This window comes from Meles meles, chromosome 6 (assembly GCF_922984935.1).
Source record: "Meles meles chromosome 6, mMelMel3.1 paternal haplotype, whole genome shotgun sequence".
NCBI lineage: Eukaryota > Metazoa > Chordata > Mammalia > Carnivora > Mustelidae > Meles > Meles meles.
The window spans coordinates 92,216,662-92,341,677 of NC_060071.1; the positions used below are offsets into that span (position 1 = coordinate 92,216,662).

A 125,016-nucleotide genomic window follows, 5' to 3' on the forward strand; every position below is an offset into this window, starting at 1 on the left:
ATAAAAATGCAAATATAGGAATTAGAAAACAAATAATCCTAATTGTTGGTAGTATTTGAAAAGTACTGAATAATTATTTTCACTTAAAATAAAATCAAGCGCAGTAAGCCACAGCATTTAATCTGTAACAGCCAGTGAAGAATGCATTTGCTTTTGTCACTGTATTAAATCCCAAATGCCACACCTAAGACTAATGCTTAGGTAGAACTAGAGACCCCTCTCCAATACTATCCTTTTCAACTGTGTCCTTTGTGCTAATTTTCTAAGTGAGATCTAAGATCTGATTGATGTGTAGTATCCAATGCTACCATGTCAAAGTGTATGGATTTCACTATGAGGACAAAGGGAATAACATAATCAGATCTGTATTTCAGTGAACTGAAGAGAGGGCTGGAGGAGACTGGGGAAAACACACTGATTAGAAGGCTGTTGTACCAACCACGTGCAATCTGATGAAGGGAGAAGAGCAGTAAAATGAAAAACAGCAAATAGAACAGGGAGACATTAGAGAGGCAGAACTGGTAGAGTCTGGTCATTAAAGATGTTGTAAAGAGTAAGAATTGAAAATGATTCAATGGTTTCTGGCCTGGACAGAACAAGAAGCAAATTCATTAAGTGCAGTCCGTGGGTTAGGGAATGCAAGAGGGAAGTTTATCAAGTGGGGCACTGGACAGAGAAAATATCAGCTCACTTTTGGGATCAGCCAATAAAAGAATAAATTTTATCTTGTTATAACAAAATGTAAGTGTACACAGATGACGTCTAAAGTTGCTTTTAGAAATAAGGCCACTAGGGGTAGTAAGTTCAACAGTGAATTCCAAAATAGTTGTGGACATACCAAAGCTTCTCAGTGCTGCTAACAATTTAGCAAATACTCTTTATCCACTCTAAATTTCATTAAAAGGGTTAAACATTTCTTTCTTCAACAATCTATTTAAATAGCGAGCAATTTAGTAATAGCTAAATGATACACAAAGATCTCAGGTGCTTTCTTTCAAAGGGTAAGTTAAAAGGGTATGATGCTCTATTTGTTCCTCCTTATCCCTTAAATACAGAGGTACTTTAGCAGCTTCAGCTGTAATTGATTTGGAAGGAAAGCACAGTGTGGAGGTAAGTACTGACTTATCACTCAAGAACAGCAATGTGTTCTTAAAGAGCATAAATTAAGGGGCCACGCAAATTAAACATGTATCACCATCACAGGGGCTTAACTCAATTCAAAATATGTTAACTCCAAAACACAATTTCCTTATAGCAAAAACAACTACTTTGGGGAAGATGAAAATGCTCTAAAATTGATTGTGGTGATGATTACACAACTCTGAGTATTCTAAAAACCACTGAGCTGTACACTTTAAATGGGTGAACTATGTGGTATGTGAATTATATCTCAATAAAGCTGCCATTTTTTAAAAAAATGAACACTTTGTAATCTACTCATAGCAGATTTTATAACTGCTCTAATTCCACATTAGGTTTCTCAGGCTTTACTAGACTTCAAAATGAGCAGGAAAACACAGAAAAAGTATATTTTATTGGTATTTAGGCCTAGCACAGTTCAAATCAAATAAAATGGAACAGAGCAATTTATTTAATTGAATATAACATATAAACATTTTTTTAAGTTTGTTTTATCATATGATTGTGTTCATGCAAGTACAATCATCAAACTGTCCTTCTAAGCATTTATCATAGCACCACCTTTTATTTGCAGTACTTGATATAAATTTCATTGTCAAACATCTGGCTTTAGCAATGTAAACATTTGCTACAAGTAAACTTTGAAAGATAAAAGTGAACGATACTAATGAATAAATCAAAATAAAACTGAGCATCACATGATATCATTCAATAAAATATTATATAATACTGTTTCAGTAAGAACAATTTAATACATTTCACAAAATAGAAGCAAAAATAAGAAGTAATATGTAAACTCCCAAAATAGTGTTAAAATACTGAAGGATATAATGTAAAATTTACCTCAGAAAAACAAGGGGAAACAACATAACCATGCAGTAAAAATCAATTTTGGTTTAGTAGTGACAACAGTTATTTTACTGCAGACTTCCTAAAATGCATTATGACAAAATGGTTTATTTTCAATCACCCTTCTTAAAAAAATTATCGTGTTTAATCATGTAAGTTGGGTACTTTACGGGAATTCCACATTTTTTGTCAGTTATGGAACTGTTACCCAGAAAGTTTTCATCTCTAAACTATTTTCCCAAATGACCAAAAACATTAAGTTATCTTCATGAAAATTATCTTATATAAAGTCAAATAATTCCTAAACAAATCATCATAAAAATAAATCTGCCTTAACAGAATAAGTACAGAAAAAGTATACACATAAGTGCTTGAAAATCACAGATATATTTCAATAAACAGGCAAAAATGTTCGCATTTATCATTACTGTTGATGTTTTTGTTTACTTTCTGGTTAAAACCAAGAAACAAGTTTTCAAAAAATCAGCAAGGACATTCAGTGCCACTTTGGATTTTTCTGCAATACACAGAAAGTTATATCTCTGTAGTAAAAGGCCAACTCTATTTTTACTCTTTAACATAATTAAGTTATAAAGATCTCAGAATTTCTAAATCCAGTCATAACACTGTGGCAAGCAAAATAAATTTGTTCTTATTGCTCTTATATTCCAGCTTAATCTACAAATGTGAACATTTTTCCACATGTTGTTTCAAACCATAGAGTCTAGAGAGATACCTCTGTTGGTTTCCACAGATAAAATGAAAAAGGAAAAAAAGGAAATTGAAATATTTCATCCTCTTAAGTGTCCTTAATATGTTTAGCACTTCAAGCAGCACTTGACACAGCAAGTTTCTTCAAGTGATCCATAAACACTTGTAAACTAACATCATCTGTAAGAATAGGTGCTCCAGACTCCTACAGGAAAAGAAAGATACTTGCTATGATTAAAACATCCCTTAAAATGTTAAAATGCAACAGACAAGGAATCATTGTAAGCAGACTAATGCTTAATGCTCCTGTTTAAAAATAACCTGACTGGCCTTTTCCCTTGGTTCCTCTGAGAGTTTCTACATCCTTGGAATGTCCTAATAGTGTCTTATTACTCATGAGCCCCTCCAATCACACCTGAGTTCAGGCTTTAAGATGAGATGAATCAGGATGGGGGCCAGTCACCAGAAAGATCAACATGTGATCAAAGGGCTGGGGATTTAAGACAGCCTGACCTCTAGGGAGGGAAAGTGAGGTCAAGGGAAGGAAAAGAAGAGGACGAGAACTGGAGATTCAATCAATCAGGCTTGATAGTAAAGGAACAAACTCTGGATACCAATGCTCAGTGGAGCTTCCTATCTAACAGATTTATCAATATGCTAGGAGGATAACACATTCTCATCCCATGGGGAAAGAACACAGAAGCTCTGTATCTGGAGCCCTCCTAGATCTTACTCTGTGCAATCTCTTTGCTGGTCTTTATTTGCAATCTTTGTAATAAAACTGTGATCATAAATACAGTGCTTCTGTGAGTTGTTCTAGGGAGTTGTCAAACCTGAGGTGGGGGGAGGTGTGGGGAGCACTAATAACCCCCAAACACACACACACACACACACACACACACACATTTGTAGCTAGTTGGTCAGAAGTGCAGGGATCCCACTTGCAGCTGGCATCTGAAGTTGGGGACAGGTTTGCTGTGAACCACGTCCATTAACTTGTGGAGCCTGCACTGCCCCAAGCGGTCACCACCAGATTTGCACTGCAGGATCAGAACAGCCACATATTGGAGCTTTATCACTACTAAGGAATAAATACATGCCTTGGTGAGATTAATGCTGCCTGACTACTAAGCAAAATTGAAAGTGCACATATTTTGGGGTGCCTGTGTGGCTCAGTCGATTGAGCATTTGACTCTTGAATTCTATTGAACTCTGAGTGGTTTCCACTCAGGTCATGGTCTCTGAGTCTTGGCATCGAGCCCCATGTCCGGCTCTGTGCTCAGTGAGGAGTCTGTTTAAGAGATTCTTTCTCCCTCTCCCCCGACATTGTTCCTCCTCCTGTTCATATGCTCTCTCTCAAATAAATAAAATCTTAAAAAAAAAATAAAAACAAAGAAATTGCACATATTTTAACACACATGCCAGCTGGAAGGAAGCATATTTACAGTATTTTTAAAATAAACTATGCTGGGCACCTGGGTGACTCAGTTGGTTAAGTGACTGCCTTCAGCTCAGGACATGATCCTGGAGTCCTTCATCGAGTTCCACTTCAGTCTCCCTAATCAGTAGGAAGTCTGCTTCTCTCTCTGGCCCTCCCCCTTCTCGTGCTTTCTCTCTTTCTCAAATAAATAAATAAAATCTTTAAAAAAATAAAATAAACTATGCTTATCATTTTCATTCAAGTCATTTTAATTGATCTCTGTAGGTTCTAAGTAATTAACAAGAGTTAAGAAAAATTCCTAACTTCTATTTTAATAAAAACTGTGTTGGTACGATGACTTTGGTAATCCAAACCACTAATAGTGAAATCTACTGTAGCAAGAAAAAAGTTTTCTGAAAGATTTTCTATGTGGATTTTTAAACTTTTCACCTGATACTCAAGTTCTCATTTATAAGTAAATATAAAAAATCTAAAACAAATAAGTAATTTTCAGAGATCAGCAACTGAATAACAGATAGGAGACTGGGATTTATATCTCTCGAAAATTCTAGTCTGGTATTGCCACAGACATGCCATAACCTCTCCTGAATAAAGGAAAATCAATTTTATTATGTGTTTTCAAATTCAAAAAACTTGAAAAACTGGACAATGAAGAGAGACAACAGCACTGGGAATAGTTTGGAGTTTGGAGACAGACTGCATCAGCTCAATTCTTTACTGCCACTTATTGCCTGTAGGACTTTGAGGAAGAAAAGTTACATAACCTCCGTGTGTCTGAGTTTCCTCATTTGTAAAATAAGGATAACAAAAGGAGCTATTTCATATGGATGTTATAATGATTAAATGAGTTCAACTGTGAAAAGAAACAGCACAATACCTGACATACACAGCAGGATTAAACATGTGTGAGCTATTATTACCTCTTCTGTGAAATATATTATTTTGTAACACTGAAATATTTTCCCTTATTGTACATTCACAGTTAACACAGAGAAACAAAGGCCTCAAAAATATAACCTAGACTAAATATAACCTGGTAGCTCTTCCTTTTTTTTTTGTAACTATTCCTGATTTTCTTTCAATTTACACATTTTCCACCTCAATTCACCCAATCCCAGATCTATTTCAACCAGTCAAGACAAAATACACATCAATTTTCTAATTTATATACTGTGGAGATCTTATTTGAAATTACAAATACTAATGCTCAACTCAAACTTATCAAAAATTTGCAGCTGATCTTAATTTTTCAACTGTACATTTTTTCTTCTTAAAATATATCCATGATTAGGCAGTAAGATCCAAGCTTTCTATCACTCAGTGTATGAAGCGGGGCAGCAGTGGGAAAGCAGTGTTGCAGTGGTGCCCTCTTCAGGCCATCTATGGATAAAACTTACCACTGGGTACTTGATTTCTGACAAAAAGAAAACTAAAGTGTTAAGATTGTATAATTTTTAGTAAAATGCTTGGCGACCAAGTTAACTCCCTAAATTGCAATCATTGATTTAGCCTAATGATTAAAAATTCATATTCTCCAGTCAGATGGCCTATAGTCAAGTCCAGACCCTGCACAGTTTAGCTATGTGATCTTGGTTAAGTTACTTAAGCTATTTAAGCCTAATTTCCGCTTCTGAAAAATAGAATTAATAGTTACCACCCCATGAGAGTGTTTTAATGATTAAACAGAAGTGCATAAGAAGCTCAGCATGGGAACTAAAACAGTACAGATTCAGCTTATCAATTATTATCTATAAAAATATTAACACTGGGGTGCCTAGGTGGCTCAGTTGTTAAACATCTGCCTTCGGATCAAGTCATGTTCCAGGCTCCTGGGACCAGCTCCACATCAGGCTCCTTGCTCAGTGGAGAGTCTGCTACTCCCTCTCCTATTCCCCCTGCTTGTGTTCCCTCTCTCACTGCCTCTCTCTCTCTCTCTCTCTGTCAAATAAATAAATAAATAAATACATAAATAAATAAATAAATAAATATTAACATAATTTCTCTTACAAAAAGCATAGGCCGATAAAGACCTTAGGGCTCTCCTTTATGTCTCTACTTACAGGTCATAATAATTAAACTTCAAAGTTTAAAATAGGTTTTCTTTCCTATTTTAAAATATCTTTGGGGCACCCAGGTGGCTCAGTCAGTTAGGCAACCAACTCTTGATTTCACTTCAGGTCATGATCTCAGGAGTTATGGGATTGAACCCTATATCAGGCTCCACACTCATCAGGGAGTCTGCTTGAGATTCTCTCTTCTTCTCTCTAAAATAAACAAATAAATATCTTGGGGCACCTGGATGGCTCAGTCGTTAAGCGTCTGCCTTCGGCTCAGGTCAAGATCCCAGGGTCCTGGGATCGAACCCCACATCCAGCTCCCTGCTTGGCGGGAAGTCTGCTTCTCCCTCTCCCACTCTCCCTGCTTGTGTTCCTTCTCTCACTATGTCTCTCTCTCTGTCAAATAAATAAATAAATTGTTAAAAAAATAAATAAAAATAAAGTATCTTAAGACTTATTTTTACCCATTGATAACAAGGAAAACTAATACCTAATATTTACTGAGTCTTACTGCACATATTATTAAACTCTGGAATAGACAAAGAAGAAAAGGCAAAGATAAGTAACTTATAGTTTTCAACTACTAGCCCAGAATGATGCCTCTCCATGTTTACCAGCTCAACAAGTTCTTTATAAACATACCAACTACATCTCCGTGTTATAATTTTTTTTTTAAGTAGGCCCCAAACCCAATATGGGGCTTGAACTCACAACCCGAGATCAAGAGTCACAAGCTTTACTGACAGAGCCAACCAGGCACCCCCATGTTGTAATTTAAACCTAGAGAAGCAAGAACCAAGTTTTATTTCCATGAACTAAACCATGCTCTTTAATAATGTACAAATTCAGCCACAAAAATATATTTTATTTGGTCTGTATTAATGTGGGCTTCACAACACTTTGTTAAAACAAATTATGTAAATGACAACAATCAGCTAGAGGGGAGGAACAGCTTCCCCTTCCAGAAAAGGATTTCTGTATTTTTCCTACAAACCCTAGTCCACCTGAGCCCCCTGGCCCCCAAGTATTGCCTCTTCACACTGAGAGTATGAGATTTTCTAAAAAGTACTTCACCCATTTGTTACTCCCCTGGCCTCTAAGGGCATTTGATAGGGAACCCCTGACAAATACTATTTTAAAGCGTCCTTTAACTTCCCCTTCTCCATTATGACTAATCATCATTTCTATGAACTTTAGTAATTGGTCCTACTTTCCTATCTTCTTGCAATTTTCTTTTCTTTTTTTTTAATATTTTATTTTATTTATTTGACAGAGAGACAGAGATCACAAGTAGGCAGAGAGGCAGGCAGAGAGAGAAGGGGAAGCAGGCTCCCTGCTGAGCAGAGAGCCTGATGCGGGGCTCGATCCCAGGACCCTGAGATCATGACCTGAGCCGAAGGCAGAAGCTTAACCTCCTGAGCCGCTCAGGCGCCCTGCAATTTTCTTAAGTAAGTTTCTCTTAAGTTGTGAGATCCAGAACTAAATCCAATGCTCAGATGACTCAACCATAACGGAAAGGCTGATTCATGGTACATTCTGTATTCCAAACTTCCACGTCATAATAGTATACTTGACTTTTCATTTCATAGCAAGTGGAATGGTGAGGTTGATATTGATAATGCGTATATGCGTTACACAGGCATAATTTTTTTCTCTCACATGTTATACCCCTTCCACACTTCCCAAGAATAAGCTCCTTTCCTTGCTATAAAAGTCTTACCTTTCAGGAGTTTTGATCACGGATTCAATTTATTTATCTATATCATAAAGGTTCCTTAACTCTTAAATACCTCCACAAAGCTCCCATACTCTAATCTCTGTTCTCCTGCCCAAATCTATTATACTCAAACATGCTATGTTAAGGATGTGGAAAGGATGTTAAGGATTGTGGAAAATCAAAAATTAAAATGACACAGTCATCACTCCTAAGGGACATCAGAAATAGATGAAAAAAAGGAATGAAGGGACAGGTATATTAATACCAAATGAGTCATGTAATCATTGAAAAAGTTTCATGGAATGTGCCTGGGTGGCTTAGTCAGTTAAACGTCTGCCTTTGGCTCATGTCATGATCCCAGGGTCCTGGAATTGAGCTCCACATCAGGCTCCCTGGTGAGCAGGGTGTCTGCTTCTCCCTCTACCCCTCTCCACTGCTTGTGCTCTCTTTCTCTCTCTCAAATAAATATCTTTTAAAAAAAGAAAAAAGAAAAAGAGAAAGAGAAAGTTTCATGGAGTCATGAACTTTGAACTCAGCCTTAAAGGATGGCTACCATGTGGTGATAGGGACAAGTCACAAAGATGGTAACATGCTTACTGTATTCAAAGTGGAGTAAGAAATTCTAAAACTGTAGCTAAAAGTGAGAAAACTTCTTTGGATTATGCAATAAAGGACCCTCAAAAGCAGTATAAAGAGTCTGTATGTAACTTCAAAGAGGATTATTAAAGATTAAAGATTCCTTTTTTTTAAATTTTATGTTATTTATTTATTTAAGAGTGAGCAAGCATGTGAGCCGGGGGAGGTCAGAGGGAGAGAGAGAATCTTCAGCAGACTACGCTGAGCACAGAGCCGACCCAGGGCTTGATCTCACGACTCTGAGATCATGACCTAAGCCAAAACCAACAGTCGGACACTTAACCAACTGAGCCACCCAGGTGCCGCAAAGATTAAAGATTTCTACACAGTTCTCTGACTTAGAACTGCTTCCAGACCACTGTCGCCACTGTCAAAATGGAAGAAACACGGCTAAAAGCACTGAGAGTCTATGTGAAAATTAACAAACACTTGACCTCAGTTAGTGACAGAAAAAGGAGATAATGGATAGGAGAAAGAGACCAAATCATTTGTGAATAATTAGGGATAGAAGGGACAAAATAAAATGCAAATGACTAAAGTTCCAAGTCTTGGGAATTGAGAGAATAGTGGCGCCCTCTGTAAAAATAGTAAAGTCACGCAGAATAAGATGGTATAAAAGAGATAAATTCAAGTTGGAACATGTTGCTTATGAAATGTCTACAGGAAGCTCCAGTGATGTGTAACAGACAGTTACAGAAATTCCAGTCTACAGCTCAAAGTGAAGTCAAACCAAAGATGGAGATTTGTAAGTTAGCCTAAGATGAAAGCTAAAGCCATAGGGGTGTATGTAATCACCCAGAAAAACAATGCATGCAAAGAAATCAGGGCAACATTTTGAAGCACCTCTGTATTTAGAGGGAAAGGGCCTTAATCCCAATTACTACATCTTCTACCCAGTCTGGACCTCATAGTCATTAAACATTGCTCTAAATTATTGCACTCCCTTTAATGTGTCCATCTTTCTTATCTCCAGCGCTAAATCCCCCCCACAATCTTCCCCCTTGGTGCAATGCCTCAACTACAAAGCATGATTAAACATAATGGAAGCAAACTCTAGAAATTGTTAGGAAATAAAATGGGCCCTCACTGCTATAAAAGCCTTTTATTCGCCTGCTGTTGCTTTCTATTTCTACTTCTAAACAGCTATTCCGTATAGCTGTTTTTAAATCTTTTCTATTTTCTAGTCCTTTAACCCCAGCATGTCTCACTCTTAGTGAATAATCCACTATTACCTAAAAGAAACAGTCAATTACCCAATATGAGCAGTCTGTCCCCAACATCTTTCTCTGTCATTACCCTTCCTACCATTTGGTTCTGCAGAAGGAAATGTCCTGCCTCCATACCAATGCTTCAGCTCCACACAGTGCTTGTGATCACACTGTCTGCTTTTGAAGATCTTAAACATCTATAAAGCTGTTCTTTGGTCAGCACCTTACACTTGGCCTACAAGTAAGTTCTGTGCCCTTATCCTAATAAGAATCATCTTTCTATCCTACTACCCGAACTCAAACTAAATTGCAACCACCTTACAACCTCCACTTCTTTACCACCCACTAATTCCTTACAAGCTGCCTTGTACTCAACTACTACTTAAAACTGCTTACCAGGACCACAAATGACTGCCTAGTCTTCAAATCCATCCACCTTTTTAAGTCTTCACCCTCCTTTAAGGTCTGCAGCATCTCAGAATTTGTTAACCCCCTTCCTTCTTTCTATAAAGCCCTCCCTCACCGATTATGACAAGGTATGGTATTTTTTGTTTTTCTTTTAAGATTTTATTTATCTATTTGACACAGAGAGACACAGCAAAGAGAGGGAACACAAGCAGGGGGAGTGTTAGAGGGAGAAGCAGGCTTCCCGCTGAGTAGGGAGCCCTACGTGGGGCTCGATCCCAGGACCCTGGGATCATGACCCAAGCTGAAGGCAGACGCTTAACAACTGAGCCACCCGGGTGCCCCATGGTATGGTATTATTTTCATTTTCCTTCAATCTCTCTATTTATAAAATACTCCAACCACTTGTAATTCCTCAAGGTTTGTCTCATCCTTCTTTTACCTCTCTACTCCCTCTTGAACAAGTATCTGCTGTGATGACTTTAAGTATCACTTGTCCATGATCAATTTTCACATCCTTGCCCTGATCTCCAAACCCAAATTTTAACAGCCTCCTCAATTTGGCCATCTAAATGCTATCTCAAATTCAGTGTACCTAAAATCAAACATTTCTCTCTGCTTTCCCACTCCCTGGCACATGTTCTCCTAGTTACCCAGGCTCAAAATCCTGTATTACCCTGTTCTCCCTCAACTATTTATTTTTTAAAAATTCAAACTTGTAGAAAAGTTGAGAAAAAAGTACAGTGAACACCCACATACCCTATACCTAAACTCACTGATTAACATTTTGCCACATTTGCTTTATGTTTCTATATATGTTTTCTTTTCTTTTGTTGAATAATTTAGTAAGTTGAAGACATAATGATATTTTACTCCCTTTAGGACAGATCTCCAAGGTCAGGGACAATAACCTATATAACTACAACAATAGTATCACAATCAAGAAACGTAATAGTAGGGTGCCTGGGTGGCTCAGTGGGTTAAAGCCTCTGCCTTCGGCTCAAGTCATGGTCTCAGGATCCTGGGATTGAGCCCCGCATCGGGCTCTCTGCTCAGCATCGGGCTCTCTGCTTCCCCCCCCCACCTCTGCCTGCCTCTCTGCCTACTTGTGATCTCTATGTCCGATAAATAATATGCCTACTTGTGATCTCTATGTCCGATAAATAAATAAAATTTAAAAAAAAATTCAGATTTTACATTTAGCTGTCTTGCTCTAGAGTAATTTTTACTTTCCTGCAACTTCTAACCAAATCTCACTGGTTCCACTCCTAAAATATCACAAAAATGTATTCCTTTTCACCATCCTGCCTTCATTCCCCCTCATCTGGATTACTTCAAAATATAGTTTCAATCTACAGACTGCTCTCAATTAACCCTAACATTCGCCTATATTATCTAAGACTCAAATTTGACCCTGTCCAAAAACCTTCAGTAACATTTTATTATTTACTAAATAAAGACTCAGTTCCTCAGCACTCAACCTGGCATGTGAGATCCTCCACAATTTAGCCACATGATACATTTCCAGTTTATTGTTCTATTCATTCTGTGTGCTCTGTACCTTACACGGTCTACACTGCCCTCTACCTGGAATTCCTCGCACAATTTCTACTTCTTGAAATGGTAACCATTCTAAAAGGAAATGTTCCCTTTTCTCATCACACACGGTCTCCTGCTGCCACCATGTGCTCTCTTCAAAGCCTTCTTCCTCTGCTAAACCCTGTAACATTTTTCTAAATATCTTTCTAAAAGGAACATATCTCACACTGACTTATATTTTAATTACTTAAAGATATGTATCTTATCTCTAATGCTAGATTACCAGCTCCTTAAAAGCAGAGATGATCAAAGTGATGAATCACTAAATTCTACTTCTGAAAGCAGTATTACACTATCTGTTAACTAACTAGAATTTAAACTAAAAAGTTGAAACATTAAAAAGGAAAAAAAAAAAAGCAAGGTATTGGGAAGTACCAATACAGAGTCCTGTATATTGGATACTTGATAAATGCTGATATATTGTACCAAGAGGTAGGACTTGTAACAAATAAAAATATATTAACAGAGATTTCCAGGCCTCTGCCTCTCTTGTTCAATTACAATCCCTGATCTCTTCCAATTTATTATATGTGGCCTTTTATAGTTCATGTCCTAGCATTAAGCTTAAATCGTCACTCCCTATATTATACACCATATTGCTTTTTATCTCAAGGGCATAGTCCTAAACTAGAAATATGAAGGAATTCTACCTATTTGATATGATCACTTTTTACTTTCTCTGGTGCCACCAAATGCTAATTCTATTTTCTACTCATTTTTTCATTACTCTGCCAAAAGAAATCATTAGCAAATACATAGGGGAAAATATAGCTCTCACTAAAATAACAAACTATAAATACACAAGAAATAATTTCCAATATCCACTATTTACACTTACCTGTCCCCAGGCATACATATTATTATGAGTCTGGGAAGGGTTGACTTTTGAAAGCAGGAAACGGGCCTTAAAAGCAAAGATGAAATAAAGTTATCCATCAAAAATAGATTTAATCAATATGAGCTGAACACACACATTATGTGATCTAAAATCAACTTTATTTAATATGTTTTGGTAAAATTAATTTTACTGCAAGGCAACTTTCAAAAAACTAAACTAAATTTTGGAAATATGTGGGCCACTACATGTTACAAATAAATAAATGCAGTCTCTTCTCTCCAAATCATACATTCATAACAAATAATAAACTGTTGTATCCAAAACTGAGCAGATAAAATTTATGTGTGCAACAAGATTAGTGTGGAATGTACTAATACCTGATCTGAAACATCATCAGAGAGTTGAAAAAGCAAAAAGTACCCTATACAATCTTTTACTTTAAACAATGGTTTTCAAACTTTCTTAGACTGTAGACTATTCCATAAGACAACTTACCCAACATTTTAACCATCTCTCCACTAAGCCTTATAACCATGAAAACCAGAATAAAAGAGGAAAATAGCACCACACATGATGAGATATCAAGGAGAGAACTAGGAATAAATTATTATTTCCCACTGGAAAAACACAAGCAGTCATATCTTCTGAAATTTAGTATCACACAGAATCTTTTTCTACTCTATGAGTAAGTAGTTTAACACCAGAGCACTGCTCTGAAGTGAGAACACCTAGATTCAAATACTAGCTTCTCCATTTACTGTATTTCCTTGGCCACAAGTAACCTAAGTCTTAGTGTTATTATCTATAAAATGGAGATAACAATAGCACTGTTAATAGGATCAAATGAGATAAGGTGTATAAAGTACTAACAGCTTTGCAAATTCTCAATACATGGTATCTCGTATTAGAAATATAATAAAGCTCTAAAAATAACTGCTACCATTTCTGAATAATAGCTACTAATATTTACCACCTATTTTATAATACTGTGATAAGCACTAGGGAAACAATTAACAAAGTAAGGTCCCTGCCTTTAGTAAGTGAAACAAACTTATAATAACCTATAATTAATTATAATTCTAATAAAATTATAAGGAAGAATAAAAATTATTTTAAGAGTATATGTTAAAAAAAAAAAAAAGAGTATATGTTAAGGAATAGCCAAACTATGGAAAGAACCTAGATGTCCATCAACAGATGAATGGATGAAGAAGATGTGGTATATATATATACAATGGAATACTATGCAACCATCAAAAAAACCCGAAATCTTACCATTTATAATGATGTGGATGGAACTAGAGGATATTATGCTAAGCAAAGTAAGTCAATCAGAGAAAGACAATTATCATATGATCTCTCTTATATGAGGAACTGGGGGGGTAGGCAAGGAAAAAAATCAAACAAGATGGGATTGGGAAGGAGACAAACCATAAGAGACTCTATCTAACAAAACAAACTGAGGGTTGCTAGGGGAAGAGGGTTAGGGAGAGAGTGGTTGGGTTATGGACACTGGGGAGGGTATGTGCTATGGTGAGTGCTGTGAAACGTGTAAGCCTGATAATTCACAGACCTGTACCCCTGGGGCAAATAATACATTATATGTTAATTTAAAAATTAAAAATAAATGAATAAATAAATAAATAAATAAAAGCATATATGTTAAGGGGTCTTAAGCCTAGCCTTAGAAAGGTCCTGAAGGGCCGTGTGTATGTACATGTACCTTATCAAATCCTCCTAAGTCTAAAAACCACAAAGCCTTCTGTAATATAATGCTTTCCCATTACATGACATTTTCTAGAGCACTGAAATGACAGAATGAGGAAAACAGAAAATGTTACCGTGAAGTTCATATTCATAGACTTCTTCACTAAATAAACAGATTTAACAGAATTATACTAAAAAAGGTACACTACATTATCTTCCAAGTTGTTCTTCTTGCTCAACTAATGAGGACATGCCACCATAACATCATCCTGGCTCTGTTATTAAACGTGGCCTGGTGGCAGAAGGTGGTAGAAACTGCTAGCTTTAGGCAGCTGGCCAATAATCACTGCTTTGCTCTCAATGCTAAAACAAAAAAAACCTTCTACTCATCTCCTTCCCCTTTCCTTGCCTTATGAAGCAGTCTTTTCAAATTAAAGTCAGAAAGCAAGTAGGAACAACTCATTACAACACTAACAACAAAACATTAACTATACTCACCTGGCTACCTCCATGTTCAGTGTCGATGTATCTCGGCATTGGAAATCTGGAGTGAAGAATCTCCTGTGCATCATCCACTGGGGCTTGTAGAAGATGGCGAAAGTTTTCATATTCTGGCATGTCCTGGTATCCTGATTTGCGCCACTGTGCAATGGTCTAATTTTAAAGCAATTTAAGGAATTATTTATTTTTTGCAGACCCCAAACCTTTAAGAGGTTTTTCCAAAGGAATGGATCCTCAGAAAATAAGAAAATTATAATCATTGTTTCATTTATCAGTCATCAAGTCAAGAACACTAATTTTGGTATCCTTGGGTAAATAGATACAAAATTAGAATATTTCTTCTCCTTTAAAAATAAAAAGAAATAATAAACCAGAAAAAATTTTAAACATTATATTATTAGCTAAAACCTATTTATGTTTAAGTTTATGATGAATAAGGGGGACTTCTGTTAACAGAAGATTTCCCAGAGACTTCAAAATTAACCACCTACTATTATAAAGTCTTTATCAATGGCTTTACATTCTGGCAAGATAGATTAAACAGAAAAAATTTAGTGATGATAGCAATAACATTATAAAGACAACAGACCTGTAGAAGAGCATCTCAATCAATTCTTTTATTAAGGCAAATGGCCCCAAAAACCATGTAATTAAATCATCCAAAAATTTAAATTTGTCTTTGTTTCTAACTTAACTGCATCAGTTAATATATACTCTATATGGCTTTATTTAACAGAGAAACAGTATTTAACAGAGAAACAGTCATGTGCATTTCAGATTTCTCCTTTAAGCACATTAACAAGCTATTTAAAACAAACAAACGAAAAAAGCAGGGGCGCCTGGGTGGCTTAGTGGATTAAAGCCTCTCTGCCTTCAGCTCGGGTCATGGTCCCAGGGTCCTGGGATCAAGCCCCATGTCGGGCGCTCTGCTGGGCGGCGAGCCTGCTTCCCCCTTCTCACTCTGCCTGTCTCTCTGCCTAGTTGTGATCTCTCTCTGTCAAATAAATAAATAAAATCTTTTTTTTAAAAAAAAAAAGGCAGCAAAATACCTCTCTCTGTCATATAATAGGCATTATCCTTAAAAGTTTAAGTACAAGGGCACCTGGGTGGCTCAGTGGGTTAAAGCTTCTGCCTTCAGCTCAGGTCATGATCTCAGGGTCCTGGGATCAAGCCCTGCATCAGGCTCTCTGCTCAGCAGGGAGCCTGCTTCCCCCACACACCACCCCCCCGCCTCTCTGCCTACTTGTGATCTCTCTGTCAAATAAATAAATAATATCTTAAAATATATATATATTAGTACTGGTACCAATTAAAAATAATAATAAATCTTTTAAAAGGTCTAGATCATATTACTTAAAATATATTATTTTATTTGACACCTCTACAATTTTGAGTACACCTCTACAATTATAGTACAAATCTAAAATCATTTATAATTAAAATAATAGGGAAAATAAATCTGCACAAGTTACTAGAATTCTAGACTATAAGTTTGAGTGTGGGTCTGTGAAAAAAGAATCTCTGTATCTTTCAAGGCATCCAGAATACAATGCTTTCTTATACAGAGAAAATATTTTAATTACTGGCTGAACAAATAATGCAGGAATGAACAGAATTCTGCTAAATACTTGGACTAGAGCTTAATGGCTACTCAGATATTCTGCTCTTTTCAATCATGTACCATTCCAATTAAGGTATAAATTTTACTTCTAATTTACTTATGATTTATTTTTTTTAAAGACTTATTATTTGACAGGGATCACAAGCAGGCAGAGAGATAGAGAGAGGAGGAAGCAAGCTCCCCGCTGAGCAGAGAGCCTGATGCGGGGCTCAATCCCAGGACCCTGGGATCATGACCTGAGGCTTTAAACCCACTGAGCCACCCAGGCTCCCCTCACTTATGCTTTAAATGAGTTTTCAGATCATGTGGAATAAATTTTTTAAATACTTGCAGTGCATTAAATGGAATACTTTTTAAATGATTACATCAAATAATGAAAGGGAGACTCTCCCTACTGACAAAGGCTTGTCCCTTCTCAATGTCTCAGGTAAAAACCAGAAGTAGGGCATGCCTATGTACACATCAATGCATTTAATTTCACAGCACTATGCTTTGTGTAAAATCCATTTATCGAATTGTATGTGGACAAATGGACAAAACAAGCACAGGTAGGTCAAATGCAAATGAAGTCTAAAAACCTGTGGCAGGAAGAACCACATTTTATACCTATTATATAAAAATGGAAATAAAAGTTTATCAGAGAAGAAACAGTAGTCATACAGTAGAGAAGAGAAAGTTTCCATGAATAAAAAGACTCTATTACACGTATGTGCATAGCTTTTAATGTCATGGAATCTTACCTCACCATGATAAATCAAAATCTGGAAGAACGTGTCCATGAGAAGAATGCGATCTGCAAGAATGCTGCTGCTATCAAGAAGAACCGGCTAACAGAAGAAAACAATGAGAGAACAGGAAGATGGAAAAATAAAGTTACAAAACAGATCTTTTGAGAATATCTTTAACATTTTAAATTTATATCTTATAACTCAAAAACATCTTGCTATCATGAATTCTTTTTTATATTAAATTTTTAAATTTTTTATTAACATATAATGTATTATTAGCCCTAGGGGTACAGGTCTTGTGAATCGCCAGGTTTACGCACTTCACAGCACTCACCATAGGCTATCATGAATTCTTGCAGTACATTTTAATTTTCTAAGAAGTCACAAAAACAGAGATAACAATTAAAAAACAGTGTAGAGCCAAGAGGAAATTGGGAAATTTCCACTCCTAAGCCTGATGATGGCCCCACTGAGTAAAAGGAAAGAGGCTTGGGAAAGAGCAAATTTAGAGATGGAAAAACAGTTCAGAGTAGGAAATGTAAGGGAGTGGCCAGTACTAATGACATAAATTTTGATATCACATGCATGAAGATGGTAATGAAAGCTATGTGATCATATCGCATCACAGTATATATCTACACCACAGAGAGGGAATACAGAGCAAATGCCAGAGACTGGGCCCTGGAGCATGCCAACACTTCAAAAGATCTGAAAAGGAGAAGTCAGCAAAAGTAAACTGAGAAGGAACAGGCAGTGATTAGGAGGAAAACCAGTAGGTATTGCAGGTGTCAGAGAAGCTTTAAACAAAAGGTTTTCGAGGAGAGTCCTCATTAGGTAAATAAATGTCGAGAGTTCTGGCAAGACGTAGGACATTGGTGACCTGGTAAGAGTTGTTTCAGTGTAATGTTAAGGACAAGAATCTGAATAATGTAGGTTGAGAAAAGAATGTGAGGTGAGATCATCATATAGACAACAGGTAACTTTCTGAGTTTAGCTGCAACTGAGACCAGAGAAATGGGTGGCAATTAGAGAAAATGTGAAGTCAAGAGTGGTTCTGTCTGTTGGGGTTTTTTTTTATTTCTTTTCTTAAAAATTAACATATAATGTGTTATTAGCCCCAAGGGTACAGGTCTGTGAATTGTCAGGCTTACACACTTCACAGCACTCACCATAGCATATACCCTCCCCAGTATCCATAACCCAATCACCCTGTCTGTTGGTTTTTAACGTGAATGTGACTCAGCTTTCTTTGCTAATGAGAATGATCCAGAGGAAGAGCAAGGGATGATGGAAGAAAGAGAATAACTCCAAAAGCAAACCCTTAAGTAAATGAAGCTAATGGGATTCATGGATTAAATGGGAAGGCTAGAATTTAACAGGAGCAGACAGTAGAGACTGCGGGATTCCAAATTTCCTCTAAACACTAATGTACATTTTCCAAATATCTATAATTTACATGTATTACTCTGAAATAAGAAAAAAAAATCTTTAAAACTTTCTTTCCTGATTCAAAGAACTATAAAACCTAATACATAGCTAGACCATCACATTAACAATATGTATTTTCCAGGAAAGAAGACACTATGACAAACTACTAAAAACAATTATAGTAACAAAATGCTTTATACACTATTTTTTATAAAACAATAATAAAGGAATCATGAGAGATCATTAACCAGGAGATATTATAAATATTCTCTTTAAGCTGACCATTCTTAAATATTTTTAAATACAGTCATTGCATACTTACAAGTGCTAAAACAGACAATTTTAACTTCAAAATAGAAAAACTGTTTATTTAACAATTGGTTAAAGTAAGTGGAACAGTTTGCTAAAAAATCTAAATGTGTTAAGATACCTGGGAATAAACCTAACCAAAGAGGTAAAGGACCTGTACTCGAGGAACTACAGAACACTCATGAAAGAAATTGAAGAAGACACAAAAAGATGGAAGACTGTTCCATGCTCTTGGATTGGAAGAATAAACATTGTTAAAATGTCTATACTGCCTAGAGCAATCTATACTTTTAATGCCATTCCGATCAAAATTCCACCAGTATTTTTCAAAGAGCTGGAGCAAATAATCCTAAAATTTGTATGGAATCAGAAGAGACCCTGAATTGCTAAGGAAATGTTGAAAAACAAAAACAAAACTGGCGGCATCACGTTACCCGATTTCAAGCTTTACTACAAAGCTGTGATCACCAAGACAGTGTGGTACTGGCATAAAAACAGACACATAGACCAGTGGAATAGAGTGGAGAGCCCAGATATGGACCCTCAACTCTATGGTGAAATAATCTTCGACAAAACAGGAAAAAATATTCAATGGAAAAAAGACAGTCTCTTCAATAAATGGTACTGGGAAAACTGGACAGCAATATGTAGAAGAATGAAACTTGACCATTCTCTTACACCGTACACAAAGATAAACTCGAAATGGATAAAAGACCTCAACGTGAGACAGGAATCTATCAGAATCCTAGAGGAGAACATAGGCTGTAACCTCTTTGATATCAGCCACAGCAACTTCTTTCAAGATATGTCTCCAAAGGGCAAGGAAACAAAAGCAAAAATGAACTTTTGGGACTTCATCAAGATCAAAAGTTTCTGCACAGCAAAGGAAACAGTCAACAAAACAAAAAGGCAACCCACGGAATGGGAGAAGATATTTGCAAATGACAGTACAGACAAAAGGTTGATATCCAGGATCTATAAAGAACTTCTCAAACTCAACACACACAAAACAGATAATCATATCGAAAAATGGGCAGAAGATATGAACAGACACTTCTCCAATGAAGACATACAAATGGCTATCAGACACATGAAAAAATGTTCATCATCGCTAGCCATCAGGGAGATTCAAATTAAAACAACATTGAGATACCACCTGACACCAGTTAGAATGGCCAAAATTAGCAAGACAGGAAACAACGTGTGTTGGAGAGGATGTGGAGAAAGGGGAACCCTCTTACACTGTTGGTGGGAATGCAAGTTAGTGCAGCCACTTTGGAGAACAGTGTGGAGATTCCTCAAGAAATTAAGAATAGAGCTTCCTTATGACCCTGCAATTGCACTGCTGGGTATTTACCCCAAAGATACAGATATAGTGAAAAGAAGGGCCATCTGTACCCCAATGTTTATTGCAGCAATGGCTACGGTCGCCAAACTGTGGAAAGAACCAAGATGCCCTTCAATGGATGAATGGATAAGGAAGATGTGGTACATATACACAATGGAGTATTATGCCTCCATCAGAAAGGATGAATACCCAACTTTTGTAGCAACATGGACGGGACTGGAAGAGATTATGCTGAGCGAAATAAGTCAAGCAGAGAGAGTCAAGTATCATATGGTCTCACTTATTTGTGGAGCATAACAAATAACATGGAGGACATGGGGAGATGGAGAGGAGAGGGAGTTGAGGGAAACTGGAAGGGGAGATGAATCATGAGAGACTATGGACTCTGAAAAACAACCAGAGGGTTTTGAAGGGGCGGGAGGGTGGGAGGTTGAGGAACCAGGTGGTGGGTAATAGGGAGGGCACGTACTGCATGGAGCACTGGGTGTGATGCCAAAACAATGAACACTGTTATGCTGTAAATAAACAAACGAATAAAAAAAAAATCTAAATGTGTGACTTTATTATGACCATTCTAAATATATATCTTTATAATCAACTGTATCTATGATCAAAAAAAGCTACAGGAAAATGAGATGATACTTAAGCAAGAGATTTTCTTTGGACAGAATGTCCTAATTATCAGACAGCATACTCTGGAATAAGCTACAGGTTCTAGAATCATCATTACCATCATCATCATTAAAGACATAAGAATAATCATAAAACTTAGAGCATTTGATCAACAATATTACACAAATTTATCTTAAAAGTCTCTCCCACCTCACTTTTTATAATTTTAAAATAATTTCCTAGTGCAACCTAGCATATAGTAAGTACTCAAATATTTTTAAGTAAATATATGAATAACCTAACTTCTTGAATTAAATTCCTGTATTTAGTAACTCAACCTAGCCTACAGTAAGCACTCAAATATTTTAAGTGAATATATGAATAACATAACTTCTTGAATTAAATTCCTGTATTTAGTAACTATATTCCAAGAAAAACTTAGTTGTTTTCACTTTTTAATCACACACATCACATTAATGAAACCAATTTTTGTTTTCTGCCTCTCTTACCTCTGGGGGTCCACTAAAAGAATATGCATACAGAATAGGCTGAATCATAATTAGAGACTGGGTCAAATCTTGACGCATAAAATGGTGACGATAATATGAACTCTCATCAGGACTATTGTTAAAAACTTGTAAGAAAGGAGATCTTCTTAAATGAAACATAAACTACAAGAAAAAACATGTGAGATAGCTTTTACTGATTTTATTGCAGTAAGAGTTTACTAATTCAAAAGCATCTGATTAGAACTATTAAGACAAAACAAGTTACAATAAGGACATTCTAATTGTACTCTTAAGAATCTTACTCATGATCTTTATCAGTTACTTGAAAATATAATAAACAAATTAAAGTAAAAGAGATGACTCAAAAGGACATGACTAGGAACAAAAAACTCCTTGCTCAGATCTAAGTTATTCAGAGGCTGATAGTACATGGTGCTTTATCAGCATTGTTTTTATCCCCCATCTCTCTGGCCACATCTCTGAACTTCTTTATTACTATTCCTTACCACCATCAAAAGACTCCAAGAGAATATAAAAATAGATTAACAGATTTTCTACTTTTTGAGAGCTCACAAAAGTTGCACTGGGAAGGGTCTGCAATGATTTGGGGAAGAAAAAAAAAAAGGACTTAAATACACCCACTTGTTTCTTAACATTTAAGTTCTTCCTCATTCCTAAGAAACATTCTTTAGACTTGTCCCATTACTTCTTTCTCCTTTCACTTTCCTTCCACCCACTCCTCATATGAAAGAGATCAAAATGGGGAAGAGTCTGGCCTGAATAAAGGACAGCAAAATTGTGCTTTGATACAATTCAAAGACAATTTGATCAAAGAGTCTCAGATACAATCAATAGAATCAGCTCTCCAAAGAACTCTTACTTGTCTTTCAGTTACTTCTCTCCACTTCCCTCTGCCCTTAGGGCTCAAGTGCCAACATGATGCCCCTGCCTGGGATTCATTCCACAGGTCTTTCCCAGCATATGCCACTCAGTGACACTTTCATTCCTTTTCTGTTCAGTGATCAGAATTCACTGAGAGGCTCTCTCAACCCTTACCACTTCAGCCATTTCTATTTACTCACAGCAATGTGTAATTGGTAAATCTGGGGGTAGATATAAAAACCCTCTCTAAATTTAGTCTATGTTACCTTTTAGAAGAGCATTAGGCTTCAAAAGCCCAAAGAAAAAAATTATTTCTGGGTCCTCTGTGATTTCCAATGAGGGGAAAAAATAAGAGGCCCAGATCTCTCAGGAGATCTATCAACTGTCAAAAGCCTAAAAGGAAGGCTTGGAGTTGGGAGAGAAGAGAAAGAAAGGACACAGTTCAGCATTCAATCAAATACTGAGGCTAATGCCCACATTCTCTTTCCTATTAGCTTCTGCTACTAATATGAGAGGCCTGAGACAGGGTTTTGCCTGCCTTAAGACAAAGAGACTCTGCCCTTTCCTAGTTCTCCAAAACTGCAACCAGAGGTTTAGGGACATCTCCCTGTATAAACATGAAGTTTCTACACTACAGATCAATAAAAAATGAGAGTAGTTCTGAAAACAAAGTTGAAGCTTTGAGCAAGGTTTTCATGGGCTAAAATTTGAATTTCCACATCTCAATATAATCATCCTTCCAGGCTAAGCTAAAATGACACCTCTTCTATAAAGATGTATCACACCATTCACTTGGAAGGATTCCTTTAAGTTTCCTTTAAATTTTGTATATCTCTCATAGCATTTCTTCCTTTCTGTTCTGTGTTATACATATTTCAGATCTCACCCTTCAGACTGAAAGCATCGGGAAAGTAAGATCTGTGGCAGTCATCTTTATTCTCCTAAGGATCTTTTCTTCAAGACCTCACTGAATAAATGTTCTCTGTTACTTATCATATAAACAACCTACACTTTCAAAAAATATCTATCAAAATAAGACAGGTAGAGTCTACAACACAAGTGGAAAAAGTCCTATAAGATAAATCAAATTAGCTTCATTTTTATTTACCTGGTGTATCCCCATAAAATTGTTCTCAGGTAATGGCACCACCTATAAGACTAACTGGTCAAGTTACTACCCTTTGGTACTATTGTAATTAGATAGATCCCTTATATCAGACAGAAAGCTAATCTACCTCACACCTAATTCTACTCCAGAGTAGAGTTCCAGTGTAAATTTCTTTCACCACAAATAAACGACTGTTTTGAAGGCCCTCATAAACATATTATATGCTTTTCAATGACTACACAAGCACAATATTAATTTCTTAGCTATCCCAAAACTTAAAACACTACCAAAAGAATAACCCCATACAACAGGTCCTATATTCTTATACAACAGAGAAAGTGAGACCCAATGCTATACTGTCAACACTAAGAAAAGAACATGGACTTTTTATCTACTCACCTGTGGATAAAGGGAGAAAGTTTCTGAAAATCTGAAGGAACTTGGATCATCTTTGTGATACTCTCCAAATTTCTGACACTAAATAAAATAAAATAAAATGTGTTAGTAATATATTCCCTGGAATACAACTAACTCTCTTACCTATAAATATTCTATTTTTTAAAAGTTATTACTCTTCGGGTACCTCAGTGGCTCAATTAGTTAAGCATCTGCCTTCGGCTAAGGTCATGATCCGAGGGTCCTAGGATTGAGCCCCTACTGGGGGCTTCCTGCTCAGCAAGAAGTCCTTTCTCCCTCTTCCTCTCCCTCTGCCTCTCCCCTCTCCTCTCTCAAATAAACAAATTAAAAAATTTTTTTAAAAGAGCTATTACTCTTTAGAAGGCAGATACTTGATATTGGATAAAATTGGAATTTACTTACCAAGGGAAGGATTACACCAAAAGAAATCATTTGAATTTAAGCAGCAAGCAAAACATTGCTCCAATGCAGTAACAACTCATCTTCAATGTTTGCATTTTTTTTTAACTAAACATCTCTGATAGCAAATAAAGAGTTCTTAGATAATGGCCAAAAGAGCTCAATATGTGCCCCTTAAGACTCTGCCTATGAAGGACAAGAGCGTACTGACAGGAAGATGCAACTATCAAAATACCATAGTGGTTATAACAAAAGCAAGTCGATGATATAAAACTGTACAATAGAAACAATGCTAAAAGAGAAAGAAGAGCTGAGGAAAAAAATCTGAGATGAACAGGTAAACTGGTAAACAAAGAAAAAACACAAAGGCTGAAATTAGAAGGAAATAAAGTAAAGGGAAGCACATACACTGGCAAGCAAGAAAGCCCTCCATGAGAATGTGACAAAAGGCAACTAAATAACTGAGATAATCCATGAGAAAGTGCTTAGCACAATGACTAACACTGAGCACTCAATAAACATTAGCTTCCTCTTCTTGTTCTTGTGCAGTCTCTGATCTGAAAAAATGTTTACGGTACTTATGTAATTGGTCTATATCCTGGCAGTGTTCAGCATGGCACTCACATATGATCAAGGGCACAAATAACAAATAAAAACTAGCAAAGAGTTCGCTGCTATAGTTAGTGCAGTCGCTTTTGCTTCCTGGAATGTTCAACTATATGATTTGTGTAGTTATTTGTGCTGTATAGAGCACACAAAAAGGCATAATTGGTTTGATTACATATTTGGCTTCCGAGGAAATTCATTTCAGAACCACTGTCATGCAAGAAAAGCTGTAGTTGTAGAGCTAATCCTCCGAAAATAGATCTTGGTATCTGGAAATAAGAGTATTGTTTCTTTAATGCCCCTAATAATATTTCACTGACGAACTTACAGATTAAGAGAGTAATCTCCACTGTACAATATGATAGCCACAGCTATATGCAGCAATTTAAATAAACTGAAATTAAATAAAATTCCAGTTCCTCTCAACTGCACTATCCATATATCAAGAGCTCGACAGCTCTATGTGCATAGTGAACACTTCTGTAAGGGACAGTGCAGATTACACATTTTCACCATTGCAGAAAGCTCTCCTGATTTGCTGATCTGAGTATCAGATACTCTTGAAATCTAAAATGTCAAATACACTGAAATACACTGAAAAGATACTGTGAGAAAAATCAGTAGTCACACATTATTCAGAACTACTGATAGCATTACAATATATATATTTTAAATGTGCCTGGAATTCTGTTAAAGTGTTAGGAAAATCTGATGTTATGGTTAATAAGGGTAACAAAAACACTGTTGACTTTTATGCTTGGATAACCAGGGATGTCCAAAAGGCTAATTTTTAGAGTGGGATGCATTTGATACTTAGGTCCATTTTTGCTTGTATTATGAATATTTCTTTTCATATCACTAAATATAATCTATCATTTCATTTTTAATGGCTGACTAGGATTCCACTGTATTAAAATATACACCATAACAATCTTACCCAATTCCTCATTATTAGCATTTATATTTATCCTGTTTTATCTCGAGAATAAATTCTTAGAGGTAGAATTTCTAGGTAAAAGGCAGTTTTGTTTTTTTAAAGATTTATTTATTTATTTGACAGATCACAAGTAGGCAGAGAGGCAGGCAGAGAGAGAGGAAGAGAAGCAGGCTCCCTGCTGAGCAGAAAGCCCAATGCGGGGCTCGATCCCAGGACCCTGGGATCAGGACCTGAACTGAAGGCAGAGGCTTTAACCCACTGAGCCACCCAGGCACTCCTAAAAGGCAGTTTTTAAGCTTCTGTTGTATGTCATCAATTGCCTTCTATATATAAGGTTATACAGATGTTTATAATACAGCTCATACTTCAAACCTATAAGCTGTCCGTTTCCCTGAATACTAACCAACTTTTAAGCATTACTGGGTTTTCTAATTTTTACCAGTTTAACAGATAAAAATTATTATCTTCTATTTTCTAACACTGATTATAAATAAGATTGGTAATTTTTTCATATGTTGACTGGTCACTTGCATTCTTTTCTTGGCTAATTCCTTATTCATGACCTTTACTGATTTTTTGCCCAAATCCTACTGATTTGTAAGCGCATATAAACATACATATACATATATGTATATGAAAATTTCCACATTCTGTTTTACATATAAGAATATGTCAAAGAGGGGCGCCTGGGTGGCTCAGTGGTTTAAGCCGCTGCCTTCGGCTCAGGTCATGATCTCAGGGTCCTGGGATCGAGTCCCGCATGGGGCTCTCCGCTTGGCGGGGAGCCTGCTTCCCTCTCACTCTCTCTGCCTGCCTCTCTGCCTATTGTGATCTCTCTGTGTCAAATAAATAAATAAAATCTTTAAAAAAAAAAAAAAAAAAGAATATGTCAAAGATGTAAGCCATACATACAAGTTGGCATTAAATTTTGATAATGGTATTTTTACCACACAGATTTTTTCTTTTTTTTCGGATTTTATTTATTTGAGAAAAAGAGGGAGAGGGTACAAGCTGGGAAGAAGGACAGAGGCAGAGGGAGAAGCAGACTCCCTTGCTGGGCAGGAGCCTGACACCAGGCTCCATCCAGGACCCTGGGGATCATAACCTGAACCAAAGGCAGATACTTAATCAGCTGAGCCACCTAGGTGCCCCTACCACACAGATTTTTTATTCCATTTTAATGTAATAAAGCCTTTTATTTTTTTTAAAGATTTGTTTATTTTTATGAATCTTGGAACACTACATCAAAAAGTAATGATGTAGGTGACTAACATAATAAAAAGTAATAATAAGAAAAGATTTATTTGTTTATTTGAGAGAGAGAGAACAGGGGCAGAGGAAGAGGGAAAGAATCTGAAGCAGACTCCCTATTGATTTTGGAGCCCGATACAGGGCTCAATCCCAGAACCCTGAGATCCTGATCTGAGCCAAAATCAAGAGTCGGACGTTTAACCAACTGAGACACGCAGGTGCCCCTATAACAAAATCTTTTAATATTTTTATTTAACAGTTCCTGCTTTCTATTTCATGTAAAAAATCCTTCTGCATCAGGGGCACCTGGGTGACTCAGTTAAGCACTGGCTCAAGGTCATGATCTCAGGGTTGTGTGATCCAGTCCTGTATCAGGCCCCACACTGGGTGTGGAGCCTGCTTAAAATTCTTTCTCCTCTGCTCCTCTCACCCTCCCTCTAAAAAAAGAAAAAAAACAAAAAACAAAAACAAAAACAAAAAAACTGCATCCAGAAGTTAAATGTGGGGGCACCTGGGTGGCTCAGAGGTTAAAGCCTCTAGCTTTCAGCTCAGGTCATGATCAGGTCGTGGGATGGAGCCCCGCATCGGGCTCTGTGCTCAGCAGGGAGCCTGCTTCCTCCTCTCTCTCTCTGCCTGCTTCTCTGCCTACTTGTAGTCTGTCAAATAAATAAATAAAGTCTTTAAAAAAAAAAAGAAGTTAAATGTGTATTAACCTATTTTTTGATAAATATAACCAAACTTTACCATAGATAACAATATAAAATTTGCAAAACTTCTTAAAAACATACATTTCTAATCTTTGAGTTACCTTTTTTTTAAGGTTTTATTTATTTATTTCTCAGAAAGAGAGAGAGAGCAGGCACAAGCAGCAGGAGTAGCAGGCAGAGGGAGAAGCAGGCTCCCAGCTTAGCAAGGAGCCTAATGCGGGATTTGATCCCAGGACCCTGGGATCATGACCTGAGCTGAAGGCAGACACTTAAGAGACTTATCAGCCACCCAGGCGTCCCACTTTGAGTTACTTCTTAAAAACTTTTTTGAACACTTATCAAGTGCCCTAGCATTAATTATTGGAATCATGAGGAATAATCCTTATTAACAACCTAACCAAAACACTAACACAAATGGGAAAAAACAAAAACAAAAAACAGATTTAAGAATAAAGGAGGTATATCAAAGATCCATGGCTTGAGTTATTTAGAAGTAATAAGATCGGGCAGAAAAAGCAATAATAATATAATTTTCTTCAGGAAAATAACAACACTTATAAGAAATCTAGTCCTGTCTTTAATTCAGTTAACTATTTACACACAAAGGCAGACATATAAAAGGGCCCTAATGGTCAGTGCCTAACCTCTATAAGAATATGGTATGACAAATGTGGTCATCTTTAAAAACAGCACAACAGGGGCACCTGCATGGCTCAGTCGGTTGAGGGGCTGACTCTTGATTTGGCTCAGGTCATGATTTCAGGGTTATGAGATCAAGCCCTGTGTTGGGCTCTGAGCTGGCTGTAGAACCTGCTTAAGAGTCTCTGTCTGCTCCCCCACCCCCACTCACTCTCTCTAAACACACACACACACACACACACACACACACACAAAAGAGCACAACTAAAGTGCCTGGTCCCACTGGTATAACAAGAAAAAACCTGGCAGGGGTAGGATTTGCTAGGAAAGTCCAAGGGTCTTAAGCAACAGCGATTTCCTGAGCCAAGTCTAATCAGATGAACTGCTTATCCACTGTAGCTAGCAGCACAGCTAAAGGGAAAATACAATTTGTGGTTAGTGGGTAAACCAAAGGTCAAAGATGGGGGGGGAATCAAATATCAAGTTTAAGTCGTAAAAAGGGTGTTATTCAATAGAAAAGGTCAGGAGTCAAAAAAGGCACAGCAACAAAAAAAGGTAAGGAACAGATCCATGGAGGTGGGCACAAGAGGGATCCAAACAAGAGACTCTGGATGGAGGTGACAGATCAAATGTTGATACCAGTATCTTAAGTGATTATGACCAAGGGGAGCAAGGACTTGTATTAAAAGGGTCAAAAGCAAATGTGCTACAGCACCAATCCATAATTTTCCCATTATCTACAAAACAGTTTTTAAAAAGATGTCTGGCTTGGGGCACCTGGGTGGCTCAGTGGGTTAAAGCCTCTGCCTTCAGCTCAGGTCATGATCTCAGGGTCCTGGGATCGAGCCCCGCATTGGGCTCCCTGCTTAGTGGGGAGCCTGCTTCCCCCTCTCTCTCTGCTTGCCTCTCTGCCTGCCTGTGATCTCTGTCTGTCAAATAAATAAAATCTTTAAAAAAAAATGAATAAATAATAAAAAATAAATAAAAAGATGTCTGGCTTTTTAAAAAGATTTATTTATTTTACAGAGAGACAGAGCATGAGCAGGAGTGGCAGAGGGAAAGGGAAAAAGAATCTCAAGCAGATTCCGCACCAAGCATGGAGCACAATGTCAGACTCGATCTCATGATCCTGAGATTACGATCTGAGCCAGCCACCTAGGTGCCCCAAAAAAGATGTTTATTTTTAACAAAAATTAGTCTGAGTCATCAAGAAAAAAGAAAACAATTATATTCACTATGCCAAATTGAGGAAAGAAGTTAGTGTAATTTCACAGATTTTTTCATTAGGAAAAAACTTACAGAAGTATAGTACCTAAAAGGTATTATTAATGCCTTCTCTATTTGTGGTATTGTCACTGTTACAACTAAAATTTTAGCAATGCGGAATCAATACAAAAAATGAATCTTAGAACAGCCTCTGTAACTAAGGTTCACTGGTCATCACTGGGAGCTTTACTTCAACTGTATGCTAACTTGATTCAATCTATTAAAAGAATGTAAAGATCATGTTCTCACTACTTTTACCATAGATGAGAGACCCTCAATCGCTAGGAGTTCCATAAGAAACTTTTTAAAAAATTTTTATTTATTTATTTGACACAGAGAGAGGGAGAGAGAGTGTGTGAGAACAAGCAGTGGGAGCAGTGGGCAGAAGAAGAAGCAGGCTCCTCCTGAAGCAAGGAGCCCGACACGGGGCTCGATCCCAGAATCCCAGGATCATCACCTGAGCCGAAGGCAGACACTTAACCAACTGAGCCACCCAGGTGGCCCGAAACTTTTTTTTTTTAATTTGTTTTCTGAACTTTGCATACCATATGATGCCAGCCACAGTGGTAGACAGTTTCCAAGTTATCCTGTTAGCAATTTCTTTAAGCCACCTTTCAGTCCCACGTGTCAGTATGCGGTAGGACTATGTTCATTTGGAGAACTCCATTCTCAGTTTTTGACATATAAGAGAGGCCACGAGTAACTGGTGAAAGCTATTTTGCACATAAAGCAGGGCACTAGTCTGGTAATGTCAGCCTCTCCTTCAAATTACCTCCACCAACTTCCTCTTACATACATTTGCCAACTAACTGATAGGAACAAAGAAGCTACACTGGTGTGGCAAAAGATAAGAGTAAAATTTTCATCATCCCATGACTCATCTATTCTCTATCCTCAGAAGCCTTGTGCTCCCGTTTTAATGCTATAAAATTACAGAATGCGTAGAAATGAATTATATTGTAGGTTTCGTAATTTCATAGTTTTTGTAAGTATCTCATTTAGTTCTTTACAAAACCATTCTGTTTTATATATGAATAGTGTTTATGTTTTACAAGCATGTCAAACAATACAGCAAGTTTTGAAGTTCAGGTGTGAGGTAGAAGACAAAGACAACATAAGCCCACAGGGAATTACGAAGAATTACAATCTTCTGAGTCATTTCACTACACTTAGGCAATAAGGGACACAGAAAAGGTTGATCTTTACAATGAAAGCTACTAATTAATGGGTTTTGTTTTTTTAAAGATTTTACTTCTTATCTGACAGAGAGAGACAGAACATAAGCAGAGGGAGTGGGAGAGGGAGAAGCAAGTGTCCTGCTGAGCAGGGAGCACAATGCAGGTCTTGATCCCAGAGAGCCAAAGGCAGATGCTTAACGAATTAGACATCCAGGTGCCCCATCAATGGGTTTTATGAGGGCTGATAACCCAAGCTGTACTACTCAGTTTTGTATCACGTGTGATAACCTAAAAATGCAATAATAGTTCTACCAAAACAGCAAAACCGCTTTATTACAAATCACAGTCATCTGGCAAATAAAGGTGATTACTTCAAATACCTTCTTAAAACAATAAAGTATTTATTAAAACAAAGTCACATTCATTGAAAAGGTTCAGGAAGCAAGATTCTTCAGATTAATAAGTTCTTACCCAGAAAAGGAAAAGTTACAGAACTAGTGATAAAACCTAGTAATACCACTATGTAAAATTATAATAAGTAAAATGCTGGGATGAGATGCAATCTGTGGGGTATCTGGGCGGCTCAGCTGGTTAAGCTTCTGACTCTTGGTTTTGGCTCAAGTCATGATTTCATGGCTCATGAGACAAAGCCCCATGTCGGGCTCTGTGCTCAGTGGGGAATCTGCTTTAAGACTCTCTCTCCCAGGGCACCTGAGTGGCTTGGTGGGTTGAGCCTCTGCCTTCAGCTCAGGTCAATATCTCATTGAGCCCCACATCGGACTCTCTGCTTAGCGGGGAGCCTGCTTCCCCCTCTCTCTGCCTGCTTCTCTGCCTACTTGTTAACTCTCTCTCTGTCAAATAAATAAATAAAATATTAAAAAAAAAAAAAAAGACTCTCCCTCTACCCTTCCCTCCACTCACACAAGCACATGCTCTCTAAAATAAATAAATCTTGGGTTGCCTGGGTGGCTCAGATGGTTGAGTGTCTGCCTCTAGTTCTGGTCATGATCCCAGGGTCCTGCTGCTTCTCCCTCTCCCTCTGCCTCTCCCCCTGCTCATGTGCTGTCTCAAAGGAATAAATAAAATAAATAAATAAATAAATAAATAAAAATTTTTAAAAATAAAAAACAAAATAACTAAATCTTTAAAAAAAATGCAGTTGAGAAACTGAAAAGCCTCCATTTTAAAACACTACTATAAGTGAATGCATTGATAACATGTCACATGATACTGAAGAGGTTTATGCAATCAGCTGAAAAATAATAGCTTCTCTATTCAGGTTGAGTCAACAGATTTCACTAATGTCATGTCAAATTGCTAAATGATAGTGTGATTCAAGAAAATGTTTCTGCTGTTCTAAACTAGCAAAAGTCAAAATACATTTAATATTTTATCTTCCTATCTAGAAACAATGGTTCATCTTGGAGGAACTGAGTTGGCATTTGTACCGAGGGTGTTCAATCAGTGATTAACTCCAGGAGAGGTTTTACACCTCTTCTTGTAAAAAAAGACGTGCTGATATTATAACACTGTTTTTATCACAGAGAAGTTAGTATAAAAACCCCCTTGAAGGTAAAGTGAAAAAATAGTCCTGGATAATGCTACAAAAATGACTAATTATACTAAACAAAGACTAGTTCACTCAAGAACGTTTTAAAAAACTACCTGAAAATCTAAACAAAGAGGACAAAACCTCCTGTTACAAACAGAGATCTGATAGCTTAGCAGAGAGAGTTCTCAACAGGGTGTTTACTAAAATAATAGGCCAGAGTTTGCTGAGTAAAAATGGAGCACTGAGTGTGGTACATGAACAATGAATCTTGAAACACTAAAAAAATTAAATTAAATTAAAAAAAAAAAAAGAGCAGAATTTTGAGGGGTGTCTGAGTGGTTCAGTTGGTTAAGTGTCTGCCTTCAACTCAGGTCATGATCTCAGTGTGCTGGGATCGAGCCCCACATCAAGTCCTGCATCGGGCTCTCTGCTCAGTGAGGAGTCTATTTCTCCCTCTCCGCTTTCCCTCTATGTGCTCATGTCCTCTCTCTCTCAAATAAATAAATAAATATTAAAAAAAAAAAAAAAAGACTAGAACTTAATTAAGCATTCTAGGTCAAAATACAAGTATTGGATTCCTGCCATTAAAAACATTAAAAACTCAAGTAAATCAGCATTACCAATAACTGTACTAACACTAACTTGCTAATATAGATTTAAATAAGCAAGACTTACCTATATTTTTGTATGTTAATGTATACAATTTTTATGTCACAATTAACTTCTCTTAAATAAAAATAAACTAAAACCATAGCAATGAAGAAAAAATATCCCAAAAAAATCACTAAGAAAAAAACATTTCAATAATTTAGGATTAAATTTGGAATAACATGATTCTAGCCCCCCCAAAAAAAAAGAAAAAAGAAAAAGAATACATTACTTAAGTGTCACTCTTTCATTTTAAGGAAAAAAATGTATTTTAGTTTACTGGAAGAGATAAATGTACCATGCCTTTCTCGGCAACTTGAATAGGAATCTCCCATACAGTCTTTCAGTTAAATTGTTAAGTATGTTGAAAGAGATACTTAACAAAAGCAACAAATATGACAAACAAAAGCATTCAGATTGAGAAAAGCGCTATGTTTACTTCTTACCAGTCGAATGAGCTGTCTGTCTAGCCATCTGAGCACATCTGGTCCTTCCTCTGTTTCTGCTCTATAGATTGCCAGCCGGGCCATAAGAATGGCAGCTGCCTCCTGGTCAAAAGATGCAGCAATGTTTTGGATTTGAGTTTGAGCATCTGCCCAGCTAAACGCAAGAAGAAAGCATAGAGATACTGTTTAATTACTAAAGTTACAATATCACAGTTGGCTACCACACAGACTTAAATTAAAATGACACAGAAAATTACTTCAATATTTGAAAACTCCAACATTACCTAGAAAACGAGCATGTTAAAATCACTAATAGCAGTTTCAGTATAGCATTATTTTTCAGAAAAATATATCCAAATCTAATAAAGTCCTCAAAAATAATTGTAAAGACAGACCTCCAAACACATTCCTTAAAACATTAAGACTTTTACAAGTAAAAAAATGGCACAGGTATATGTGTTTGTGTACATGTGCACACAGGTATATGTGTTTGTGTACATGTGCACACAGACACACAAGTCTCTATATCAGACTTTGAAATTATTTCTTCAATTTTCTAAAGGCAGCAACATGGAAATGAAACAAAAAAGAAAAGTTTTCCCCCAGCCTAAATAATTCTCATTTACTAACCTGGAAAATGAACAAAATTATTAAAAAAATGTTTTCTCATTTGGTCTTTAATTCAATTATAAATGATAAAAGTGATATAATTGAAGTTTCTATGTATTCTTTTCTCTCCATGCTAATACAATGACCAAAACTAATCAAAAGTTAGTAACTGAAAATTTTACTTTAAGGGACTAATTTGCTATTATGTATAAAAATTGCAGTAATTTATTAAATTCACATGTTTTATAAATCCAATCCAGTCAAATTGAGCTTGGGTAGACACAGCAACAGTTTATACTTGTTTGTTAGATGTTTCATAGAGTTTTGAAATACTTCAGCTGATCCTAATTCTAAAGTACCTCACTTTAACCAAGTCTGGTTAATACTCAAGCACTTTTGAAAAGCTAGACCACTTTTGAATGACTCAAAGATGTAAGAAGTGATCCCATGAAAATTTTGGCAGTAACATATTCAAAATTCTTCTCCCTTCTTCCTCTATTTTTAATTTGTTTCAAACAAACAATTTTTTAATACTTTCCAGAAGACTAACAACTGTTAAGTATCTCAGTCTAGTGAAATAGGCAAGAGGCAAAAAAGAATGAGAATGAGGGGCGCCTGGGTGGCTCGGTGGGTTAAAGCCTCTGCCTTCAGCTCGGGTCATGATCCCGGGGTCCTGGGATCGAGCCCCGCATTGGGCTCTCTGCTCAGCAGGGAGCCTGCTTCCTCCTCTCTGCCTGCCTCTCTGCCCACTTGTGATCTCTCTCTGTCAAATAAATAAATAAAATCTTTAAAAAAAAAAAGAAAAGAAAACTTTAGTGTGTATCTCTTAAGATCAAGAAAATTATCTTACATTCTTATGTAGCCTTAATTATCAAATTCATGAAATTAAACATTGATGCAACATTATCCTATATGAACCACATTCAAATTTGTCTCATTGTGTCTATAGTGTCCTCTTCAGCAAAGTTTTTCCTGACACAGGATTTTATCCAGAATCACATACTGGCTTTAGTCATAACATCTCTTCAGTCTCCTTTAATCTGGACTGGTTACTAATGCTTTTCTCGCCTTCTAAGACATTTTTGACAAGTCTAAGTCAGTAGCTTTATAAAATATCCCTCAGTTGGTATGTCCAGTTGTTTCCTTAAGTAAATGTTTTGAATGTCCAATTTAAGTTGCACATGTGTGTGCATGCATGCATGTGTGTGTGTGAGGGGGCATAAATAAAATGACATGGGGGCGCCTGGGTGGCTCAGTGTTAAAGCCTCTGCCTTCGGCTCAGGTCATGATCCCAGGGTCCTGGAATCGAGCTCCGCATCGGTCTCTCTGCTTGGCGGGGAGCCTGCTTCCTCCTCTCTCTCTGCCTGCCTCTCTGCCTACTTGTGATCTCCATCTGTCAAATAAACAAATAAAATCTTTAAAAAAATAAATAAAGGGGCGCCTGGGTGGCTCAGTGGGTTAAAGCCTCTGCCTTCGGCTCAGGTTATGATACCAGGGTCCTGGAATCGAGCCCCGCATCGGGATCTCTGCTCAGCGGGGAGCCTGCTTCCTCTTCTATCTCTCTGCCTGCCTCTCTGCCTACTTGTGATCTCTGCCTGTCAAGTAAATAAATAAAATCTTATAAATAAATAATTGACATGTTTGCCAAGAATCAAAACTTCCAAGAAATTGGTCCAGGATTTTAAGTCAAACCAAGGTAGGAGAGCAGGACAACAAACCTATGTACAATCTTTTGCTAACCAAAAGACAATCCAACCAACTAACACTCAGTTTAAGCATAAGGCTAATGTCCATCACTCAACAAAACAATCTCATGGTTTTCAGGAATGAAGCCAGAGTTTAAATACAGCTCAATAAAACAAAAGCTTCGATGCCTTCTGTGTCCATTCTCCAGCCCATGCTTAAATCAGGTAAGTTTATCCTAATCAACTCTCTCTTTTGCCTTACTCAGAAAATACATCATACAGAGATGGCAAGAAAAGGGATCTGGTATGTCTTATCACTCCCTTTGGGAATTGTAACTACCTCAAGAAATATAGGACATTACTTTGTTACATAAAATACTACCTTATAATATTAACTACTGAAAGACTTTCACCTTTTGTGGTTTCAAGCAGTGCTATACAAAGTGTGGTATACAAACCTAGTATCAGTTTGCCATGAGATAAGAACAGAAACTGAGAATAAATGCTTAGAAATTTTTTAAGTGATTTAATAAAATAATTTTTGTCTAATAAATCTAATAATAAAAATAGGGACTTATATTTTGAATTTGTAAAGTTACATTTTCCAATAATTCATTTTTATTGTATTTAATAAAAGTATTAGTCTCCAAAAAATTGGAAGAAAAAAAAAAAAAAACAACTGTCCCTTCACTACAGAGAATTCTGAGGACTGGACTATTCCATATCATATAGCAGACCAAGTATGTTCAACGCCTCTGCATTCCACAGCCTGCCCCAGAAGTACCTAATCACAAAGGAGACAATGAATAAAGGCTTGGGAAATAAATTAAATAGCTAATAAAAACTTGAAAAAAAAAATATACAATGAGGGGCACCTGGGTGGCTCAGGGGGTTAAAGCCTCTGCCTTCAGCTCAGGTCATGATCCCAGCGTCCTGGGATCAAGCCCCGAATCGGGCTCTCTGCTCGGCAGGGAGCCTGCTTCCTCCTCTCTCTCTGACTACTTGTGATCTCTGTCAAATAAATAAATAAAATCTTAAAAAAAGAAAAAAATATACAATGATAAAAGTAGTTAAGAACCTTATTATCAATTGAAAAGCAATGCTATTCTTATGCTATATTATTCTATATGTATATACATATTATTATTGTCTATTTTGGATAATGTTTATTAGTTTTTCTCCTCCTCTCAGAGGACTATGGTAAATACAAGAATATTTTGAAGAATGTGTCTTAGGGGCGCTTGGGTGGCTCAGTGGGTTAAGCCGCTGCCTTCGGCTCAGGTCAAGATCTCAGGGTCCTGGGATCGAGTCCCGCATCAGGCTCTCTGCTCAGTGGGGAGCCTGCTTCCCTCTCTCTCTCTCTGCCTGCTTCTGCTTCTTTGTCTACTTGTGATCTCTGTCAAATAACTAAATAAAATCTTTAAAAAAAAAAAAAAGAATGTGTCTTAGGAGTCATTTTTTTTAAATTATGGTTCCTAACAATGAATATTTTAGCCAATAAGCTGAATTAAAAAAATAACATGCTATTAATCATAAATGTCCACTTTCTAGTTAGAGATGTTGCTCAAAACAGAAACCCAGTTTGGAAACATGACCTAGAATAGTTTTGATATGTAAATTAAGTGCCTAACAAATACAACTCACTTCCTAGCGATGGTGGTCACTCGGATGCGTCTCTGCCCACTTGAATGCTGATACTGAGTCACAAACTGGATTGCACCACGCCCTCCTTGAGGAATTGGAGCATTATGCTATGTAAAAATAAGAGTAAAAACTAAGCAAAATCTATTTCAATGTTATACAGTTTCCCTAGCATTAATGAAAGTCATTCTAAAATCGATTCGAAGGATGCTTGTTTCAAGTGCATACCAAACAGTTGTGATTTGTCACATAAGAGAGAAATGGATCTGGGAAAGGGGAAAAATAACAAAGAAAAAGAGAAGTGAGTCCATTTAAGATATCAGTTTCAAGTAATATATAATCAGAAGATGGGAAAGAACAAAATGAAGGAAGAAGTGTAAAGAAATTAACAGATACACAAAGGCATAGCAAGGCAATTTTGTCAAACTGTAGCTGGATAAAGAGAAAATGAACCAAGTCCTTCTCCCCTCAGTATAGGAAATGAAAACAGAACTTGTAGGAAGATAATCACACGACGAACAGATGACCAATGGAAAACTATTAATAAGAGCCCAACAGTAGTTTATAATAATGATCTTTAGAAAGAAATAGCAGGTGGTCAATAAAAGAAACCTTCATGACCTTTAACAATAAGGATTCTTGCTTTATTGATTGACTGATCAGTAAGAGCCACCTCTTTTTCACAAATTCTGATGGTTAAACAAAAAAACTTCTGTATCTTAGGAAGGCTAACCATGAACCTCTGTGGTTCATTTTATGCCTAATATCTATTGGTATGTAATGCAATAATTTGTACATTACATCATTCTTTAATATAACTTCTTCCTATACCAGAAAAAATTTTTCACATATTAGAATCTTTACCTTCCAATCTTTTTCTATGAATTTTGATATATTAAACTTTCTTGTAGGGGCTTCATATATCTTTATATACCTTGTGACAACTAGGAGGACCTCAATTGCTAATTACAAAAATGCATAACTAGAACAGAATCTAAGATTTTATTTATGCTTCAATTTTATATTAAGACAGAAAAAAAGAAAAAGATGGGGCACCTGGGTGGCTCAGCGGGTTAAAGCCTCTGCCTTCAGCTCAGGTCATGATCCCAGGACCCTGGGATCGAGCCCCACATCAGGCTCTCTGCTCAGCGGGGAGCCTGCTTCCTCCTCTCTCTCTCTGCCTGCCTCTCCACCTACTTGTGATCTCTATCTGTCAAATAAATAAATAAATAAATAAATAAATAAATAATCTAAAAAAAAAAAAAAAGACAGGAGTAAGAAAAAAAGAAAAAGAAAACTGAGACTAAAAGTTGGATTGCCCAATGTTGGGCATTTGTGGGTTTCCCTAACATCTCTATTACAGTTTATCCTCTCACCAAGAAGTTTAGCCTTGAGAAACAGAAAATGATAAACAAAAATTCCAAAACAGATTAGGTTTCAAGTCATAATTACTACTGGAAAAAATATGAAACACTTATGGCCTAAATTGAGTACTTATAATATAAAAAGTCATACCTGATTGACAACCTCAAAATAGATAGCTAAGGTTGTAGTGGGACTGAGTCCACATATCTTCCATTGACAAGTGCCACCTGTTCCTATCTCCTGTAAAAATAAAAGTGTATGTGAAAGCTAGAGAACACAATTTTTCTAAAGATTTTACTTTTAAGTAATCTATATAGCCAGGGTAGGGCTTGAACTCACAACCCCAAGATCTATAGTTGCATGCTCCATTGAATGAGCCAGCCATGTACCCCCAATCTAGTACTATAACATATAGTAAGGTAAAAAGGGGAGGAAAAACCTGAAGTAAGAAAAGCTATTTCACATTTCTTTTTTTTTTTTTTTTAAAGATTTTATTTATTTATTTGACAGAGAGAGATCACAAGTAGGCAGAGAGGCAGGCAGAGAGAGTGAGAGGGAAGCAGGCTCCCTGCCGAGCAGAGAGCCCGATGCGGGACTCGATCCCAGGACCCTGAGATCATGACCTGAGCCGAAGGCAGCAGCTTAACCCACTGAGCCACCCAGGCGCCCCTCACATTTCTTTTTTTTTTTTCTTAATATTTTATTTATTTGTCAGAGAGAGAGGGAGTGAGAGTGCACAAGCAGGGAGGAGAGGGAGAAGCAGGCTCCCTGCTGAGCAAGGAGGCTGATGCAGGACTTGATCCCAGGACTGAACTGACTGAGCCACCTAGGCATCCCTACTACTACAATATATAGTAAGGTAAAAAGGGGAAGAAAAAACTGCAGTTAAAAAAAACTGTTTTGGGGTACCTGTGTGGCTCAGTGGGTTAAACCTCTGCCTTCGGCTCAAGTCATGATCTCAGGGTCCTGGGATCAAGCCCCGCATAAGGCTCTCTGCTCGGCAGGGAGCCTGCATCCCACTCTCTCTCTGCCTGTCTCTTGGCCTGCCTGTGATCTCTGTCAAATCAATAAATAAACTCTTTAAAAAAAAAAAAATTAAAAAACTTTCATATTTCTAATTTAATGAATGTTAAGAGCTTAAAATTTTTTGAATTCATATAAATACGTCATTAAATAAAATTAAGCAATTTTTACAAAATAAAGTTATAAAATAATTCAAGTTCTTGCTAAGTATTAATACAAGTTCTTCATATTGTAGACTTAAAAAGTATACATCATTTACTTTTTTCCTAATTCTTGAAGATTTTTATTTATTTGACAGAGAGAGAGAGCACAAGGAGGAGGAGCGGCAGGCAGAGGGAGAGGGAGAAGGAAAAGCAGGCTCCCCACTAAGCAAGGAGCTCCGTGCAGGCCTTGATCCCAGGGCCCTGGGATCATGACCTGAGCTAATGGCAGACGCTTAACCAACGGAGCTACCCAGGCAACCCTAAAAGTATATACCATATAATGATTTTTAAAAAGCATATACCATTTAATGAAATAATTACAACTAACACTATCCTTCTATCCAACTAATTGATCTGTGTAAAGTGATATCGATTTAACTCATAATATATGCACATATGAATACAGGTTCTCTAGATCAGAATTCCATAATGTAAGCAGTCTGATTAAAAAAAAAACACTTTATTAAGAATAGAGCTTCCCTATGACCCTGCAGTTGCACTGCTGGGTATTTACCCCAAAGATACAGATGTAGTGAAAAGAAGGGCCATCTGTACCCCAATGTTTATTGCAGCAATGGCTACGGTCGCCAAACTGTGGAAAGAACCAAGATGCCCTTCAACGGAGGAATGGATAAGGAAGATGTGGTACATATACACAATGGAGTATTATGCCTCCATCAGAAAGGATGAATACCCAACTTTTGTAGCAACATGGACGGGACTGGAAGAGATTATGCTGAGCGAAATAAGTCAAGCAGAGAGAGTCAAGTATCATATGGTCTCACTTATTTGTGGAGCATAACAAATAACATGGAGGACATGGGGAGATGGAGAGGAGAGGGAGTTGAGGGAACTGGAAGGGGAGATGAACCATGAGAGACTATGGACTCTGAAAAACAACCAGAGGGTTTTGAAGGGGCGGGGGGGGTGGGAGGTTGAGGAACCAGGTGGTGGGTAATAGGGAGGGCACGTACTGCATGGAGCAGTGGATGTGATGCCAAAACAATGAACACTGTTATGCTGTAAATAAACAAATTAAAAAAATACAAAAAAAAAACCACTTTAGATATCAATTTTTACCATGAAAACTGCTTAAAAGTAACTTTTAAACTCTATATTTTTAAAGATGATTACTCACTTTGTTATCTGTCCCATCATCCTCTCTATAGCTATATTAATTCTACCATTTTAAAGTGTATTATATGGCCACTAGATGGGATAACAAAAAAGAAAGGAACTGAAACTCAAATCTGGCTAATTTGGTTACTTTCCTGGAAATCCTACTAATAAAAAAAATTTCGGATTTGACTTTCAAAGGTCTCCAAATTTTTAAATCACAGTTGTTCAGTTTTTCTAGACATAATGGGACAAGGAATAACTTGGGCAAAAAAAATAGAAGATTGGTGACAGTACAAATTTAAACAAGGTTTAGATTTAGGGATAGATGGTAAAAGGGGCATGCAAAAGGAATGAGCATAAGTAGATTATACCAATGGAAATGGAAACTGAACCACATTCTACTGAAACTTAGCCTACACAATAATTTTGAAAGGAATGCTATAGGCTGCCACTTTAGGTCTCTTGTTGGTCTGCCATTTGAATTAACTGTATGTTCTTTTTAGAGTAAAGATGACTTACATTTTCAGATACACAAGGTCCTTTAGAATTGAGAGACACACAGGGACCAATAGCTCCTGAAATCTTTATTTCCCTTGAGGTCTGCAAAATAAGAACACAGTGAAAACCTCAGTGTACTCAAAGACAAATTCAAACATCCACTCAACTACAAGTATATAAGAATAGACATTTTTTCCATATTTAAAACTCAAAAGTCAATGAAAACATACTAATATTAGAAAAAATGAATCACCGGGTACTTCTAGATTGATAATGCCCAAATTTAAAATCTAGCCCTGACCTAACTTTAATACTCTATTTCCAACTGCCCATAGGAGGGCTCCATTTGGAAACCTCACCCTCAATTCAAAATAATACCATACCCAAAATTCATATATCCTAATTCAAAACCTTAAAAGCTATCTTCTGGTTTTCCTCCCTTAGAAAATCTGTCACCAAGATTGGTTTCTTTCTAATTTCTACTGATACCAAAATTCAAGCTATTGTTACTTTCTATCAAAAAAATTAGAGGATGCCTGTGTGGCTCGGTCTTTTGAGTATCTGCCTTCAGCTCAGGTCATGATCCCAGGATCCTGGGATTGAGCTCCACATCAAGCTCTGGGTCAGGCTCTCTGATCAGCAGTAAGCCTGCTTCTCCCTTTCCCTCTGCCACTCCCCCTGCTTGTGTCACTCTGTCTGCCAAATAAATAAATAAAATCTTTAAAAAAAAAATTAGGTAGCCTAGTTCACTTTTCTTGAGATTCTTTTTCCCGACAAACTGAGTATCACAGTCAGACAAATTTTACTCGAAAACACTGTTCCTCATTAATTTACAATGGCTTCTTCTGCCTAGACGTGTATCTCCAAACTACAACCAACCACATAATTGAAACTATTTCCCTTTATTGCAATAAAAACCATTCACTCACTGGGAAGCTTCCCCAAATATACCATGCTGATTCTCACTTCTTTACCTCTCCTAAAATGGAGTCCTAACTAAAACGTGTTCTCCTCAACCAGCTTTAATTCTGCCATCTTTCAAAACCACTGTAAATTACTATAAAACCATTTATCAAGTGTAAACTGTGTCTTGCGTACATTCATGTTTCTTCCCTAAACCTTGTATGACTTTTATAATCTGTTATTTCACTCTATCACAAGTGTTAATCTTATCTTTTTTTTTAAGATTTTATTTATTCACTTGACAGACAGAGATCACAAGCAGGCAGAGAGGCAGGCAGAGAGAGAGGAAGAGAAGCAGGCTCCCCACTGAGCAGATAGCCCGATGCGGGGCTCGATCCCAGGACCCTGAGATCATGACCTGAGCTGAAGGCAGAGGCTTTAACCCACTGAACCACCCAGGTGCCCCCCGCACTGAGCCCCCAGGTGCCCCAATCTTATCTTTCTATCAAAACTTTTTTTTAAGTAAGCTTCGCACCCAAGGCGGAACTTGAATTCAAGATCTGAGATCAAGAGCTGCACGCTCTACTGCCCAAGCCAACCAGGTGCCCCAAGATTGAGTTTCTTCTTAATAAAACCTGTGCCCTATGTATCCCTTGAGATCTCTATAATTTGTTATTTCCTTTTTTAATGCTGGACATAGAGCAAGCATTCAAATAAAAAGATTAACAAGAAACATTTAATGGAAATGCAAAATCAATGTGTTTGTAATACACTTGTAACTAACACTAAGCCTTTGGGTTTTTGTTTTGTTTAAAGACTTATTTATTTTAGAGAGAAAGAGGAGAGGGAAGGGACAAAGAGAGAATCTCAAGCAGTCTCCCCTCTTAGCCTTGAGCCCAACGTGGGGCTCAGTCCCACAACCTGAGCTGAAACCAAGAGTCCGATGCCCAACTGACTGTGCCACCCAGGTACCCACAAGCCTTCAGACTCTTCAAATCCAAATTTGAAGTGAATGATAGAAGTGACCAATATCAACAACCTACCAACTATAAAACAATTACTGATTACCTAAATAGAACAGAACAGGTTTCTTTTAAGTTAGTTACTAACTCCTACAATTAAAAAAATCTAGCATTAACAATAGCAAACACAATTCTAAAAAGATAAAGCACACTTAAAATGGAAGTTTACCTATATAGTATCTTCCTTTCTAACAATTATTTGGAAATGCTCAAGTAAAATTTCATGTATATTTAATAATGACACATTTTCTGGTAAAATCTCTAATTCTGGTTTTTGAAATAAAACCACCATTTTTAATACATATATTGAATTTGATTAATGATATTTTAAAATCACACTCAAGCCTACAAATTTGATAACATACCATACATATCAAGTTTCGGCTCTTACCTTTATTTCTAATGTACCACCAAAGCCCATTTTAAACTGTCCATGCATATCTTTGGTAAAGACTCTTTGAAAAGTCTGCTTGAATAAGGAAGTGTTGAAAGAATCACCCATTACCATGTATCCTCTGCATGGAAAGAACAAAAAATAATGTAAGTGACACAAGTATTGGGTCCATGTGTTAAAAACAGAAAAGTAAATTACCTCTCAGCACTACCAACAAATTTTGAAGATACTTTCCAAAATGTGCTATATCATCATCAATTTTAAAAACACTCAAATATATGAGACTATCTTCACCCCACAAATAATCTCAATCCCGAGGGTATCTGAGTGCCCCTAACACTTGCATTGGTCCTCAGTAATTTACCAAAATTCCTTTATAAACAGATAATACAGCCACACATTACAAAATTCAAAAGGTACAAAATGGTGCATGGTAGCAAATACATCTCTCCCATTCCAGCCACCCAGTTCTCCATACTGGTGAAGATACCTGACAGTTTACAGGACACGTTCTCATTCTTAAAAACAAATATATTCCTGTGTATGTATATATTTGCATATACTGTCCCTGTGTATATCACATCAAACTTAACAGGATCACACTCAGTGAGACTAGGAGACTGAAGGACCATTTTTACTTTAAGCTCTTATATACTGCTTAATTTTTTTCAGTAAGCATATACCTATTTTAATTTTTTTTAAGTTTTAAAAAACATTAACTCAAAAATAATTCTGAGATACCATTTGTTCTAACAGATCAGCAAAAATCACAGTTTGACAACATTCTGTTGATGAGACTATGGAAACACAGATGGGAGTACAAAACGATGGAACCTGAATGCAGGAGAATTTGACAATATCTAACAAAATTACCTATGTGTTTTCTCTTTACTCTAGCCAACCCACTATTGGGAATCTATCCCAAAGATATTCTGGAAAACAAAAACAAAAGAAGAATATACGCACAAGAGTATTCACTATTTCTAGTAATAAAAGATTGGAAACACTCCAGATAACAATCTGGATGATCATCTATTAAAGACTAGTTGAATAAAATATGGTACATCCACACAATGAGGTAATAAACTCCTACAGACCACTTTGTAGGGTATAAGTGAAAATGCAAAGTTGGTAAAGATGTACAATTTTCTGCTTCTCATACAAAAAGAGGATACACACACTCATATACTCACATGCATACAAATATTTACATATATTTCCTCACATTTTTAAAATACTTTAAGTAGCTTTAAAACAAAATATAATCAAAATTTAAAATAGGCCAAAGAATAAAACTGCTATGGTATAATTAATTAAAGATAATTTTATTTTTGATACTATGAAACTCTTGATTTATGTTATCTCTGATGCTACTATACATCCTTTTTTTAAAGATTTTGTTTATTTATTTGAGAGTGAGAGAGCATGTGCACATAAGAGAGAGCATGAGCTGGGGGAGAGGGAGATGGGCAAGGAGAGGCAGACTCCCTGCTGAGCAGGGAGGCAGACATGAGGCTTGGATCCCAAGACTCTGGGATCATGACTCGAGCTGAAGGCGGACACTGAGCCACCCAGACGCTCCTATATTATACCTTTGTAAATGCTGTTTTCTCTATGTTTGTCACCAGTATACAAAAATATAGTTGAATTTTGTATGCTGACCTTTATCTAGAAGACTTAACAACTTAACATTTTAATTCCAATAGCAGCATATAAATTCTTTCAGACTTTCTATTTCAACAAACATGTCATCTATGATGTTCCATTATTACTAAACCTGGTAGTGCATAAAACATTAAGGACAACTTACGCCACGCCACTAATTTTTCCCCCCTTACAGCAAAACACTATGAAAGAGCTATCTATATCTTTAACTACTCAGTGTGGCCCCTGGTCCAGCAATATTGGCATCACCAAGGATTTTGTATGAAAAGCAGAATTCCAAGTCTCATCCCACGCACAGTAAATCCAGAATCCGTAAACTAGATACCCAGCAGACCTACATACGTGAAAGTTTGAAAAGTTGTAATCTATACCAGCTGTTACCAATCCTGTCTTCCTATTCTTCTAGTTCACTCTAAGTCAACTTTCACTGCTCTTAGGAAGGTCACCAGTGATCTTTGTGGTGTAAAATTGCAAAATCTTACAATCCTACCATTTTTATTGCTATTAAAAAAAAAAAAGAAACACCAAAATTCTGACAGTTCCCACATTTTTATCTCCAGCCCAGACCTATCTCCTGCACTCTATGTTGTAGTATCTGACTGCCTACCCAATACCTCCTCATGGATGTCAAATAGCATCTGAAACCAAACATATTCAGAACTGAACTCCCAATCTTCTTCCCAAATACTCTTTTTCCACAGTCTTATTCAACAAAGGGCAATCCTTCCAGTACACTCCCTCTGATTTTCCCAAACCCCAGATCCAACCTATCAGCAAATCTTCTACCTTCTAAATATACCCAAAATCCAACCACTTCTCAGCCACCACTTGGTATTCCTGTATCCCTATATGTCTCTACTGTAGACAACTGAAGTCAAATGGTCCCTTTAAAACATTACATCAGATCATATCACACCTCAACTGAAAACTCTCCAATGACTTTGCATCTCACTCAAAGTAAAATCTGAAGCCTTACAACAGTCAAAAGACCCTCACAATCTGTCCTTCTCACTTACCCCACTCCAGCTACAAATCTAACACCCTTAATGAAAAAAATCTCAACTAAGGACAGAAAATTCTTCAACCTGATAAACATATCTACAAAACCCCATGGCTAACATCACACTTAATGGTGAAAGATGAAATAGTTTCCCCCTAAGATCAAGAACAGGCAAATCTAGAAAGAGAGTAGATTAGTGGTCCAGGCTGAGGAGCATGGTGGGGGGGCAGGGAGGGAGAACAAGTACACAGGAAAGGGAAATGACTGCTAATGTGTACAGAGCTACTTTGTGGGGTAACATAAATGTTCTGAAACAAAACTTTTTGTTTTGTTTGTGATGGTTGCTCGACCTGAGAATAACCAAAACCAAACATTAAATTGTAAGCTTTAAATGGGAAATTTTATGGTTTGTGAATTATATCTCAAAAAGCTACTACAGGGGGGCCTGGTTGGCTCAGGAGGTTGGGCCTCTGCCTTCAAATCGGGTCATGATCTCAGGGTCCTGGAATCGAGTCTTGCGTCGGGCTCTCTGCTTGGGGGGGAGCCTGCTTCCCCCCCGCCACCTGCCTCTCTGCCTACTTGTGATCTCTGTCTGTCAAATAAATAAATAAAATCTTTTTAAAAAAAAAGCTGCTACAATAATAAAACAATGCACGATATCAAGACAGCTTTTCAAACAGAACTTGTGCCTTTATAACTGAATTTCGGAAAAAATTTAAAGTGAGCTTTACTGAAAGGAGTATCAAAAACTGTTAATTGTTGTCCTGGAGTGGCAGGATGATGACTGTTTTTCCTAAACTGTCATTATTGGCTTATATTTGTAAACTGTAATTATCAGTCTATAATTGCAAAAACCATAACCAGTATGGTTTTTTATATAATTGCAAATACATACCCAGTAAGGTTGGGGCAGCATTTCATCTCCAGGAGACCTGTCTGATCTAACGCACATGCATAGATATCGATAACATGACCAGTCGTAGCAGCTCGATTAGCCAATGCTTCAAAATGCTACAAAAAAAATGTTTTAATCAAATCAAAGCAATGCATAAACTTAACCATCCTATAAATCATTTTCCATAAAGAGATCAAAATAACATTAAAAATTCTAAAAGAATAATCCATAATTTAAATGTGATGTTCTAATTTAATTTTCTATGATAAAAAATTATTCATAAAGTGATATAATAACTTCTATAAGTGTGACACTTCCACATTTTAAGAATTCTTCCTAAATATACTCCTAAATGAAGCTAACTTTGGAGAAAAGGCATACCAAATAGCTTGCTCTTCATACATGAACATAGTAGAACACAGAACTGGTTTTCCTGGCTAAATCCACATCCAGGCAACGAAAACATCAAGTACAGAAAGACAGTAACAAAAGCTATTAGATAAACAAATAAAAGAAATACTTTTTGAAGCTCTAATAAAAATTCCAAGCTCAAAAGGGAAATTAGGTAGCAGGAAAAAAGCATCCAGTAATAGTGACAAAAATCATGTTATTATACTTTAAAAAATGTTATATATAATGACTACCAAAAAGAAAAGAGATAATACAGCAAAACTAAAATAAAATTGTGAACTCCAGAGAATTTCTTTTTTAAAAAGGGACATTAACAGCAAAACCAATTCAAGGGAGTCCACAGTCAAAAGTGAGAATATATTGCCACAAACCCAAATAAAATTGAAGTAACATGAACAGAAAACAACTCATAAGAAAACTAGGGACTTTTCATGCTATGAACAATATCTGTATCTACAAGACAGCCTCTTGGAAATGAAAAAGGAAAATGCAAGGAATTTTTCCAAAGCAGGCTGGATATTCTTTAAAATGAATATTTTAAAAGGCACACAGAGCTTCTCTCTAGAATATTCTTTAAAGAGATACTTACTGGTGCCACTAAGTCTTTAAATATTTAAAACCAGAAAAATTATCAAGAAAAAAAACACTATTTCTCCAATTCTGAATAGTGGTAACAATATCAGACTTCACAGTATCAGATTACTTATCATCAAGTATTTGTATACTTCCTCTTCCATAAAATGAATTTTTCTACTAAAGCAAAAAGGCTTAAAAACCAAAATTACCTTAGTTCCCTTTTTAACATATTTGGCATTGTCTTTTTCAATGTCATGCCATGATCTTATAGGTGTCTTCAGTTCATCACCAACCACCATTCCGGGCCCCTGAGTGGCAGGACCACCAATGAACATCATGATACGAGCACCAGTGTTGGGAAAAGTACACTATTGGAAAAAAAGTAACTTGTCAAAAGAATTTAAAAGAAAATGCAAGTACATACATTTCTAAAAGTGAATTTTGATATATTCTTTCTATAAAACAGGAAAGCATATTATTTTCCAGGAAATAACCAAATGTTGTAAAGTGAAATTTAAAAACAAGGTATTTATTTGAATACCTTTCTTTCGAAATCCTATCCTAAACAATAGTGTCTTCCTAACTTTAAAATAATCTATAAACCTGATCTCTCTAAACAAGGATGCTTCTCCTACTTACTTAAAGCCTGACTGGGAGGAGTAAAGAAAGAGTGAAAGAAAGCATCTTCTTTTTCTTCTTTTTTAAGATTTTATTTATTCATTTGACAGAGAGAGATCACAAGTAGGCAGAGAAGCAGGCAGAGAGAGAGGGAAAAACAGGAAGAGAGAGGGGGGAAGCAGGCTCCCTGCTGAGAAGAGAGCCCGATGTGGAGCTCGATCCCAGGACCCTAAGATCATAACCTGAGCTGAAGGCAGAGGCTTAACCCATTGAGCCACCCAGGTGCCCCAAGAGCGCATCTTCTATTTTTTTGTTGTTGTTGTTTTACTTTTTATGTTTAAAACATAAGCACAGCTTATGTTTCTAGTTCAAAATGATGGACTAAGTACTCCAATCTACCTCTCCTTCCTACCAAGGTACCAGTGACGTGAGAAAAAATGGTATTATTTTTAAAATAAAGACTGCAGTCAGTAGACCAGAAATTTTGAGGAATGCAAACACAATAGATAACAAAAGTTGTCATTTCTTTCTTTTCTGAAGCTGTAACATAACATGAAAAATGTGCTCTGTATTTTTGTCCAGTAACTGACTAAGAAAATTGCAAATAAAAGCATTTCTAAAATGATTATATAAATTTTTCTAATTATGGGACAAAGTAGAGTAACTATACACAGAGAGAAGGAGATGTAAACTCCATAATGGTATCAATAAATAAATTGAAAGTTTGATGAAGAATGGGATACTTGCATGGTTTCAAAGTTCCTGACCATTTAATGTTTATTAATTACAAAAGGAGGAGAAATTTTAAAAGTAATGCTACAGTGGAGAAACCTGCAGACACAATCTTAGTAAGTGATCGTGGTAATTATATCACCTTGAATGGGGCAAATGAAAATCATGGGTCACTTCATAGGGTGTAATGAGAACACAGCATTATTTCTCTGATATTCCTGCCAATCATGCAAGACCTGAATCCAATTGTGAGGATACATCAAAGCAAACCTCATTTGAGAGAATCCATGAAATAACTGGACTGAATCTTCCAAAGCATCAAGGTCATGAAAGTAAAAGAAAAGGTGAGGAACTGCACCGGACTAAATGGACATACCACTAAATACATGTCTCTGAACTATATATCTCTTTTGTAAAAGAAATTATTGAAATAATTTAATGAGGTCTGAAAATTAGGTGGTAGTAATGTATCAGTGTTAATACTCTGATTTTCTTAATTGTATTGGGTTAGGTAGGAAAATATCCTCATGTATAGGAAATACAACTCAAGTATTCAAGGGGTTGAGAACATACTAGCAACTTAAATAGTTCAAGGAGAAAAAAGTTCTTTACAACTTTTCTGTAAATTTGGTATCATTTCACAATTTTAAAAAGCATTTTTATAATTATAAAGTTCTAACTATAATTATAAAGCCTAAGAGATGTGTAAAATTTTCAAATACTACTTAAAAGCAAAATTCCCCTTATTCTACCACTGTTAATATTTGGACAAACACCCTTCTAGGTGCCTCTCTATACACAAAAGGATACCCTGCAGGTCCAACTTCAAATATAATTATATACTTGCTGTCCTAATGACTTGATTTTTTCACTCAACATTACCTTGTACATATTACTGATACACATACATATACATATAGAGCTATCATCACTACCTCAAGTAGTCCCACAGCTATGGAGAGTGCCACTCCGGAGGAACGCAAGGGTCTCTTTCCCTGTGGTACAGGCCAAGGGTCTCGCTGCAGTTCTCCCAAAAGATCTGTGAGATTCATGTCTATTTTCTGTACTGGCTGCAAAAATCTGTAAAACAAAATTAAATAAAGTCATTTATAAATGTTTGTGGGTAAGAGTTTAAGAACCAAGCTGTCTACTTTTTTAGAAAGAGAAAAGCATGGGGTGCCTGTGTGGCGCAGTGGGTTAAGCATCTACCTTTGGCTCAGGTCATGATCCCGGGGTCCTGAGATCAAGCTGGGCACAGGGCCTGAAGGTTCATGACCTGAATGAAAGACAGATGCTTAACTGACTGAGCCACCCAGGTGCCTCTGTTTAAGCTCTTTTCTATGAAATAGGAGACAGGTGTTCATCATATTAAAATAACTCATATTAACTTCAAATTGAATAGGCTTATGATGACCAATGAAACACTATAATCAAATGCTCGGCTGGGAGCCTGCTTCTTTCTCTCCCTCTGTTCTCCCCTCTCCTCCCGCCCTCACCTGTTCTTTCTCTCATAGATAAATAAAATCTTAAAAAGGAAAAAAAAAGAAAGAAATAGAAAAAATTAATTTGAATACATAGCAGACCAATGGTTTCCTTTTTTGTATTATGATTATTTTTATTAACATATAATGTATTATTAGCCCCAGGGGTACAGGTCTGTGAATCACCAGATTTACACACTTCACAGCACTCACCATAGCACATACCCTCCCCAATGTCCATAACCCTACCACCCTCTCCATACCCGCCTTGCCCCTCAGCAACCTTCAGTTTATTTTGTGAGATTAAGAGTCTCTTATGGTTTGTCTCCCTCCCGATCCCATCTTGTTGCATTTTTTCCTTCCCTATCCCTCAAACCCCCAACCCTGCCTCTCAAGTTCCTCCTACCAGGGAGATCATATGACAATTTTCTTTCTCTGATTGACTTATTTTGCTCAGCATAATACCCTCTAGTTCCATCCACGTCGTTGCAAAGGAGACCAATGGTTTTCTAACTTTTGTGTGCATCAGAATTGGTGGGAGGATTTATTTTCTTTGTTTCAGTAGGTCAGGGGTAGGGCCCAAGACTTTGCATTTCAAATAAGTTCCCAGGTGATGCTATCTGCTGGTTCAGAACCACAGTCTGAGTACAACTGCTATAACAGAAACTCTCTCACACCAAGTATCAGGACTGCATCTTTTATCTATCAGTCGAGAACGTTTTAAAGCTACTGAAATAATTATAAGAATATACATCAACTCAATTTTAGTAATACCACCTCTGATTAGTAAGTTTAGAGAGGGAAAACTACCTCAAAGGCTAAAAAAGCAAAATGAAAGGTTTTTTTTAAAGATTTTATTTATTCACTTGACAGAGAGAGACACAGGGAGAGAGGGAACACGAGCTGGGGGAGTGGAAGAGGGAGAAGCAGGCTTCATGCCGAGCAGGGAGCCTGAGTAGGGCTCAATCCCAGGACTGAGCAGAAGGCAGACTCCTAATGACTGAGCCATCCAGGCACCCCTGAAAAGCTCTTGAGGCCCTATTTTTGCTTGGCGGCCTTCAACCAGAAAAGTTTTTATGAACTTAAAAACAGAAGATCAAGAAAATATCAAAACTAAAGTAACTCCTTAATACTGTAATGATGAGAAACCATTTTGGTGACATGATTCTGCCTCTTTAGAAGTATATACTAAAGCAATGTATTTATATTACTAAGAATATTTAACAACATAGTATCATTGAATGTCTATGTTCAAATTAAGGGTACGGGATGCTTAAAAGAGCTGCACAAATTGTAAAATTAACTTTGCCATATTTAATTATTACCTATTGGAAGGAGGTGGCTGCTGTACCTGAGGACCACGTGTTGCTTGAGTAACGGGTACTTTAGAGAGTCCCAGCATTTCCTGTAAAGAGATGATTCTGTGATATCCATTCAATTACTCCTACAAAGATGTATCAACTACTTAACATGTGCAAGGTGCTATGTTAGGAACATAAAAATAAAGAACATAAAGTCTCTTTCCTCAGAAAGCAAAAGGTCCAGGTGGGGACACTGTCAGGTAAACAGTAACAATACAATGAAATAATCAAAATAAGAGAGCAAAGTACAAGGTACTATAGAAGCAAAGAGGGATACTAGCTCAGAAATACTTTCTTTCTAATTAATAGTCAAAAAGTTACTGGGTAACTTGAATGTATTCTTAACTTTTATTCATCCACCCCTTTGAGCAACTGTATTTCAAGTGTCTGCTATGTGCCAGAAAATCTAATGGTAGTAAAATATATACAGTCCCTGACCTTATGAAACTAAAATCTGGTAAAATAAATAGCAGTTAATAAAATCAATACCTAAAAAAGTATAAAATTGCAAGTGTAATAAATGTTATAAAGGAGAGGTACCGAGAATCATATAAATGGGATTATAAAGCACATATACCTTGAATGTCTATATTTCTTAATTTTTTACCTGCTGCCTAACCAACTGCCAGTTTCATTATGAATTTTAAATGTGCACAAAATTCCTTTTTAGACACATGAAAATATTATTTTACTAAAGTCTTCTTGAATTTAGAAATGCTTAGTCATGAAGTGATAGCATAAAAGTATATAACAGAAAATCAGAAAGCCTAAATATTTGAAAAGAAAAAATACTGAACTAGTACTACAGTATTTCCTATACTCCTAGCAGGAAAAACAACTTTTTACTAATAACTTAGATTCTGTGCCAAATTCCTTATATACACTATTTCTTCACAGAACAATAATGAAGTAGATTTGTTAATCCTTCCTTTAAAAATGAAAACTGAAACTCAGAAAGGCTACATAACCTGCTAAAGGTTACACAACTAGTAAGTGATAAAGCAAGATATTAATCCAGGTTTTGCCGGAAAGCCCTGTAAGAGTTTATACTATTCTGAGTATTCTCATGTTACTTCACTTAATACTAATAACAGCCTTGTAAAACAGGTATTTATCCCTTTCCACAGAGGATAAGAAAACAAGCAAGGAGCTCAAACCAAGACTGCACAACTAGAAGAGTTTAAGATTTAAATCCAGGACTATTTGGGGAGCAAAGACCAAGCTCTTTTTGAGAAAATAGAGAAGGAAAATAAAAACACTTTAATGGAGAAAAAAAATTAATCTGTAGGCATTTATTGCCTGCTACAAAAAAGGACGTATATTATGTGTTACGTATGTATTATATAATTTAAGTAAAATGTACTCTACAATCAGAGGTTAACATTAAACAACTTAAAAAAAACTTACAGTTAAAAAAAAACAACAGCAAATACTTACAGGCATAATCCATTTAATTTTCATGACCACGAAGTAAGGTAGATACCATTATTACCTCTCTTCTACAAATGAAAAAAAACTAAGGCACAGAAAGACTAAAACTTGCCTCCTTTCTCTCCTGTCTCATAAAAACAAATGATCCTCCACTCCAAGGTACTTCCTATGCATAGCTTCCTATGCTCCTGAAGGAATCCCTATCACCTCTTCTGAAACCTCACCTCACTTCTGCTTTCACTCACCCTCTTTAGTCTCTTTCCCTCCTGTGTATGAACACATTCAAGTGTCCCTCAGTTCCCTCTCTCAAGTTCCCACACTATTGCTAAGCTTACCTTCAACAAACCTCTTAAAAGAACAGACTCTAGAGGGGCCTGGGTAGCTCATGGGTTAAAGCCTCTGCCTTCGGCCCAGGTCATGATCCCAGAGTCCTGGGATTGAGCCCCGAGTCAGGCTCTCTGCTCCTCGGGGAGCCTGCTTCCTCATCTCTCTCTCTGCCTGCCTCTCTGCCTACTTGTGATCTCTGTCTGTCAAATAAATAAATAAAATCTTAAAAAAAAAAAAAAAAAGAACAGACTCTGATTTTCTTCACTTCCTCAAATCTTATTCATGATCTTATTCACTGTTCATTATCCTCCCCATCCAAACCTGCAAATTTCTCCACTATTTTCTATCTCAATTAACTGTCGCACCACTACCCTAGTCTGCCAAGCTTCAAATTAGAATCATTTAAATCCACTCCTAAAATCTTCTTTTCTTTTTCATTTTGGCTACCTGGATGCTCCAAAGTCTGACTTCATGTCTGTCTACCTTGTACAAGGCTTACCTATCATCTTCTAGGATAATTATTTTTAACTGGGAGTTGTATCAGAATCACAGAGTTTTTCAAAATACTTATGTGAACAATCTTACCCTCTTAATAATCTCCCAATACAAGCACATGTTCACTCACACTCTTAGAGTCTAGCAAAATCTCTAAGCAAAAATATATATTGAAAAATATCCCCACATGATCCTAGTAAGCCACACATAATTCCCTATCTTGGAAAAAAAGCTTCAATTTGCCCCCAAAACAAAAATGTCCTAGTGTATGAAAAAATATATACTCTTAGTTCATACATTAATAACCCTCAAGCCTTAAAATATTCCCTTTGCCAAACCTAATAAAAGTGTTTGGGTCATGGGACACCAGGGCAGCTCAGTCAGTTAAGCGTGTGTCTTCGGCTCAAGTCACGATCCCAGAGTCCTGCGATGGAGTCCCACATCGAGCTCCCTTCTTGGCAGGAAGCCTGCTTCTCCCTCTGCCTGCCACTCCCTCTGCTTGTGCTCTCTCTCTCTGACAAATAAATAAAATCTTAAAAAAAAAAAAAGGTGTTTAATGAGATGTCAAAAAGCAAAAGGTAATATTCTGTGGTTGCTTTCCCTCAGTCTTCAGCGTGAATTCCATAAGCCCTTCAAATGTCTAGCAAAATACCTTCAGTTTCACCATTAAAAGTGAGGGGTTCAATCTGTATAATTAACAATTTCAGACAACTGAAGGAAAACTGATACCAACATTAAATTTAAAGGCTTTGTAATACAATGATAATAATACAATTAGTCATTATTATAAAAATATTTTCTACAAACTTCTGACCAGAATGCATGTATAGACATTTATGGAGTGATGCCCACAGACAAGGTTCAAGCTACCATTCCTGCTGCTTACCTGAAGTTGTTTGGCAGACAGGTCTTTTGTTCCTCTGAACACGTAGCTTTTTGAAATGCCCTCACATCCAAGTTCGTGAACCTGTACCATTCTCCCAAAAGTAATAAGTCCAACCAAGGCTGTAGGTGGTAAAAGACTTAATGACATCTGCATAGATTCTTTCAGGGCTTGTAAATCTTCATCTTCCATGCAAGTATCAACCACATAGAGGAATATCAAAGGCATCTGAGGACCACGCTTTTAAAAAATGTTGCAATAATAAGAAGATAATGTTAATGTATTAACACTCAGCACAATACACAAGGATAATTAGTAGAGACTAAATAATTTACAGTTCAAAAAAAATAATTTACAGTTCATTCATACAATGTAATCTTAAGTTATTTCAGAAATGAAACAAGTTATATACACACAGAGACATCTAAGACATATCAAGAGAAAAACTAAATTTACAAACATTATTTATAGTTTCAAAAGCTTTTAATTTCATTTAATTGCATGAGGCTTCATCTCAAAAGCTTTTAATTTCATTTAATTGCATGAGGCTTCATCTCCTATATAAGTATTTATTATCCTAAGTATTTATTTCTCTCAAAATAAGAAAACAATAGCTATAAAACTTAAAAACAAAATAAGGTGATTTTCATAAAATAATTATCTAAACCTGAATCAGACTGCAAGAGACCTGGAAACTAGGTAGACTGGACAAATCCATATTCTGCTTTCTCTACAACACTCACAAAAAATATTATAACTTTAATACTTATATATGTGAACAACTATGTAAAGCCTTTCAGAAAGGGAAGAAAAATTACTTTCTTAGCAAGGACCAATGCAAGAGTAACTTTATTAATTAGACTTTGAGATATACCGTCAGGTTCTAGCATCATATTGACTTAATTATTTCTGAACTAACCTTCCAACTACACAGCAATACTGACTCTGTACTATTTATTGATCTACTCAATATAGCAAATCATCCCATCACCCAATATCCTGGCCACCCAGTAAATGACTACAACAGAGAGATTATCTTATCAAATTGACCAAGACAGTTCTTACCTCTTAAAAGCTCCATCAATTCAATGTAAAAATCAAGAATGATGCCCATTAATTCATCTGAATTTAACAATTATTTTGGTATAAAGTAAATTACTAGATAATTAAAACTTTCTTAAGGATTTATTCTTGTGCTCTTACCAGAACTACATATTCAATGCTAGAAAACTGAGGTAAAAGCTCAGCAGGTTGATTCAGTTCAGATATACCAGCATACGTAGGTGGAAACTATGGAGGAAAAAAAGAAATTTTTAAAAATTACTTGCCAGAAGCAGAGAGAGTCAAGTATCATATGGTCTCACTTATTTGTGGAGCATAACAAATAACATGGAGGACATGGGGAGATGGAGAGGAGAGGGAGTTGAGGGAAACTGGAAGGGGAGATGAACCATGAGAGACTGTGGACTCTGAAAAACAACCAGAGGGTTATGAAGGGGCGGCGGGAGGGGGTGGGGTGGGGTGGGAGGTTGAGGAACCAGGTGGTGGGTAATAGGGAGGGCACGTACTGCATGGAGCACTGGGTGTGATGCCAAAACAATGAACACTGTTATGCTGTAAATAAGCAAATAAAAATAAATAAATTAATTTAAAAAAAAAAATTACTTGCCAGAAAGAGTAATGAAATTCTAAACTGCAAATAATTTTCTGATCATTTAGTTATTAAAAAGTGTTTTTCATATGAAAATTTATTTCATCTTTTTTTTAAATACACATTTTTCTACATATTTAGGTTAGTACCAAAGCATTAACATCCACATTGGGAGTTTTCTTACCTGATTCCTTTGATAACAAAAGTTGCAAGCCCAGAGTTTTGCTCGATAATCCACCTGACTGTTTTAAGAAAAGATAAAACAGAGCTCATGTTTCAGTTCAACTGTACAATGATCTTAATTTTAATAAATTAATTTTTCTGAAACATGAAAACATTCAAATAAAGTGATCTTTAAAAGCTATTACTTCTAAAACCAATACATAGCAAATATCAGTAAAATTAAGAATCCTTTTTTCTTCAAGTAATTTAGTAACTTCTACACTCAATCTAAAAAACATTTATTTAATTCAGAAGTATATTTCTTGAATACTTTATATGTATTCCAGGTACAGATAATACAGCAGTAAACAAGAGATCAAAGGTCTCTGTTATCACGGAGCTTATAATCTAGAACAGAAAAACATACAATAGAAAAGTAGGTGCATAAATACAGAAGACACTTTCAGACAGTGATAATAGAGATTAAAGATAACAAAGCAGGGTGTGAGAATGTGTTTGGGAGGGGTACTTTAAAAGAAAGCCTTCTTAAATAAACAACTGAAATGTGATCTAAATGAAAAGGAACCAGTCAATCCAGGCAGAGCAATCAGGCAGAATATATAGCTATTGCACAAATTTAAAGGTAGGAATAAATTTCGTATGTTCAAGGATCAGAAAGAGGGTAAGGTATAATGTAGATAAGAATAAAGGAAATGGATAAGATGAAGGCAGAAATATAGATAACAGGCTAGATGATAAAGGGTTTCATAAGTCTTGACAAACAGCTTGGATTTTCAGTCTATAAGACACCATTAAAGGATTTTAATCATCTCATATCCATTTGTAACACTTTAGCTTCTGGATAAAGAATAAACTGCTAAAGACAAGAATGGAAACCGGGTGGCCAGAAAATTGTCCGGAAAAAAAGATGGTATACTGTGAAGTAGAATGTACTAGCAGAGACTGAATATGAGAGACAGAATCAGTAATGTTCCAGAGGCAGATTCAGAGTTGCTAGTGGACTGAGTGGGGCGAGAGGGTGGAAAGAGGAATAAAAGATGATTCTTGATATTCTGGTTTATGCATTAAGAAATCATAATATTTTCAGGCGCGCCTGGGTGGCTCAGTGGGTTAAGGCTCCTCTTTCCCTGCCCGCTTCTCTGCCTACTTGTGATCTCTGTCAAATAAATAAAATCTTAAAAAAAAAAAAAATCATAACATTTTCAAACACCATACCACTCAATTTTGACTTTTCTAATGACACAAGATGGGTCTAATGATGCACAGCCATCACCAGTACCTAGCAATACTAGTGATAGGATCTAACAGTTCATATAGTGATAATTTTACCTTTGGTCTCTTATCAACTCACTACAACTAAAATATTCTTCAATTTTACAGCTCCTTGGATTTGATTACCCTAATTTGAAAAAATAACTATAACAAAACAAACACTTTCATATAAATGCACAAGAAAGAACCTATAATCTAAAATAGCATTGCAACATTAGTTTTTTCAATATATTTTAATTACCATAAAGGATTCAAAACTGCACGGCAAGTGGTCCTACTACATAGAACAGGTTCATATTGAATAGGTGGTAAATCAGGTCTCTCCTTCAGTGGTGTAAATAGGGCTGCTACTGGAACAACCATTCTTGTAGCTTCCAGTCGACTTGATGGCCAAACATTCCAACTAAATCGGACTCCATCTCGTTCTTCATTTTGTTGGATGAATTCCAAATACGTTGTCATCGTAGTGCGTGATGCTTATTTCTATGACAAAATTAAAGATGTTTAAAAATCTTCTTCTTTTTAAGATTTTACTTATTTATTGGATAGACAGAGCACAAGCAGGGAGAGCAGCAGGCAGAAGGAGAGGGAGAAGCAGGCTCCCAGCTGAACAGGGGGCCCTGACACTGGGATCACACCCTGAGCGGAAGACAGACACTTAACCGACTGAGCCACCTAGGTGCCCCTAAAAATCCTCTTAAAAAACTAAAGTATTTTTTTCCACTTTCAGCCATATTCATCCATGAAAAATGAGAAATCTCAGAAAAAAAATCAACAAGCAACAATAACCTCCCTTATAACAAATGAATGACTCTACAGAACTAAGTGTTCATTAGGTCCAGTAAGAGGTATTTCATCCTTTTTCAGTCATTCTTAAAAAAAAAAAAAGTATAATAGGTGTCCTATTTATTTAAGGTGTATAGGAAAGAAAGTCAAAGATGGGGGGAAATTTAGAGCCTATGTTTTCGGTATTAGCCCTCTAACTTACATTATTCTAATGAACAGATTATCAAAAACATTAAATTCTAAAGCTCATATGGTTTTCTAACCAGAAGATGACAAGCTTCCACAAAACCTGCTAGAAGAGAATGCTTAACAGTGCATAACAAAAACATTTTTCTAAAACTGAGTACTTCTGTTTGAGACAGGTAAATTTTTCTACTGTGCGAATATAGGACCATTTGTGGCACAATAAATAAAATGCTTGCTAAGTGGTGTTCTATATATGCCATTTGACTTCTTTTGCAGAAACTTAATTAAGAATATTTTTAGGGATGCCTGGGTGGCTCAGTCGGTTAAGCAGCTGCCTTTGCCTCAGGTCATGATCCCAGCATCCTGGGATGGAGTCTCACATCAGACTCCTTGCTCTGCAGGGAGCCAGCTTCTCCCTCTGCCTCTGCCTGCCACTCTGCCTGCCTGTACTCACTCTCTCTGACAAATAAATAAATACAATCTTAAAAAAAAAAAAGAAGAAGAATATTTTTAACATTCCAACTTAGGAGAGCATTTTATTTTTTTTTTAAGATTGTATTTATTTATTTGACAGAAAGAGCGATCACAAGTAGGCAGAGAGGCAGGCAGAGAGAGAGGGGGAAGCAGGCTCCCTGCTGAGCAGAGAGCCCCATGAGGGGCTCGATCCCAGAACCCTGGGATAACAACCTGAGCCGATGGCAGAGGCCTAACCCACTGAGCCATCCAGGTGCCCCAAGGAGAGCATTTTAAACTCAAATTTGATACAATTTCAATATACTCTCTTAAATTTATTAGAAGGAGGATTCCGCTCTCATTAGGGCCCAGTATCAAGACATATCTCCATCTCATTACTCTTCTTACTGCCTATCTAGAATGCCAGCCTTCCCACCTAGGCAAAAGTTAGTTCTATCTCACATTCTCAAACTGCAACAGTGATTTGTGAAGGAAGGAAATTGTAAAATTTAAAGTTCTGAGAGGATAGAGAGTTTAAATTGTTATGTGGTTGGCCAAAGATTTGAAGGAGAGATGAAAGATATCAAGAACAGAAGAATTAGGAAGGTAGGGTGCCAAAGAGCCAACAGGAATACTGAAGTTGCTAAGAATGACAACAGAACAAAGAACTGATTCTAAAGTGTAACTGAGGGAAGAAAAGATATTATTTAAAAAAAGCATATTGAATATAATAATTTTAATTTTAGGAACATTTTCAAATAGATTTTGTTAATAAGTATGACAGCGAAGCTTAACAAATCTAGGTATTTCTCTTCCTTGGCAGCTAAGAATTTTCTTTTATTTAAAAGACATAAGAATGTTCTATATTAAATATATCTCTGTTAAAAAAAGAAAACTTAGGGGTGCCTGGGTGGCTCAGTGGGTTAAGCCGCTGCCTTTGGCTCAGGTCATGATCTCAGGGTCCTGGGATCGAGTCCCGCATCGGGCTCTCCGCTCGGCGGGGAGCCTGCTCCCCTCTCTCTCTCTCTCTGCCCGCCTCTCTACTTGTGATCTCTCTCTGTCAAATAAATAAATAAAATCTTTAAAAAAAAAAAAAAAAAAGAAAACTTAGGGGCGCCTGGGTGGCTCAGTTGTTAAGCATCTGCCTTTCGCTCAGCATGATCCCAGTGTCCTAGAAAGGGCACCCCCCGCCCAATTGGGCACCCTGCTCAGCGGGAAGACTGCTTCTCCCTCTCCCTCTCCCCCTGCTTGTGTTCCCTCTCTCACTGCCTATCAAATAAATAAATAAAATCTTTAAATATATATATATATATACACACACACATATATAAAAAGAAAAAAAATTAAACACTGTATTCCTACCAGAATCTCACAGAGAACCAGAAAACTATATGCTAATTAAAAGCAAACACAGATTTTTCAAAGATTGATAAGGGATAGAGAGGAATCCTAAAATAACTAAACCTGTTTAGAAAAGCCAATCTTCAAGGTTAATACAGAAGCCAGATTCAAGAAGGACAGTACAAGTTTTCAAGAAAAATTAGATGTTGAAAAATAATGGCAAAACAAAGGTCTGGAATAGTCAGAGGACAGTTAGATGCCAACCTCAGTTTTAAAGAAGAAACAACCTCCTCTGGTAGAGAAATCGTTCTTACCAACAGCTTATAGACATGAATATAAATTCCAAGACTATGAATCCCTCCCATTATTTCTACAGAACAAAAACCAAATGAAGTTTTCCATTTTTGCATGTATAATAGAATCTATGTAATCTAAAATGTATCATCAAAAAAATTTTAGGGGTGTCTGGGTGGTTCAGTGGGTTGAACTCTACCTTCAGCTCAGGTCGTGATCTCAGGGTCCTAGGATCCTGCCCACATCAGGCTCTCTGCTCAGTCGGGAGCCTGCTTCCCCCTCTCCCTCTGCCTGCCTCTCTGCCTACCTGTGATCTCTATCTGTCAAAGAAATAAAATCTTTTTTAAAAAATTGTTTAAATATTAAAAAAAATAAAATGCATCCCCAAAAAGCATTAAAATACATCCCCAAAAAGCATTAAAATACCTAATAAAATACTAGATCAATCAGGGCTTTTCATCTGAACCATAAAATCACAAAAAATGTTTTGACTATTTTCTCAATTCTTCAAAAATGTTACATAACTAATACTTAGGTATTTGGCATACATTTTCTCAACTGATGAAGTGAGTCTGTCACCTGGAAAATAACTGACAGTAGTTATTAACGAGGATAAAATCTGAGCTTTCAAGCAAATATAAAGAAAAAAAATGTTTAAGATTTTATTTATTTATTTGACAGATAAAGACACAGAAAGTGTACAAGCAGGGAGAGTGGCAGACAGAGGGAGAGGGAAAAGCAGGCTCACTGCTGAGCAAGAAGTCCAATGTCGGGCTCCATGTCAGGGTTCTGGGATTATGACCGGAGCGGAAGGCAGATGCTTAACCCACTGAGCCACCCAGGTGCCCTGCAAATATCAAAATTTTTGAAAACCTGTGTCCATGACCCTGAGCTTCACAGCCGGCTAATATGTAAAGATTTTTCTGATAAGATCGGTGGTGATACTAATGTGAATTTTCTATTGTATAATGAAACATATCAACATTTGGAAAATATACTTTATTCAGTGAGGCAAATCTCCCAAACGATCAGTTCATGATATTACAAAATCATGATGGATAAAGATCCATTCAAAGTGCAGGACAGAACAATGAATTTCAATGCAAGAGAGTACAAAAAGTTCATTTCTAAGATTTCAGTATTCACACTGCTATTAACTCTTGCTTTCTGAATTAAAACTGTCAAGTTGTAGTGTAGTATGAAAAAAGAATATGCACAATTATCTGGAAAAGCTATTAAAATATTCCTCCTTTTTCCAACTATGTATCTATGTAAGGCAAGACTTCTTTCATACAATTTAAGCAAAATAACATATTACAATAGACTGAATGCAGAAGTAAATATGAAAATCCACCTGTTTTCTATTAAGGCAGGGTGGGTTTTTCAGGGCAGGAGGGCAGTTGGGGTTTTTTGGTTTTTGTTTTGGATCCTCAACAATGTTCAAGAGTCCAAAGGGATCCTAAGAACCCTTTAGGTCTTGGGACATTAGGGCTCAATTCAATCAGAGAGCCTCGTAGAGAAAGGCTCTATTAGATTTAACATAAAGACATTTACACACAATAGCCAGGTTTAAGTTTCTACAAGTAACCAGGCTGGATCGTAACATCCTTACTTTTTATTATGATATACTAAATATCACCTGTGTGCTATCTGAGCACAATTACCTTCCTTTTCCTCTCTGCTCTAAGATCCCATTTGTTTACTAAATCACATCTATTGTATTTTGTACATTCTCACTTTCCAGCAGTATTTTGAAAAAGTCCCACCTTCTTCTTCTTAACTGATCCAGTTACACGGCCATGCACAACACCTCCCCAACTTCCCTCACCTTTCCAAGGTAGGAATTGCTCAATTTTAAAATCACTAATTCTAGTACAAACCTTTCCACGCTGGACCCCATATTCAACAATGGCATATCGAAAATAAATTCCTTTCACAAACTAGCTTTTCATAAAATGGCATTATTTGATCAGCACTCTGTCCCCTAATCTTATGTTTAAACCAAATAAATATGATTCAGACATTGTATTAGGATGGACATTTAAAATACTAGTCATAAAAAAATAAAATAGGGGACACCTGGGTGGCTCAGTTGGTTAAGCTGCTGCCTTTGGCTCAGGTCATGATCCCAGCGTCTTGGGATCGAGTCCCACATTGGGCTCCTTGCCCGACGGGGAGCCTGCTTTGCCCTCTGACTCTGCCTGCTACTCTGTCTGCCTGTGCTCACTCTCTCTGACTAATAAATAAATAAAATCTTAAAAAAAAATAAAAAATAAAATAGTAGTCATAATATTTTTTAAAGTGGTACAAAACACAAAAGACTATGCTAAAGAAATGTCTCATTTCCGGGGCGCCTGGGTGGCTCAGTGGGTTAAAGTCTCTGCCTTCGGCTCAGGTCATGATCCCAGGGTCCTGGGATCGAGCCCCAAATCGGGCTCTCTGCTCCGCAGGGAGCCTGCTTCCTCCCCTCTCTCTGCCTGCGTCTCTGCCTAGTTGTGATTTCCCTCTGTCAAATAAATAAAATATTAAAAAAAAAAAAGTCTCATTTCCCAGCACAACTTATATATAATCAGCAGAACTTACTTTAGTTAAATAATTTCTCATGATATAACTAAAAGCAAAGAAGCAAAACATCATGTCTCTTTAACCTACCATATCAAACACATGTATTTTTAAAGCTTTTTCTATTCAATAAAAATCAGGAGTTTGCAATATTCCAATTATAGCACTTTTATAGATCCCAAGTGAAAAATATCCTAAATTGCAAGTAAAATCTGAATTTCTTCCAATCAGATGTGTTTACCAATTAAGTGTGCCTCTCTACTTTCCAGTTGTAAAATCCTCAATGAAGTGTTTTCAACTGCTTTCCATGCCTAGATTTATAATCTTGAACAAATAGCTTAACTTCTCTGATCCTCAATTTCTCAGGTAGGATGAGGGGTTGAGGCTAAAAAATTACAAGGCCCCTTCTAACTCTAAAACTCTATGAGTCAAATAAAAATGGACTTCCAAAACGATGTTAGACTACTGGAAAAGGAGAGATGGAAAACTTAACATTTATATTTAAATCCATATTTTAACCAAGTTAATTTGTCTGGTTATACGCGGCTTTACCGGGTGGTTGAGGAAATTCACGTGAATTCAACATAGACCAGAGACTGCATGTAGACTGTACTTTTCCTTTCCCACCAAAACGGGAAAACGCTAGCACAACAGAAAAGACTGGTCCGATCCGAAAACTGCACACCACTTGTAATCGAGGCCTAGGGCGTTAGCTTGACCTGCCACTTAATTCTCCTTTATCCTCTTCGACTCCCAAGGCCGAACTACCTGTGACGAAGTCACCTGGGTTCAAAGTCTAGGGCACTTCAGATCAGGGAAGGCATGAACCGAGAAGCCAAGTGTCCAGAAGCAGTGATAAGCTGGGGCGATGAAGGCAGGTCGCCCGGGAGTCGCGGGTGGGTGCTGGGCGAGATGCTGAACTGCCGTTTTTCACCCGATTCCCATCTTTCGCACCTTATCCAAGGGAGCTTGGTGAGGGGCCCGGGCCCCCAGGCCCGGAAGAACGAAGCGGAGTGCTGGGTGAGAGGGTGAAGGGGTCAGCATTCAAAGGTAGCCTCGCCGGCCGGTCGCTGCGGCCAGTGCCCCCGTCTGTTCCGGAGCACCAAGAGGGCAGAGCGGGCACCAGCCCCAAGAGACCCCGGCCCACCCGCCTGCCGGCCCACAGCAGCACAGCTTCCCCTCCCCCGCTTTCCGCTGAGCGCCCGCGGTCTCTCCCGGGAGCCGGGAGGAGGAAGACCCGAAGTCGGTCCTTACCCCAGTGCTTCCAAACGAGTTCCGCGCCGGCCGCAGCCACCAACTTGCCAAATCGGTCCCTCAGCCGACCCAGAGCAACCGTGGCACTGCAATCACTGCCGGCGCCGCCCCGCCCCCGGCCTCCGCGCAGTACACCGCCGGGCCAACATGGCTGGTGCCGCCTCTGCCACGTCAAGGGGTGGAGGGGCGGGGCGACCGCGCGGGGGAAACCAAGGGGAGAGTTCGGGACCCGGCAGAATGCAGCGGGGATAGGGCACTAGGAGCAGAGAGGGGAGGGGAAGGGGCGTGCACGGAGCCGGGGCGGGGCTATCGGATGAGCGAACTAATCGGAGGGCGCGGCACCCGGGCGGAGCCGAGAGGGTGAAGACGAGAAGGAGAGAGGGGAGGGAAGGGGCGGTGACGGAGCCTGGGGGGCGAGGCAATCGAAACTGACCGGGTTGGGGACCACCAGAGGGGAGAGTGGCCCCAGCGGAATTGGAGCGCGTTAACCCTTTCCACGGAGCTAGGGCAGATCGCACTCCCTGAGGGCCACAGGCGAGAGTAGGAACTTCTGTCGCCATTCAGACTTAACTCGCGGTGGGGCGGGGGCGGCGTCCGGTAAGACATCCCCTCCTGCAGGGCCCTGGTTGATACCTAAAACCACAAAACTACATCTCCCCTAAAAAAAAAAAAAAAAAAAAAAAAAAAGTGAAAGTTCGTTTATTCACTTAGTGCAACAAATATTTCCTGAACACTATGTACCAGGTACAGTAGCAGTGCCTATGATATGACATAGGCAAAACAGGCCTAAAACTAAAAATACAAAAAATTTGCAATTGCAGAGCAAAAAAAAGATGGCTGTCCTCTTTTCAACAAAATTACGAGACTTTAAAGATCTCAAAAAAGTCTTCAAGTCCTCTCTTTTGATGATACAAATGCATGAAGAGCCAAAAGTAACAATTAGCTAGGATATAGTAGTGGTGCGTTTGAAATCTGCAGTCACTATTTGCAAGATGGGTATGTTCATACTCATGCATCACAGTTGCATTCAGAGGACATTGCCCATTTTGGATATGTGTACAAAACCAGGAAAATATGGAATAAAAATTGGGATTTGCTATATTTAGATAGTTAAATTTCCAATACAGTTGTTTTTCATTATGCCTTTACTCTTTTTATACAAGCTTACTCTTTTACTCTTTTTATACTCCTTTACTCTTTTTATAACAGCTTTGAATATCCCTTTACTCTAATTTGTATAAATAACTCATAAATATATAAAAATTATAGAGTCCATTGGACTCAGATTATAAATAGTAAAGACTATTTTTCTTGGTATACTGAAAGTTAAGAGGTTTTGATTTGAGGAACAGAAGAATAGATAAAGAATGGAAAATATCTTGAGCTCCTGGGAAGGAGAGTTAGATGAGGAATTGGAGAAAGGGAAGACTCTCCTAAAACAACCTTCTCTGGCTTTCTAACATAATCTATAGACATCCCTGGCCCAAGGCATTTGGGATTAATCTGTAAATCTGAAGGTTGTTAAACATTTACCAACATGCAACTGACTATAATTGTTTACTTTCATTACACCACCTTGTACAGGTCCTGGCACAAAATAATTTTTCCTTAAATGTTCATGAATGAGCAGCAGCTCTTTCTGCCCATAGGTCTTGTCCCGTGCTTTTATACAACCACCATTTTGCAGCATTAAAAAAAAAAAAATCAAAAATGAGCATGAAAACCTAAATAATTATATATATTTATTATTATTATTATTATTATTATCATTATTATTATTGGGGTGCCTGGATGGCACAGTCGGTTAGGTATCTGACTATTGGGATGCCTGCATGGCTCAGTGGGTTAAGCGTCTGCCTTCAGCTCAGGTCATGATCCCAGGATCCTGGAATTGAGTCCCATATCAGGCTCTTTGAGGAGCCTGCTTTTCCCTCTGCCTGCCGCTCCCCTGCTTATGCGTGTTCTCTCTCTCCCCCTCAGAAAAATAATAAATAAATCTTTAGGGGAAAAAAAAAATCTGACTATTGATTTCAGCTCAGGTAATGATCTCAGGATCATGAAATCAAGCCTTACATTGTTGGGCTCTGCAGTCAATAACAGGGTCTGCTTGAGATTCTTTCTCTCTCTCCCTCTGCCCCCCCCAAGATAAGTAAATAAATCTTTAAAAAATTATTACTATCATCATTTTTAAGCTTTGGCATTAACTATAAAAATATAAAATCTGACATAATCTCCCCCCAAAAATTCTTATTTATTTTCATTATTTTTAAAAATTTTAATTCCATGGGTGCTTGGGTGGCTCAGTTGGTTAAGTATCTGCCTTCAGCTTGGGTCATGATCTCGGGGTCCTGGGATTGAGCCCCACATTGGGCTCCCTGCTCAGCAGGAAGCCTGCTTCTGCCTCTTCCACTCCCCCTGCTCGTATTCCCTCTCTCACTGTCTCTCTCTCTGTCAAATAAATAAAAAATTAAAAACAACAACAAAAAAATTATACTCTCTAGATCCAACCATTTTGTTGCAAATGGCAAGATTTTATTCTTTTTTATGGCAGAATAATATCCCATTGTGTGTGTGTGTGTGTGTGTGTGTGTGTGTGTGTGTACATACACATGTCCTTCACCCATTCATTTATCAATAGACACTTGGGTTGCTCCCATAATTTGGCCATTGCAAATAATGCTGCAATAAACAAAAGTCCTTTTTTTAAAACCCAATACTATAAGATCATTACTTTTTCAAACTGGCATTTTCAAAATGCCAGAGAATGTTAAAAAACAGAGGGAGGCAGAGAGCCTCTTCTCTGCTGTCCTACCTGCTGCTCCCTTGCAGTCTATTCAACATTCTATCTCCTCTTAAAAAAAGAGAGAGGGGCATCTGGGTGGCTCAGTTGGTTAAGCGACTGCCTTCGGCTCAGATAGTGATCCTGGAGTCCCCCCATCGAGTCCCGTCTTGGGCTCCCTGCTCAGCAGGGAGTCTGCTTCTCCCTCTGACTCTCCCCCTTTTCATGCTTTCTCTCTCTCTCTCTCTCTCTCTCAAATAAATAAATAAATAAAATCTTTTTTAAAAAGTAAAAAAGAGAGAGTAGGGCTCCTCGGTGGTTCAGTGGGTTAAACATCTGCCATCAACCCAGCTCCGGCCATGATCCCAGGGTCCTGATATCAAGCCCCATGCTGGGTTCCCTGCTCAGCGGGGAGTCTGCTTCTCCCTCTCCCCTGCTCCTGCTCTCTGTCTCTGTCTCTGTCTCTCACTCAAATAAATAAATAAATTAAATCTTTAAAAATATATATATAGGGGCGCCTGGGTGGCTCAGTGGGTTGAGCCACTGCCTTTGGCTCAAGTCATGATCTCAGGTCCTGGGATCGAGTCCCGCATCGGGCTCTCTACTCAGCACGGAGCCTGCTTCTCTCTCTCTCTCTCTCTCCGCCTGCCTCTCTATCTACTTGTGATCTCTCTCTGTCAAATAAATAAATAAAATCCTTAAAAAATAAATAAATAAATAAATAAAAATATATATATAAAAAGAGAAGGGGCGCTTGGGTGGCACAGTTAAGGTCCACTCTTCATTTCAGCTCAGGTCATGATCTCAGGGTCTTCTTCTTTTTTCTTTTTTTTAAAGATTTTACTTATTTATTTGACAGAGAGAGAGATCACAAGTAGGCAGAGAGCAGAGCAGAGGGAAGCAGGCTCCCCAATGAGCAGAGAGCCCAATGTGGGGCTTGATTCCAAGACCCTGAGATCATGGCCTGAGCTAAAGGCAGAGGATCAACCCACTGAGCCACCCAGGTGCCCCACGATCTCAGGGTCTTAAGATCAAGTCCTGCATGGGGCTCTGCACTCAGGAGGGAAGTTTGAGATTCTCTCTTTCCCTCTCTCTCTCTCTGCCCCTCTCTCTAAAATAAACAAATCTTTAAAAAGAGAGAGAGAAAGAGAGAGGGAGAGGTTCTAGATTCAAATAAGTTCTGGTAACACCAGTTAAATTATGTAAAATAGGTCTCCTGACTTGTCAGGGGTTTTAATATGCTAATATTCATTGTGAATCTTTAAGCACAGCATTTTTTTAAAAGATTTTATTTATTTATTTGACAGAAATCACAAGTAGGCAGAGAGGCAGGCAGAGAGAGAGAGAGGAGGAAGCAGGCTCCCCGCTGAGCAGAGAGCCCCATATGGGACTCAATTCCAGGATCCTGAGATCATGACCTGAGCCGAAGGCAGAGGCTTAAGCTACTGAGTCACCCAGGTGCCCTAAGCACAGCATTTAAATACACTTCCCAGGCTGCCTGGGTGGCTCAGTGGGTTAAAGCCTCTGCCTTCGGGGGCGCCTGGGTGGCTCAGTGGATTAAGCCTCTGCCTTCGGCTCAGGTCATGATCCCAGAATCCTGGCATCGAGCCTCAGATCAGGCTCTCTGCTCAGCGGGGAGCCTGCTTCTCTGCCTACTTGTGATCTCTGTTGAGTGAATAAATAAAATCTTTTAAAAAAATAAAAATAAAAAAATAAATACATTTCACAAAGATATTTGACCTCGGAACTTTTTTCGCTAGGACTATCTCGGATCAAGTATTCTGAACACCCTATGACTTTGTTTTCAGTCATTAATTACCGTAAATAATAGTGTGTAACAACCAGTATTTTCCTGCCTACTTCTGAACCCAAAGATGTTTCTTGTTCTTTGTTTTTTTTAAAGATTTATTTATTTATTTATTTGACAGACAGAGATCACAAGTAGGCAGAGAGGCAGGCAGAGACAGAGGAGGAAGCCAGGCTCCCCACTGAGCAGAGAGCCTGATGTGGGGCTTGATCCCAGGACCCAGGATCATGACTGAGCTGAACGCAGAGGCTTTAACCCACTGAGCCACCTAGGTATCCCCCAAAGATGTTTCTCAACTGAATATTCCAGAACTTTAAAGACTCAAGGGAAATATAACAATGCAACTTGCTGGGGCGCCTGGGTGGCTCAGTGGGTTAAAGCCTCTGGGGCGCCTGGGTGGCTCAGTGGGTTAAAGCCTCTGCTTTTGGCTCAGGTCATGATTTCAGGGTCCTGGGATCGAGCCCGGCATCGGGCTCTCTGCTCGGCGGGGAGCCTGCTTCCCTTCCTTTCTCTCTCTCTGCCTGTCTCTCTGCCTACTTGTGATCTCTGTCAAATAAATAAAATCTTAAAAAAAAAAAAAAAAATGCAATTTGCTTGGCATTTCATATGATCACCACCAGATGGAGCTTTCCCCAGTTCTTGTTTGTTTAACACATTTTCTAATATAAATCAAGTGCCTGCAGTTTTTTCTAATATGGATTCTCTTCCATTTGTTCAGACTGTGACATTATAAGGCACTCACCAACTATTTTTGTAGTACTCATTAGAAAAAGCAATACTCAGATTGTTCTAACTTTGAATTTTCAGCATCAGTAGTGTGTCAAGTCAATATATATTGGACTAGTGTGCTCTAGTGTGTGCACACGATTGCTAGAATCATATTCAATATAGTAATTACAAATAAGGCTAATTTATAAATTACACACGAGAGTTACAGAATTCTAAATTCAAACAGAACTTAGTGATCATTTGGTCTACCCTATACATGACAATGAAAGTAAAGATAAAAGAGGTTAAATAGCATATCCAAGGTCAAGGTGCTGATGCCCATTTAAAACCTGTAACACTGAGTTTTCATTTCATGCCTATGTTTTCCCCTTTAAATGTTAACAAGACTTGCTTTCAAACTTTCTCGCTCTTGTTCAAACAGCAGGTGTTTCTATTCCACAGAGTAACCCACCAATACTATATTTCAACATCACTTCATCCTGCCACTCTGATCAAGTCCAAAATGATTACTAAGAGTTTACTTAATCAGGAGTGACTGGGTGGCTCAGTCGTTCCTTAAGCGTCAGCCTTCTGCTCAGGTCATGATCCTGGGATGGAGCCTGGTGTCGGGCCCCCTGTTAAGCAGTGGAGTCTGCTTCTCCCACTCCTCTCCCTCTGCCCCTGCTCCTGGGCTCGCTCTCTCTCTCTCTCTCTCTCTCTCAAATAAATAAATGAAATCTTAAGAAAAAAGAATTACTAAGATACCTAATCACAGAATTTGTGCTCAGATGAGCTAGAGAAAGAATTCAGCTGCTAGATGTCAAAGTAGGCAATTAAATCAACAATGAACCAAAACGGAATTAACGGTGAAGCCTCTAATCACTTACTATGATTGTATAAGCAAGAGCCTGTTCCATCAGCCCATGGAACAAACTCTTCCACTATTTGAGGGCCAGGTGGATCAGTGCAAACTTGGGGGTCATCTCACTGTTGAGGGAGTCTCCCCTAATAAGTGCTTACTGCAGATTTGTAGAACCGAGCCATTGTGAGGGTTGAGGAGGAAAGGGTGGTAGGAATGGAAAAATACTAGGTACTGAGGGAGTGGGTCATTTTCCCGATAGGGAGACCTCCAAATGGGGACACCTGGCTAGGAATGCAACTGTACTTAAGAGCACTGCCAGCCAGGAGTCTCACTGCAACTCTCTTCAGAGACTGCCATGCACTGGCTGTGCACCAAGTCTGGTATGGGGAGGGCAGTTTTCCCCTGTGAAGCCTGCCAGGTAAAGCCTTTTTAACTGCTATTATCAGGCATGAAAAATCACCCATAGGTTTTAAACCAGCAGTCAGACTCAGAATTACTCCCATTTCCTAATAGTAAAGCTCCATCACAGCCCCAAATCACCAAGGCCCAGATCCTAGGATAAGTAAGTTAATTTTAGCATCCTTTTACTGAGACATAACCCTAGTCTCAATAATCATGTGACTACAGGAGTGTTCTGGTAGTCTGTGGTTGGAGGGCACTGACAACCCCCAACACACAGTAAGAAGGTGCCGCATACATAACTACATACGGCTATGTTTCTCACAACCCTGTCTAGCATCATTCACTCCCTACTCTATGCATCAACCATAATGACCTCCTTCCAACTTTTCCAACATGACCTATTTCTTCTAGTAATAAGGTCCTGAACAAAGTCTTTCCTCTACCTGCTAAGATTCAATATACAAATGGACAATGGCCAGACCTACACACACACACACACACACACACACACACACACACACACACACGACTCTGACCTATAATCTGCAGCCTAGAAGTTAAATTTGTAGCAAGTCATACTGCTATCTCTAGAAACAATTCAGGAAGCCAAACAAAAACCTCATAACAATTGTCCCATGATAGCCACGACTTGATTAACAATTGACAGCTCTCCTAATATTTTTCCCTGCTTCCAATTTAGGACCAATCAACCAAAGAAAGCCAAATATGCACCCTTAACCAATTTCATGGAATGTCCCTCTTCTAGGTAGAATAGTGGGGTCAGAGCATGCTACCCTAATATGCTACCTTAGCATATTAATTATTTTGAGTTAAAGGTCCTTGAAGAAAAGCATATGCAAGAAAGGCACTCTGACCTTCCTTTTTTCCCCTGAAACCAGGAAATAAAACTGTCATGTGAAGCGTACCCTCCCTATACCAGCAGGATTTTCCTATTAGGAGAGATGGGAAGTTGAAGCTGAGATAAATGTGTACAAACAAACCTTATTAAACTAAACCCTTATCTTCCTGGTTACTTTCCCACAATTAACCGCCCCAGCCCAAATTCCTTTGTGTTGTTACATTATAAAAATTTACTTTGTGCAACCTATTATATAAGCTTTCAGTCCAACCTTACTGGGGTCTTGATTTTTCTTTAAAGGATCCCACATACGTGTAAGAAATACTCAATAAAATTTGTCTGCTTTTCTCTTGTTAAGCAGTCTTTTTTAAATTTTTTTTTAATATTTTATTTATTTGACAGAGAGAAATCACAAGTAGGCAGAGAGGCAGGCAGAGAGAGAGGAGGAAGCAGGCTCCCCGCAGAGCAGAGAGCCCGATGTGGGGCTCCATCCCAGGCCCCTGGGATCATGACCTGAGCCGAAGGCAGAGGCTTTAACCCACTGAGCTACCCAGGCGCCCCTTAAGCAGTCTTATGTCAGTTTAATTACAAGGCCAAGCCAGAGACCCTAAGAGGGTGGAGGAGAAATTTTATCTTTCTTACAGTAGCCCACCTAGAGCTTTCCCAGAAAGCAGAAAGCAACCCTTATAAATTTTAGTAGCAGAAAACAAGCTTATAAATTTTTAACTTACTTTCCTCTTTCCTGAATGAATTCATTCCTGTGTATTTTAAATTTTAGAACTATTTCAAATCATTCGAGTACTTTATTACTCATCCCTTCTTTTGGAAAATAATTACTGCCAAGGACAACCTGTGTTCCATTCTGCTATTCTTCTCCTTTCTTCATTCATCTATGTGTAGTTATGCCATGTACCTATACATGAAATCCAGTGTTAAACATTGTTCCTTTGGTGGTTCATTGGTTTCCTAGGAAGTTATTTGTTCTTGTATCCAAAAAGTGGGTGGAAAATGCTAACAAGTAAGGTTCCTCCACAAAAAAAAAAAAAAAAAAAAAAAAAAAAAAAAAGGTAAGAAAATCCAGAAATGAAGGGGTGCCTGGGTGGCTCAGTTATTAGACGTCTGCCTTCGGCTGGGGTCATGATCCGGGGGTCCTGGGATCAAACCCAGCATCCAAGCCTCCTTGCTTGGCAGGAAACCTGCGGCCGCTGCCTTCGGCTCGGGTCGTGATCTCGGGGTCCTGGGATCGAGTCCCGCATCGGGCTCTCTGCTCAGCGGGGAGCCTGCTTCCCTCTCTCTCTCTCTCTGCCTGCCTCTCTATCTACTTGTGATCTCTCTCTGTCAAATAAATAAATAAAATATTAAAAAAAAAACCAAAACGTTCAAAATGGGGGCAAGAATCTTCATATTTCTCCTTAACCTTACTTCTTCCAAAATCAGTAAAAATTTTTTTAAATGCGCATCTCAATAAGTGTAGTTACCTTTCGTCACCAGTTATTACAGAATCAGTAACATTTTTAACCAAATAACCTTCCAGTTTGCTGTCAAGCAGTATGTTTACGAGTCTGCCAATTGTTTAGTTACTGTTCATAAACACAGATTTCTTTAGCTCTTAACCCAAGAACTTGTCCTCATTTTATTTTCAAATGAGAGAGTTACATTCTGGTTTTGAAATCAATTGCTTGCAAGCTAAAGGCAGTGCTTTGGGGGAAAAAAAGCCTTAAAAATAAACATAATGTTAGAAAATAAAAGCCAATTGTATTCACTTAGAGCTTGTTTAGAAAGAATGAAATATAATACTTTCATTGTTTCTTGGCATTTGTCACTCAGCACAAGTTACTTAATTGATTTCTGATTTGTTTCACCTGTAAAATGGAGATAATACTACCTGCCTCACAAGATTGGCCCTAAGATTAACAATGGTAACTTTTGGGAATTAGCATTAGCTTTATCCTTTCACTACTCATATTTGAACAAAGAGGTTTCTCCAAAGAAAAAGAAGTAATGGCTACTCAAGAACTAATACTTATTTTGGGCAAGTATAAAGCGATCTTTCAAGTAGCCAAGCACATGAAATTCTACTGGAAAATTAATTTCTCATTCATTTGGCATCAGATAACTCCGGGTTGAAATGGCTCTTCCCCTTTGGGAAAAAGTCACAGTTGTAGTACTTAAACCCATCGATTTCCTCCTCTACAAAACCGGGATAATACCACAATACCACTTACTTCAGAAAGTTGGTTTAAAAATTAAACGAGGAAAATATACGTGATGTGTCTACCAGGGACACTGCTCGTTAATTCAAGGATTCCTCACTCCTGCAGATGCATAAAGGTTAATAATCCTCAGTCTTTACCCTCGCCTTGTACGAGAGAACAGAGGGAAAAACAGAAACACTTCAGAACCACTTCTTCAAGGAACTAAATTCACTGTCTTCTTACACCACCGGACCCTTAACCTTAGGGACAACCAGCAGGCTTCTTCAAGTGCAAGTACGCCCCCTAAGCCCTGCCTCCTCCGACTCCGCGCCGAAGGTGCCTACCTCTGCGCCTGCGCCGTGACCTAGATTTAGCGCATGCGCTGAGTGGGACTGGTTGGGTTGAAAACCATGGCGTGGGTACCGGCGGAGTTTGCTGTAGAAGAGTTGATGCCCAGGCTGTTGCCAGTGGAGCCCTGCGACTTGACAGAAAGTTTTGATCCCTCCGTACCCCCAAGGACGCCTCAGGAATACCTGAGGCGGGTCCAGTAAGTGACTTGGTCCTGGAGGGGTGCGCTGGTCGTCCGCTCTGCCCCTGGGCACAGCTCGACCCCTAAAAATGATAAAGCCCCGCCTCTGTTTCCCTTCCCAGTCTAACGCGAGGTAGGATCGAATCAAGATCACTTGATTACTTCTTTTACCTGGGCGAGTGTTTATGAACGTAATTCTGTTTACCTATGTCAAGATGTGTACTTTCAGATTTCCTTGCTTTCAATCCAGTTAATTTCGGAAATATATTGTTAAATACGTCAACTGCAATTCTGTACTATTATTCTGATTTCGTAAAGAACCGTAGACATGGATCGCTCCTTTTACTGCCCATGAACAAAGCACCGCCGTAATCACATTTCTTGCATTTATTACTTATTTGTAGGATCGAAGCAGCTCGATGTCCAGATGTTGTGGTAGCTCAGATTGATCCAAAGAAGTTGAAAAGGAAGCAAAGTGTGAATGTTTCTGTGAGTTTTACCTTTTCCGTTTCCCCTCCCCCGCCCAAACGGAAAGTTGAATGCTTTTCCTATGGTATCTCAGTATGTCTATGATATATGTAAGATTTCACTATTCCCTGTAACACTAGACATTAGCTTGTACATTTTCCCCAAAAGGACAGTTGGCATTTACTGCCTCCAAGAGGTTTTCAGTAACGCTGGCATTCGTGGAGACTCCTCATACTTTAGGGCAGCCCTAAAGGACTCTTTAAATAGGGTATTTACGTTATCATTTATTTTTAGGGAACCTTTTCCCACTTGCTTTCATAATTATTCTTGGACTGGTGTTTAATGTTACTTAGTGTAGTTTGCAGGTTCAGAATTTGACTGGGTTTTGTTTTTTAAGAAGAGAAACTCAAGTATCTTACATTTTTTCTAGCTACTTGCACACCAGGAACATTTTTGTTCATTTATTTAACCAGCACATTTTTTATTAAGCGACTACGTTGTGCGGGCACTGGGAATACAATAGAGAATGAGACAGAAAAATCCCCACCCTAGTAGAGTTTACATTCTCCTGAGGAAGACAGTAAACAAGCAAACAAACTAAGTAATTATATATTTGTGACTATTGATATGAAGAAAATTAGCATGTATAATGACCAATAAGTAACAGGGTAGAGTTGTTGCAGAAGGCCTCTCTAAGGTCATGCTATTTAACCTAAGGCCAAAGGAGAGCAGCAGCTTTTAAGTGTTGATAGGTCCTTTTCCTTTTATGTTCTAAGTAATTTCTTTGTCTGGTGTTTATTATCAGGATATTGTAATTCAGATACTATACTGTTTCATATCATTTCTTTTCAGAAACTTTTAGTTGGATGAGAATGTCTTATATACCTAGCTTTTGAAATACACACTTTTATATCAAGGCAGTCTGTCATGAGTTTTGAACTGTATGCTGTGTTAGAAAGTTAAAGTAGCCTTTGTAAAGTCTCTTAGTATCTTAGATTATTTGAGTACATTCTTCCTATACCAAAATTCTTTAGTTTGGGATATATCTCTTCTGTTTCAAACTGGTGTTTTGTTTTGTTTTATTATACAAAGGTAGGACTAAATCATATCTTCAGGGCCCATACAATTTAGATTTCTTAGGTTAAAAATTCCAACTATGAACCATTCCAGATTGCTCTTATTGAAATGACTCTACAGGGATTCTTTCCTAATGCTTAAACTTGGACATAAAAAAGAGAAGGGCCTACTTTTTTGCATCTGCAAGGGTATAGTATCTTTCTTATATAACCTTAATCATTTATTACTCTTCATTTTGATCCTGCTTTTACTTTGTAGAGGCATAAGATTCTAATTATAACACCGTCATTGATTCTAATATTTATGAACTGATCTTAAGCTTTCAGGATGCCAACCTGCTCCGGAAGGATATTCTCCCACACTTCAGTGGCAGCAACAACAAGTGGCACAGTTTTCATCTGTTCGACAAGTAAGTGTACTTTAATTATTTAATCAAATTAAACCCCTTCCACCAGAGAAAGACTATTAATATGGTTTCACTCATATGTGGAATATGATACACAGCACAGAGGATCATGGGGGATGGGAGGGAAAACTGAATGTGAAGTCATCAGAGAGGGAGACAAACCATGAGAGACTCTTAACTATAGGAAACAAACTGAGGGTTGCTAGAGGGGAGGGGGGTGGAGGATGGGGAATTGGATGATGGGCACATCACATGATGTGATGAGCATTGGGTGTTATAAGCAGCTGATGAATTATTGAACTCTACATCAGAAACTAATGATGTAATATATATTGGCTGATTTAATTTTAAATAAAAAAAGAAATTAGACCCCTTCTACCTTCCTCCCTCAAGATTTATTTCTGTTCTTAGACTATAGTTGGGAAAATAAGATTCCTCTTCTTCTTTTTTTTTTTGGATTTATTTATTTGAGTGAGAGTGCACACACATGCAGGCAGGAATGTGAGTGGGGGAAGGAGTAGGCAGAGAGAATCTTCAGGCAGACTCCCCGATGGTCAATGAGTGTGGAGCCTGAGGAGGGCCTCAGTCCCATGACCCAGCAGATCATGACCTGAGTCAAAACCAAGAGTTAGTCACTTAACCGACTGAGCCACCCGGGCATCCCAAGATTCATTATTCTGAAGGATAAAGTTAAAATATTTATGAATCAATTACCAGATTATGATCATTAGACATAATACAGTTTGAAACCCGTCTTCCAAGTTTCAGGATTGTTAGGGTATTGCACAATTGTTTTCTTTTCAGGTATCCATTCTCTGAAGATCACTTGCCTAACTTTTCTTTCTTTAGAGTGTGATCAGGCATAGAAGTCACTGGAAATCACAACAGTTAGACAGTAATGTGACCATGGTACGTAAGTTTCTTTGTTTAAGTTGTATAGAGTGTACCTATTTGAAATAGTCCATATTTACTGCCATACTTTAAAGATTCACTTACTTAGTTTAAATTACTTTTATTCTTTTTCATTGACCATTAATAGAAATAATTCTGTTGTATTAGTAGCCTTAAAAGTAGTGTATAATCGGTAATGCAAGTTGTTAGTTGTTATTTTTATAACAGTTTTAATCCATAGAATCTTGAGAGACTTTGAATAGGTTCAGCCTCTACAAATTTTTTTAAAGATTTTTAATTAATTTATTTAACAGACAGAGATCACAAGTAGGCAGAGAGGTGGGGTGGGGGAAGCAGGCTCCCTGCCAAGCACAGACCCTGATGCGGGGCTCAATCCCAGGACCCCCAGATCATGACCTGAGCCGAAGGCAGAGGGTCAACCTACTGAGCCACCCAGGGCCCCAAGCCTCTACAGATTTTTTTTTTTTTTTTTAAGATTTTATTTATTTATTTGACAGACAGAGATCACAAGTATGCAGAGAGGCAGGCAGAGAGAGAGAGAGGAAGGGAAGCAGGCTCTTCACTGAGCAGAGAGCCCGATGCGGGGCTCGATCCAGGACGCTGGGATCATTACCTGAGCTGAAGTCAGAGGCTTTAACCCACTGAGCCACCCAGGTGCCCTGCCTCTACAGATTTTTAAGGGTTCTTCTAGACCTTGATTTTTTAGAAAATAAATGCATTTTCAGTATTTACAAAAAGATTGAATAAAGGCTTATTGGATTTTCCTTGTGAGGTAATGGTGCCAATACCAGTGACATTTTAGTAAAGCCTGTTGTGCATATTAGGAAGTAGTATTTTCTGTGCTTTATCAGCTTAGATATAATTTTCAACTTCAGGAGGTATGTTATATCTGGACTACTGAATAAAAAGGTGAGTTGGAGAAGAGATGGATACATTGTTCCAGATAAGACTTCTAACTTTTTTAGGGAGTCTGATATTCTTCCTGAGAATCACACAAAAGCTGTTTATGTTCAGAAGAAAAAATTGTGTGCAACCAGGGTTTTGCTCCCAGTTTCAGGCAGTTCATAGATTTCAGATCTTAGAAGCTTCCTCTAGGCAGTGCTTCCTAATATCTTTTACATGGTAACACCTTCGGATAAATGGAGGAGGCTGCTTGCATAGCCCTAGACTGGAGCTGAAAGCTGAGAAATTCAGTATATGGACTCTACTTGCTTCTTCATGCCAGTTGAAAGCTCTCCTCTAGGAAAAGTGTGAAACAAACTAACATCACTTGCCTAAGATCGTTTAACTCATAAAAGGTATAGCTGAGATTCAAACCAAAGTTTGGCTGTAAAGCTTTTCTCTGTGCTTTGAGGCCTCCTGGGAAAAGGAAGTGGAGGGAAAGGGGGTAGGTGAGTAGACATATTTTTTTCTTGCTCAGTATAAGGACTTTTGGGTTCATGCATACTAATTCAAAAAGAAGCAGCATCAGTAACATGACAATATAATTTTGTCAAAACTGTAAATGACTGAACATGATTGAATAAATTATGATCCATCAAAACAGTGAAATAGTAATACCATGTTCATCATGGCAAAAATCAATGTTATGTAAATAATAAAATGAAGAATTTTTTAAGTAGAGCACTCTAACAGTTTATTTAAAGCAACAAGGTAAATACAAACGTTTATTTACTGATTTAGTCAATCATTTATTAAGTACCTATTTTTAGTAATCAGGGTATTCAGTGTTACCTGAAATAGAAATAGTCTCTGACCTAATGGAGTAAAGGGAAAGGGAAGATACAGTGTTCTAGTACAGTAGGTTTTAATCTTTCAGGGGTCTCATGTTTGTCCTGAGAATCTAATGAAAGCTATTTATCCTCAGGGGGGAAGACTACACCTGTGCAAAGTAATGTGCAAATAAAATTTTTTGTCAGTACTTCTCCCCCTGGACCTGCATTTGGTAGTGTAGAATAAATCTATTCTTTCTTTGGTTGGACTGTCCTTTCAAGTATGTGAAGCATATAATTCTGTCTCCTTCCGTGGTATAAACATCCTTCATTCTTGTAAGTGTTTTTAGTGCATTTTTTCCCATACTAGCTTCCATCTTTATCATCCTCTTGAACAAACCCTTGTTTGTCAGTAAACAAAGTGTGATCCAAACTAAACACACCCCACATGATGTGTAACACTTGGGCACTGTATTAATTTGCTAGGGCTGCCATAATGAAACACCACAGACTGGGTGTTTTAGCAAACAGTGATTTATTTTCTCACAGTTCTCTAGGCTACAAGTCTAAGATGAAGGTATTAGCATGTTTCGTTCCTCCTGAAGTCTCTTTGGCTTGCAGGTGGCCATCTGACTATGTCCTCACATGGTCTTTGCTATGTGCACAGGCATCCCTAGTGCCTCTTGTTATGTCTACATTTCTTTTTTTCTTTTTTTTAAAGATTTATTTATTTTGGAGAGAGTGTGTGCACATGCGTTGGGGGGCAGTGGGGAGGGGTAAAGGGAAAAGGGGAAAGAGTCTCAAGCAGAATCTGCACTCTGAGCGTGGAGCCCAATGAGGGGCCTGAGATCACCACCGGAACATTAACCAAGAGTTGGACACTTAGCTGTACTAAGTGTACTGAGGTGTACTGAGCTGTACCACTCAGGCACCCCTAAATTTCCTCTTCTTAGAAGGACATTAGTCAGATGATGAAAGCCCACACTAAAAGCCTGATTTTAACAGAATCCATTATAAAGGCCTTGTCCAAATACAGTCACATTCTAAGATACTGGAGGGTAGGGCTTCAACATACAAATTTTGGGGGGACAAATTCAGCCCTAATAGGCACCGTATCTTTCTGTTGAAGTGGTAGGAATATAAAAGACTTCACTTTTTTATTATTATTATTATTCAGTTAAAGACAAAAACAACATAGAAATAAGTTAATTTTTTTTTTCTTTTAGCCAAAATCTGAAGATGAAGAAGGCTGGAAAAAATTTTGTCTGGGTGAAAGGTTATGTGCTGAAGGGGCTGTTGGACCAGCTACCAGTGAAGGTCCTGGAATTGATTATGTGCAAGTAGGTGAACTGTGGATAAACCAAAAGGGTTCTACTTTTGGTGAACGATTTGATACAAAGATTCTGAAACTACTGCCTAGGCCAAATCTAGTTTGCAGCCTGTTTTTGTATAGCCTCTGAGCCAAGAGTGTTTTTTTTTTTAATAATACTAAATTACTGAGTATATGGCCTGCAAAGCCTAAAATACTCTCTGGCTCTTTACAGAAAATCTTTGCCAACCTATGACCTAGTTAATTGGCTCTCTCACTTAAAAATGTGCAATGCAACCCAGTTTCTGAAACAATGTACTGTTACCTTTCTTTCTCTCTTTAAGATTTTATTTATTTATTTGACACAGAGAGAAAGAGTACAAGCAGGGGAAGTGGCAGGGAGAGGGAGAAGCAGGCTCACACAGAGCAGGAAGCCCAACATGAGACTCCATCCCAGGACTCTGGGATCATGACCTGAGGTGAATGCAGATGTTTAACCAACTGAGCCATCCAGGCGCCCCTGTACTATGACTTTTCTTAGTTGGGCTTTGTAGGTCTTAACTTTTAGCTATGTGATAACTTCATGAGTTAGATAGGATTCAGGGTTTTTTTTTAAGGATTATTTATGGATTATGAGTTTTGCATAGTCATGGAAACAAAGGAAAACATGACAAAATTAGGGGCTTGAAAATGCTTAGTAGATTTCATATTCTGGAGATGAAATTTTGAAGGTATACTTATATTTCCCATGGCTTTATTCTAATCATAAATCATGTGCCAACTGCTTCTTGCCCCCACAGTGTGTGTGTTTTTCTCATTTAAAAGTAACTGATCCAAAAAATGTAAAAGCTCTAAAAATTGCGACACCTGAGTGGCTCAGTAGGTTGAGCATTCAAACTCTTGATTTCAGCTCAGGTCTTGATCTCAGGGTTATGAGTGAAAGCCCCACACTGGGCTCCATGCTGGGAGTGGAACCTACTTTAAAAAACAAGCCAAAAAACCTCAAAAATCACTGAAAGCCCAGCAACCAATTAAAACAGAAAAAGCAGGGGTGCCTGGGTGGCTCAGTGGTTAAGCGTCTGCCTTTGGCTCAGGTCATAATCCCAGGGTCCTGGTATCGAGGCCCGCATCGGGCTCTCCGATCTGTTGGGAAGCCTGCTTCTCCTTCTTCCACTCCCCCTGCTTGTGTTCCCTCTCACTATCTCTCTATCAAATAAATAAATAAAATCTTTAAAAAAAAAAATGAGAAACACAGAAAATGCAAAGGCTATAAATAGCTCACAGAAAGAAAAATATAAATTGCTCTTATATGAGAAGATGCCATGTTCACTTACAATGGAAATATAAATCGTAACTCCACTGACCTGCTGTTTTTCAGATAACCTCGGCAAAGGAAATTTGATAGCTCTGTTAACAAGGGCTGGGAGGGGCACCTGGGTGGCTTAGTCCTTAAGCGTCTGACTCAGGTCATGATCTCAGGGTCTTGGGATTGAGCCCCATATCGGGCTCCCTGCTGCCTCTACCTGTCGCTCTGCCTACTTGTGCTCTCTCTATCAGATAAATAAATAAAATCTTAAAAAAAAAAAAATCACAAGCTGAGAAAATTGGTACTTTTATACATGGTGGTGAGTTGTAAATAGACTCAGATCTGTAAGCGAACTAATTTGGCCCTATTTTTTACACAATCTTTTTTTTTTTGGATAATACCCTAATGGATGTTATATTTACGAATGTATTCTAATTGGACAAAAAATTACAACTTAGCTTGTTATTACAAAATATATGAAAGTAAAATACACCGTGTGGAAGAACCATTTAAGGAGGCAGAGTAATGCATATCCTCTTAATTTTCTCTAAAATCAATGCTATTTTCATAATGAGGGCTCCCAGCATTAAAACTTCAAAATACTTTTTTTTTTAAAGATTTTATTTATTTATTTATTTGACAGAGACACAGTGAGAGAGGCAACAGAACCAGGGAGAGTGGTTCTGAAAGCAGGCTTCTGAGCAGGAAGCCCAATGTGGGGCTCGATCCCAGGACCCTAGGATCATGACGCTTAATAACTGAGCCACCCAGGAGCCCCTCAAAATACTTTTTTTTTTTTTTAAGATTTTATTTATTTATTTGACAGAGGGATAGAGATCACAAGTAGGCAGAGAGGCAGGCAGAGAGAGAGGTGAGGAAGCAGGCTCCCTGTTGAGCAGGGAACCCAATGTGGGGCTCCATCCCAGGACCCTGAGATCATGACCTAGGCCGAAGGCAGAGGCTTAACCCACTGAGCCACCCAGGCGCCCCTCAAAATACTTCTTAATTGAATCAGCTTAGGTTTGAAAAATTATTCTGAGTGCCCTTTATTCCTGAAAATGTTAGCTTTAGCTGCAAATTTTGAAAAAGTGTGTGCAGCATATGAATATATTATCAATAGTATCATAGTATTAGTTTAGGAAATTTCATATTTTAATTACTAAAGTCATTTTTTAATTTATATATTCAAATTGCAAAATATTTTTTGAGGCATTACCAACATAATAGTTGATAGAGTGTTTTATTATAATGGATAATGAAGGAATTTCCTATTAGTCATTCTTTGTTTTTAAAAATTGTGATAAGAAACTCATGAGTTTGGGAGCGCCTGGGTGGCCCAATGAAGCCTCTGCCTTTATCTCTGGTGGTGATCCCAGACTGCTGGGATCAAGCCCCGCATCCGGCTCTCTGCTCGGCAGGGAGCCTGCTTCCTCCTCTCTCTCTCTCTCTCTCTGCCTGCCTCTCTGCCTACTTGTGATCTCTGTCTGTCAAATAAATAAACAAAATCTTAAAAAAAAAAAACCAAAACTGATGAGTTTAAAAATAATGAAGCCCCTTTATAGTACCATTTAGTAAATTTCAGTGTCATTTTTCTTTCAGATTGGTTTTCCTCCCTTGCTTAGTATTGTTAGCAGAATGAATCAGGTAAAATCCATCCTATAATACTGATGTATGTATTTTGTTTTCAGTGTGTATGAGAGTATATAAACACATGCATTGAATGCTTAGAGTATCTAAGGCCCTGTCCTAACCTTGTTAACAGTTGTTATTTAATTCCCAGTACAACCCATGTTGAGAATTATTATTAATACTGAATTTTTATAGGTTAGGAAACAAAATTGAAAGTTAAGTGACTTGTAGATGGTTTCAGCAAGTTCTAATGGCACATTGGGATTTAACCCCAGTTTGATCTAATTCCAGAGCTCATGCTACATCATGTTGCTCAACTCTTCAATATATTTCAGTTTTAAGTCTTAGATTTTGGGGTTTGAAGTAAAACTAAGGTTAGATTGTTATTTCTAGTTCCAGATGTCCTATATATCCCATTAAGAATGAAATACATAATTTCTTGGATCAAAAGCTTCTTCACTCTTTTGGGATGAAGAACTCTGTTATCCATTTAAATAGCAGATGAGAAATTTGATTGTTTTGCCTTCACATAGCTTTGGGTACCCCTGAAAGATAAATTTTTTTAAGTGTCATGCTCTGTTGTAAATCCCATACTGGCTAATAGTCTCACTTGATCATTTGCATTAAAATACTGTAATCATACTAAATTCAATGAGTGATTTTTGTTAAGTGTCCAATTGTGCTTGAAGAAGTAAGAGAGTATTTTCAACAGTTTGATAAATTCTATCTATATAGCTTTAAAACAGATCTTTCTCTAGCTAACTTTCTGGTTATATTTTTACTTTGACTTAATGAAAATAACTTGAAGGTATTTATGCAAAGATTTTTTTAAGAGCCAGGGGAAATTTTCAAGTATTTTTAAACTAAATTAGTGGTTACAGACTAAATCCTCGGGTTTACACCAAGGTATTGATACTTGAAAGTATTTAAAAATATTTATCTAAAAAGCTTCTTCTCTCTGAGTGAGCCACCTAACCAAATTACTAAATACAGTCAGTTTCTCTGGAAGTCTAAAGAATGGGACTATTTTTAATATCAAAGTTACTTTCTAACTAAACTTAATGAAACCCATGTTGAACTTGTCTTTGTTTTATTACTAATACATTTCTTCTACCTCCCCGTTCCCCTTTTTTTAGGCAACAGTAACTAGCGTATTGGAATATCTGAGTAATTGGTTTGGAGAAAGAGACTTCACTCCGGAATTGGTAGTATTGCATCTTTTTATTTTTATAATGCAGAAAAAATTGTGTATAATTTATATATGAGATATGATTCTAAGATATTTATGGATATGTGTGTATTATACTTGTACATATAATTATGTGTACAATGCAAACAATGCTTGCTTGTAGTGAAATAAGGAACTTAGAGTAGAATACAAATCAATATTATACTTTATTGAGAAAGATTTGCCTTGGAAAAAGTCAACTAAAGAGTTTATTTATATCTTGGGAGAAGCAACTTACCTTACTGCAGTCCAATAACAAATAGATCACTGACTGACATCCAGTTTGGATATCCCATTATGAGTAGTGCTGGCTTAAATAAATTTGAAATGCATTTTCTTTTTTGTGTGTTTTGTGTATATGTGTTGTTTTCGTTTGTTTGTTTTTTAAGTAGGCTCCATGCCCAATGTGGAGCCCAGCGTGGGGCCTGAACTCATGAACCTGAGATCAGTCAAGGCCTCAGCCAAAATCAAGAGTCAGACACTCAACCTCTACTGAGCCACTCAGGTGCCCCAGAAACAGTGACTTTAAACATTAATTTTTTCCCCCTTAAGTGCACATGTTATATAGTAGAGCTTTAAAAGATTAAAATACAAAAATGAAAATCTAGTGATGATGAATATGATACTTAAGATACTTACCTAAGCTACTGAGATGAATGGCAGGCTTAAAAATTAATACATTATATGGCAATATTGGCTTATCTGTTTTTCCCAGCAGACTATAAGTTTCTGCAGGGCAAAGATTATATCTTATCCTTTGACAGGGAGCTTTGGAGCCTCAGATACACTCTTTTGTAAATATCCTTAGCTATAAAAAATATATGTTTCTAAAAATTAGATCTTATTTCAATGAATAATAAAATTTCTTACTAGGGTATTAAAATTTCTTACTAGGGTATTAAAATTTCTTACTAGGTATATAAAATGAATTATCTAATTCATTTATATAATGCCTAGCAAACTGATTTATTTGACCCAAACTGAAGATGAAAATGAGCTGTGAATATAAAACTATAAAGTAGAGGGGCAGTGCAGCATAATTAAGAGTATAGTGGATTGCTGGGATGTGAATCTCAGTTCTACCAGTTAGGATATGTGTCACCTTGAGCAGGTACTGAATCCTTATATGCTCCAGTCTCCCTATCTGTAAAATGCAAAGAACAGCTCATAGGTTATTGGAGGATTCAAGGAGTTACTATATGCAAAGTTCCTAGTGTAATGCCTGGCACACAGTGCTTGCTATTTTGTTGGTATTTGATATTGTTTTGTGAATTGGATTTTAAGGCCATGGTTAAGCATCCAACTCTTGAGCTCAGCCCAGCCCTTGAGATCATACGCCCAGCATGGAGCCTACTTAAAAAATAAATAAAAATAAATAGAGATAAAATCACTGTTTCTGATTCAGTGGGCACACATATCTTTTACATACTGTAATATGTTATTCTGGGTTTTTTAGCTCCAATTTAATATATATATTTCTATATGATAATGTAATTCACATAATTTCACATTGTCTTAATGTCTCATGGTTTACTTGGTTCTCTCATTATTGACCATCTGGGTTCTTTCTTATATTTTATAATCATGACTAAATTACAAACATTTATACTAATTTAATTTAATTATCATTTTCTCAGGATATTGCTAGAGTAGAATTATTGGATCAGGTTTTATAACCTTTTGTTAGATTTTGCTACATTGCTTTCCAAAAGGAATGAACCAGTTAATAGTGCCATCGGCAATGATTTCTTCTTCTTCTCTGCAACTCCACTTTAAAGTTGAACCATGCCATTTTTGTAGGTTAAAAACATTTGATTATCAGTAATTCCATATGTTCAATCTAATGATTATAATCATTTTATAATTTGCTTGTTTTCAAATTTAGTGAATTTACAGTAGTACTTTAAAGTAGATGTAATTTGTATTTCCTTGAATGTCAGTGAAAGTGAATATTTTTCCCCATCATAGGTATATTGGGCATACCTTCAATAGATAACTTTGTATATATTCATATTATTTGTTCATTGGAATCTGGATGTTGAACTCTAAATTCTACATCAATTCTTTCTCTCTGATAGTGACCTTTTAGCAGCATGACCTGACCTGTTTTCCTTCTCTTCCTTAAATCTTTATTTTATTAACTTTGTTGTAAGATTTTTTGGGGATTTTTTTAAAATTTCTGAAGATTACCCGAGGTAATAAGGTGATAAGTTTGGCTTTTCCTATTTATTAGTGAGAGCCTATTACCAAAAAGTAGCTATATTTGTCAGAGGAACTGATAGCTGGTTTACTAAATCTTAACCTAATGAATCCTTTGCTTCTACCCTTGGGTCGGTCTGTCTCTTAAATCAACGGTGTTCAATTCTTCTATCCAATTAACCATATTATCAGAACTTTCCTGTTGAGAATATCAGTGTATTAAAAACCTGTATTACAAAGTTTGCTTATCATAAGCCAGCAGAAGGAAAATGGATCTCTTTTTTTTTTAAGTGTCTTGATTACTTTAATTTCTTCTTGAGAAATAAATACAGCCTTATTTTTCATCCAAATGTGAAGGTATAAAAGAATATGTTCAGCTATTTTGTTTTGGGTTTTGTTTTTACATTTTAGTATTGCCACAGTGTGTTCACTGACTTTCAGAAAAGGTGCCTGTAAATATAAATCCATCCTAGACAATCAGTAGAGGTTTAAGAACCATTTGAATACCTAATGCCAGTTATATATGGTAAATGTAGCCCTGAGAATTTGAGCCAAGTTTAAATGTATAATAGTTTTTTTTGATGTAGAAGAGAATTCCACTTACTATTTATAAAAGAAACTTGGATGTGAATCTTTTGTTTAAGAAAAAGTCTTATTGATTTGGGGTAGCTTGAAGAGCTAATTTAGGTTGTTGCATGAATTGCTATGTAAATGTTGTTTAATATTCTTTAGGTTTCTCCAGAGTGATCTGTTGCTCAGAATAAATTCAGTCATATACACTGCTGGTAGAAATATAATTTAATATAATTTTGCTGGGGTACAATTTACTGATTATATCTTGGAAACATTTATGAACATACATACCCTTTGATCTACCGTTTTATTTCTAGGAATTTAGCTCAAAAAACCAGAGATGCTCTAAAATTTATGTTCAAGAATATTTATCACACTGTTTTTTATATAACAGCAACAAATTAAACCTGAGTGCTCAACAATAGGAAATTGGTTAATTATGGTGCATTCAAAATGGAACATTCTTTCCATAAAGATTTTAATTTAAGCTCCTATTGTGTTCCAACTCTAGGGGTGTCATATCTATCATTATACTCTCACAAAGTTTGGGGGAAGAAAGAATAAACCAGCAGTGACAGGAAAGTGTTTGGTTAAGGTGTATTTATATAAGTGTTATGTTGAGATTAATAACATTCCCTCATTAATCCCATTTAACAAAATGGGAGATACTTTTTATGTATTGCAAGTAAAGAAGATGGCTACACAAGGTTATTACCACGTTATTAGTGTTACTGCAATAATGGAACTTTATTTTTTTATAAGTTGTACATACAAATATGCTAAAGATAAAAATTAACACTTTTTTAAATTAGCAGAAATTTTATCTGGATGGGGTTGCAGTTGTGTTTTTTACTTTGTGCTCTTTGTATTCTTCAGTTTTTCTGCACTGGGTATTTCTTCCTTTTGTAATTGAAAAAAAAGAAACATTTCAAAAGAGGATGGGGATGGAGTGCCTGGGTGGCTCAGTGGGTTAAATGTCCGACTCTTGATCTCTGCTCGGGTCTTAATTTCAGGATCGTGAGTTCAAGTCCTGCATTGGGCTCCATGCTAAGCATGGCGCCTACTTTAAGTAAATATATAAAAAGAGTAGGGATAGATTGTTTCCCATGGTACTTAATAGAAGTATCAAAACATTTTTTATAATTTTTTTAAGATTTATTTTTTTTAAGTAATCTCTATTCCTTGCATGGGGCTTAAACTCACAGTCCCAAGATCAAGAGTTGCATGCTCCACCAACTGAGCCAGCCAGGTGCCCCTCAAAACATTATTTCATCTCGAGTATAGTTCCTTTGTACAGACACGGGGCAAAGTTATAAATTTATAAAATTATTTATCTGTATATCTGTCTATAAAGGGCAAAGGAAAAATATGTGTCTTAATTTTTGCAAGAATTATGAACATCTTAACGTAGTTTTCTGCCTAGAAATCAGGACTTCAATTATAGTAAGAATCTCTAAGATGAACTCTTTGGAACTAAGGCTATTTGAAGTGTCCAATGTCCTGTGTCTGTAGTAAGAAGATACAAAGATATCAGCTGGATGTCTAGATGATCCCTTTGGATGTCTAGATGATCCCTTGTTGTCTATATCCAAACATAATACAGTTAATGTTACATTAATTTATTCATAGCAAATAACCAGACACAACTTTGGACATTTTAAAAAAATAACTTAAACTTAGGGTACAGTATTTGCTACTTACTACATTTTCTAAAATCCTGTTTAGGGAAGGTGGCTTTATGCATTATTGGCTTGTCTTGAAAAACCTTTATTACCTGAGGCTCATTCACTGATTCGGCAGCTTGCAAGAAGGTGCTCTGAAGTAAGGCTCTTAGTGGTAAGTTACAGCTTACTATTTCAAATTGAAAGTGCTCATTGATTTATGTGGTGATAAAAAAAGATTACATTGAAATAGAAAAATGTGGAATATTTTATTAGTCAAGATTAGATTTGGCCACATAATTTTAAAAAGCCCAAAATAACAGTAGCTTAAATAAAGTGGACATGTTTTTCTTAGATAAAGGAAGTCTTCAGGTGGACAGAGCAAATCTAAGATGGCAGTAGCCCAGGCCTTTGAGTTCTGCTTCATGTGACTTCAGTTGCCAAGCTCACCTCATGGTCCAAGGTAGCTGCTGGAGTTCAGCCATTATATTTGGTTATAGGAACTAGAAAGAAGAGAAGGTTATCCTCTAACAAAGCTTCCCAGAGGTTTCACAAGCACATCTGGCTATATATCTAGCTCATTTAGCCAGAATTTAGTCACATGGCCATAAGGAACTATGGGTAGTGTTTACTTTTAGCTGGGGGACAGGGTGCCTAGGTAAAATGAGCTTCCTTTGCTAAATAGCAAAGGAAGACAAGAAGCTAGAGTGGTCAACTAACATCTCTGGCACAGTGATTGTTTTGAATTTCTCTAATCAGAGGCCTCACTAACTCATGCCTGCAGCATTATAATATAAATAAACTTTATGCCAGATTAAGTCCACCTGTGATTTTTTTTTCTTTCATCCCTCCTTTCCCTTCCACAAAATGTATACTCGTTCTCTATTGACTACTCAAAAATATTTTTGTTAAACCATGATATGGCCCAAACCAGCTTCTGTGGCTTGTACTCCAAGCAGAATATACTTGCAACTCAGTAAATATTTCACATGTTTTGTTCCTAGACTTTATTTCCTCTACAGAAGTGCCTTTTCACTTTTCCAGTCTGCATCTAAATACCATTTACTTTGCGTAATCTGGCTCATATTCTACCACTTTCTATGATACTCTCCCTTTTCCTAACAACTAAAAAGAATTTCTTCATCCTCTGTTTTTCTAGTATGCTTCATATTTTTTTATGGGCACCTTACACATTTTTCTTTCATTAAAATTAATATGGATATTTCATCTTCTCTGCTGTTAGCAGGTAATATGTTTTATTTAGCTTTGTTTCATATAGTACTTGACACATAGATTTGATACACTAACATGGAAGTGTGTCCCAAGTTTTGACTTTTTTTTTTTTTTTTTAATTTATTTACCTGACAGAAATCACAAGTAGGCAGAGAAAGAAAGGAGGAAGCAGGCTCCCTGCTCAGCAGAGAGCCCGATGTGGGGCTCGATCCCAGGACCCTGGGATCATGACCTGTGCCGAAGGCAGAGGCTTTAACCCACTGAGCCACCCAGGCGCCCCAGTGTGTCCCAAGTTTGAATTAACATGTGACATGTCTCTTACAGCATTTCTCGATAGGTTATTGTAACTTTATCCTGAAATGTATAAAATTAAACTTCATACTCTATAACACCACTTTGTAAAATATATAGTTCAGCAACTACCTCCATATAATTGAGAACCCTGATCTGCTGGACTATTTTCTGGTATGTCTTAGGCCAGAAGCCACGATTTCAGTCCTCAATTTTAAGTTCTTTAAAATATTTTTATGTAGTTTGTTTTCCCTACTGTGTAGTTAGGACATGGCGGCAGGGGGAGGTTTGCTCCCCTACTTGGAACCGGGAAAAATCTTTCTTCCAAGTTAGTCTCCTTTGAATCTTCAACTCCTTATTTCTTTTCCCTATTGAGGACTTTTCTTTAAAAGTTCATGTCAGGGCGCCTGGGTGGCTCAGTGGGTTAAGCCGCTGCCTTCGGCTCAGGTCATGATCTCAGGGTCCTGGGATCGAGTCCCGCATCGGGCTCTCTGCTCAGCAGGGAGCCTGCTTCCCTCTCTCTCTCTCTGCCTGCCTCTCTGTTCCTCCCTGTCTACTTGTGATCTCTCTCTGTCAAATAAATAAATAAAATCTTTAAAAAAAAAAAAAGTTCATGTCAGGGGCCACCTGGGTGGCTCAGTCATTAAGCATCTGCCTTCAGCTAAGGTCATGATCCCAGAGTCCTTGGATCAAGTCCCACATTCGTCTCCCTGCTTAGCGAGGTGTCTGCATCACCCTCTGCTTGTACCCTCTCTGTGACAAATCTTTAAAGATCATGTCAGATGTTTCTCAAGGGTTGTTAGCTCTCTGGTTTTCTCCTTTTTCTTTGAGGTTTTCTACTTCCATATGATTATTACTATTATCTAACAAAAGTTTCATGTTTTGCATCTTGAAATTTGTTTTAAAAATATTAGGGAGAGGGGCGCCTGGGTGGCTCAGTGGTTTAAGCCGCTGCCTTCAGCTCAGGTCATGATCTCAGGGTCCTGGGATCGAGTCCCGCATCGGGCTCTCTGCTCGGCAGGGAGCCTGCTTCCCTCTCACTCTCTCTCTCTCTCTCTCTCTCTCTGCCTGCCTCTTTGCCTACTTGTGATCTCTCTCTGTCAAATAAATAAATAAAATCTTTAAAAAAAAAAAATATTAGGGAGAATACTCTACATTTTTCTGATTTTTTTTTTTTTAGGACAGTAAAGATGATGAGCGGGTTCCTGCTTTGAATTTATTAATCTGTCTGGTTAGCAGGTAAGTAATCTGTGATTCCTTGGTTTATTATAGTGTTACTAATGGAAAATACTGTTTCCGTTTTCAAGCAGAGGAAATTGAGGTATAAGGAAACAATATCGGGGCACCTGGGTGACTCAGTGGGTTAAGCCTCTGCTTTCGGCTCAGGTCATGATCTCGGGGTCCTGGGATCGAGCCCTGCATCGGGCTGTCTGCTCAGCGGGGAGCCTGTTTACCCCCCTCTCTCTCTCTCTGCCTGCCTCTCTGCCTACTTGTGATCTCTGTCAAGTAAATAAAATCTTTAAAAAAAAAAGGAAACAATATCATATGGATCTCAATTCCCTATATTTCGAGTTGTCTCTATAAATAATGCTGCAGTGTAGATCCTTATATGTTATAGCTCTGTTATTTCCTAAGGGCAAACTCCTAGAAGTAAGTTGAAGGGCTTGCATGTATTTTAAAACTGAGATATTTATTAATAGTTGGCCTTCCAGAAACTCATATCTTTCTGTATTCCCATGAAAGTATCCGTGAGACTGCCTATCTTCTATTCAACACTGGGCATTTTCAATTGATACAAATATTTCCATTCTAATAACAAGAAGATATAAATTATTTTTATTTGCATTTGTTTAATCACCAGTGAGGGTAAAAAATACTTCATTTTATGGTAATTTTTTTAATTGCCTGTGTTCTTTATTCATTTTCAATTTGGACATATTTTTATTTAGTATGTGTTTGATTTCATTTCTTAACATTGAAATTCCACCTGGAATTTATCTAAAAACATTCTCATATTCTGAATTCGTGTGTATGAGTGTATGTGTGTATTATACTTACACATATTTATTTCAGATCTCTTTCTGGAATTGATATTTTTATACATTGGTCAGTGTTTGTTCTTTTAATTTATTTATTTGACAGAGAGAGATCACAAGTAGGCAGAGAGGGAGGAAAGCAGGCTCCCCGCTGAGCAGCGAACCCGATGTGGGGCTCAATCCCAGGACCCTGAGATCATGACCTGAGCCGAAGGCAGAGGCTTAACCCAATGAGCCACCCAGGTGCCCCCTCTTTTTTTTTTTTAAGATTTTATTTATTTATTTGACAGAGATCACAAGTAGATAGAGAGGCAGGCAGAGAGAGAGAGGGAAGCAGGCTCCCTGCTGAGTAGAGAGCCCGATGCGGGACTCGATCCCAGGACCCCGAGATCATGACCTGAGCCAAAGGCAGCGGCTCAACCCACTGAACCACCCAGGCGCCCCCCAGGTGCCCCTTTAATCTAATGCCAATACCTTTCTAAAGCTTTATATTATGTTTAAATATTGATAAGGGAAATAATCTGTGTCCATTATCCTTTCTCAAACAAGACACTTTTTCAGAATACACATGTACTCAACATACATTTTCTCAATCTATAATAATTATGCTGCTGGTGATAATTAATACTTAGCTAAGCACTTTGCGCCATGCATTTTTCTTAGTGCTTCATAATAGAAACTCATTTAGTTCTTAGAAGGTAGGTGCTGTTATCAATTACAGATGAGGAAACCATGGCAGAAAAATTTTCCTGCCATCACAGAGCTAGTAAATTGTAGGGCTAAGATCCAAAAACCTGGCAGCTTTGCTCCAGAGCTAAGCTCTGGACTATGCCCATATCAAAATACCTATCTCTTGATAATAAGGATTAAATGAGAGCCCTAGGCGCTATGTATACTGCGTCTTTAATCCTGCAGCTCAAGAGTTTTTTCTTTTACTTTCACAGGTGAAGATACAGGTTCAGAAACGTTAATTAGGGTTCAGTAAACTAGTACTGAATGGAATCAGAGACTTAAATATAACATCTGACTAGGAATCCACTGATATTTTATAATGTGCAATTATGAGAAAAGCAATATCAAGTAATTGGTCATGATTATTTTTTTTTTCCCTCAGAACATTATTTAAAAATGGAAAATAGGGACACATGGGTGGCTCAGTGGGTTAGGCCTCTGCCTTCAGCTCAGGTCGTGATCTCAGGGTCCTGGGATCGAGCCCCGCATTGGGCTCTCTGCTCAGCAGGGAGCTTTCTTCCTCCTCTCCTCTGCCTGCCTCTCTGCCTACTTGTGATCTCTCTCTATCAAATAAATAAAATCTTTAAAAAATCAAAATTAAAATGGAAAATAAGTTCTAGGCCAGAAAATTTACTTGGACTATGTAGGCTTCACATAAGAAAACCTGCAGAGGCACCTGGGTAGCTCAGTGGGTTAAGCCTCTGCTTTCTGCTCAGGTCACGATCCTGCTTCCCCCTCCCTCTCTGCCTACTTGTGATCTCTGTCTGTCAAATAAATAAATAAATAAATCTTAAAAAAAAAAAGGAAAAGAAAACCTGCAGAAGAGGGGTGCCTGATGGCTTAGTCAGTTAGGTGTCAACTCTTGATTTTGGCTCAGGTCATGAACTCAGATGGAACCTCATGTTGGCATGGAGCGTGCTTAAGATGCCTTCTCCCCTTGCCCCACAGAGCAGGCTCTCTAAAAGAAGACTTAAAGAAGATTCTAGAAAGTTTGAAAAAAGATAACATAGAGGGACGCCATCACATAAACATATATATTTATATATAAATAAATAAATATTAAAAAAAAAAAAGATAACATAGACCTTGACTCTTGGCAGAAGCCATCTCAATATAAGTATCAAATATTTTTGTCTTTTGTGGGTTTGCTTTTTTGTTGTTGTTGGTCTTGTTTGTCTTACAGCTTTAAAGCAAAAACTTCTAACTGATAGAAATACCTACTCAAATGAGTGGAATCCCATTCAGATGGGATTTAATAGCCCTATTACCCACCTTAATTATTTTATCAATGAAAAATGTTTTAAGCTTTTTTTTTTTTTTAAGATTTTATTTATTTATTTGACAGAGAGAGAGATCACAAGTAGACAGAGAGGCACGTAGAGAGAGAGGGAGAAGCAGGCTCCCGGCCAAGCAGAGAGCCTGATACGGGGCTTGATCCCAAGACCCTGAGATCATGACCTGAGCCGAAGGCAGAGGCTTAACCCACTGAGCCATCCAGGCGCCCCTAAGGTTCTTATTATGGAGATTTTCAAGTACACATGAATGTAGTAGAATAATACATGCCCCCTGCCAGCAATCTGTCACCCAAGTTCAACATTTATTAACTTCACCAGAGTGTTTCATTTATCTCATCTTTTTTGTTAATATATTTTATTTATTTATTTATTTATTTGACAGACAGAGATCACAAGTAGGCAGAGAAACAGGCAGAGAAAGGGGAGGAGAGAAGCAGGCTCCCTGCTGAACACAGAGCCCGATGTGGGGCTCAATCCCAGGACGCTGGGATCATGACCTGAGCTGAAGGCAGAGGCTTTAACCCACTGAGCCACCCAGGCGCCCTGTTAATGTATTTTAAACAAATCTCAGACATGTCATTTCTCCTGTTTTAGAGTATCTAAGTGATTAGGACCTTTTAAAAACATGACTCTAGTATTGGTATCATATCTAATAAATTTAATAACTCCACAATATTATGTGATACCTAGTTCACGTTTCATATTCCTTAATTGTTCCCAAAATGTCTTCACACATTTGAATTATTCAAATCAGGATCCAACCGTTTCCCTTTCCACACTAGCCAGGGAGAGGTTGGAGCACATGCTATTGTTCTTCATTCCCATGGTAACTTAGAAACTGTCATAATGTCCAGAGCCCTTGATATCCTGGAAATGAAGGAGAAGGATGTCCTCAAATTCCTTGCAGCAGGAACCCACTTAGGTAGCACCAACCTTGACTTCCAAATGGAACAGTACATCTACAAAAGGAAAGTGATAGTATCTATATCATAAATCGGAAGAGAGAGGCACCTGGGTGGCTCAGTTGTTTACGCATCCAACTCTTGATGTCAGTTTAGGTCTTGATCTCAGCTTAGGTCTTGATCTCAGGGTCAGGAGTTCAAGCTCCATGTTGGGCTCCATGCTGGGCGCAGAACCTACTTTAAAAAAAAAAAAAAGACCATCTAGAGAGAACCTGGGAAATGCTTCTGCAGGCAGCTCGTGCCATTGTTGCCATTGAAAACCCAATTGATGTCAGTGTCCTGGCATCCAGAAATACTAGCCAGCAAGCTGTGCTGAAGTTTGCTGCTACTACTGGAGCCACTCCCTCCTGCTGGCAGCTTTATGCCTGGAACCTTCACTAACCAGATCCAGGCAGCCTTCCTAGAGCAGACTTCTTGGTGGTTACTGATGCTAGGACTGACCACAGCCTTACACAGAGGTGTCTTACATTAACCTGCCTATGGTCACTCTGCGTAACACAGACTCTCCTCTGCACTCTATGCACATTGCCATCCTTTATAGCAATAAGGGAGCTCACTCAGTGAGTCTAATGTGGTGGAGTCTGGCCTGGGAAATTCTCTTCATGCTTGGCACCATTTTCCATGAGCACCCATGTGAGGTCATGCCTTATCTCTACTACTACGGAGATCCTGAAGAGATTGAAAAGGAAGAGCAGGCCACTGCTGAAAAGGCTGTGACCAAGGAAGACTTTCAGGATGAATGGACTGCTCCAACTTCTGAGTTCACCGCAGTTCATCTTGAAGTCACAGACTGGTCACAGTCAGTTCCCTTCTAAATGAAAACTGGAATCCTTAGCCTGCCACTGAAGACTAGCCTGCAGCTCCCACTACTCAGGCCACTGAATGCATAGGAACAACCACGGAGCAGTCTTAAGCTGCTCTTCCATCAAGGCAAACAAAATGGAAATAAGGTTGATGGAAAATAAGTAGGTGCTAAAAAAAAACAAAAACAAAAACCCAAATCGGGATCCAAGTGGGAAGCCTGTGTCTCCCTCTCCCACTGCTTGTGTTCCCTTTCTTGCTATGTCTCTGTCAAATAAATTTTAAAAATCTTCAAAAAGTAAAAGAAATAAAGGCTTGATTATTATATATAGGGTTTTGTTTGTTTGGCAAGACTCCATGGATGGTGTTGTACACATCAGGAGGCACATAATGTCTGGTTGTCCCACTTTTAGTATGAAGTTGATCACTGCATTCGGGTAAAGAATATTGCAGTCATTATTTTTGTTGATGCTCAAATTGTTCCGTGTTTGGTCAGTAGGAACCCATCAGATCATTTCTTGCGCTTTTTGTTCTATATAACCCTGGTGGTCTTTTATAACTTTTCTTCTTTCAGGTATGTCAAGATGGTTCAAATGTATCTTATACATTTCTGGCCCCAGATCTGGAATCAGTGTTTTTTCCCAGGAGTGCTGGTTCTTCTTTTAAAGTAGAAAATGGGGGGCGCCTGAGTGGCTCAAAGGGTTAAGCCTCTGCCTTCAGCTCAGGTCATGGTCTCAGGGTCCTGGGATCGAGCCCTGCATCAGGCTCTCTGCTCAGCAGGGAGCCTGCTTCCCTCTCTCTCTCTCTGCCTGCCTCTCTGTCTACTTGTGATCTCTGTCAAATAAATAAATAAAATCTTTAAAAAAAAAAAAGTAGAAAATGGTATTTAGAGTCCACAATTTGGACATTAGGGAAGTTAGCTGTTATTAGGTTGGTCATTGCCTTTAGGCCTTTTGGATGACCAGAGGTAGGAAGTGTATGTTTATTAGAAAGAGAAAAATGAAATCATGACTTCAAATTGCATTTTCAGTTCTGATTTAAGATGACATGATTTTTCTTTAAGCTATGTTTCTTTTTCCTCTGCTGAAAATTCTTGTTTCTAACATTAACAGTTATTGGCTTTATCCTACAATATGCACATAATAGTTTCAGAATAAATATACTAACAGTGTTACTGAAGTACAACTACTAAAATCAGTTTAAGAATTCTTTGCAGTTCTTTTGTCTCTGGTATATCTCACTAGGGACATATACCAGAACATCACATTTAAGATCACTTGAAATTATTCTTCTCTGTGTGGTTATGCCAGCAACCTTATAAAGATTCATTTGGTTGGGTTTGGGGATTTTCTTTTTTTTTTTTTTTAATTTATCTTGTTTTATAATTACATAGAATATTTACATTGTTCCAAAGTTAAAATTTTAATTCAGGATGCATTTGAAATATTTTAGAACCCACCTTTATCCTCTCTAGCCTTTCTCCCTTCTGTAGTTTTCCATTTTATTAATTTTTGGTTTATCCTTCCATTTACTGTTTCTTTCTAAAAGTATATATAAATCTATCTGCATTCCTACACATCCTTACAAAAGGTAGCATAGTAAATATACTATTTTTTTTTTAAGATTTTATTTATTTATTTGACAGGGAGAGAGATCACAAGTAGGCAGAGAGGCAGGCAGAGAGAGAGGAGGAAGCAGGCTCCCTGCGGAGCAGAGAGCCCGACGCGGGGCTCGATCCCAGAACCCTGAGATCATGACCTGAGCCGAAGGCAGCGGCTTAATCCACTGAGCCACCCAGGCACCCCGTAAATATACTATTCTATACCTTGTTTTTTTCACTTAATAAGTCGTAGACGTCACACTATATAGCAGTGTATTTTCCTCATTTTTTTTTTAAGATTTTATTCATTTATTTGACAGATCACAAGGTGGCAGTGGCAGTGGGAGGGGGTGGTGGAGAGTATGGAGCAGGCCCCCTGCTGAGTAGAGACCCTGATGCAGGGCTCTGTCCCAGAACCCTGAGATCATGACCCAAGCTGAAGGCAGAAACTTAACTCACTGAGCCACCCAAGTGCCCCTCATTTATTTTTATAAAAAAAGAGGCTTTGTGGTTCAGTTGGTTGGGCAGCTGCCTTCGGCTCGGGTTGTGGTCCCGGCGTCCTGGGATCGAGTCCCACATCGGGCTCCTTGCTCGGCAGGGAGCCTGCTTCTCCCTCTGCCTCTGCCTGCCACTCTGTCTGCCTGTGCTCGCTCTCTCTCTCTGACAAATAAATAAATAAAATCTTTAAAAAAAAAAAAAAAGCCTCAGTCTTCCACTATGCAGATGTATCATAGTTTAGTCAAGGAGTGCCTTTATTGATGGATGTTTGGGTTATTTGTGGTGTTTTGCTATTATAAGTAGTGCTGCTATTAATATTTTTAATATACATGAAATTCTCTTTTTTACTAGATATTTTGACCAACGTGATTTAGCTGATGAACCATCTTGATGTAGCTGGTCTCTCAGGGATAGAAGATACTTGTGATTAAGGCAGCCTGTGTCTGAGGATGTGACAACTCAAGTGCGAATTGAATCCCATCTTCAACATTATTTGAAAGGTCTTCCTCTTAACCTATGCATCTCAAGTTGACATTCAGAAGATAAATTATATTGATTTGAGTATCTGAAGTATTCTTTAGAAAATCCCAACCAGCCAGTTTGTGACAGAACAGTTCAAACAGTTTTCTATAATTACATGTTTTTAAAATAAATTGAGTGCCATTTATTGATGAAGCATCCTGTACAGAAACTGTATGATAAAATTTTAGAGATCATTGGTGCTTTTTCATTGTTTCTTTACATATATACACATAAACTCTTATTGAAAATGTGTTTTGCTTATTAAAATCTTGTTTCTTTTTTTTTTTTTTAAGATTGTGTTTGTTTATTAAAGAGAGCGTTGGGGCGCCTAAGTGGCTCAGTCGTTAAGCCTTTGCCTTCCACTCAGGTCATGATCCTAGGGTCCTGGGATTGAGCCCTGGGCTCCCTGCTCAGCAGGAAGCCTGCTTCTTCCTCTCCCCCTCCCCCGGCTTGGGTTCCCTCTCTTGTTGTCTCTCTCTCCCTGAAAATTAAATGAATAAACAAAATCTTAAAAAAATAAATAAAAAGAGCACACAAGCAGGGGGAGTGGCAGAGGGAGAAGGAGAAGTGGACTCTCTGCTGAGCCACAGGCAGTTGCTTAATGGACTGAGCCACCCAGGGGCCCCTTGTTTGACTCTTGAACAAAACAAAAGACAATGGATAGATGTCCTTAGAATTAGATAATCTTGGTTAAATGGCAAATGTTTTTATAGTCAGCAACAAAACTAATCAAATATTTTCCCTTTAAGCTCAATACTTTCTAACTGCTTTATTACACAAAACTTTTTCTTAAATCATTTTCTGTAATACCCTAATAAGTCATCTGTTTTGTCTGTCAGATCTCTTGCTCATATCACTTAGAATTTTTCTGTTTCTTTATCAGGTAGGAATGTTTTCTACTTTAACAGAAGATTCACATAGCAACAGTTTTTCAGTAGGGATTTTTCTCACATGCCCAGAAGTCAGGAAGAGCTGGCTACTGGCATTGGGTCAATGACCACAATACCAGTGTCTCTGAGAGTCTTGTGGCCTTTCCCTTATGGTAACAAGATGGCCACTGCAGTTCAAGGTAATGGGTCTGTATTGAACACCAGAAAAGAGGGAAGGACGCAGAGACTTCCACATCTGATTTTCTCATAAAAGCAACTTTCCCCAGAAATTCACAGCAGATGTGTGTTCATCTGTTGGCTACAAGGGTATAACACCTCTAGCTCTGAGGAAGGTGGGAGAAACAAAATTTTAAGCCTTTCCAGTCTTTCCAGTAGGAAGTGGGGGGGTGGAGGGAGAAAAAGGGAAAGGGATTGGAAGTATCTGTGGATCTGGGGCACCTGAGTGGCTCAGTTAGTTGGCATCTGCCTTTGGCTCAGGTCACTATCCCACAGTTGTGGGATCAACTCCCACATCCAGCTCCCTGCTCAGTGGGGAGTCTGCTTTGCTCTCCCACTGCCCCATCCTCCTGCTTGTGTGCACGTGCACACTTTCAAAATCTTTCTTTAAAGTTATGTTTATTTGACATGGGGTGGATGGGGAGAGCAAGCACAAGCAGGGGAAGCACTAAGCAGAGGGAGAAGCAGGTTCCTCACTGAGCAAGGAGCCGGATGCGGGACTCTGGGATCATGACCTGAGTGGAAGGCAGATGCTTAACTGAGTCACCCAGGCTCCCCCTGCCACCTGGACAGATTCTGGTGACCTCTCCAGTCCTAAGTCTTCTTACGAGGTTTGATCACTAGACCTGAGAGATCAAGCCGTGTCATTATGGTTAGTAGAAGTCACTGACTAAACAGTTAATGTATGCAGTACACAGTATAGTTTTTGGTTTTTAAATTTTTTTTAAAGATTTTATTTATTTGACAGAGATCACAAGTAGGCAGAGAGGCAGGCAGAGGGAGAGGGAAGCAGGCTCCCTGCTGAGCAGAGAGCCCGATGTGGGGCTCGATCCCAGGACCCTGAGATCATGACCTGAGCGGAAGGCAGAGGGTTAACCCACTGAACCACATAGGCACCACTAGTTTTTTCAGGGAGGGAGGTGGGTGAGGCAGAGGAAGAGAATCTTAAGCAGGTTCCATGCCCAATGTGGAGCCTGACCCAGGGCTCGATCTCACAACCCCAAGATCATGACATGAGCTGAAGTTAAGACACCTAACCCACTGAGCCACCCCATCACAACCATACAGTATAGTTTTCTACTTTTGAAAAATACATCTCTTTAATAAAAAAAACAGGTATGCTATTCATTAAGAGGCCTTGAGAACTATAATTAAGATGAAATTATGCAATTATTGGAAACGGAGCAGGTCAAACTCATGATCCAGAAATCAAGAACATGTTCTTCCACCTGAGCCAGCCAGGCACCCCTTGCCAGTATTTTATTTTTATTTATTTATTTTTTGGCCTCTCACTTATATTTTAAATATATTATCTTGTTTAATATAAACTATTACCACATTTTATAAATTTTATTTTATTTTTAATGTTTTATTTATTTGACAGAAATCACAACTAGGCAGAGAGGCAGGCAGAGAGAGAGGAGGAAGCAGGCTCCCTGCTAAGCAGAGCCCGATGCGGGGCTCGATCCCAGAACCCCGGGACCACGACCCGAGCTGAAGGCAGAGGCTTTAACCCACTGAGCCACCCAGGCGCCCCCTATTACCACATTTTAAAAATAGTTTCATAACATCAGTACAACTGTTTCCTTTGTAGTCTTAATGTATTTTATTTGTGCATTAAAAACATTGTGAGAGGGGCGCCTGGGTGGCTCAGTGGATTAAGCCGCTGCCTTTGGCTCAGGTCATGATCTCAGGGTTCTGGGATCAAGCCCCAAGTCGGGCTCTCTGCTCCGCAGGGAGCCTGCTTCCTCCTCTCTCTCTGCCTACTTGTGATCTCTCTCTCTGTCAAATAAATAAAATAAAATAAAAAAAAAAACATTGTGAGTTCATAAACATCAGTACACTACTGAATAGGCATCCACGGACCCCAAACGTTAAAAAAGAAAAAGAACCTTATACCATGAGGAAATGAGTTTTCACCACTATCCCGTCCCATCCCAGGTATAGGTCCTGAGAGTTTTCTCCAATATTCCTCAATTTTCTCCAATATTCCTCTGCTTCAAAGAAGGGGTTATTATTCAAAAAGGGCAGTTTGGATGGGATTGATACAACTTTGTGCAAGAGTGGTAAAGGATCATTTTATTTATTATTATTATTTTTTAAAAGATTTTATTTATTTATTTGACAGACAGAGATCACAAGTAGGCAGAGAGGCAGGCAGAGAGTGATGAGGAAGCAGGCTCCCTGCTGAGCAGAGAGCCTGATGTGGGGCTCAATCCCAGGACCCTATGATCATGACCTGAGCTGAAGGCAGAGGCTTAACCCACTGAGCCACCCAGGCGCCCCCAAATGATTATTTTAAAACCTAAATAATATAAAGATAAAAATAAAAAATCTCCATCTACTTACAATTTACTTTTAACTTTTGAGGCTGATATTTACAATCATGTAGATTTATACATTGTGTCTGTAGTATCCTATAATAAACTTTTTTCTCTTAATATCAATTAACAGCATTCCATGTACATAAATGCACATAGATATCATCCTTTTCACCAGCTGCACAGTATTTTCTTATATGTCAGTACCATACTTTAATCAAATGCCATCAGTGAACACATAACTAGGGAAAATCCTTATACATACAAGTTTGCATACTAATTTTTCCCCGCCTGAGATACACTTGACATGTAACATATTTTAACTTAAGGTGTACAGCAAGTAACAAAATACAGAACCAAAAGTAGACTGAACAAGTTAAGGAATTTATTATCTCATGTAACAAAAAATTCAAAGGAAAAGCAGTTCCAGGATTGGTTAATTCAGAAGCACAATTAAGATGCTTTCTATCTCTGCACCCCACTATCCTCAGTCTGATGGTTTTCATCTTGCCCTTATCCTCTTGGTTATCAGATGGAAGAGATGATAGGCGTACACGGTGAGCATTGACCCCAACCCCCTGAGAAGATAGCGTCCAGTGAAAGTTGGTGTGCGTAATCCAATTATCCACCCCTCTGCTCTTGGGAAATAGTAATTAGAGAATAAAGATAAGGATTTAGAACCTTCGCCAGCCCTTCCACACAGGGGGAGAGAAGCTGAAAGTCAAGACTGTAACAGGAGTAAATATAAAATTCCTTACTTAAATATGTAATATTCTTTGGCCCTGGAGTCACTGACTTCACACTTAAACTAATCTATATTTCACTTTTATTTCATTAATGGACCTCTGAAGGACCGAATTCTATTAGAGTAAAATTAAGGACAAAATTCTGTTAAAGTAAAATGAACTTTTTAAGCAATACAGGTGGTTACATAGGATATATATATCACACAAACACATAATACACGATGTATATAATAAAATCCTCATAGGCATAAAAATTCTTAACAGAAATAAATTATAATAAAATAAAAATTGTTTAATTTAGTGTCTGTTTGCTTTTCTTAAATAACTAAAACAAATTCATAAAGCAAAACCAAAATTTGTTCATTCTTACAGAAATGATTCTGATTGATGCATACTTAATGCTAATTTATCAAACCCTGAGTTTTGCTTCTCTATCTGTGGTTAAATACACACCACTATAAGCAAATAAGAATGTTTAAAAAAAGGGTCCTACATCTTGGGGTTTAGTCTTTTGAAATCAGGTTTTTTCATTCTGAATAGTTTCAGTAAAATCTGTGTTATGGTAGAATATGTATTTATCTGCTTTAACAAAGTCTGTGTTAAATTAATAAAATACGACGTTACTCCTGCTTAAGAGTGCATCTTTCATTACATAAGTTAGCAAATAGCTTATATCAATACAAATGTCCAATAATGTAATTAAATCATTGCTACTTGAAATATTTTATACATGAATAATTTATCTCTTTACACTGTTGAAGTCTTGCCTTGCATTTCAGTATGTTTTATAGCTTCTGTATCATTACCTGAAATTTACCTAAGGAAAAAAAAAAGAAAAATCATTCCTGATTTTAGGTACAATGAAAACAAGCCTAAATATCAATTTTCTGTGACATCAGAAAGTAGTTTCAACGAAGAAACCTGCTATGTCAAACAACTTTTCACACTTTTCATAATAATCAATAAAGTCACTTTCATTTTTATGAGATGATTATCTGTTTTGTGAATAGGTGTCTTTGCTTCTCTTTGTGATTCCTACCTTTGGGTAAAGGAAATAGAGTGATGCTCAAGTCAGTTTTATTCTTGGTTGGTAGTTTTGATAAAAACGATCTTTGTAAAGGAGTTTAGCAATAAAAGACTAGTTGGCTTTATCTAGCTTTATTCTAGAAATTCTAGAAAATTGTTTTCAAAAAGACATTTTTAATGCTACAGGGAAATTTATTAAAAGAATAATGCAGAAAATTTCCTTAAAAAGTTAAGAATCACAGGGCACCTGGGTGGCTCAGCTGGTAGAGCATCTGACTCTTGGTTTCAGTTCAGATCGTGATCTCGGGGTCTTGGGATTAAGCTGAGCATGAAGTCCACTTGGGATTCTCTCTCCCTCTCCCTCTCCCTCTGCCCTTCCCCACCCCCAAAATAAATAAATCTTTAAAAATAAGTACATAGGGACACCTGGGTGGCTCAGTTGGTTAAGCATCTGCCTTGGGCTCAGGTCATGATCCCAGGGTCCTCGGCAGGAAGTTTGCTTCTCCCTCTCCCTCTGCCTCTCCCCCCCACTGCCGCCCAACTGCTTATGCTCTGTCACTCACTCTCTCTTGCTCTCTCTCAAATAAATAAAAATAAATACATAAATATATAAAAGAATCACCACTTAACTGTCTTATACATTTGGATTACCTTAGCACACTTTCTTAAATCACTGTCCATTATGAATTTAAAAATCGTTGAATATGAATAAAGTATGCTACATATTACATTAAATGTTAAAATTGATAAAAATAAAACAAAATGGCCTTAGCATTTTAAATTTCCTCCAAGTTAAACAAAACAAACAGAAAAACACCAGACTTGAAAAAATAATCATTAAAACCATTTTTAAGGAATGTGAATTCAACTTACAGGCTGGCATTGAAGACACTTCAGCTGTGACAATACTTTTTATCCCCAAGTTTGATAAGCCACCTCTGATTAAGCCACATGTAAATGCTAAATACTGAAAGGAACAAAAATGTAAGGAATATTAAGAATTTACAAAGATAGCAATGCTATTGATAAATATGAGATTTATTTAAGCCTTGCTATTAATAAATCATTGCTGGGGCACCGGGTGGCTCTATCAGTTAAGCATCTGCCTTTGGCTCAGGTAATGATCCTAGGGTCCTGGGACTGAGCCCTGCATCAGGCTCCCTGCTCAGCAGGGCGTCTGCTTCTCCCTCTGTCTTTCACCCCGCTTGTGCTCTCCCTCTTGCTCTCTCTTAAATAAATAAAAATAAATAAAATTAAAATTAAAATACATAAATAGGGGCACCTGGGTGGCTCAGTCATTAAGCGTCTGCCTTCAGCTCAGGGTCATGATCCCAGGGTCCTGGGATCGAGCCCCACATCGGGCGGGCTCCCTGCTCAGCAGGGAACCTGCTTCTCCCTCTCTCACTTCCCCTGCTTGTGTTCTCTCTCGCTGTCTGTCTCTGTCAAATAAATAAATAAATTAAATCTTTTGTAAAAAATTTAAAAAATAAAACACTGTTTAAAAAAATAATACATGGGGTGCCTGGGTGGCTCAGTGTGTTAAGCCTCTGCCTTCAGCTCAGGTCATGATCTCAGGGTCCTGGAATTGACCCCCACATCAGGCTCTCTGTTCACATTCCCCCTCTCCCTCTGCCTGCCTCTCTGCCTACTTGTGATCTTTCTCTGTCAAAAAAAAAAAAAAAAAATACATAAAGTTAAGAATCACCACTTAAGTTGTCTTATATAATAAAAACCCAGAAACACAGATGCACTTAACACAAAACATGCATTCTTAGAAACAAATGTTAACAATATTAAAAAACTTTTTTAATTAACTAAAGGAGATTGTAAATATAAACTGAGGTGAGTAATTTTGCACAACACCAGTTTTATAAGCTAGACAATCTTTTCTGATATATCTATGCCATATTCAAGAATCTAACATTAATTTACATTTCAATGGCATTTGGTTATAGTGTTTCGTTAGTTGTCATAAACCTATTCAGCTAGAGGTTAATATAGGCTATTTTAATATGATGAACAGGGCGCCTGGGTGGCTCAGTGGTTTAGGCCGCTGCCTTCAGCTCGGGTCATGATCTCAGGGTCCTGGGATCGAGTCCCGCATCGGGCTCTCTGCTCGGCAGGGAGCCTGCTTCCCTCTCACTCTCTCTGCCTGCCTCTCTGCCTATTTGTGATCTCTCTCTGTCATAAATAAATAAAATCTTAAAAAAAAAAAAAAATCTTAAAAAAAAAAAAAAATATGATGAACACCTGTCTCCTATTTCATAGAAAAGAACGTAAACAGGGGCACCTGGGTGGCTCAGTTGGCTATGCATCTGCCTTCCACTCAGGTAGTGATCCTGCATTGGGCTCTGTGCTCAGCAGGGAGTCTGCTTCTCCCTCTTCCTCTGCTCCTACCCCGCTTTAGCGCATGCTCGCTCTCTCTCTCTCAAATAAATAAAATATTTATTTATTTATTTATTTATTTGTCCGAGAGAGACAGAGAAAACACAAGCGGGGGGAATGGCAGGCAGAGGGAGAAGCAGGTTCCCTGCTAAGCAAGGAGCTCAATTCAGAACTCCATCCCAGGACACTAGGATCATAACTGGAGCCAAAGGCAGACACTTAACCAACTGAGCCATGCAGGCATCCCAATAAATAAAATCTTTAAAAACAAGAAAGAAAGAGAAGTGCTGAAACAAAAAAGAAAAACTTTAAAACCTATTCTAAATTCGTAAGTCTGTTGTGGTTAGCATTGTACTTTCCTTATGAAAACCCCAATCTTCTACTCCATTAAATACCTTAGATGCATGTTCTAAGTACTGTTTTCCTGCAGACATCTGAGTAAGCAGACGAAATTTGTTGTCCTGAAGTACATAGATGCCCTGTTTCAAAAACAGAAAAAACATCAAAAGTCAGTGTAGGGGTGCCTGGGTGGCTTAGTGCATTAAGCCGCTGCCTTCGGCTCAGGTCATGATCTCAGGGTCCTGGGATGGAGCCCCGCATCGGGCTCTCTGCTCCGCAGGGAGCCTGCTTCCTCCTGTCTCTCTGCCTGCCTCTCTGCCTACTTGTGATCTCTCTCTCTGTCAAATAAATAAATAAAATCTTTAAAAAAAAAAAAAAAAAAGTCTGTGTAGTCTGTAGTCCTTAAAAATGATCTCTTCCCTTCAAAACAATTCAAGAGTTTTTTTAAGATATTAAAATTCTCCTTTCCACTGATCAAATTTCTTTAAAGGAAGGAATTTTGCAGTGCTCAGGCTGAAGAGCTGTTCAGAACTTTATAACAACAATATTCCTTGAATGCTTTAAGATACTCAAGATACAGGGGTGCCTGGGTGACTCAGTTGGTTAAGCAACTGCCTTCAGCTCAGGTCATGATCCTAGGGTCCTGGGATCAAGCCCCACATTGGGCTCCCTGGTCAGAGGGAAGCCTGCTCTCCCTCTCCTACTCCCCTGCTTGTGTTCCCTCTCTTGCTGTGTCTCTCTCTCTCTCTCTATCAAATAAATAAAATCTTAAAAATAAAAGTAAAATTTTTACTGTAAGTTACAAAAAATTTAAAAAAAACAACTTAAAAAAAGAAGATACTAAAGAAAAAAAGATGCATAAAATAGTTCCTATCCTTAAAGAACCCACAGTCTAGTGCAAAGGAATCAGAAATAGATGTCCAGGTAGAATTAGCAGTTATATATTAGCTCATATCTAGACAGCCAATAATCAGTCACTTCTTCCCATTAGCATTTCAATATTTACAAAGATATTGTTATATGAAAAAAATTAAAGCTAGTGGTAGCTACTAGATAAATTATTTTCATTTTCTAATCCTTAATCAAAATGCCAAGTCCACTCTAAATATTTCCTTGAGTTTCATGAAACAAACTAAATCCACTTAAATGCATAATTTTCCATGTAATCTATTAAATCTTATATTAACAAATTATTTTAAGAGAAAAATGACATCAACTAAATAATGCAAGAGTTAAAAGTTAAATATGCGCAGGGCGCCTGGGTGGCTCCGTGGGTTAAGCCTCTGTCTTCCACTCAGGTTGTGGTCTCCGGCCCTGGGATCTAGCCCCACATGGGGCTCTCTGCTCAGCAGGGAGCCTGCTTCCCCATCTCTCTCTGCCTGCCTCTCTGCCTACTTGTGATCTCTCCCTCTGTCAAGTAAATAACTAAAATCCTTTAAAAAAAAGTTAAATATGCCCTATAAATTAAACTTTAGAAATTACTCTAAAAACAAATGTGACATATTTGTGGTTTTGCAGAGAATTACCACCAAGTAATAATAACTAAAAACCTTTATCATTTTGACATTTGCTACTTTTTAAAACTTAAGGGAAGTTATTTAATTAGGGAAAAAAAATTAGCTATCATTACCGATTATTGTCTCTTTGTTCTTATTCACTATATCCTATTACAGAAAAAAGTAATGATATATTAATAACATACAAAAAAACATTTCAAAGTTGACTAGAAATATTGTTTTATATATTAAATAAATGACTAAAATAGGACATTTATATTAAGTTAAAGGCTTAAAAAATGGGCCTTAATCTGTCTAAATACCTGATGATTTGTCCGTAGATTGTCGATTTGTTTCTTGAATACCGTAGTCCAAAAATCTTTACAAATGAACTTCATGATATCTAACTCATCCTTGAACCTGGCAGTATCTTTTGTAAACCTAAAAAAACCAACTGAAAGTAATTAGTATTTTTCTTCCAAAGAAAGCAGGAGGGTTATATTATTCACTAATTTTGAAATGCCAGAACAGCAGTGAACATTTATTGACAGTCATAAAGTGATAAGCACCAAGCAAAGAAGATCCCATCTCAATTCATACTGTCATGTAATTATGGTGCTAAAATTGGTCTTAACAGTAAGCTGCAATTTTAAATACAATTAATTCTAGCACATTTTTTAAAAAAGGCTAGACATAATCATGGTATTGTTATATAAAATATAACCAGATTCAGTTATTCAGATGAGAAAGGAATACCTTATGAATTGGTCTATAAATTACAAGATTACTAAACACATAAACACAGACGCTAAAGCATTTCCATCCCTTGCATTTAAACAAAAATCCATTTAGGTTAAAGAACCTATTAGATCTTAAGTAGAAAATGCAACAAGATTTTAGATAGTTGTTTCAGTACACCAAATTTTTTAGGAAAAAAGTCTAAAGTATACATATACATTTTCTTCAAATATTAAAACATGAAAGTTCAATAACAGAATTAAAATAGCATCAGACCTAAAGAGAAATTTTAATCCGTGAATTAAAGAACAGAGAATAAATAAAATTTAGGAATTAAAGTATTTCAAATTTTATACAATCTTTTGAAATGGATCACCTTTGTTTATAACCTACCTGGAAGAAAATTTTCAAATCCATACTGCTCACCTTTCTATCAATCCTTGTCCCACTCGAAACCCCATGTTTTCCAGCTTAGTAATACAGCGTCCATTTTCCTATTTTAAAAAATAATAGTTTGGAATATTTTTAGAATGCCAGAATATTAATATTAAAAATTGTTTTATGATGTTACTAAAAATATTAATGCAAGTGATTCCACTTTTTTTTAAGATTTTATTTATTTGAGAGAGAGTGAGCAAGAGACAGAGCATGAGCAGGAGGAGAGGTAGAGGGAGAGAGAGAGGGAGAAGGAGAAGCAGACTCTACCACTGAAACGGAAGGCTGCCGCAGAGCTAAATCCCAGGACTTGAGATCATGACCTGAGCTAAAGGAAAATGCTTAACTGACTGAACCACAAAGGCACCCTCAGTAAAATATTCTACGAAAAAGTGAATTACAAGTTATATTTGAGTTTTCTTAGTACTAATCATTTCATAAGGCAACAAGGTAAACAGGGAACTGTTATTTACTACTTTTCAGAAATGCCAACCCCTTTCCCTTATTACTCCCGCTAACCTTCCCCAACACCCCCTGCCCATTTTCAACTATTCTCTCCTCAGTTGTAAAAATGAAGTCAAAGTACCACCTTTCCATCAGTCATTCCCTTTGGGAAGTCATTAAATTCTACTGTTCCTTGCTTCAAAATGTCTCTCAGAGTCATCCAAACTTTTCTGTTCTCAGTGTCTTAACTAATGACCCCACCATCCGATGCTAGGAATCATGCAGTTGAGTTGGCTTGCTCTTTCTCTGACAATCTCATCTAGTCTTCGGACTTTAAATACTACCCATATGCTGAAGACTCTCAAAATCCTCTGGATCATCTACAAAGCCGCCTATAATTCAGATTTCTCTGTCTTGCATGGCTTCAACCTTCAACTCTTCTTCACTCACATGAGCTCTAGCTATACTAGTCTTGCTGTTCTTAAACATGCCAGGCATGCTCCAATCTCGGGTCTCCTGCACAGGTAGCTCTTCGTCCAGATATCCGAATGACCAACAACCATGCTCCAAGTATTCACTCACATGTCACCATCTCAGTGAGGCCCATTTTTTTTCCTTTCTTTTTTCAGGTGTACAATATAATCATTCAACAATTCTATAGATTATTCAGTGCTTATCACAGTAAGTATATTCTTTTTTTAATTAGCAATATAATGTATTATTTGTTTCAGGGATACAGGTCTGTGATTCAACAGTCTTACACAATTCACAGCACTCACCATAGCACATACCCTCCCCAGTGTCCAACACCCAGCCACCACATCCCTCCCATCCCCCTCCCCTCCATTCCAGCAACCCTCAGTTTGTTTCAGTATGGTTTATCTCCCTCTCGGGTTTTATCTTGTTTCATTTTTCCCTCCCTTCCCCTATGATCCTCTATATTGTTTCTCAAATTCCTCTTATCAGTGAGATCATATGATAATTGTCTTTATCTGATTGACTTACTCTACTTAGCCTAATACCCTCTAGTTCCATCCACTTTCATTACAAATGGCAAGCTCTCATTTTAATGGCTGCATAATATTCCATTGTGTAATACCACTTCTTCTTTATCCATTCATCTGTTGATGGACATCTGGGTTCTTTCCATAGTTTGGCTATTGTGGAAATTGCTGCTATAAACACTGGAGTGCACATGCCCCTTTGGATCACTACATTTGTATTTTGGGGGTAAATACCCAGTAGTGCAATTGCTGGGTTGTAGGGTAGCTCTATTTACAACTTTTTGAGGAAACTCCATATGGTTTAGTATATTCTTTTTTTTTTTTTTTAAGATTTTTATTTATTTATTTGACAGACAGAGAGAACAAGTAGGCAGAGAGGCTGGCAGAGAGAGAGGAGGACGCAGGCTCCCTGCTGAGCAGAGAGCCCGATGTGGGGCTCGATCCCAGGACCCTAGGATCATGACCTGAGCCGAACGCAGGGGCCTTAAGCCACTGAGCCACCCAGGCCCCTGTTTAGTATATTCTTAATTACCTTTGTGTATTTCACCCACCCACACACATCAGTGAGGCTCATTTTAACTATCTTCTTTAAAACTGCAACATTATTGGGGCACCTGGGTGGCTCAGCGGGTTGAAGCCTCTGCCTTCGGCTCAGGTCATGATCCCAGGGTCCTGGGATCAAGCCCCACATCAGGCTCTCTGCTCAGCGGGAAGCCTGCTTCTCCCCTCTCTCTCTGCCTGCCTCTCTGCCTACTTGTGATCTCTATCTGTCAAATAAATAAATTAAAAAAAAAAAACTGCAACATTATTCCCCCTTTAGAAATTCTCTATTCCAGTGATTCTCAAAGTGTGCCCCAAGACCAGTAACATTAGCATCATGTACAAACTTGTAAAAACTGCGAATTCTGAAACTCAATTTACTAAATCAGAAACTGTAGGTGTGGGGTTAGTAGTCTGTGTTTTAAGAAGTCCTCTAAAGTAGGGTGCCTGACTGGCTCAGTGGGTAGAGCATGCAACTCTTAATCCCTGGGTTGTAAATTCAAGCCCCACGTTGGGTGTAGAGATTACTTAAAAATAAAATTAAAAAAAAAAAAAAAAAAAAAGGCAGCCCCCTTAAAAGTGATTCTGATGCCCTATCCCATTTCCCTGCTTAATTAGTCTCCAAAGAACAGCTTTCACCATTTAATATACTATACACATTTTACTAAATTTCACATCCCCACCCTTTGCTAGAATACAGCTCCAAAATGGCAGGGATATTTATATATTCTGAAGCTTGTTAGGCTCCACTAAGTACACCACAGGCCTCATTATTTGGTGAACTTTCTAAGGAACCATGTATTCTACTAATGAGGTTGTGACTACTAAATCTGTACTTTTACAGTACAGACTTTATTGGACATAGCTATAGAGAGGTCCCACAGCCCCCTCAAATTAGGCATATTCAAAATTGTACTTGAGGCACTGGCTGGTTTAGTCAGTAAAGCATGCAACTCAATCCCAGGGTTTTAAGTTCGAGTCCCGCATTGGGTGTAGAGATTATATAATATCTTTAAAAGAAATTAAATGAGGGGTGTCTGGGTGGCTCAGTCAATTCAGAAACCAACTCTTGGTTTTGGCTCAGGTTGTGGTCTCAGGGTCATGGGATCAATCCCTGTGTCTGGCTAGATGCTCAAGACAAAGTTGACTTGACAGTCTTTCCTTCTACCTGCCCCAACCCTGGCTCCTATGAGTACACTTGTGTGTGCTCACACACTCTCTCTCTCAAAAAAATAAATAAGTAAAAAATTTTTTTAAGGGGCGCCTGGGTGGCTCAGTGGGTTAAGCCGCTGCCTTCAGCTCAGGTCATGATCTCAGGTCCTGGGATCGAGTCCCGCATCGGGCTCTCTGCTCAGCAGGGAGCCTGCTTCCCTCTCTCTCTCTCTGCCTGCCTCTCTATCTACCTGTGATCTCTGTCAAATAAATAAATAAAATCTTAAAAAAAAATTTTTTTTAAAGATATTATCTTAATTTCCTCAGCCTGTGCTGCCTCTAAAATTCCCTAAATTCATTAATGGCACCACCATCAACCTAGTTACTGCAACCAGAAAACTTTCATTTTCTTCACCTCTTTACTCCCAACCTTCCACATGCACGAAGTTCCGTGGAGCCTATCATCTATATGCTCTCAAAATCAATCTTCTTTCTCCATCCTTACTACTTAAGTTAGCCCTTCTCATTTCTCTCCTGGTTTTCAGTTAGAGCCTTTCCAATGATCTCCTTGTCTCTGGTTTTTTCTTCCTTTTATTATATCTTCTGTATTTCTGGTAAAGACTTTCTTTTTTTTTTTTTTTAAGATTTTATTTATTTATTAGTCAGAGAGAGAGAGAGCACAGGCAGACAGAGTGGCAGGCAGAGGCAGAGGGCGAAGCAGGCTCCATGCCGAGCAAGGAGCCCGATGTGGGACTCGATCCCAGGACGCTAGGATCATGACCTGAGCCGAAGGCAGCCACTTAACCAACTGAGCCACCCAGGCGTCCCTGGTAAAGACTTTCTAAAATCTAAATCATGTTATTTCTCTACTGAACCTTTCAGCACCCTCTCAAAATAAAGTTCAAACTCCTTAGCATGGCAGTATGTGCTTTTCCTTAAACAGTCCTGGCTAGTTAACCAGATTCACTAACAGCCACATATCCACAAACATCTCTCCTTCTACCACTCTGAAATTTCTGCAACTCCATAGTTCCATGCTTTCTTCTGCAACCTCACACACGGTGTATGGAACACCACATGCTGTTCCACTGTATAGCCTTTACTTTTTTTTTTTTTTAAGATTCTATTTATGTAGTTGAGAGAGGAGAGAAAGAGCATGAAAGGGGAAGAGGCAGAGGGAGAAGCTAACTCCCCACTAAGCAGGAAGCCTGATGCAGGGCTCAATTCCAGGACCCTGGGATCATGACCTGGGCCAAAGGCAGACACATAACCAACTGAGCCACCCAGGCACCCCTTTATTTATTTTTAAAGATTTATTTAAGACAGCAAGCATGTGTGTGCAGTGGGGAGAGGGAAAGGAACAGAGAGAATCCCAAGCGGACTCCCCACTAAGCATGGAGCCTGACATGGGGGTTGACCTCAGGACCTGAGATCATAACCAAAGCCAAAACCAAAAGTAGGATACCCAACAAACTTAGCCACCCAACAGACCATATGTGCTTTAAATTCAGCTCAAGTGTCATATCCTCCTAAAAGCCATCCTTGGCGCTCCTGTAGGCCCTATGCTGTCATAACACTCTGCACATAAATCTACTATTGTACTTATCATAATCATTTGTTTTTCTGTTATTCTCTAGTTCACTTCAAAACATGCTCAGGTGGAAAAAAAAATGCTCAGGTGGAATAAGTAACTTGTCAGCCTTTGTGGAACAATCCGGTCTTTGTAGAATCAGCCAGGAGTACGTTGATTAGCAGGGAATATGATTATATGTAGACATTCTAAAATCCTAACTACTGATCACATGAGTGTTTAAATGATGCCCCTGTAAATATCTTCTGATGTTGCTACTTGTTCACTTACTTTGGTATCTGTGAATACTCACGAGTAGGTACCAGATTTTGAAGAAAAATTAAACCTGAGAATATTTTATCTATTAACCTTTAAAAAAAATCTATTCTCCATAAATTGGTAAATGCCCAATTATTTAGTTTTTAAAGATTTAATTCCTCCTCAAGAATAGTTTGAAAATCATTGATTTGGAGGGTGAGAACACTGGTTCTTTTCTTTATTTCACCTCAAAACTTATGACTTCATCTCTTTGAAGATATATTAAAAAAACCACTGTTTAATGTCAGGGTTATGTGACTTTCTTATACATTTTTTTATTATGAAAAATCTGAAGTACACTTAAAGTAGAGACACTAATACAACAAAACCTCATACACTTAAATCCCAAAATAAATTCTAATCAACACTGCCATATTAACTTTTTAAAATTCTTTTTGCATATATGCACTTTCAATTCCCCAGTGTAAATGAAGTGCAATAAGAAAAAAAATTTTTTATTAAGTTCTAAAGATTTATTTTTAAGTAATCTCTACACGCAGTGTGGAGCTCAAACTTACAACCCAAAGATCAAGAATCGCATGCTCAGTTGGGGCACCTGGGTGGCACAGTACATTAAGTGTCCACCTCTTAGTTTCAGCTCAGGGTTGTGGGATCACACTCAGCATGGAACCCCCTTGAGTTTCTCTCTCCCTCTCCCACCCCTCTTCCCCTCTTGTGCTCTCTCTAAGAAATAAACATCTTTAAAAAATTAAAAAAAAAAAAAGTCACACGCTCTACCAACTGAGCCAGCCAGGCACCCCTAAAGTTATATTTATTTATTTATTTTTAAGATTTATTAATTTGACAGAGAGCAGGAGAGAGAGGGAGAACACAAGCAGGGGGACCAGCAGGGGACAAGCAGCCCCCCCCCCAACAAGGAGTCCAATGTGAGGCTCGATCCTAGGACCCTGAGATCAAGATCCAAGCCAAAGGCAGATGCTTAACCAACTGAGCCATCCAGGCTCCCCCTCCAAAAGTTATTTTTAGATTAAATAATTCAAAACTTACAGATTTCCTTTCCCTTACATGACTAGCACATCTCTTAATATTATCAGTCATGATTACAACAGCTGTTTTGGTTTTTTTGGTTAATCCACCAGAAAAAAGAGGGATTAAAAAAAAGTTTTTCCAGGGTAAAAGTTGCAAGAAGCAAAGTAGAAAGAGGGGTATAAAGAGAACTGATTGCATACATGATGGTGGGGGGGCAGGGGTTTAATAATAAAAGAGTGAAAGAGGTGTGTTACCCATTGTTCTTTGGGAAAAGGGTAAAGGGAAGGCTAACTTTGCTTAAACAATAAATGTCTGCTACTCATCACTTAGCATAGATGCTAAAAATTAATAACTATTGGCTCTTGATGATAATGAAGTCAAAAGTGTGTAACTTAAAGATTTTTTTTTTTTTTTTTTTTAAAGATTTTTTTTTTTTTTAAGATTTTATTTATTTATGACAGAGAGAGATCACAAATAGGCAGAGAGGCAGGCAGAGAGAGTGAGAGGGAAGCAGGCTCCCCGCCGAGCAGAGAGCCCGATGCGGGACTCGATCCCAGGACCCTGAGATCATGACCTGAGCTGAAGGCAGCGGCTTAAACCACTGAGCCACCCAGGCACCCAAAAGTGTGTAACTTGGAAAAAACTCTCTATTACAGATGGGTCTGAGTAAGAACCATTCAGTCCTTCATTTCTAATACTCTTCCTGATATCTTTTTAATATCTCCAAATGCATCATGCTTTTCTGTCATTGACTGAACATGTCTCCCTCAAAATTCTTATTTTGGGGGCACCTGGGTGGCTCAGTGGGTTAAGCCTCTGCCTTCGGCTCAGGTCATGATCTCAGGGTCCTGGGATCGAGCCCCACATCGGGCTCTCTGCTCAGCAGGGAGCCTGCTTCCCCTCCTCTCTCTCTGCCTGCCTCTCTGCCTACTTGTGATCTCTGTCTGTCAAATAAATAAATAAAATCTTTAAAAAATGAAAAAAAAAATTCTTATTTTGAAATCCTAACCATGAATGTGATAGTATTATTAAGTAAGGGCCTTGGAAGGTGATTCTGTCATGAGGATAGAGCTGTTAAGAACAGGATTAATGCCACTATAAGAAAGACCCCACAGAGCTAGTTAGCCCCTTTCCACCATGTGAACATACAGCCAAAAGACATCCATCTATGAACGAGGCCTTGCATCAGACCAGAATCTGCTGGTGCCTTAATCTTGGACTCTTCAGCCTTTAAAATTGTGAGAAATAAATTTCTGTTGTTTATAAGTCACTCACTCTATGGTGTTTTGTTATAGCAGCCTGAATAGACTAATACACTATCCTTCTTGTGGTTTACACATGAGCAGTACCTTTCCCAGATTCCTACACGTACCTCAGAAATCCAACATGTTCAAAAGAATTCATTCTTTAAACTTTTTCAAAGATTTTATTTGAGAGCGAGCACACACGCGTCTCTCTCTCTCTCTCTCTCTCTCACACACACACACACACACACACACACACACAAGCAGGGGAGGGGCAGAGGGAAACAAAAACAGACTCCCCACTGAGCAGGAAGACAGATGTGGGATTCAACCCCAGGATCATGACCTGAGCGGGAGGCAGACGCTTAACCAGCTGAGCCCACCCAGTGCCCCAAAATAATTCATTCTTTATCATTTTCTTCTATTTCCTCTCCATCCAAGACAAATGCTCAAGTTAAAAACCTGGAGATAATTTTCAACTCTCACTCCTATACCTAACCAAGTCCTAGAGATTCTACCTCCTAACTTTCAAACCATTCTCTCCTTTTCTGTCTTAATTCAGATCTTAACCATCTCCTGCCGACTCCTGAAATAATGAATCTTTCCACTACAAGGATCTTCTCTCTCCAACCTAAACACTGAATTATCTTTCTGAAATGCAAATGGACCACATCATTCCCCTCTTTAAAATTCTCCACTGGGGGGGCGACTGGGTGGCTCAGTGGGTTAAAGCCTCTGCCTTCGGCTCAGGTCATGATCTCAGGGTCCTGGGATCGAGCCCCACGTCGAGCTCTCTGCTCCGTGGGGAGCCTGCTTCCTTCTCTCTCTCTGCCTGCCTCTCTGCCTAGTTGTGATTTCTCTCTGTCAAATAAATAAAATAAAAAAAAAAAAAATTCTCCACTGGGGGGATGCCTGGGTGGCTCAGTTGGTTATAAGCGGCTGCCTTCAGCTCAGGTCATGATCCCAGCGTCCTGGGATCGAGTCCCACATCGGGCTCCTTGCTCGGCAGGGAGCCTGCTTCTCCCTCTGCCTCTGCCTGCCACTCTGTCTGCCCGTGCTTGCTCTCTCGCTCTCTCTCTGACAAATAAATAAATAAAATCTTTAAAAAAAAAAAAAAGAAAATTCTCCACTGCGGCACATGGGCGGGCTCAGGTGGTTAAGTGTCCAACTCTTGATTTGGTTCAGGTCAAGATCTCAGGGTCATGAGACTGAGCCCCCACATAGGGCTCTGCACTGTGTGGAGTCGGCTGAGAGTTCTCTCCCTCTCGCCGCCCACCCCCACCTCGTGCTCTCTCTCTTAAAAAACAAAACAAAACAGGGGCACCTGGGTGGCTCAGTGGGTTAAGCCTCTGCCTTCGGCTCAGGTCATGGTCCCAGGGTCCTGGGATCAAGCCCCACATGGGGCTCTCTGCTCAGCGGGAAGCCTGCTTCCTCCTCTCTCTCTCTCTCTGCCTGCCTCTCCAACTACTTGAGATCTCTGTCTGTCAAATAAATAAAATTAAAAAAAAAATTAAAAAAAAAATAAAATAAAAATAAAAACAAAACAAAAACAAACAAAAAACACCCCCACTGCTAATGTCAAATTCTTTAATCATACAGCATACAGGGCTCTTTCCAGCTTCAGTTCTCAACATTTCTCACTCTCCATCCATTCAGTCTAGTCACAGTGAAATACTTAAGCATATTTAAATGCATCACACTCTTTCATACATATCCCTACGCCTTTACTTTTTCCTGAGATGCTTTCCCTCCCCCCACTTTCCACCCCTCTTGATCAACAGCATCATAGAGAGGGCTTCTGACCTGAGTATGACTTTGGAATATCCCATTTATAATATTCATTAGAACTCCATGATTTTATACCTATTTACTACCTAATACATTAATTATTCATTGACATCTATTTCCCAACGACTGTGAGGTGGGGGTTTGATCTCATTTAGCACAGTATCAGGCTCACAATAAACACTTAATAAATATTTTCTGAATGAATGATGTTTCCCACAAATTCTAAGTAACCCCTTGGAGAATGGAGTCATCCGCCAGCACGCAGAAATACCTCTGACATATAATGGGCACTAAATAACTAATTTTTAATTGAATTTTTTTTCCTAATTATAGTAACGCCTGCAAACTTCCCTTTAATCTCAAATCGCATTAGCCTTCTATCTTAGAGGTGCGTGCAGTAATACTGATGATTATGGATAGGAAGTGGGGGTAGTTTCACAACTCTGTCCAGTGGATGGCTCCGTAGTGCTGGAGTGACAGAATTAAGTAAGGGTGTCAAAACCAGCTGTGCAGTTAACCATGCCATAAATCATGGTAGCGACAACGCTAAAAGAAAGAAAATCTGTGACCTGCAGGAATCAGATATGAGAATGGGGGGGGGGGGGGGAAGAAAGAAAGAAAAGGAAAAAAGGTGTCAAACAGAATATGCGAAAGTGAAAAGGATGAAAGACTGAAGAGAGCTGACAGATTTTAGGCGTAGGATACCTGGCAGTGGACAAATTTGTCTACATTTCGGAGTGCCTTCGGGGGCGATAGGACAAGGGCTGAAGGAAAGAACTGAGAGAAAACAAAGAATGTCACCGCAAAAGGACCTCAAGGGCTTTATGCGCTGCCGAAGCGAGCACCTCAAGGGCTTTTGGCAGCACTCACCACCTCCCCCTGCTCCGCGGACTTGTACACTCCAGACACCATCTCGTTATGGAGAAGCAAAAACAACGCCTCGTCCGCCATTTCCTGCTTAGTCTTCCAAACGCAGGGTTTCGGCTCGGGTTTGGGCCGGGCTCAAAGGTTCCGGTTAGCGCCTGAGCGATTTGGACGCCGGTACCGCGACTCCTTTCCACAGCCAGTTCCTGGTTGCTAGGAGACCGAAGAACTCGCTCCGCGTCCCCAAGCCTGGTAAAAGCGTGAGTCCGGTAACGGGACGAGCCCACTGCAGGGCCACCAATCCCTCAGGCCCAACAACAAAATCTGACAGCAGCCGGAAACAAACAGAGCCAGCCGAGACCCTATCCGGCCCCTGGGCGGGGGGCGGAAAAACAACTTCCGGTCCCGTCTATCCCGACCTTCCGCCAGCTCTATGGTCACAGAATTAGTTCTCTGGGTTGAACTGCTCGCGCGCAGACGTGAGGAAGGTTCCTCTCACAAATGGCTTCCAGTGCAGGGTGGGGAGCAAGGGCGGGAGTGTGAAGGGGTAAAATAAGACAAAGGAGCGCCTGCTGAAATGTGTGTTAACTAGCTGTGCGTTAGCACTGACAAGAATTAGCTTCATCAAAAGCTTTCATTTATTTCTGCGGTGTGTTCCTCAATAGGAAGAGTAAAGAGAGTGAATGAATGAATGATTTTTCAGGCTATGAAGTTTAGCTATATTAAGAAATTATCCCAACCCATTGTGGATTAAACCTGGGTATGCAAAAAGATTTAGTCATTTTGGTCACCAAAAGGTTTACTGGGAGTCAGGTATAAGAGTTAAGGGGGATGAAGTAAGCAAAGGGCAGGGTACGTTTAAAACAAAATACAGGGGACGCCTGGGTGGCTCAGTGGGTTAAAGCCTCTGCATTCCGCTCAGGTCATGACCCCAGGGTTCTGGGATTAAGCCTGCTTCCTCCTCTCTCTCTGCCTGCCTCTCTGCCTACTTGTGATCTCTGTCTATCAAATAAATAAATAAAATCTTTAAAAAAAAAAATACAGAACCAGACGATTAGCTGCATGAAAAAGTGCAAAAGACCAGAAGAGCGACCTCACTGTGGGAAGTAGCTCATTAGAATCTATGACAGGGACGCTTCGGTGGGTCAGTGGCTTAAGCATCTGCCTTCGGCTCAAGTCATGATCCCAGGGTTCTGGAATCAAGTCCCACATTGGGCTCCTTGCTCAGCAGGGAGGCTGGTTCTACAATTGCCTGCAGCTCCACCTGCTTGTGTGCATTCTCTCTGACAAATCAACAAATAAAATCTTAAAAATAAAGGATCTATGGGAGATTTAACTCCTACAAAGATATAAGCACCTTCTAAATTTGGCAAATTCTGACTTAAAGGAGTTGCTTAGCTTATGATTGATTCTTAGTAATTCACAAGAAAAAAAATTTTCCTTGTAATATTAATATATTTAATTAAATGCTTCCCCCAAGTTTCCATATTGAATTTTCTCTAATTGTTAACAATAAACTCTCAACTCTTCATATTCTTTCAGAGGAATTTAAGATCATTTTCCAGAATTGTCTGGGTGGCTCTGTCAGTTAAGTGTCTGCCTCTGGCTTAGGTCATGATCCCTGTTCAGCGGGGACTCTGCTTCTCCCTCTCCCTCTGCTCCTGCTCGAGGTCACTCTCTCAAATAAATAAATAAAATCTTCAAAAAGCCAAGATCATGTTCCATAATTGGAATTATGACAGCTTTTTTCTTTTCTTTTTTTAAAAAAACATGTCCCTTCTAATGTTTGCATTAGTTTTGGTTTTTTTTTTTAAGATTTTATTTATTTGACAGAGAGATCACAAGTAGGCAGAGAGGCAGGCAGAGAGGCAGGCAGAGAGAGAGGAGGAAGCAGGCTCCCCGCGGAGCAGAGAGCCCGATGTGGGGCTGGATCCCAGGACCCTGAGATCATGACCTGAGCCGAAGGCAGCGGCTTAATCCACTGAGCCACCCAGGCGCCCCTCAGTTGTTGTTTTTTTTAAAATATTTTATTTATTTATTTGACGGAGAGAGAGATCACAAATAGGCAGAGAGGCAGGCACAGAGAGAGGAGGAAGCAGGCTCCCCGCAGAGCAGAGAGCCCAATGCGGGGCTCGATCCCAGGACCCTGAGATCATGACCTGAGCCAAAGGCAGAGGCTTAACCCACTGAGCCACCCAGGCGCCCCTGCATCAGTTTTGTTTTTTTTTTTGATCATCACATATACATTCCCCCTAGCCTTTGAAAACACCGTTAAAAAGAAAACCACAGGCCCAAAATAGAGTTGTTTATGCTAGGCCATGTCATCGAACTGGAGCTTAATGCTTAACCTAATTGCAGTTTCTCCACTGGAAACGTAGAGGTAACTGGTAAGTAATAAACTTTTCTGGTCGATACCAATAAGGTCACAGAGGCTTTCTCCAACCCCCAAAGGTAGATGAGGAGGTAATACACCTAATAAGACCCTCTGTCCCCAAAGGAAGGTGACCTTACCTGAAATAATCCTTTTTTTTGTTTATGACTTCCTTGTCTTACCTGTAAAAATATCTCTCTTTCTATAGCCTTTTGGAGCCCCCCCTCTGCTTGCTAGATGGAATGCTGCCCAATTCATGAATCAATTAATAAAGGTAATTATCTTTACAATTTACTGTTGAATTTTTGTTATTGAATAACATTAGTGCAATTTCAGAGATTATTTTGCAAATATGATCTTAATTTTTCCAGCACCCAAATTTCCGTTATGTGAAATCATGTCCCTTATGTCCTGACTGCATTTTTCCCTTCATCATTACCATCAAGGAAAAGGAGTCCAAGCGCACCACTGAGGTCAAAGAGTAACCAACTGATCAACTCAGTAAGGTTGATTTCTCAAACAATAACATGGTGTTCTTAGAATATTTTGGAATTGATGGGAAACAAGTATTTATTGAGCATCTACTAAATGTTGAACACAACAGCCCCCTCATTGTCCCCCATAAAGCTATGTTAAATTGCCCAGGATTCTAGTAGTACCTCCTATGGAAGCAGGAAAAGATCCTGTTTCTGGTTGCCTCTAAAAGCATTTTCCCATGGAAACACTGTTACATTTGGTGGTTGTAAAAGGGGAAAGATTTATAGGATCTGCAGAGAAATCAGTGTATTACATTTGGTGGTTGGGATCTACTATTACCACGTTCTCATCCTTTATGTTTAGTCTATTACACAGCGTTAGAGTAAGGATCAATGAGACTAAGTATGCTTTTAATCAGAATTACTATTATTTATCAGCCCTTATCCCCTTTACCCATTTTTTTTCCCATAGAACTTCTCCATTTCCAACATGCCATGTAACATTTATTTATCCTGTGTCTCCATACTTTCCCCCCAAGCTCCTTGAAGACAGAGATCTTTATTGCACTGACTATCCCAGTACCTAGAAAAATGCCTGGCACACAGTAAGCACTCTGCAAATACTAGTGAATGAATGAATGAGTACATGAATGACTTCTGCTCCCCGAGGAGCCTACAAACCCCACAAACAGGAACCACAGCGATCTTCTTCAAGGTTTTATCCTCAGAGCCTAGATTACTGCTGATCCACAAAGGAACTTTTAAAGAAATGAATTAAGATGGTAACCAGTTAAATACTGTTGTTCCACTAATGATTGGTGCAAGGTTGATGCCCGACTAAAAGATGATGAGAACTAAGATGATTCATAACACTGTTTCTGTGGGGAAATGCTTTGTGAGCTGTAATTTGCAAATGCATTTCTGGAACAAAATGGTTCTTGTTGGCCATGTACAAAGAACAGAACCACAGGACCCTCTGTCGCATACACACAAGTAACAATAAAGCCGCTACTCTAGACCCCATCTTAAACTAACCAGCGGTAGAGGCCAGGTGTAGACGATAATGCCAGTCTCAGTCTCATCTTTCGCTTTTTTCATCTAGTACACCCTTGCACAGGGTCTGATGAAATAGTGAGTCTCAGCTACCTTGACATAGGGAGTTACACTTATGTCCACATTCGATTTCCTCACCAGTAATAACCCGCATTTTATTCTAGCTTTGAGTTGAGAGACAAAGTATATAAAATGTTTCATACGGTACCGAAAAAAAAAATTGTTAGCTATTACGATTAATGACTTTTAATGTTCATTTTTTGCTTCCCTCTGCTCGTTTTGGTTTAACCCATGTAGGGA

General features: G+C 38.2%; 3 protein-coding genes across 8 annotated transcripts; 1 reads left to right on the plus strand and 2 right to left on the minus strand.

Annotated features, from left to right (window-relative positions):
• Positions 1 to 1,515: 1,515 nt before the first annotated feature.
• On the minus strand, positions 1,516 to 65,879 carry SEC23A (SEC23 homolog A, COPII coat complex component). The gene is made up of 20 exons (XM_046008801.1): positions 65,720 to 65,879; positions 59,085 to 59,326; positions 57,573 to 57,630; positions 56,941 to 57,027; positions 55,741 to 55,977; positions 52,566 to 52,645; positions 50,695 to 50,839; positions 48,619 to 48,777; positions 47,423 to 47,538; positions 43,860 to 43,983; positions 41,565 to 41,645; positions 38,851 to 38,940; positions 37,339 to 37,445; positions 33,401 to 33,554; positions 23,754 to 23,831; positions 21,365 to 21,526; positions 17,171 to 17,257; positions 14,807 to 14,962; positions 12,602 to 12,667; positions 1,516 to 2,905 (listed from the first exon to the last, which is right to left on the minus strand). Exons 2-20 carry the CDS (start codon positions 59,303 to 59,305, stop codon positions 2,816 to 2,818), a joined length of 2,298 nt encoding a protein of 765 aa, XP_045864757.1. The 5' UTR covers positions 59,306 to 59,326; positions 65,720 to 65,879; the 3' UTR covers positions 1,516 to 2,815.
• Positions 65,880 to 75,726: 9,847 nt separating this feature from the next.
• Positions 75,727 to 100,670, plus strand: GEMIN2 (gem nuclear organelle associated protein 2). Of its 4 annotated transcripts, XM_046008492.1 has the most exons (11): positions 75,727 to 75,878; positions 76,265 to 76,349; positions 77,725 to 77,814; positions 78,661 to 78,720; positions 81,662 to 81,775; positions 84,650 to 84,694; positions 85,816 to 85,884; positions 90,405 to 90,515; positions 93,045 to 93,103; positions 95,459 to 95,460; positions 97,556 to 98,449. In XM_046008492.1, the coding sequence occupies exons 1-11, from the start codon at positions 75,742 to 75,744 to the stop codon at positions 97,702 to 97,704; spliced, it is 921 nt and encodes a 306-aa protein (XP_045864448.1). In that variant the 5' UTR covers positions 75,727 to 75,741; the 3' UTR covers positions 97,705 to 98,449. The 4 variants fall into 4 exon arrangements, with proteins under 4 accessions (XP_045864448.1, XP_045864444.1, XP_045864445.1 ...); XM_046008488.1 differs by lacking the exons at positions 95,459 to 95,460; positions 97,556 to 98,449 and adding an exon at positions 100,140 to 100,666; XM_046008489.1 differs by lacking the exons at positions 84,650 to 84,694; positions 95,459 to 95,460; positions 97,556 to 98,449 and adding an exon at positions 100,140 to 100,670.
• TRAPPC6B (trafficking protein particle complex subunit 6B) lies at positions 96,375 to 121,181 on the minus strand. Of its 3 annotated transcripts, none has more exons than XM_046008495.1 (6): positions 120,658 to 120,804; positions 110,894 to 110,961; positions 110,053 to 110,170; positions 108,290 to 108,373; positions 106,383 to 106,476; positions 96,375 to 97,063 (listed from the first exon to the last, which is right to left on the minus strand). In XM_046008495.1, exons 2-6 carry the CDS (start codon positions 110,926 to 110,928, stop codon positions 96,948 to 96,950), a joined length of 447 nt encoding a protein of 148 aa, XP_045864451.1. In that variant the 5' UTR covers positions 110,929 to 110,961; positions 120,658 to 120,804; the 3' UTR covers positions 96,375 to 96,947. The 3 variants fall into 3 exon arrangements, with proteins under 3 accessions (XP_045864451.1, XP_045864449.1, XP_045864450.1); XM_046008493.1 differs by lacking the exon at positions 120,658 to 120,804 and adding an exon at positions 120,823 to 121,181 and having other exon boundaries at positions 96,379 to 97,063; XM_046008494.1 differs by lacking the exons at positions 96,375 to 97,063; positions 120,658 to 120,804 and adding exons at positions 104,101 to 105,300; positions 120,823 to 121,181.
• Between the last annotated feature and the right edge of the window lie 3,835 nt (positions 121,182 to 125,016).

Bases quoted from the DNA above. Each gene is read 5' to 3' on its own strand.
- TRAPPC6B (XM_046008493.1), bottom strand. From the start codon at position 120,903: ATGGCGGACGAGGCGTTGTTTTTGCTTCTCCATAACGAGATGGTGTCT. The intron at 108,374-110,052 runs GTATTTAGACAG...TTTTTGAAACAG, and splicing joins ATCTACGGACAAATCATCAG to GGCATCTATGTACTTCAGGA. The intron at 106,477-108,289 runs GTATTTAATGGA...TGTTCCTTTCAG, and splicing joins ACTTAGAACATGCATCTAAG to TATTTAGCATTTACATGTGG.
- GEMIN2 (XM_046008492.1), top strand. From the start codon at position 75,742: ATGGCGTGGGTACCGGCGGAGTTTGCTGTAGAAGAGTTGATGCCCAGG. The intron at 75,879-76,264 runs GTAAGTGACTTG...ACTTATTTGTAG, and splicing joins GAATACCTGAGGCGGGTCCA to GATCGAAGCAGCTCGATGTC. The intron at 90,516-93,044 runs GTAAGTTACAGC...TTTTTTTTTTAG, and splicing joins CTGAAGTAAGGCTCTTAGTG to GACAGTAAAGATGATGAGCG.
- SEC23A (XM_046008801.1), bottom strand. From the start codon at position 59,305: ATGACAACGTATTTGGAATTCATCCAACAAAATGAAGAACGAGATGGA. The intron at 52,646-55,740 runs GTAAGCAGCAGG...ATCTCTTTACAG, and splicing joins TGTCTGCCAAACAACTTCAG to GAAATGCTGGGACTCTCTAA. The intron at 41,646-43,859 runs GTAAGAGCCGAA...CTTATTTTGCAG, and splicing joins GTGGTACATTAGAAATAAAG to ACCTCAAGGGAAATAAAGAT.